The sequence below is a fragment of the Phragmites australis genome, chromosome 16 (assembly GCF_958298935.1).
Source record: "Phragmites australis chromosome 16, lpPhrAust1.1, whole genome shotgun sequence".
Lineage (NCBI taxonomy): Eukaryota > Viridiplantae > Streptophyta > Magnoliopsida > Poales > Poaceae > Phragmites > Phragmites australis.
The window spans coordinates 22,273,193-22,414,944 of NC_084936.1; the positions used below are offsets into that span (position 1 = coordinate 22,273,193).

At 44.4% G+C, this 141,752-nt stretch overlaps 10 protein-coding genes, 1 long non-coding RNA gene and 1 pseudogene across 14 annotated transcripts; 6 read left to right on the forward strand and 6 right to left on the reverse strand.

Annotated features, from left to right (window-relative positions):
• Positions 1 to 26,621: 26,621 nt before the first annotated feature.
• LOC133895596 (NADH-ubiquinone oxidoreductase 20.9 kDa subunit-like) lies at positions 26,622 to 27,285 on the reverse strand. Its single transcript, XM_062336027.1, has 2 exons — positions 27,059 to 27,285; positions 26,622 to 26,972 (listed from the first exon to the last, which is right to left on the reverse strand). The coding sequence occupies exons 1-2, from the start codon at positions 27,210 to 27,212 to the stop codon at positions 26,818 to 26,820; spliced, it is 309 nt and encodes a 102-aa protein (XP_062192011.1). The 5' UTR covers positions 27,213 to 27,285; the 3' UTR covers positions 26,622 to 26,817.
• Positions 27,286 to 28,999: 1,714 nt separating this feature from the next.
• On the reverse strand, positions 29,000 to 29,404 carry LOC133895138 (pentatricopeptide repeat-containing protein At2g39620-like). The gene has a single exon (XM_062335321.1). It carries the CDS (start codon positions 29,402 to 29,404, stop codon positions 29,000 to 29,002), a length of 405 nt encoding a protein of 134 aa, XP_062191305.1.
• A 4,641-nt stretch (positions 29,405 to 34,045) lies between these two features.
• LOC133895731 (dihydrolipoyllysine-residue acetyltransferase component 4 of pyruvate dehydrogenase complex, chloroplastic-like) lies at positions 34,046 to 37,024 on the forward strand. The gene is made up of 6 exons (XM_062336227.1): positions 34,046 to 35,028; positions 35,111 to 35,302; positions 35,392 to 35,479; positions 35,579 to 35,649; positions 35,749 to 35,832; positions 36,699 to 37,024. The coding sequence occupies exons 1-6, from the start codon at positions 34,135 to 34,137 to the stop codon at positions 36,801 to 36,803; spliced, it is 1,434 nt and encodes a 477-aa protein (XP_062192211.1). The 5' UTR covers positions 34,046 to 34,134; the 3' UTR covers positions 36,804 to 37,024.
• Positions 37,025 to 37,140: 116 nt separating this feature from the next.
• On the reverse strand, positions 37,141 to 40,895 carry LOC133895139 (formin-like protein 9; annotated as a pseudogene).
• Positions 40,896 to 41,680: 785 nt separating this feature from the next.
• Positions 41,681 to 42,915, reverse strand: LOC133894956 (heavy metal-associated isoprenylated plant protein 26-like). Its single transcript, XM_062335158.1, has 3 exons — positions 42,353 to 42,915; positions 42,188 to 42,269; positions 41,681 to 42,085 (listed from the first exon to the last, which is right to left on the reverse strand). Exons 1-3 carry the CDS (start codon positions 42,362 to 42,364, stop codon positions 41,925 to 41,927), a joined length of 255 nt encoding a protein of 84 aa, XP_062191142.1. The 5' UTR covers positions 42,365 to 42,915; the 3' UTR covers positions 41,681 to 41,924.
• Positions 42,916 to 43,040: 125 nt separating this feature from the next.
• LOC133894955 (uncharacterized) lies at positions 43,041 to 48,022 on the reverse strand. Of its 2 annotated transcripts, XM_062335157.1 has the most exons (7): positions 47,500 to 47,640; positions 46,330 to 46,453; positions 45,745 to 45,839; positions 45,530 to 45,643; positions 44,409 to 45,119; positions 44,110 to 44,323; positions 43,041 to 44,001 (listed from the first exon to the last, which is right to left on the reverse strand). In XM_062335157.1, the coding sequence occupies exons 3-7, from the start codon at positions 45,814 to 45,816 to the stop codon at positions 43,469 to 43,471; spliced, it is 1,644 nt and encodes a 547-aa protein (XP_062191141.1). In that variant the 5' UTR covers positions 45,817 to 45,839; positions 46,330 to 46,453; positions 47,500 to 47,640; the 3' UTR covers positions 43,041 to 43,468. The 2 variants fall into 2 exon arrangements, with proteins under 2 accessions (XP_062191141.1, XP_062191140.1); XM_062335156.1 differs by lacking the exon at positions 46,330 to 46,453 and having other exon boundaries at positions 47,500 to 48,022.
• Positions 48,023 to 62,197: 14,175 nt separating this feature from the next.
• Positions 62,198 to 64,020, reverse strand: LOC133896466 (uncharacterized). Its single transcript, XM_062337076.1, has 5 exons — positions 63,890 to 64,020; positions 63,676 to 63,777; positions 63,144 to 63,219; positions 62,798 to 62,872; positions 62,198 to 62,469 (listed from the first exon to the last, which is right to left on the reverse strand). The coding sequence occupies exons 2-5, from the start codon at positions 63,723 to 63,725 to the stop codon at positions 62,296 to 62,298; spliced, it is 375 nt and encodes a 124-aa protein (XP_062193060.1). The 5' UTR covers positions 63,726 to 63,777; positions 63,890 to 64,020; the 3' UTR covers positions 62,198 to 62,295.
• A 1,316-nt stretch (positions 64,021 to 65,336) lies between these two features.
• LOC133895547 (ultraviolet-B receptor UVR8-like) lies at positions 65,337 to 69,417 on the forward strand. The gene is made up of 11 exons (XM_062335956.1): positions 65,337 to 65,489; positions 65,588 to 65,732; positions 65,823 to 65,933; positions 66,024 to 66,084; positions 66,161 to 66,279; positions 66,585 to 66,670; positions 66,759 to 66,960; positions 67,354 to 67,407; positions 68,287 to 68,397; positions 68,499 to 68,555; positions 68,987 to 69,417. The coding sequence occupies exons 1-11, from the start codon at positions 65,452 to 65,454 to the stop codon at positions 69,176 to 69,178; spliced, it is 1,176 nt and encodes a 391-aa protein (XP_062191940.1). The 5' UTR covers positions 65,337 to 65,451; the 3' UTR covers positions 69,179 to 69,417.
• Positions 69,418 to 69,997: 580 nt separating this feature from the next.
• Positions 69,998 to 73,505, forward strand: LOC133895548 (uncharacterized). The gene is made up of 3 exons (XR_009905625.1): positions 69,998 to 72,491; positions 72,606 to 72,660; positions 73,329 to 73,505. It is a non-coding gene; the product is annotated as an uncharacterized LOC133895548 (long non-coding RNA).
• A 1,843-nt stretch (positions 73,506 to 75,348) lies between these two features.
• On the forward strand, positions 75,349 to 78,278 carry LOC133895396 (14-3-3-like protein GF14-C). Of its 2 annotated transcripts, XM_062335690.1 has the most exons (7): positions 75,376 to 75,436; positions 75,848 to 75,938; positions 76,517 to 76,929; positions 77,032 to 77,110; positions 77,264 to 77,386; positions 77,732 to 77,848; positions 77,934 to 78,278. In XM_062335690.1, the coding sequence occupies exons 3-7, from the start codon at positions 76,538 to 76,540 to the stop codon at positions 77,991 to 77,993; spliced, it is 771 nt and encodes a 256-aa protein (XP_062191674.1). In that variant the 5' UTR covers positions 75,376 to 75,436; positions 75,848 to 75,938; positions 76,517 to 76,537; the 3' UTR covers positions 77,994 to 78,278. The 2 variants fall into 2 exon arrangements, with proteins under 2 accessions (XP_062191675.1, XP_062191674.1); XM_062335691.1 differs by lacking the exon at positions 75,848 to 75,938 and having other exon boundaries at positions 75,349 to 75,436.
• Positions 78,279 to 86,027: 7,749 nt separating this feature from the next.
• On the forward strand, positions 86,028 to 89,420 carry LOC133895397 (14-3-3-like protein GF14-C). Its single transcript, XM_062335692.1, has 6 exons — positions 86,028 to 86,174; positions 87,222 to 87,634; positions 87,727 to 87,805; positions 87,965 to 88,087; positions 88,897 to 89,013; positions 89,111 to 89,420. Exons 2-6 carry the CDS (start codon positions 87,243 to 87,245, stop codon positions 89,168 to 89,170), a joined length of 771 nt encoding a protein of 256 aa, XP_062191676.1. The 5' UTR covers positions 86,028 to 86,174; positions 87,222 to 87,242; the 3' UTR covers positions 89,171 to 89,420.
• A 37,639-nt stretch (positions 89,421 to 127,059) lies between these two features.
• On the forward strand, positions 127,060 to 129,176 carry LOC133896516 (E3 ubiquitin-protein ligase RSL1-like). 2 transcript variants are annotated; one of them, XR_009905773.1, is made up of 2 exons: positions 127,060 to 128,772; positions 128,841 to 129,176. XR_009905773.1 is itself a non-coding variant. In XM_062337147.1 (2 exons), exons 1-2 carry the CDS (start codon positions 127,728 to 127,730, stop codon positions 128,911 to 128,913), a joined length of 957 nt encoding a protein of 318 aa, XP_062193131.1. In that variant the 5' UTR covers positions 127,063 to 127,727; the 3' UTR covers positions 128,914 to 129,176. The 2 variants fall into 2 exon arrangements, 1 of the variants encoding a protein (XP_062193131.1); XM_062337147.1 differs by having other exon boundaries at positions 127,063 to 128,611.
• The last annotated feature ends 12,576 nt before the right edge of the window (positions 129,177 to 141,752 follow it).

Here is a 141,752-nt window from a genome sequence, read left to right on the forward strand (position 1 = left end):
CGAATCAGCGGAGCCAAGGGAGGGCTTCGTAGGTGCGCAGGGGTACCGTGAAAGGAACTGATGATATCGAAGATAGAGCTTTTAATAGAGGGTTCGGCAATCAAGGCTCCAGAGGTGGTCCTTGATGGTGATCTTCGACCGTTATCCTCAGGTTGGTTTATTTTCCCCCCAACAGTACCCCCTCATTCTCGGGCCCCAATATTTTGGAGGGGGGAGAGGATGCAAAGGAAAAATCAACCCCAGCCTGGTATCGTATCAAGGATGCTTGATGGCGTTTCTCTATCCTTCGGAGTCGCCAGAGTAGAGGTTTCGTGTGGGTTTGGAGAATCCCACACGTTCACTTGGCAGGACAAGACTTGCCACTACTGGATAATGCGAGGGGTCACTAGGGTCTTGTGCCCGCGATCCTATCACGTGCCGAAAGGGGTTTGGGTCATCAATGTGATGGGACGTCCGCGCGAGAAAACAAGGCATTTCGTCGTGGAGTGCTGCCACGTGCTGGAGGGAAACCGGATATGGCCACAGCCCCCTCCCCTAGGTGTTTAATGGGAGGACATGGTGACGTTCATCCCGCTTCATCTTCCGGACCTACGTGGCCGCGTGGCTCGGGTATAAAGCCGGGGTTACCCGATTGGAGTCTCCACAGCCCATGAGCAAGCAGTTAACCGTGACTTGAGTATGGCATCGTCTTCCTCCTCATCGTCCTCGGAGACATCGATGATTTCAACAGCTCCTTCGAGAACAGTCGTGTCTCCTTATGTATCGCAATGCGAGAGGATCTTTCGAACGGGTGGCCACATGCGTGCGTGCTTTCGTACCTCCAAACCGTACTTCTTCGTCCCTTTGGAAGGCAACGGCTAGTTTTTCTAACGACCGGGAGATACGTAGCGTAACTAAGGAGAACCGGGTGGAGTAGTGGCGACCTCATCATCCCTAGTTAATGCATACTCCTCGGGCCTGGTTACTGCGTAATCATTCCTAATTCGTTCTAGATTTCCGACTCAATGAAGTCCCTCTAGAACCTTTGGAGATGAACTCCAGAGGTGGTCCTTGACCCTTAGGGTTCCTTAGCGACTGTCCGGGTTGAAGGCGATGATGTGTCAGAGGCGTAGCCGAAGGCTAGGCAAGAGAGGTAGTCCGCGACCCCCCTCGGCCCTTAGCCGCTGCCCGGCTCCAGAGGTACTTCATCCAGAGCCTGACAATGGTGCGTCGGAGGCGAAACCAAAGGCTAGGCGAGAGAGGAGGTCCGCAACACCCTCGGCCCTTAGCCGCTACCTGGCTCCGGAGGTACTCCTTCCAGAGTCTGGCGATAGAGCATCGAAGGTGAAGCCAAAGGCTAGGCGGGAGAGGTGGTCTGCGACCCCCTTGGCCCTTAGCCTCTGCCCGGCTTTGTGGTCTCTGCAATGGATAGTCGGGGGTTCCACTATATTTCCCGTGCCATGAGGTGTGGGCTTTTATTAAATGTTAATATAATCCTCATAAAATAATATGTAAAAGGTGTTTTGAAAGGAGATGGTAGGGTAATGTTGTTTGAGTCACGTGATCATACCTTACCCTGCAGGGAGGGGGATCTTTATACCTCTTTGATCTGTGTGTGGTGCTCTTTGGGGACCACCTGGTTTCGTACCCCTTCGGCACGGAGGCATTAGCCTTCAAGATGCCGGGGTACCTTTCCTACTAGGTCTTTTCAGAATCTTTTTGCCCAGCAGAGTTTTCAAAGAAACATCTCCATCGCGGGGGTTTTCGGAAGTCTCTCCGTGGTGCGGAGGTTTTGTAAGGTTCTTCATTATGCAGAGGTTTGGAAAAGCTCTCCGTTTTTACCGGATGTTTGGTGAAGTTCTCCGTTTTTACCAGAGGTTTTTGGTAGAGTTCACCATTTTTACCGGAGGTTTGGTAAAGTTCTCCATTTTTACCAGAGGTTTTGGTAAAGTTCTCCATTTTTAGTGGAGGTTTTGGTAAAGTTCTCCGTTTTTACCAGAAGTTTGGCAAAGCTCTCCGTTTTTACCGGAGGTTTTGGTAAAGCTCTCTGTTTTTGCTGGAGGTTTGGTAAGGCTCTCCGTTTTTGCCGGAGGTTTTGGTAAGGCTCTCCGTTTTTGCCGAAGGTTTGGTAAGACTCTCCGTTTTTGTTGGAGGTTCGGTAAAGCTCTCCGTTTTTGTCGGAGGTTTTGATAAGACTCATCATTTTTGTCAGAAGTTTTGGTAAGACTCTCCGTTTTTGTCGGAGGTTTTGGTAAGATTCTCCATTTTTGTCGGAGGTTTTGGTAAGACTCTCCGTTTTTGTCAGACATTTTGGTAAAACTCCTTGGCATGTATTAATGTCGAAGGTCCTATACACTATCGGAGCTACGCAATACCTTCCAGGAAACCTACGCAGTCTTGCCTTTCGGGTGACCTAGGCATGCTACGTCCGCGGTGTGTAGGCTTGTCGTGCTCCCAAGGAAACGCTCGGAGTGCACCGCAACACTGTCCACCAAGGATGTGCCCTAGCGCGTGGCATTTATATGACCGAAGATATGGAATGCCTTCCAGGGCACCCTAGGCATAATATGCCCTGTAGATGACCTAGGCATAAGCGGCGCCCGCGGTATATAAGCATGTCGTGCAGAAAGGATTCCTTGCGACAACATTCCTCATAGCACCGCATCCTCACATCAGGACAGTCCCCTGATATGCGGCGTCCACACACTACCGAGGCTACACAATACCTTCCACGAAACCTAGGCAATCTTGCCCCCCAGGTAATGTAGGCATGCTACGCCCGCGGTGTGTGGACTCCACTTCCTACCAGGGTAAAGCCTACCCTCTGGGAAACCTTTTCAGGTGACCTTGGGTTTAGGCAAGCGATGTTTACTGGTGCGTGAGCTTGTCACGCCCTCGGAGAAATACCCCGGGGTGCCGTAACTACATTACCAAGAAAGTCCCTTGATAACTAGCATCTACACACTATCGAGGCTACACAATACCTTCCAGAAAACCTAGGAAATCTTGCCTTCCAGGTGACCTAGGCATGTTACGCCCGCGGTGTGTAGGCATATCGTGCAACGAGGATTCCTTGTGACAACATTCCTCGGAGCACTGCAACTCCGCCACCGGGGACATCCCAAGGCATGGCTTCGACACCCGAGGCTATGCAAGTGCCTTCCAGGGCACCCTGGGCATAATCTGCCTTGCAGGTGACCTAGGCATAAGCGGCACGTGGTGTGTGGGCCTCACTGTCTACTGAGACTACGCAATACCTTCCAGAAAATCTAGGCAGTCTTGCCTTCCAATTGACCTAGGCATGCTACGTCCGCGGTACATGGGCTTGTCACGCCACCCGAAGATGTCCTACGGGTGGTGCCGCGACACGGTCTATCAAGGAAATCCCTTGATACGTGGCAACTACGCTTCCAGGGCCGCACAATGCCTTCCAGGAAACCTAGGCAGACCCGGCCCCCAGGCAACCTAGGCATGATATGTCTGCGGGAGTGTAGGGATTTTGCATGGTTATATTAGCTAAGTTTTGCAGTCTACTATTGGCAATAAGAAGCTATTTGTAGGGTAAAACATAGCTAAGTGATATAACTGTTCATGCTAAGTGAAAATGTAACTTAAGTTCTACTACTTCTTCCTAATGGCTATCTATTGAAAAAAACTTCTAGCAGTAAGGTTGGAGGCCTCCAACAGACTCTAACCTTACCGTATGAAAGATGGATCGCTAGGTAAACTATTTCGTAGTTAACAGTGGGCGTACCTTTGTAGGACTAAGGACTCTATTGTGAGGCTTTTGGTGACCTCAAAGCCTATGGCTAGGCCGAGAAAGGCGGTGCTTGACCCCCTCCCTCAGCCTTTAGCCCTTGCCCAGCCCCGGAGATAAACCATCTGAAACCTAGCGACGGCATGTTGGAGGTGTAGCCAAAAGCTAGTTGGGAGAGGCAGTGCTTGATTGCCTCAGTCCTTGGCCGCTGCCCAGCTCCGGAGATATTCCGTCTGGAGCCTAGCGACAGCGTGAGCCCAACTCAGTTCTCGTTGCTGGATGTGGTACCGTTGGTAGTAGAGTTGGTAGTGACGGTGCAGGGTTGAGGGGCCGGGGATTTGCCCAGGAGTTTTTCCCCGGCCTTCGAAGCATGCGTCGTCCCTCGCACGCTCCTTCTGCGGCCAGGTATTCTGCTTGCCTTCCGAGGTATTCCTCCCAGAAGGCCATGAGGGTGCGGCAGTCGTTGGTGTTGTGGTCGCGCCCTGGTCCGTGCAGGATGCACCCGTGTGCCTCCGGGGGCGTCGGAGCTTGGAGTTGTCGTCAGGGTCGTTGCCGAAGGCGATGTATCCCGGAGCCGTGGTTTCCCCAGGGGCTCTTTCCCCTTTAAGAGACCATCGGGGCTACCCTGTGAACCGGCTTTTGGAGCTGAAGTGATTCTGACTATGCCTCACCGGACGAGGTTGGCTTGGGGTTCCCTGCGCGCGGTTGACGTTGCGGCATCGGAGGCGCTGGCGGGGTATGCGCAACCCGAAGCCCTCCGTCTCCTTGGAACCCTCTTTCGCCTAAGGGGCCCAAGGAGGGCGCTGGGTGGACAGAATTTTCGAAGATGTTGGCTCGCTCAGGGTATCCCAGGTGTGATCGAAGGGGACGCCTGGGGACCACACCCAGGTAGGAGCACTCGTAGGTTGGACCGCCCAGAACCATTGGAAGGCGGCCTGCTTGGCTGTGGCTTCGACCGCGTCCTCTCCTTAAGCGGTGAGGTCTTCGTCACGCAGAGGTTGGAAGGCCTCTGTGCCGTCTGGAGTTCCTGTACCGACCCAAGGTTCTGAGTTGACCAAGGTCGGAGGAATGCCATCCCATTCGGCAGCGGGGCTGGAACATGCGTACGTTGCGTATGGCTGAGGTAGCCATGCATATGGTTGCATGCTCGCAACAGTTGGTATGGCGGTTTTAGCTGATCCTTTGGTGGTTTTCCTGGTGGATTCCTATCTCTCTTAGCACTTCTATGTTCGAATCCCCACGGACGGCGCGCTGTTGGAGCAAGAGTTCGTCTTGCCCTAACAAGTACGGCGAGAATTTCTTCTAAGGAGCACAATCAAGTTTGGAGACGAAGTTTGATAGGAAGGAACGCCACGAATATGTTGATGATAGAAAAATGTATCACTCTAGGAGGAGTATCACAACGTTCGTTGTGATGCGTGTTCTGTGTCCGTTTTTTGCCCAGAGGACCATGGCTCCTATTTATAGGGCCATGCGTAGCTTGGCATACAAGTTATCATAATGTACAAATATCCGGGATCCGACCAAATTACTGAGCCTTATCCCGGATAACTACCTTCTATCCTGTCGGGAGATAAATATCCACCATGGTAATTATCGTGGTGCCTGCCCCCTGAAGGGGGCGAGCCGATCACCAATTGCGGCCTAGCGCCGCACTGTCAAGGGTGTCAGGATAGCCCTCATCACACCGAGTTGTCAGAGTGGCGTTTATTCAGCCTAGGCCTTTAATGCTGGTCACTTCCTTGTAGGCAAAGCACGACCGGCGCTCCCCTCTCGGCAGATCTTCCCAGAGCCTGCTGACTCACCCTACTGCCTTCGAGAAGGTGGCCGGAGGTGAAGGCTTTGGGAAGCGGGACCCCGGAGGGCTGGGGCTTCAGGAGGCTGATGCTTCGAAGGACCGAGGTTTCGGGAGGCCGTGTTTTGGAAGGCTTCAGGAGGTTGAACCAGCGGAGCCAAGGGAGGGCTTCATAGGTGTGAAGGGGTACTGTGAAAGGATCTGATGACATCAGAGATAGAGCTTTTAACAGAGGGTTCGGAGATCAAGGCTCCGAAGGTGGTCCTTGATGGTGATCTTCGATCGTTATCCTCAGGCTGGTTTATTTTCCCCCAACAGACACCCTCGGTGATGCAAGAATCTCGACTGGTGGAACTCGAAGCGGAAAGAGTGGTGCCACCATGTAGTCTGGTCGAATGGAGGACGGTGTCTGCAGAGAGATACCCTTCCTGCAAGATCGAGCACGAGTTTGTAATTTTTGAGTCTTTCTTTCGTTGCAGTTTTAACATCCCTCCTTCCATGTTTCTTCTAAATGTGCTCGATCGATATCAAATTGAACTCCACAACCTGAACCCCAACTTCGTTACCACGTTGAGTGTTTTTGTTCATCTTTGTGAGGCTTTCCGAGCCAAGTTTGAATCATTTTCAGTATTTTTATAAACTAAAGAGGATTACCGAGAATAAATGTGTCGGGGGATGTGGTTTCCAGTTGAGGAGTGGAATGAAAAACTCTTATATCTTGGTTCTCGTAACTTCCTCTTGGTCGAAAGAGTGGAAAAAGCTTTGGTTTTACATTTCCAATCCCGACCTGATTGGTTTTCCTTTAGTGTATAGAGGTCTTTTTCCCGTCCAAAATCTTTCTTGGACAAAAGAGCACCGAGAGTCCGACCACACCATCTACTTTGCCCACAGGATTGGCATGCTAAGGCAATTTGGTCTAACTAGATGGCATGTGGCCACAGACTTTATTAGTAAGAGATTGAGTCCCTTGAAGACGCGAACGTGCCTGGCTTGGGAATGCGGCCAGATGTAAGGCTTAGTTAGCACTTTGCTCTTTTCATTTTGCTATGACCTTCGAGCTTCATCGAGTAAACCTTTCTTCTCTTTTTCAGCCCTGCCTACACAGGATGTCACTGCCCGACTGAATAAGCTTTTTCTCTTCCGGCGCACCGGAGTGTGGCATTATGCCTTACTCCTTAGCGAATCTTCAACCAGACGTAAGGGTTTTCTTAATGGAAAAGTAGGATCGGTTATTGTCTATTTGATATGACTTGTTTGTATGACTGCAGGCTCTAGTCTTCCACTAAGAACATATCCTTTCGAGCGAGGTCTTTGATCTCAATAGTGTTTCTTCTGCCGATGCTGTCGACAAGGGGAAAGGATCAGCCAATGAGGAGGCCAAGGGGTCTCTTCGATCGAAGAGATCGTCCCCGTCTTCTCACCTGCTGCCTGATCCAAGCCTTCTCAAGCGCAAGCGAAGGAGCCCTCGGGTATGCTGATCAAAATTCTTATTATCTTCTTATTTCCATTCAAATTATCAAGTGGATACTTGAATGCATTCGGTTTGGATGAGTGGTCTTTTGTTAGGGAATGGAGAGTGTACCAACCCAATCGCATCTTCGAGCAACCGCCACTCTCGATGACCTGACCGAAAATGTAACTCTTCTCGAGTTATTGATTTTCTTTTGGTCACTCTACTAATGACGAATTTTCAGGGGTGGCCTTTTTAGGGGACGTCTGGCATGTCCTCGCAATAGCCAACTCGATGGACTGTCACGCCTGATGACTCAACTAGAGAGGTAATTTCAGTCAAATTATCGCTCTTTAGTTGGTCATACTTTTACTCGATAATGAATTCTTATCATCTGGTTCTTTATAGGCTACTAATGCCATGGCTTTGCCTGGTCCATGTGTAACTCCTCCACCAGCTCCGCCTGCCGGACCAAGAACAAAGAAGGTGACCACAAAAAGGCTAAAGTCAAGCATCATTTCACACTTTCCGATTTCAAAGAGGTTTGTCCTGGATCCTGATCTCGACTGGTCGATTGGAAGTCTTTTCTTTTCCTCTTCCCTTATTATGTTGCTTGCAGACTATCGACTGAGGCGCAAACCAAGGTTGCCAGCGTCTCCACCAGTCATCCGGGGCTGATTTCCCCAATTGACTCGGCCTCGGCTCCAATTAGAAACCCTGCCTCGAGCGCACCCAAAGAAGACTCGCAGCTCAAGGGAAACGAAACTTCAATATCAATCCCAACAAATGACCCGTGTGCGGTGATAAAGACTCTTCTCCAGGTTACAAGCGCTCAGGTAGCTGCCGCCGAGGCCAACCACCACAAGAAGCTCGAAGTCAAGAGGGAGAAAATTGAACGTACGTTTGTTCCTGATCACAAGTGCGTGATTCGATTATTTTGTGACTAACAAAAATTACTTTCCGGTTTACCCTTTTCAGGCCTTGAGTCCTCTTGTAGCAACAGGGAAAAACTTCTTGTTGACGCAATGAAGAAGATTGACGACGACGTCAAGTATCGAGAGAGACTCAGGAATCAAGTGAACACCACGCGAGCTAAAAAGAAGGCAATGATGACTGAAAGGGATACTGCCATCGCTCAAAGAGATGCTACTATCCTGGCTCTTCAAGAGCTGAAAGAGCAAACCCTCGACCTTATGTCCCAAGCAGCCTCTGCAAGCGCCGCCACATTGCTAGGTATCCTCAAGAGTTATAACCCCTCGCTCGATACCTTATTGGTGAAAGTCGGGTTTAATTGTACTAGTGAGGAGGCCGCAAAACTTGTAGAAAGCGTCCAGCCGGTAGTTACAGACTTTGTCGAGTCACTGAGGCTTAGTCTGCCTAGTGACGATAGTGAGGGGAGTCCCTCGGACTGATGATCCAAACTGTTTGGGCACTTGTAAAACATATTTTATCATCTGAGAATGCACGCAATCGATGCTACACTTTGCCAGTCTATTATGCTTTTGTCAGTTATTTCCTTGTCGATGAAATAGGATTAGCATAAGTAGATGCAATACATGTTGTCATCCTTCTTAAGACCATACGATTACGCATCTGTCAACACTTGAAATCTTAACTAGATAAGCCATTAGATGTGCGAGCCTCGAGTACTCGAGAAGACCGTAATAGTGAGGAAAAGACTAATACAAAGCTAGAAAAAGAAAGACAATATCGATTTTTTTGCGAACTTTTATCAATTTCCACATTCGATCAGCACACAAACATGAACTCGATAGAGAGCACACGTGAGGCCGACTAGGATTTCAAAACCCTTTTGGCCGTTAGGCGTGAGATATCTGGCAATCTTTGTGTTGTTATGCATCCTGAGGTATAGTTGTCTGTCATCGACCCAACACATGCCTCCGTTGGTTCTTTTTAACGTGATCGACACAGAGCCAGATAAAATTTTGCAAAAAATGTATAAAAGAAATATGGTATTACAATGTAGCCCCCGGCTCTATGGTCGAGGAAGAAATTACTTGATCAGAGAGTAGAAAAGGACATATCTGTACCATTTATCGGAGAGCAGTGTTATAGCTCTCGACTATGTACTCGATAACGGAGTCGGACAAAGAGTAAAGCTCATTCTCGACTATGTACTCGATAACGGAGTCGGACGAAGAGTAAAGCTCGTTCTCAACTGAATACTCGAGAATGCAAGCCCCCGAGCGTTATGGTTTTAACTGCAATATGGTTATCGAGTAAACTCGAACCGCCGGGTAGGTGGGCATTAAAAGACCCTGCTCTCATTTGTACTTGTTTTCACCGCAATATTGATCTGACGCATCATAATGGCTGCCTATCCCTCTTTGCAGAGACGAGACAAGCCATAACGCCATCATGACTTCCACCAAATGCGCTATGCGCCCGAGGTGATGCCATCGTTTCGGATCTTGACAGCTATGTTTACACAGTACGACCCGTTTCCCCCGCTATAAATAGAGGGGACTCGAAGACGTTTCTCCGTCATCTCCTTTGTTTCCTTTGATCAATGCCTCCTAGGACTCATAGATCTTAAAGCCATGGCCTCCACTCCATCTCCGCCTCTTGAGCCAATCCAAGAAGTTATCTCCCCTAGGCCTCTTGCCATGGTACTTCCTAATGTCATCATCATCACTTCCTCCTATGGCAAGGACTCGAGTAGCGAGCCTCAGAAGGAGAGGGAAGAAGCATTCACTGTAGATCGTCATCATCCCCTCACTCAGCGCATTCGCTGTAACATCAAGACCTATGCTTCGGCGCAGCGCTCTGCACCAGAGAGGAATGAGGATGGTGGTGATCTCGATCGGATCATCGACCAAGCTGCCATCGAGGTCTTCGGCGGTGGAGCCCCCGAGTCATCACCGGCGAAGGAGGCTCGGTCGCCTTCTCCGTTGACAACTGCCAAATTGCTTTCACGCCAGCCAAAAGACCACTCAGCATCACCAGTGCTGGTTAGCAGCTCCAGCAGGGCCTTCAGCTCGACCACTTTTCCTAGCCCTTATGATGGTCGGCGGTCGATTTCTGGAGTGATCAGCTGCCACCCGAGGGAGGAGTATAAAAGGTTCCTCGACTCGTTCAAGGGCGAATGAAGGTCCATACGCTTCCAAACTTTTGGAGGTGGTGGATCTTCACTATTTGCCAGAGGTAGGCAGATCCTTTCTGCCAATTTTGCACTAACCACACGGATTAGAGGAAAAGGGGAAGATTATATAATCAAGTAGCTAACCGAATTGAATGTAATCAACTTACCTATAACCTACCTTTTCTATGAATAAAACTTTCGGAGTTGGTCGATGTTCCACGAGTGCTTGAGTATCTCGCTGTTTGGAGTAGATAGCCATACTAATCCAGGTCAAGTGACTTGAACTACTATGTAAGATCATTTCTACTTAGGAGATAACTTTTGGCGTTGGGCCTGTTTCTGCACCTTTCGTAGGACAAGGTCCCCAGCAGCGAGTTTCCTGGGCTGAATTCTCTGGCTTTAATACCTACGCAATGCCTGCTGATACTTAGCCGCTCAAAAAATAGACGCTCGATCTTGGTACTCCTTGAGTAAATTTATGTTGTCCGCTCGTAATTGCTCCTGCCTTTCTTCGGAGTAACCTTCCACTCGAGGTGATCCGAACTGCAACTCAGTCAGGAGCATCGCTTTCGCTCCATAAACCAAGAAGAACGAAGTTTTACCAGTGACTCTATTGCTCGAAGTACGAACAACCCATAGTACTAAGGGAAGTTCTTTTACCCAACATTTTGAGTAGGCTTTTAGTGTGTCGAAGACCCGATTTTTGATTCTATATAAGACTATTCCATTAGCATGCTCAACTTACCGTTACTCTGCGGTTGAGCTACTGAGGCAAAACGAGTTTTGATACCAAATTCTTCACAGAACACAATAAAGGTCCCACTTCTGGACTGGCTACCATTATCCATAATTATCCGATGCAGAATGCCGAATCGAGTAACTATGCTCCTCATGAACTTCTTGGCCGATTCTGTAGTTATTTTTTCCATGGGTTCGGCCTCTATCCACCTAGTGAACATGTCGATAGCCACAAATAGAAACTTGTAACCGTCTTGGGCTCTCGAGAATGGTCCCAGGATATCCAAGCCCTAAACAGAGAAAGGCTAATAAAGAGGAATTGTTTACAGAGCTTGGGCTAGTCGAGTGGTCTGCCTTCCGAAAAATTGGCAGCTCTCGCACTTTTTGACCAGCTCGAAAGCAACCTAGAGGGTAGTCAGCCAATAGAATCCCTAGCAGAAAACTTTTCCGACCAAGGTGCAAGAAGACGCATGATTAACACACATACCTCCATAAATATCGAGCAATAGTTTACTGTCCTCTTCCTGAGTGATGCATTTCATCGAGATTCCGTTACTCCCCTTTTGGTAGAGCTTGCCATTTACCAAAACGTAGAGCTTGGATTTACGGGCAATTTTCTCTGTAGACACATCATCATCAGGGAGGTCTTGACCCTCGAGATAGACTTGGTATGGAGTCATCCAAGTCGGGTGGCGTTCGAGTAGTGCAGCATCCGTGTCTATGGGTTCTACCTCGCTGACCTGACCAGACTGCTGGTCGGGTTGGGCAACATCCGTTCGTCGAACTGTCGGGACAAATGGTTTAAGGATTTTCTCAACGAAGACCCCTATGGGTACCGATGCTTGAGAAAAAGCAGTCTAGCAAGTTCATCCACACCAGAGTTATCACTCCTTCTGATGTGCGTCACTTCTAGCCCTTCAAACTTTTGCTCGAGCTTTCGTACCTCGTGTAAGTAAGCCGCCATGTTGTCGTATGAGCATTGGTACTCCTTTTGAACTTGGTTCACGGCTCGTTGTGAGTCCCCTTTCACAAAAAGTCATTTAATTACAAGCGATGCAGCTATGCGGAGCCCGTTTACCAGTCCTTCATATTCTGTCATATTGTTAGAGGCTTTAAAATCTAATTGAACAACGTATCTATTTCGTCGCACGTTGGAGATTTGAGTATAATGACAGCCCCCGTACCCTGGAGCATGAACGATCCATCAAAGAAAAGCACCTAGTGATCTTTGACCATGTTTGGCCTTGCTTCTTCAACGCTTGTCCATTCAGCGATGAAGTCCGCTAACACTCTGGATTTCACGCTTGTGCGTGGTGCATAGCTTACGTCAAACTCATTTACTTCTACCGCCCATTGCGCGATTCATCCAGTAGCTTCCCGATTACGTATCACATCCTTCAGCAGGTACGTCATCATGAAGGTGATCCTGTGCGCTTGAAAGTAGTGCCATAATTTCTGGGAAGACATCAAGACTGCATATATCAGCTTTTATACTTGTGGGTATCATAGTTTAGCATCATGTAGAACCCCGCTCACATAGTAAATAGGTTTCTGAACCTTGGCCTTTTTCTCGGGACAGGCCTTTTTCTCGGGACATTCCCGTTCGACCACCAGTACCGTGCTTACAACTTGTGGGGTAGCTGCAATATACAAAAAGAGCTCCTATTTTTCATTAGACGATGTAAGGATTAATTGAGACAATAAGTACCTTTTTAAGTCCTGGAAGGCACGCTCCGCTTAATCCGTCCACTCGAACCGTTCTTGTTTCTTCAACAGCTTGAAGAAAGGCATCCCTCGCTCGCCCATCCTAGAAACGAATCAACTAAGAGCAACCTGTCAATTTATGGACCTCTTTCAGCGTTAGAGGTGACCGCATCTGGTCGAGAGTATCAATTTTGCGCGGGTTGGCCTCAATGCCTCGACTTGACACCAGAAAGCCAAGAAGCTTGTCGGACGACACACCAAACATGCATTTTTCAGGGTTGAGCATCATGCGATACTTCTTGAGGTTGTCGAACGTTTCTTTGAGATTGTCAACCAATGCGTTTCTGGTTTTTTATTTGACTACAACATCATCGATGTATGCTTCTACATTGCGCCCGATTTGGAGTTGTAGACAGTTTTGAATACACCTTTGATACGTAGCATCAGCGTTTTTTAAACCGAAAGGCATCTTTACATAGTAAAATACACCGAAAGGAGTAGTAAATGCCATTTTCTCCTCATCCTCTAATCCCATGCTAATTTGATGATACCCTGAATAGGCATCTAGAAAACATAGCAACTCGCAGCCTGCCATAGAGTCAACGATCCAGTCATTGCGCGGGAGAGGAAAAGGATCCTTGGGACAAGCCTTGTTGAGGTCGGTGAAGTCGATGCACATTCTCCATTTGCCATTGGCCTTCTTGACGAGGACGAGATTCGCGAGCCATGTAGGACAATGCACTTCTCGAATGAAGCCCGCCTTTAGGAGCTTATCGACCTCCTCCTGGATGGACTACTTCCTATCTTCCACAAATCTTCGCTGCTTCTACACCACAGGTTTGGTGTCAGGTTTGACAGCTAGTCGATGCTCGACCACCTCCTTAGGGACCCAGGCATATCGGACGGTTGCCATGCGAACACATCTTGGTTTGCCTGGAGGAACGTGAGGAGCTCGAGTTCCAATTTGGGGTCAAGGTTGGCCCCAACCTTAACCATCTTGGATGGTTCAGACGGGTTAAGGGGCACTGCCTTGACACAACCAAAGGTCTTTTTGTTGCTGACGCTGGTGTTGCCTTTGGCGTCGTCGAATTTAGAAGTGCCAGCAAAACTTATGAGCCTGGAATCTTTGGCCTCAATGACACCTTGGTGCCTTTGACGCTTAGAATTTACGTCCTTAGGAGTGATGGCCACTCGACTGAAGTGTTCGACCATATCCAGGCTTTACTTGTCCCATTTGACCACTGCGCGTTGATCTCCTTTTACTATAATGGCCCCATTGGGACTCAGGATCTTGAGTGTTTGGTAGGCATAGTGAACTACCACCATGAACTTGCCTAGCATTGGGCAGCCTAGGATCACATTATACACCGTCTCAAAGTTCACGACATCAAAAGTTAGCTTTTCTGTACAGAAGTTGTCGAGCGTACCAAATGTGACTGGCAGCTCGATCTGGCCGAGAGGCATGGTCGATGAGTTGGGAGTTATATCGTGGAAAGGCTCAACTTCTGCCTTAAGCTCCGATCTCTAAATTCCCATCTTGTCCAAGGTTTTGGAGAAAATAAGGTTAAGGGAACTACCACCATCGACCAGAGTTCTGGAAACTTTGATGTCGAGTATGGTCGGCTAAACCACGATCAGGTATCGACTAGGATGGGGTATCATGGCCGGATGGTCGATTTTATTAAAGGTGATCAACTGTTCTGACCACTTGAGATACCGAGTGGGCCCAATTAGGGCCAGGTTGACTTCTCACTCGACCGCCTTGTACTGCCTTCTGGACTCATACGTGGCGGATCCTCCGAAGATGTGCGCCAAGCTGTGGTCAGCCTCGTGGAACTGGGGCTCGTCACCCTCAACATTTGACTTAACCTGCCTATAACCACGCTCAGCATTTGCCTTGATCTTTTCATCAAGTTTCTTCTTGAACACAAAGCGCTCATCGAAATCATGTTGGTTGCTCTGATGGATGGGACACCACTTTCCGCCACAGCGATTGAAACCTTTGTTGTCCCCAGTGTTGCGTAATTTGCTCCTATCGACCGTAGTTATAGTCATATCGGGACCCTTGCACTTGTCACCGAGTTTGTTCTTCTTTCCTTCGCTCTTCGAGGACTCCGGTTTGTCCTTGCCAGATTGAAGGTTTTTAGTGCGCACCTGCGCTACCGCTCATTTTGTGCACTTGTCGGCCAACTTGAAAAGCTCTTTGACCGTGCGGATCTTCCGAGTAGCCATCTTTCCACATAAATCTATGTCCTGAACACCTCATTCAAAAGTGATGATTACCGACTCATCGGAGATGTCTGGGATCGTTTTACGCTTGTCGCTGAACCAGCGGATGAAATCTCGAAGGGATTCATCATCGCCTTGATGCAGCTGGTGGAGGTCATTCTCCATTCCTGGCGCTCGGATGTGCCTTGAAACTTGCCTATAAATTGAGCCTTAAGTTCTGCCCACGAATGAATCGAGTTGTGCGGCAAGTTTATCAACCACGACCTTGCGGGTCCATCAAGGGCGATTAACAAGTAATTGGACACTACTCAATTATCACCACCGGCTGCTCGAATGACAGTGGTGTAGACCTCCAACCACTCGTTGGGATTTATCTCCTCGTCGTATTTCTGGATCAGGCCCACTTTGAACTTCTCGGGCCACCGAATTGACCGAAGTTCGCATACAAAAGCCTCGCAGCCTCCGTCAAACCCTTCAAGACGAGGTGGTGGAGGACTGTCACACCTATCTCTTCGAGTAGGGGAGTTATGTCGACCATCTCGTCCTGTAAATCTGCGGTCATAGTAGCGGTTCCTCACGGCGATTTTTGATCGCCATACGTAGATCATGCCGGTTGTGAGGAATATGGTTCCTCAGATCTTCCTGATTTCTGCTCCTATGGATAGGGCAGCTACAGTTTAGCCCATAGTATCATATTCAGGCTTGACCACCTGAGCTTCATGTCTAAGATTCCTCTACTCGAGAGTGTTCCCGCCCATGGCTCCTCAAGCTGGGACGGTTCCGACTGGGGGCCTGGAGTTGTGGGGATTGTTTGCTCGAGTGACTTGGTTCTAAGCCGCATCGAGTATGATCTTGTATTGATTGACCATAGAAGTTAGTGGATTCGCTGGATCCAATTCTGGAAGGGATCTGAGGATCAGATGAGCCTTACACATTAGCATCCGGAGTACTGAATATGTCACTACCGAGGCTCGGTTGCGGTCGAGCCGATGAAGCCTCATGATAACTATTCAGGGGGAGCTTGTCTCTTAATCTGTGGGCTGTTACGAGTGTAGGTACGCCCACTGGAAGTCGTCGGGAAAGGCCATGAGGCATCTTCCTTCCTGTGGTCCGCCGGTGGAAGGTCGTGTCGGGTGCACGTACGGCTCCAGATGCAGATCTTTCGAGTGGTAACTCGGCGCCAGTACCGTCGGCAACCACGGTTGTCACCGAATCTCCAAGAATTTCCGCGTCGTTGTCAACCATGGCATTTGGATCTATTGCCATTGGATCAACCGGTGTGGGGTCTTTGCCTCTAGCCATAAACATGAATCAATTTGTTCAACTACTCTGGCTAGTGTTAGAGTCACCGTCGCCACCCTCGTCGTTGTCGGTGTCCATGCAATGGAGAACACTAGGCTCCGCAGGATCCCACTCGAGATGTCCAACCTCGCGGTACGCATCCAACGGTCTAGACTCGAGCGTACCGGTGTGGATCAGTCCACCTTGTTCTTCCCAACAAAAAACCATAGTTCCGAAGATGATTTCCAAGTCGATGGGAAGGGACTCGAAGATGTCCGTCGTCGATTTGAAGTGGTCGTAGAAAACGGTGTCAGAGAATCCAACACAAGAGTGAGCTTAAGGCATTGTTAATCCTACAAAACAGAAGAAGGCTCCTACCTAGCGCACCAACTGTCAAAAATTAGTTCCCGATAATATGTTCATAAATTGACTGGGTACCTTCGAGTGTAGGGATTAATCAGGAGGCGAGACAAATGATGTATATAGGTGCGGGCCTCCGATTGGAGCAATACTCTACGTCCTGTGGAGGCGTTGTTGCCGTATATTGATAATCTCGAGTACAAACAATGTGGCTAAGACTATTACAAGGAGTTGACTGGATCTAATCTATCCTAGGGCTAAAGTTGTCAAGTAACTCCTCTGTTGGGGCCTTGATGCTTTCCTCTCTCTCTTGTTCTCTTGTGTGTTTCTTCGTGTCTTTCGTATCTTTCGTGTCCCCTCTCCCCCCCCCCCCCAGCCTTTCCACCTTATATAGGGGTGAGGTATCGACTCTTATCCAGTCGTAGTCAATAGGGAGTTATCTTCCTTGACGTCCAAGTAGATAGTTCTGTTTTGAATACTGGTCGTGTCGAGTTGTATAACCAATATAAACCATCCTACTATGTACTTCCTTGGATTCCGGGTGTATCAGGTACCGCTGATTCAGTTCCGTGATCTCTGGAGCTGCCGAATATACGTCATATATACCCCTGTTTGTGTATGATATACTCCTTATGCGCAGATACCCCATAGTTAGATATTCGACAGTAGGGAGTCATTACTTTCCTTGAGGATCTAGTTTATGTATGAGATAGATTTACTCCATTTCTTCAAATTTCTTCTAAGCAACTTCATCTTGGCTACCAGCATGGAAGTAGGATCAATTGCCTTAATATTGGCCTTCCAATAACTTTGCACCACATCAAGGAACTTGGGTTGATCAACCCAAAAATTCTCAAATCTAAAAATTTTAGCTTTAGGAATATTGGTTCCAATGTGGACAAAGCAAGGGATATGGTCTGAGATTGGCTTGGACATTGCCATAAGAAGTGTGTTTGGAAAGCTTGTGGTCCAAAGCACTAAAGTGAAGCACCAATCTAACGGCTCTAAGAGGGGATCTTCTTGCATGTTACTCCAAGTGTAATTTCTACCCTTAAGAGAGATTTCCAAAAGCCCAAGCTGACTAATGATATCATTGAACGTGATCATATCATTGATGTTACCTCCAAGCTTGTTTCTATCACCAAAACTTCTATACAAATTGAAGTCATCTAGTAGCACCTAGTTGTCATCATCCTGGAGGTCCAGATTGTCTAACCAATTGATGAAAAGCTCCTTAGGTTCTCCACGACAAGGACAATAAATGGCTGATAGCTTCCAGACATTGGCTTCAAGCATTGATGTGAAAGAAATGGTAATTTGAAAACTAGAGCTGCTAACCACCTAGCCCAAGAACTAAACCCCAATTGAGGCAACCAGAAAGCGACCAGTGTTTCCATCCGAGGGAACAAAAGCAAATTTGTTGATTCTTTTGGGAGCCAGTTTCCTAATGTAAGAGCTATCAAAGGAATTTCTCTTTACCTCTTGGAGACAGAAAATTGAACAGACACTCTCCTCTATGTTGGCCCTAGCCACCCTCCATTTATCTTCTCCATTGATGTCCCTGATGTTTCAGTTAAGAATCTTCCAACTTCTATTGTGTATATTCATTGAGCACATGTTCAGAAGCAAGAAAACCTCTCCCGACCATAAGTTGGAAATTGTTAGGGCGCCAAAGGTTCATCAAAAGAGCACTAATAAGCACCCCAACACAAGGGAAGGGACTGCTAGTGGTCGTAAAACCTATTATCGGAAACTGAACAGTAGAGTAGTGAAACTTGATAATGGCACTCTAGCCACGAGGAATCCCACAGAAAAGCGATAGAGGTATGAGACCTAAGAGACTGGACACTAGCATCTTAAAGACAGAGCCAAACTCCCAAACCCAAAAGGATGACCAGACCGCACAAAGAAAACGCAGATGGCACGCGATCAGAAGAGGGAGAACAGCTTGAAGCCAAAGGAATTGAGAGGCGGTGATAAGCGTGATAACGCGCAAATCCTTACAGCGCAACCTCGGGGTGAACCAAAAGAAGGTATGACATAGCTGGTTCAAAAGCAAGCTAACATAAAAGCCTGACCATCCTAGGAATGAGACAGTAATGCAGTCCATCAAAAACTAAGCTTGAGCTTGATCGCTGTTGTCTTGGAGATCTTTATCCTCCCAATCTCGGTTTAGTAGCACCCCAGGCACCACCTCCTCAAGAGCGATGCCATAGACCTCCACTGCTCTCAGCTGGATAGCCTCCATCGAAATTTCAGGGAAGGAATCAGAAAAGCTACCAAGATCAACGAGAGAAGGGAACTTAGATAGACCCAAGAACGAGGGTGAGCTGAGGTGGATACCATCAGGGAGAGTTGGCGTCATTGGCGGGTTTGGAACTTTTTGGCCCGCTTCTTCCAATTGGTGGTTGTTGAGGTCGCATGTCCCATGGAGCCTTGGTGCTTGGCCTCCGGTCTCTTACACCTGCTTAAGCTTTCCTGAAGAAAAAGGGGGGCTCCTGAGCACTCGACAGAAGAGCAAGCCTCCTATTGGACTTGAAGGGAACAGTATTGCTAGGTGGGATACAATTGATCACCTTTTTCCTCTTGAAGGTTTGCACAATTGGCCTACTGGCCTTGGACTCATACTTGTCCTTCCGCGAAGTCTCACGGGAGGAGGCTTGGGTGTCATCAACCAACACTAGGGAATTCGCCACGGGGCCAGACGCTTGGGACAAATCATCGGCTAGGAGGGATCAAGCATTCTAACTGCAAACCTTCTTTCGTGTTGCAGAGAGAGATCCACCATGAGGTGCAAGGAGCAACCTCTGGAATTGGGTTGCTATTGGCGCCACGAGGCAGAAGATGAAGCATGTAGAAAAGAGGATGTGAGCACCCAAACAAGTTCTTCCGATAATAAGGGCTCAACCCAGCTTGGTTGCACATCCAGCTAATCAACGATGACCAGCTGATGGTCCTCCTGGTGTTGGGTAAGCACCGGCTAGTTCTTGAAGTGAAGATACCACTCTTGACCACTGTCCGAGCAGATGTTTGACGCGCCAGAGCTACTATTTGATGCAAGCTCATTTTGGGGCTGAAGCGGGTGTTGAGGAATTGGAGGTGGGGCAACCAAATCCAGTAGCCAAGCTGGCCAAGCATTCTTTTGCTGCTCCATTTCTGCCACAGCATTGTCCCATGCGGGGTCAGGCTGCGGAGCTGCTACTGCGGCTAATCATCCTCTGGTTCTAGATCATCCAAGATCACCGGTGGTTGGAAGGGGTGGGGGTTACCATTGTTGAGGGGACATCATCTTCATCTGCAGGCAGGGGATACGTAAACTCATTGTTTAGGATGTAAACTGGGCAGGTACAAGATCTTCCAACACTCCCCATTATGACGCCCTGCCTAATGACGAAGCTGCGGGGCACGGACTCAGTATTGTCAAACAGACACTTGACCAGAACATATGCCTTGCTTCTTGCACTAGAATGCCGGTGAACTAACTTCTTGAAGGAGGCACAAGCTTGATCCAAGTAGGCTAGATTCATGTAATCTAGCCAGAAACCCAAAATCATAAACCAACAAATTCTCAAATATGTGGAATTCTTGAAATTGAGAGCTTCATGCTCTATAAACCTGATGGCAGTGACATTGATGATATGAGGATTACCAAAGAATAGTCTATCCCTCTGGAAGACATCTCTGAGTTGGAGCAAAGCAATCACGTGTGGATGAGGACAGGAGTAAAGCACCTGAAATGCAGGTGATCCTCGATGTACTACCTGATCTGCTGAGCGAAGGATTTGTAATCTACCGGCTGTAGAACTTCAGCATCATCCATAGACAATACATATTCTTCATGCGTAATGAGACGGTTTCCAGCCAGAAAAACCCACGATCTAGCAAGGCGATTCAGGCCTCCATCGTCGACCACCATTTCAGGTGGGATGAAACGCAGCGGGTCAATCGCGAAGTTGGCCATGGAAGAACTCGGGGTGAAGAGCTAAGAGAGTGGGAGGGTGTATGGAGTAATAGAGGTGATGGGAGTGCAAGTGGCTATGGGAGATGAAGGGTCACCGAAGAGCTTGAGGCTTGTGGTTTTTAGAGGAACGGTGGGCGCGATGAAGAAAGCCTAGACGTGATAGTGAAGGTAGTTGGACTGGTACTTGGGCTAGAACAATCCACAGAGGAGGAGAACGTGGGTTGGCACATCCTTGAGGATTTAGGCTTCCATTTCCAATTGCACTTAAAACTCGAAATAAGACAATCCGATTTCTTATGCTAGTAATTGAAGCAACCTTTGCATCTTGTACCATTGTTATAGTCTCTGAAGTTGTGGCCCAAAGCAAAACTTTTGGGGCAAGCGGGGGAGATGGACTCAGCTGAATTGGCCTTAGCAACACTACCTCGAGAAGGTTTGGAGGGCCTACGAGCGGTTCCCGAAGCAGTGTCTTGGGCACTCAACCTTCTTGCCTTGGGAACAGAAGGAAATGATCTCCTTTCCTGCTCACTAGGATCTCTTGCTACCTCTACTCTCTACTTCGATGTGAGACTAGCCTTCAGACTATTGGGTTGTTGAGGGCACAAGGGGTTGACAGCACGCTGGTTGAAATGACCTTTCTCACAGAGTTGCATGCTCCTTTTCAAAAGGGAAAAAAATTCTGGACAGGAATTAGGTTTGAACCAGGAGAGAAAAGAAGGCCCCGAGAACAAACACGAAAGAATAGAATCATGCAACACCGAGCAAGCGATATGGCCTATCCTCAAGGAAGAACACGAGGAAGGAGGAGACGCCTTCCTGGGAGGAGAAGGAAGCACCAAAGAGAGAGCAAATGAGACCCTTTTGGGGTAGGAATTGGATTTTGGTCTCGATTTCCGCCTATGCGTAACTAGGGTCCATTAACTAGCCTCTTCTCTAGACCAAGAACAACATTCTCGGACCTAGTCCGGTCCTCCGGTCCTCCAGAGATGGAAGTAGATGTTGAAATGATCAGTAGTAGTACGCTTAAGCTTATAAATGAGAAACCCCACATGCTTAGAAGCAACCAAGAAACGAAAGTGACTATCCGATTCCAAACGAACATAAAAGCCCGCTGGAGAACCACCAAGAACGGCATTGAGCGCCTAGCTCACCGCCGAACACGTGTGCTGGAAGATGTACCTTTGAAAGATTGCAACCATGAAGAAATAGCCATCAGTGGATGAGGAGGGGTGGTGTACCGTTGAGCCAAAATGGGTGAGGACCTCCGCCTAAAACCTTCTTCCAGGGGAGAGGTCCCAATCCTTCGTCATTGCTAGCGGTCGATCTCCCATATCTTCAGGCTGGAGCCATCGAATCAGCAAGAGGATCCATGGCAAGCATGCACATAGCAGGGTGTTAGGGTGATTTTGGAGGGCAAGGCGATGTGGGCGGAACAGAGGCGAGAGGGAGAGGGAGCCATCCTCTACTCGCCTACCCCAACTTGCTTGGGACAAAGGCTGTTGGTGGTGGTGCAGGTGTTGGTGTTGTTGTATTGGTGATGTGAGAGAGTGATTGGTCCTCCCAAAACATTCCATGTCCTCACCTTTATCTAAGCAAAGGAGGGGAGATTTTTGACAATAGCATGTGGTTGATGGTTACACATGCTTGAAAGTTTCTCCTGATTTGGAAAATGAGATGGTTTTGCTGAGTTTCTTCAGATTTTCCTATCTGATGCATCATCTTTATGTCTACATACGTCACCTGACTGCCTAAAGCTATGTATTTTAGGACGGCCATTTTGAAGCAGAATACTGGGATGTATTGAAGGAACTAGGTTTTGCTCTGAGACACAGGACAAAGTTGCATACTTAGAACTCTCCCCAACCGTCTTTTCCCTGGTAAGATTTGTGATATTATATGATACCTGCACCACTTGACCAGTGAAGTCATGAACTGAATTGGAGGTAGCAACTGGGGAAGGTTACAGCTAATGCACCAACAATGTTGTCCTTGTACTCGTGATTTGCGCTTAAACAACTATAAAATACCGTCCCTATGCCATCATTCAACATGCAAACAAGGATAAAGTTAGGTGAGCATCCTCGTGTGCTCAGTTCCTGAAGCCGGCCCTCAGCATTGTTTCAGCTGCGCATTTTCTTGTCGGCAATGCAATGTCCGAGATGGGCAGAAAACCATATCAAATGGGCATCAAAAGTGAACAGATCAAAGTAAGTGCCAGAGGAGGGTTAACAAAAACCTACTTTGATCTGTCGGCACCGAGACCACACGCTCCGCGGGACCATTTCAGTCAGCACAGCACAGCTGCCTGTCCTCCAGGTGCGGCTGCAGCAGGAATGGATCGGCACCGCAACTCGCGGCGGACGGCAGCTGACCCGCCGCCCGTCCACAGGGCCAGACCGGCGCCGTCCTCGGGAGCGTTTCGTCGAACAGGAAGCGTGCGGCCAGACGATGGCGGCGAGGGATACCCTGCAAGTGAGTTAGGGTGTACGCGCCTCTATGCAATAAAGACCAAAGGAGTCGGTCGCCTCGAACGATCTCGGCCGCATCCCCCGGCGCCGCTGACGCTGCCGGCCGGCACCACCGTTGCGGCCGCCCCACCGCTCCAGGCGCTGTTTGTTTAGCTGACCCATGGAGAATTTCTCCATAGGCCGTGGCCTGATTTTATTTTAGCCCTGGGAAATATTCGGCAGCCAAGGCTAAGTTCTAAGGCCCGCCTGGCCCTCTGCCGCCACAGAAGAAGAAGCCCACGGTTTCCCCATTTTGGGCCTCGGCCCATTCAAGTAGCACAAGAGGAATTTTATTTTTATATTTTTTAATGAAAAATTTCAAATATATACGCCTATCTTAAAAAAAATTGTTTGAGTTGCAAAAATTTTTTTGGAGCTAGCTATCATCTACACCATATAATTTTTTCAAAAAATTTTGTTACCATTTTAAATACATATTATTTTAGATAAGATCTGGTATTCAATACATAGTTTTGATCACTATTTTTTATTAGAATATATTTATAGAATCTATTAAATTATTGACATTATGAAAAAAAATTAAGATAAATCTACATATATAATTTTAAGATTTTTAAATTAAATATTTTAAAAGCTATTGTTGGTTAAAGTTTTGAAAGTTTAACCGAATTTTTTCTAAAATGATATGTATTTATGATCGAAAGAAGTAGTATTTTAAATTTTAAAGTATTAGAACATATTTTTTTAATTTATTACCTGCTGAAAGGATGAGAGATAATAGAAGTTTAGATTTTTAATTTTTTATAACGGTCATATATATTTGTAATTTTTTATTTTAGAAATTCTCTCCAAGAGATTCACCCAGCTAGTGCCAGATGATCCGGCTCCTCGGACGTGCTGAAGGATGTGATTGCGACTTTCCTATGTTCCAGTACTAAACAGTGGCTACAGTACATACAATCACCGCTTGTTGCAGTGTCTTCGTGCAGTGACCACTAAAAAATTACTATTTGTCGATAGATAAAATACCGCTCATGTCACTCTTTATCCGTGACCCATCTTCACCCATCAGAGGAGCCGGATCCGTAGATAAGGGTGTGAACGGCCATGAGAATAGGGTCACGCGAATAGTCCATGCTTGTTTGTACAGGTTGATTGAGGGCATCTCCAGCAGCACCAAAATCAAGTACTACAATGCAACAGCGATGCCGACATCCAGTATTACAGGGCTGCCCCTTAGGGTCTGCTGCCATCTTCAACAGCAGCGATATCCAGTTAAACAGTGATACGAAAGGGACCGGGTATACTATCTATCTTCTCTTTATTACTGTTTATAAAGACTCACACATAGGTTCAAACGGAGAATGAGAATGGAAGTAATAAAAGAAAAAATAAAGTCGCCGTTAAAAATAGAAAACATAAAAGATACTATTATTATATTAAAAGATACTATAATAATGTAATATGAGATAATTTTTTAAATATTTATCGAAGATAGCCTTAACCTGCCGGGCCGCCACCAACAGCAAGTGCCATTTGTACGGTACCGGAAACTATATGATATTTTTCTCTTAAAAAAAGCAGCAGTACACGAGGCAAATTGTTGAATGCCAACAAGAAACACCATAGATGGGCCTGAGCTGATGCATAGAGGAAAGGTACGAGAAGAACGTAAAATAGAGAACCTATAGGCATCGGATACACACTGAAAGGTTAGCAGCTTTTGCAAGTAAGCAGTAGCAGAGCTCAGTTATTCAAGATCATTTTATGAAGTGCATTTCCTATGGAAGCACTGCATACTGTCCCACATTGTGATACTGCATGTCATTTACCTCCCCTAGAGTTCTTTGAACTTCTGATGCCAACTAGACATCACAAATCTACTGCTATTGCACTGGAGTGAAGCATAGATCTTGTAGAATTTTTGCAAGCTAGTTTACCATAATTAGTAGTGCAAGAATATCAGTACAATGTTGGCTGATTTCTTAACTAAGGTAGCAAAACAAGAATATAAAACTGGAGTTCAGGTTTTCTTGGACATATTACCAGTACCAGCAGATCTCAAGATTAGTCCGCATCCTTTTAGACAGAATTATAAATTTTTGTGTGCTCCCTAATACTGCCATCAATCTTCCAACCCCAAAATTCTTGAAGATGCGTAGGCGACAAATTCACAAGCTATCTGGGGAACCCTAGGTAATTCCCCATACACACAAATTATCTCAATACTCTTTGATGGCCTTTCCCCACAGTCAACCAACCCACCAGCTTACTACTTGAGGCTAAGAAAACCACACTCCCCAATCCTGACAGGATAACATCCAAACTGAAACAAGAACTACCAAGTTCCACAGAAGAGATCACATTCAAATCAACAAGTTCACCAAAACAGCGATCAAATTCTCACCAAAGCATAACAAGAGGAGCTGAATTGTAGCATTAACATACCAGATTTATTCACTCAAGGACATACAGTGCCCAGATCAAGAACTGAAGCTAACAGATGGTCAGGGAAGATAAAGGTGTAAGGCTTGCCACAACAGAGACAGAGACAGTGAGGCCACTACAGCTTGTATTTGTAGCGCGACCTTGACGTTAATGGAGGGTGAAATGGAACTGCAGAAGCTCCTTGATATACTAGCAGAAACTCAATAATTGATCGACTGCATGACAGTGCTCAGGTAAAGTGGCAGTGATTAAAATCAAGTGGAAACATCAGCATTTTCTCAGCATTTTGATAGTATTGGTGAAAGAAAATCCCATTCAAACATCTCAAATAAAAAAGAAAGAAAGAAGAAAACGAAGGGAGACCAAAAATTTGTATTTGGTAATGCTCTAGTAGTTATGTTTAACCTTGAGTGTAACTTATGCCAAACACGAATTATATTTCCATAACAAAGTCACATAACCTTTTGACTGAAGCTAGCAATTAGATATGGTAAATCTATTCTTTTAAGAAGACAAAAACTTGAAGGTCACCAATTAAGGGGACAACGATTTAACTCAACTTATTGATTGCTCTTAACTATATAATCATTGTATCATTCTTGAGGTAGTTAGCTCAGCAACTTAGACATATCCCCAAAGCTAGGACTTCTCTCGAAATGAAATCCCACCATCTTCATTCTAGTACGAGGCAGACCAGCTAAGCAGCCTAGAGTCCTAGACATATAAAGGTTTCTCTCTGATTGAAACCTACTATGTGCAGTGAACCACGTCACTTCAGCTCCAATGTGATCATCACAATTCACAAAGTATAATTCAATCAAGACAGGTATCTGGTAAGTTGTCTCTTTTTAACCAAGCTAAGAGAAAGAATACAGCAACACGAGCATGGGGTACTTCTATTATGTCTTAGGATGACACATACCGGCACTTTATAACTTTTTTTTTTTTGTTAGTGAATCACATAAGTTGAACAAAAGTGAAGGGGAATATCTGACATTGTTTTACATCAGCTCAAAATAACTGGAAGCACAGCTGCCAATACAACTAACAAAAGGTGGATCAGATCGATTTGCAGAGCAATTTATTTGTTTACCGGATTAGCAAAACACTGATTTCTTATTGCGCCCTAATACTACCACCTATCTTCCAACCCCAAACTTCTTGAAAATGCATGCGCAACAAATTCACAAGCCATCTTCTGGGGGCACCAGGTAATTCCCCGCACAAACAATCTTTGATGTCTTTTCCCACATCCAACCAAACCCACCAGCTTATCATTTGAGGCTACGAAAATCACACTCCCTAAAAGTGACAGGATAACATCCAACATGACACAACAAACACCAAGTTCCAAAGTATAAATCAATTTCAAATCCACAAGTTCACCAAAACGGCATAACAAGAGGAGCTAAATTGTATCATCGAGATACCACATTTATTCACTCAAGGCAATACAGTGCCAGATCAAGAACTGAAGCTAACAGGAGGTTAGGGAAGATAAAGGTGTAGCACTTGCCACAACATAGACGGAGACAGTGAGGCCACTACAGCTTGTACTTGTAGCGCGCGACCTCAGCGTCGTTAGGGAAGAACCCCATGAGACGTCCGGCGGAGTTCTGGTAGGCGTACATGAACCCTCCCATGACCCCGATAAGCCCGCCCGTCACCATCGACGGCCCGCGGATCCCGGGCTTGATCCCTGCACCAGGAGCGCGGGTCTGAGCTTTCGAGGGCGGGTGAAGTGAGAGCTAGGGCTTGGGAAGGAAATCTATGAGGGGGGCGAACCGGAGAGGTAGCCGACGGTGACGGAGACGGCGGAGATGGTGGAGAGGCGGAGGTAGTCGAGCGCGGAGAAGTTGCCGACCACCTTGGTGAAGGCCGGGTTGCGGTCCACCACCGGGTACTCCGGCTTCACCGACGCGGTGATGTCCGTGTTCATCGCGCTCGCGGCGGCGGCGGGCGGAGACGGCAGATTTGGTCGCGAGGAGGGGGGCGGGTGGTCGCGGCCGTCCTTCTCAGAGGTAGACGGGTAGTGGCGTCGCGCAGCACAGTAATGGGCCAATTTGGGCTGGGCCTATCTGGACTGCTAGAGGCTGTTTGGATCGTGACCAAAGCTGGCCCAGCCAAATTTCGATCTTGCCTAGTTATTTAGGCCTTCCTTTGGTTAGGAATCAAATTTTGGCTGGTCTAAAGAAATTTTGGCATGCCAATTTTTTTTTCACACAGCTAGGCAAATCGGCCGCCCGAGCTGGCTAGCAAAAATGCCCAGCTGCTCTGTGTGACGTGGCACCACGGGAGAAGTCTAAACTATTATCTTCTAAACCGTATATTCAATGTATGATTTTTCTACCATAATATTTCTTATAATTAGATCTACAAAACAAGATCTCAACTATATTTTGGTGAAAAAAAACTATTGCAAGTAAGACCCATATGTCATACCGAAGGTTTTGTCAGACTTTGGCATGGCTGTAATCCAAACACTATTTTTTCCTCTAATTTTGACATTTATCTCAAATTTGACTTGGTCACGAATCAAACGTCATTTTAACAACTAAAATTTAGCATTGTCTAGATTTGACTTGGCTCCTTTTCTCACCAAATTTTGACTTGGTCTGTTGGAGCCAAAAACCAAATAAGCCCTAATGCCCGGCCTTGTAAGTGACGGAGCTTTTTTAGTTTTTACTAGTTGAGTACTCGTACATTGTAACAGAAATAAAATTTGCACAAGATGATATAAAACATATACATAGATATTGCTTATATCAATGAATCTAAGAAGTGATTCACTGTGCTGTCACATGACAGATTTGTTGCTCATTTATAACTGTTTTTGCAACGGGAGCCGAAAGTTTAGAAACCAAGACGTGATTTGAAGAGAGTAATTTGGTGGAGGAAGACAGGTGGAAGCCCAGGCGTGGGCTAGGAGCGAGCAGAATATGAGGAGGGCAGGACATAGAGGTAGGACACAGAATGGTGCGAGAACCGCTAGATGTTACATAATAAAGTTGTAGGGCCTGATTATTGTGCAAAATGGAGTAAATTCGCTTCCTGTTGAGTTTCTATAGTCGAGGTACTTTATTAAATTGATATTATCTTAACAATATGTCATGATAATTATTATATCAAAGTATTAGTGTATAATCTTAGGATATTATTTGGATAATTTACATAGAGAGGATGAGGTGATTATTCATATGTGTAATTAATTCATATGGATACAGGAATTAAAGCTACATAAGATTCATTGATTATGCTAGATGACATTTAGGAACCTAGGTGGAGCGAATTATTGGGCACACCCAACACATTTATATCTGTATGCTCAATGCTGTTAAGCTACTCTAATAAACACACAGTGATCTTTGAATGCTAATTCACACTTATAAACTTAAAGCATACCTTCTAGAATGTATTGCAAGCTTTAGCCACCTTCAGTCCAGCTACAGCCTGGTCTCAACTCTAGTTCTCTTGACATTAATAGCCTCACGACATCATCGGCATCGTCCCTTCTCCCAAGCGAAACGTAAATATCAGCAAGCATCATATAGTTAGCTCTATTTTCTGGATCCAAGGACAAGAGGTGCCTAACTATGCCGTGCATCATACCACAGCCCTTCCAAGAACCGAAACCTGCATAACCAGATACCAAGCTCACAATAGTCGCCTCGGTCGGCCACACCCCGTCCGCAGAGATCATCCAGTTGAACATCTCCAAGGCCAATCTCAGGAACCCCGCGCGGGTGTACCCACCATCACCGCGTTCCACGCCACGGCGTCCAACATCGGCATTCCGTCGAACATCCTGCGTGCGGCGCCCATGTCCCCGGCCTTGGCGTGCATCCCAATCGGGGCCGTCGTGACCAGGAGGTCGGACGTGAACCCTCTGGCCGCAGCAGCACTCTCGATACGCCGGCCAAGCTCGGCCTCCTCCGGCGAGGCGCGCGTGCACGCCGCGGCGGCGAGGTGGAACGTGTGGCGGTATGGGGCGCAGTGGGACGGCATGTCGCGGAAGAGCGCGGCCTCCTCGCGCGGGAGGCCCAAGGTGAGGTAGCCTCGGAGCATCGTGTTGTAGAGGAGCGGCTTGGGTGGCGACGACGCGGAGGAGGTCGCGGAGGCGGCGTCAAACATCCCCCGTGCGGCATTGGGGTCGCCGAGGCGAGAGTAGCGAGAGACAAAGAGGGAAGCGAGGTAGCCGTTGGCAGCGAGGCCGGAGACGACGGCGAGTGCGTGTGGGCAACGGTGGTCGCTGGCGCGTGCAGGCGACGTTAGTCGCTGGCACCGGTGGCAGGGTGGTCGATGACGCCGGCAAGGGCTTCCTTGAGGGCCTGGTACCGGTAGGGTGAGGGCGGCGAGCGGAGGCGGTGGTGGGGCTCGTGCTCGTTGCCGTCGTCGTGGTGGCAAGGAGAATATAGGTGGGGGGAGGGCTGGTCCTGAGATTTCAGTGGCCCAGGGCGAAACTAAAAGCGAGGTCTCATTGAACATAAATATTGAAATATTTATATATTAATTACAAAGATAATATTTTGGGTAGAGTCCACAAGCATTTACGATAAGCTTGAACAACTTGGAATACATCCGTTACGGTAAGCTGGAACAATATTATCGTAAATGCTGAACAAAATTGTGAGGGATTAGAGTACATGCACGTATGCTTGCGTTAATGCATATTAGCTAGGTAGAGATACTCATATGCCTATGTACAACTTGCTGCGTGCAGCTCTAGTTACTCATCGGTACATGCAACAGCTAGCTTGCAACCATAGTAGCTTTGAAGCTATCTGCTCACAGGTGCTAGCACCACAGTACAAACACTGGACCCATTGGTCGCCGGAGCAAGCGGGGACCTTTCCATATTTCAAACGTGCGATCTCAACATCGGATCTATTTAAGGTGAAGTAGAAACTATAGAGAAGAAAAATCAACGACAAAAACTCATATGGCAATGGCTGATGCATGTCCTCAATCAAAGCTACGAGCATGCGGGACGCCTTGGAGTTGTAGTCCCACGAAATGCAAGAAACTAGACTGTCTGTACGGAAGAAAACATGAAACAAGCAAACAGCTAAATATGCTAGGCAGACAGGTCACTTGAATTTTTATGGACCAGAGGAACTAGGCTACTTGCGTCCTACCGTACGGACTACTAAGGCTAGCTGCTATTTTAGACCTAGTTCTATCTATTATCATACGGACTGTTAGAAATAACATAATAGAAATAACATAGACATGTATAAGTATTGTCTAATGACATAGTAAATGGGCGTCGCCATGGCCACGGGCGCACTTGATGCGCACGATCGCCACCCTCCGTCTACCAGCTGCTCTCTGATGCACTTGGTTGGTGGAGAATGTAAAGGGGTCGTGCGGAGGGTGCCGAGGTCGTGCAGCGTCAGCAGGAGTGGCAAGGTCGACTTGCGACGGTTGCATTGGTGAAGGTGCCTCCACTGTCTGTGACAGGCCCTCCTCGTCAGCTGGCTCCGTCAACCAGTCATCCGTCATGGAGTGCGACGAGCCAGACACTACGTCGAAGGAGGGTGGAATTGCTGCATGGCACAACTATGTCAAATACCATGCATCACAGTATTGTTGACTTAAAAGATACAATCCCGAGTGATACCATTGGTAATGATGAACCTGTAACGGAAGCACCCGAGCCAAAACCAGGAGTCAGCATGTAACTGCGGAGCCCCAACTATACCGAGGGACCTGCTCTAGGGGATCGTCCGTAATCTACTGCATGAAGAAGATGAACCACCTATCGACGGTGGCTGTGTGCGTGCAGGTGAAGAGGACCCACCCAAACAACCACAGTAGATACCTCTCTAGGTGTTGTCGCACTTTCCAGTCCTCTGATTCTGGCGCCAGACGGTCCAACCGGATGCGTCGTATCGATCACAGGGTCGATGTGCTCCATACCTAAAAGCAAAAAAATATTATACTGCATAGCATAATGAATACGACAAGCACATAGAAATACAATGCAGAATATGCAAAATAAAAGTTGAATATGAGAGAAATAAAACACAAAGAATAATATATAACATCACGTTTGCAACGTAATCAGCGCTCATGTTCCTGTGCGCACAGAGGTCGGCTCAAATTGCAAGTATGTAGCTCAACGATAGACGCTAACCATACTGTGTCACACTTCAATAAGAATTTATTAACTCACCAAATGCAACCTTGAGATAAACATTTGACGTCGTATGTCCAAGGATTAGATATTAACACCTTGAACTCCCTCGCCTCTGAGAAACATCATCTTTTTACTACATACTGCAGATAGAACTTATCATGAAATATCTGGCCTTTGGTCACCACGATGGAATCATACTCCCATATAGACTTGTGTCCATCATTCACCGTCAACTTCTCCAAAGCAAATTCAACCATTCTTCCGAGATTCTTGCACTAAGTCCAGAAATGTACGGAACTCATCGTTATCTGCCTCCATCTGGTTCACTAATACCTCGTCCTACTCTCCCTAATCAGCATGTGTCGTCGCCTGATTTTCTTCCCTGTCGTTGCGTTCTTCTCTTGCAATCTGTATCTCAAACAGTGCACTAGTCTACAAAGGTACCTCTAGAACCACACTCTCTTTCACCTCCTCATGGATAATATTTTCACCACCAACTTCTACATACTAGGTTCAGCTTCTATGGACACAACATCGCTCGCTTCTACAAGGATACAGTGGAAAAAATCTCATTTCAACCATAAATTCTATTCAACCTCATCACTTGTATTCTACATAACCATCAAATATCATCACTAACATACTCTTTTTGTTAACACTATATCATTCTAAATATATTGTAAAAAATGATTACTTCATTTCTATTCTAAATATCCTACAACTATGGAATATTTGTAATACTTATTCATAACAGTTCGACTTAAAACCACTAAAGATTATAAAAAATTACAAACTATGCATGCTTTGTGCTAAATTATCTATTCTAGACGTATCTAAATTTTTCTATTCTAAATTCTAAATGAATCATATTTTCCTCCTTACATTCTAAATACAATACTACGAAAATCCAAAATAATTCAAATATACAATTCATACATTGACAAAAAAATATGTACATCTAATAATATCAAATTTTCAAATCATATTAAATAATATATTTAACTCTATATTACCGAAATATTTGAACTTTTCTAACTACTCTATATTTTCTAACTAATTATACTATATTTTCTATATATATATAACTAATTTCTGAATCATACCTACTCTACTCTAAATTTCATATCCTTATCCTCCTAATTATCTACTCTACTCGACATTTCTCTAACTAATTTCCTATTATTTTTCTAAGTGTTTCTAACACTAAATTATCTAAATATTCAAAAAAATTGAAATATTCTTACATTATCGAACTACCTCAAACTATTCTAACCTATATTTTAAACTATACTAAATGTTCTACCTAACTATACTAATTTTTATAACTATAGTAAATTTCCAAACTAGATTTAATCTATTCTTAATTTTTTATCCTAACTTTTCTATTTTTTTCTACTCTATCCTAGATTTTTCCTACTCTACTCTAAATAATATATACTAATTTTTCCTACTCTATTCTTACTATTTACTATTATTTCTTATAAAAAAAAATACAAGATCATCACCGCTGTTGTCGGGTTGCTCGCTATCGGTCGAGGCCGTCATGCGTTGCCAGTTGTTGAAGCATGGTCGTCACCCGCCGGTCTGCTCCCGCCCGTCACCGCCTCACTCTCGCGCGCAGTCGCCACCGCTCTCGCCCGTCGTCGTCGCTCTCTACTGGACTACGCACGTGGAAGACGAGGAACAGAAAATGAATCGACGACCAGGCTAATATTAAAGGCATGTCGGTATTCAAATGCCAACATACCTAATGTGGCACCTATCGGTATTCCGCATGCCAACAGTTCATGACACGTCATGTATCGACATATAGAATATCGACAGACCGGTACGCTACACGAATATCCTACGTGGCACACCTCTTTAGCTGGGCCTAGAAATTGTCGATATTCTGTGTGTCGACAGGTCCTCAGGTCCAGTACCACGTAAGCTGTCGTTATGCAGAATACCGATAGGTCATGTGTTGGTATTCCACGTACCAACAGGTATCTATTCTTATAATTTTTAAATTTAACTATTATTTTTATAATTTTTTAATAAAATAATATTATTAAAAAAATCAAGAGAAAGATTAGACATCCTACCTATCTGGGAAAGATGACCACTATACTTTTTAAATAGTAGAGATACTTCTTATATAAAAAAAAATTACAAAACTAAACATCTATTTTGAAAAATCACACATTTGGACTCATGTCACCCATTGTAAGCGCAAAAAGTGTGTCTCCGTTCCAACAGACGACAAATTTAAAACAATAACATACGATAGTTAAAAAAATAAAATAAGTATTTCAATACTCTTAAAATTCAAAACACTATTAAAATAATTATAAATAATTTCAGAAAATTTGGAGAGCTACATCATAGCATTTTATATACCACTAATTTTTTAAAATTTTGTATGCTATTTTTTAGTGTTTTAATTTTTGAGATAAATGTAACGTATTATTTTTTAATTTAAGTTTAAATATACGATTTTTCAAAATCAAACGTCTATTTTTACAATTATTTAATTTAAGAAATATAAAAAAATCGTGAGTGACGTAGGGCTAGGCAATATTGACATTGGGCCCGGCTTGTGACTCCGACGGAGTTTCCAAAGGCCCGCTCGCCTTGCTTTCTCCGCCCTTGCTCGAGTCGCCTCACTTCCCCCACCCATATACCCAACAAGCCAAACCCCGTCTCCTCGCCTCCGCCTCCGCCTACGACATCGAGAACTCCAATGGCGGCGTCCCCGGCACCCTTCTCGCTCTCCGCCTCCACCGTGCCGGCGCGGCTCCGCGCCGCGGTGGCACCCGCGGCGGCCGCGCGCGGTAGGCAACGGCGCGGGCGGATGGTGGTGCGCGCCAAGATCCGGGAGATCTTCATGCCGGCGCTGAGCTCCACCATGACGGAGGGAAAGATCGTCTCCTGGACCGCCACTGAGGGCGACCGTGTCAGCAAGGGAGACGCCGTCGTCGTCGTCGAGTCCGACAAGGCCGACATGGACGTCGAGACGTTCTACGACGGCATCGTCGCCGCCGTCCTCGTCCCCGCGGGGGAGTCCGCGCCGGTCGGGGCGCCCATCGCACTGCTCGCGGAGTCCGAGGAGGAGGTGTCCCTCGCCGTCGCCAAGGCCCAGGAGCTCGCCAAGGTGGGGCAGCCGCAGCAGGCGCCGCCTCCTTCGGCGGATGTCGCCGGGACGCCGCCCCCGCCTCCGCCGCGGCCGGCGGAGGCTCCGGTGGTTGTTCCCGCCCCGGTGGTCGCAGGGACCAAGGGCATTGCCACGCCGCAGGCTAAGAAACTAGCGAAGCAGCACAGGGTGGACCTTGCAAAGGTGACTGTCACCGGACCATTCGGTCGAATTACGCCTGCAGATGTTGAGGCGGCCGCAGGCATCCAGCCAAAGCCAAAGGTTGCTCCTGCTGCTGCTGCACCACCACCACCTGTGGCTGCGCCCTCAGTGGGGGCAGTGCCTCAAGCGGCAGTGCTCCCACCGGTGCCTGGTGCGATTGTCGTTCCATTCACTACCATGCAGGCCGCCGTGAGCAAGAACATGGTGGAGAGCCTGGCAGTGCCGGCATTCAGGGTTGGGTACCCTATTTTAACCAACAAGCTCGATGAGCTGTACGAGAAGGTGCTGACATTGGAGGATTTGGAGAATGCTCTTCTGTTTCTTGGCCTGCTTGTTGATGAATGCGTCGATTTGGTTTTGTTAGGTTAAGTCAAAGGGAGTGACAATGACAGTGCTGCTGGCGAAGGCCGCAGCCATGGCGCTTGCGCAGCACCCTGTTGTCAATTCTAGCTGCAAGGATGGAAAGAGCTTCACTTACAACAGTAACATCAACATTGCAGTGGCTGTCGCTATTGATGGTGGGCTTATTACACCCGTCCTGCAGGATGCTGATAAGGTATGTACTGTCTGTGTGATAAATTTGGCTTTAGTTAGAAATTGTGCCACACGAGTTCACTAAACAACTTATGAAATGGCACAATGCAGCTGGATATATACTTGCTCTCGCAAAATTGGAAGGATCTAGTCAAGAAGGCACGTGCGAAACAGCTCCAACCAAATGAGTACAGCTCTGGTATATAACTCATTGCTTTGTATGGTGTGTTAGATTGCTGTTGCAAAGCTCATGATGTTCATGGACATTGTGCTTACCTGAAGATTTTGTTGTTTGCAGGGACATTTACCCTGTCCAACCTGGGGATGTTTGGTGTAGATCGATTTGATGCAATTCTTCCACCTGGCCAGGTGGGCTTACTTTCCCTTTGTTGCCTAGTTGATACTGAATTGTGATGTGATTGCTTTACTAATGCATGAAAACTGACATTTGAGTGTCTATGAATGCAGGGAGCTATCATGGCTGTTGGAGCCTCAAAACCTACAGTGGTGACTGATAAAGATGGTTTCTTTAGTGTCAAGAGCAAAATGCAGGTTAGTCGTACATCTGATTGTTATATCAGCTATTTGCATATACTGTTTTCAATTTGAAGAAATATTGACTGTGCTACATCCTAAGAGTTTTTAATAAATGTTTGATGAACTGTAGTTGTTTATGTGATACATTGTATCAGTTAGTCGTGCATCTGATTGTTTTGAATATAAGCTATTTGCATATAACGTTTTCAATTTGAAGAAATATTGATTGCGCTACATCCTAAGAGTTTTTAATAAATGTTATGAACTGTATTTGTTAATGTGATACATTGTATCATCTCACTTGGTCGAATGCCATAGTTAACATAAGATGTCTGATAATATGGTTATCATTACGACTGTTGATTATAATCAATAGATATTATTCACTGGTTCTGTCTAAATCATAGATATTAGATTTACTGGCCTAAGATGAATCTTTGCAATGGAAAAATATATAATTCATGAGTAGCAAGCACCCCGACTTAAACCTTTGGGCCTTGTTTGGGGTGCAAGAAAAATCTCCTATTCCTACAAGAATTGAATTGCTTCCTGTGAAATTCCTGTGACCCTAGCAGGCCCTTTAGTCTTTGTTTGAGTTATGTATGGGTGATGTTTTTATGCGGAGATATTGCTAGTGCTGCCAGTTAGGATCTCTTTGGTTGGTTGCTGCATTTGCCACAATTTTGTGCCAAAAGTGCAGTGAGCCATAGTTCTTGTATACAGATCGTTTGCCACAAGTCTATTGCATAATGGGCATAGGGGTAAGAATGTGCTGCCTTCAATTTGGCAGAAAACTAAACACTGTCATGATGGATTCAGCCTTGGCTGACACAAGTTTAGCAAATTTGCATATAACTAAGTTGGTCCAACCATTTCTTCAGGTCAATGTCACTGCTGATCACAGGATTGTTTATGGTGCTGATTTGGCAGCATTCCTGCAAACTTTTGCAAAGGTTATTGAAGATCCTGATAGCTTGACTTTGTAAGACTTCTTGAAGTGTTATCTGTGTGCCGGTCATTAGTCTAATTCCAATTGGAGTTCTATCGTTGGTCTCCAATTTCTGTATCTTTGAGCATTCAACATGATGTTGCCTGAGCTGTTTGTACTGGTTTTTATTCATATTTTGAATGTTGTCATAGAGATTATACTGTTGATACATGGAAATTTTGGAAAGTAATAAATTATAATTGTAGAATAGTTTGCTAATCTATTGTTTGCCTTAGTTCTGAGTACTCGTATTCTCCATATTATGCTTTCCGCCCCCCTTCCATTTATATACTGGAAAGTTTGATATTTTCCTGAACTTAGCAATGGTAGAAATCCCATGTTCCCTTGGTTCTCAGTGCATTTGCTTCAATCATAACCATAAATAAAAAGGTAAAAGCTCAACTTAGGCCAATATGTAAATGGATTTGGTTCATTTTGTAGTATAATGGCACGCTGTCTTTGGAGTTTAGAATTTGTGCAGCTTATTGGTAAAACACGAGAATATATAGTTAGCAATCACCAGTAGCTACAGAACCATGCAAAACATATAAGGTGTTCACTGGTAGGTTGTGAGTATATTCAACAAACTGAAAAACCATCCAATCAAAATCCATCATCATTCTAGTACAACTCTGCGTATACACAAACTGTCTATTGTTAATGCCAACTGATCTCATGCTAAGACACACACAGTCACACAAACAGTCAATTTCTTGATATTCAACCGGCTAATCTTAAGTCTGAACATCAAATTATTCACCTGAGTGTAAGGACTAGATTCAGAGGTTGGTTGTTCTTTGAGCCCCTGATCTCTCGGCACACCCTATCCAGCAAACCAAGAAAATCCCTCATGATGGCAAATACGTGGAGCAGGTTGGACTCATCCTTGCCAACCTCTCCATGATAATACTCTGTGAGTTCCCTGACATTGAGTAGGACCTGAGCTTCTCCAACCTTGAGTTCCTGCATGGTATTCGTTGCGTAAATTTGGAATAATCTCATGCACTGCAGGAAGTTCTTGTTCTTGTCACTGCTAGAAAGGTCCTTCTCAATGAGCCGGCTCAGTTGAGCTAGTCCATGTGATAGATTTGAGATTGAGCTTTTCAAGGTATCCAGATCTATGCTTGCTACCTTCTTGATACTGCCAAGCTCATTACTTAACTCAGACACAAATTCTGTACCCATTTCCCAATACTCTTCTTGTCCTGTTGGTGTGGCATGACGAGATCTGGGTGCTTCAAGAGCTTATCTGAAGCTATTAGTCCTTGTGATCGAGCCATCTCTCAAACAACAAAATGCAGGAGAGTTATCTTCCCATCAGCTCCACGTATATCTGCCAGTTTCAGCAGTGCGTCCAGTCTAAAAGCACTTGCGCCCCCTCTTATTCTTCCAACATTCATCTTGTTTCCTGTCTTCAGTACTGCTTCAAGTAATCTTAAGAAAAATTTGCCGGACCTGAGTTCAGTGCAGGCTCCCTAGAAAACAATAGAGGTAGCTTTAGCAGAGTACTCCCATCTTATAAGTTATTTAAAATGACCCCACTTACATTAATCATTGAAAAGGACATTCTGAGATGAGCAACTTCATCAAAATTTTCCTTGTACAGCATCATCTCAATTCTTGAAAAAACCACTGGTATTGTTAGTAGGCCTTGACAAAGTTCTCTGCTGGATCCAACATGCCGATGTCCCCATCAAAGTCCAGTAGTTTTTCCTCTTCTTCCTTGGTTGTTTCATCTTGACCAGGGCTTCTAGTTGTTGTACAGATAATCCAGTACCTGGGATAGTTCAGAAAGGAGAGTAAGTTCATCTGGTCATCATTTACTTTACAAATTTAAATTCAAACATCATGTAATCTACCATTTGTTATTGAACTGCAAACTTGTTCTGTGCTCGCATTTAAGGTCTTGAACAATATGGTAGTATTTTGAAGTTTGTGATGCTCAATAACATGTTTGCTGGTAGATAGAGTCTTTCTCTTGGCATCCTCGTTTTTCGCTGGGCCTTGAAAATTGTATGCAAATAAAGACTTGATCATCTGCTCATCAAATCTGCATAACATAGATTATTGTAAGATGTAATACCATGCAATGTGGTGCCAATCTAGTAATTGGGATCCTTCGGTTCTCTTACTCAAACTCGAAGGAACTTGATTGAATGTCATTCCACACCATAGAGCATTTTGGAGCTGCCCTTACTTTGTTCCAGTGCAAACGTTTCAACCTTGGAAGGGGTAACCCATCTTTACCAACTTGTGTCAGAAGTGGTAATGGAGGTGGCAGTGGAGGCTGGCCAGAGTTCTGCCCTTTAAGACTTGGAGGAGGTTTGTTTGGCGGTGGAGGCAGTGGTGGTGATTTCAGTATACTTGTTGCACTGGACGGTTGGAAACTGGCTCCTTCAGCTGAACTCCTTGAGGTTTCCTTGGAATCCAAATTGACTTCTGCGTTTGACACACTGAATGCCGTTTTTGTTCCGGAAGGTTTGGTTTCTGTATGATAGGAAGTAGAATTGCATACTGATGATGGATTCCTGATCTTTGAATTGGCCTGCTCCACTTTTGGAGCTTCAGGACGTGCCATGGATCCAGAAGTGTCAGTTGTTTTTGCTGTCTCTTGATAGTTTATTTCGATTTTCCCCGCATCTGGATTTTCTGGAAGATTGTAAAAAGTGTTACTCACATGGGCGTGAGTGGAAGCAGTGAAAGTTGGACTCTTTGGAGAGGACTGAGATCTAAAATCTGGCGATAGTGAATGATATGATGAATTGGATGGTGAATTATCTGCATGTGGAGAAGATGGAGATGGATCTGTCATGGTTTTATCGCAAATTTGCAGTGGTAACTCCACAATGGAGCCACTTGATGAATGAGAACAAGGTATGGAATGGAAAGACTCAGCTTCATCAAACTGCAAGTTGCTGTTCTTCTTCATGGTATAGTCGCTTATTATTATTTCTGCATCTTTTGAGGGAGCGGTAAGAATGGATAAGCTCTTAGATTCTATAGATTCTTTGAGAATTGGATTGTTCTCTTGGCACTGCACAACAGAACTTAGGTAAAGCAGATCTGGGATGGGATGGGATGGGAACTAACCTTCCTGGTAGCACAAGGTGATCTTTGAGCCCTTGATCCATTGCAAAATACTTTGAACGGTTTTGAACAGCCCTTCCGAAATTTCCTTTTCTCCTAACTGAGACTGCTGCTATGGCCACTCCAAGAACAAATAGGCATGCTCCAAGCCTCCAACCACAGCCAAGGCAACAATGGCCACTTTTGGGAGCCTGGTTTGACCTCAACCTCCCAATTTGCGTGCCACGCTTCTTGCCGGGGCAATGTGGCTGTGGTTTTTGAGTGGCATTCTTCTGTGACTCAGCTGGTGAGCTGGTGCTGGTATTGCTTCATGAGCTAGTGTTGGTGCTGGAGCTGGAGCTGAAGAAATCCTTTGACGCCTCCGGTCTCGGTCTCGCGACCGATGATGATTCAAGCCTATCAACATCCTGAACCTGGACAGAAAACCGGAACCGACATCACACGTTACCACAGTGACACTGACCTCCCTCTCACTGCGGCTTGCTAGACGGAGAGCCCCCTCCAGGACCTCAAAGTTGAGCAGCAGGAGCACAAGTGAGGCAGAAGAGAGGAACAAGACGCGCCAATCTCTGCTGATCAATCAGCAGAAAAGGGAAGCTCTCCTTGTCTCACGACGAGCTCTCAATGGCTGTGAAAAGGAGGAAGAGGAAGCGAGTGAAAGCTGATAAAATGGGGGTATGTGTGTGCGGACACATTTGCTGTCCAGGCCGTAAGGAAGCCAGCAGCTGGTGAGCTCGTTCTCTCTGCCGCCCATCCACCTCTGCGGGCTTTAATGCCACTGCAAGAAACCCCTGGCCATGGCTAGTGCCTGCCGAGAGCTTGCATAGCAGCAGCGGCGGCTATATTACCTTTCAGCTCCTTTTACATCTGTCTCACTTACCAGCGCTCTGAATCTTTGGTGACTGAATCCCGTGGCCACCGCGACAAAACTGCTGATTGGCTCAATGATTTCCTTACTGACTATCATCCTGACATTTTCGCCGGTCATTGCAATCGTGATCATCGCCGGTACCAAATCTGTTACTCTGCTATTGTGTTCATCTCTTATGTTTGTTTGGAGTATGTGATCTGTGGATCCTTTTGGATGGTTGGCGCTGCTTGTCCTTCCGGAGGCTAGTGGGCTACCGGTAGCGTTGTTGGGTTCCGTTGTGCGCACTGTACTCTAACTCTCTAAGGTGAAGGCCGTGCACTTTTCTTGCCACAAATAGCACGAAAAAGGGGGAAAGGAGAGTGAACCACCGAACTAAAGGCGAAATGGGGCACAGATGTCCTCAAATCAAGCGAAGCAGTTCCTACCAAACCTCATCGTAATTTGACTGAAAAATGGATTCTGCAGCTACATATTGAGCTCTGCTGGCCGCTGCATACATCGACGCAAAACAGTATCGTGAAAAGCTGCGAGTTCCTCCTGCTTTTTGGTCCGATTTGCTTCTTGTCCAGGGCAGACAACACGCATTTGACCATGGTTTCGTTATCATTTTCATGTGACAAACTTATTTTTTTACGTAAAATATGGTAAATACTAAATTTCATACGTTTGTTTTTGCAAAAAATTCTCCCACCCATGCCAGCGCCCGCGGCCGGTGGCACCCTGCCTGTGACCACCTCCTCTCCTCTGTCGGGCTAGCCTGTCTCCTCGCAAAGCTTCCTCTAAAATCGGTGACGAAGAAACCTCGCCCGTGTCTGTTCACATGCTCCTAAAATGTAGGGAGTGTGGTAAAATATTGGTCACATTTTAAGGACGAAATCAGTTTCGAACCGAGGGCAGCACTGCACAACTAAGGTCAATCATCTCTCAACGAGCGTCATAGGACGTCATCTGTTTTGGCCAGGGAGTTACTAGACTGCATGTTCTCTCATAGCTGACTTGTGCTTACATCGTCTCAGCTACAAGGAGCAAAGGCTAAAAGCCATTCACAGCCCAGCGTTAGCTCCAGTGCACCGCGCACGGGGCCGACGGCTCCAGGCGTGAGAACTGGAAGCAAGCAGGCAACGCCACGCCGGCACGGATGCATGCATGGCGGTCGCTCCCTCAGGGCCGGTGGCCGGCTCCGGCGTCGACCTCCTTGATCTCGAGTATCTCGACGCGGCGGTTGGTCCTCTTCCGGAGCTTGATGGCGACGTCCTGCGGCACGAACGCGCCGCAGATGCTCACCCGGTGCTGCTTCCGGTCGATCAGGTGGCTCTCCAGGTCTTCACACACGCCACAGGCACACAACGTCACCAATCAAGAGCAGATCATGTGTTTGGTCACTTGGTCGCATGTCGAAGCATACATAGAGATGGGTTCCTGACCTTGCATGTGGAGGAGAGCTCTCCTGATCCTCTGGTAGCACCCGTTGCAGTCGATGTTCATCCTAACGGTCATGCAGTAGAACTGCAGCCACATCAGAAACACCAGTCACTCCCAACTCCAGCTCCTTCAAGTGGCAGCACATAACCGTCAGCCATCATCGTTACCTTGTCGCTCATCAATCTCCCTGCTGGACAGGCCGGGCAGCGACGGCAACGTCTTTTGCCCCGCCGACGAAGGTGTCCTCAAAGGGGCCAGCAAAGGTGGAACCGTAGAAGTACTCGGAAGTTTGCAGGGAAGAGAGGGCAGATGGGGTTAAGAGGATTTGGATTGATACCTAGCTTTTTTGCTTTGTCTAGGCAACCTCAGTGTATGAGGTTGTTGGAATCAGATTCTTGTCCAACGACGTAGGCTGCCTGGCTGCCTTCGGACGAATGGGTGGTCCTTTTCCTCCTGCCTTGCGACGATGGACTCTTGCGCGTAGCATGATCAGACAGCACCATCGGAACCTTCAAGACACGATGTGAACATTAGCACGGCAAGAAAGTAGTGACTTTTTCGAGCGTGCACCGGTTAAACCGTCCTGTTTGGAGCAACAAGAACGGCAATACCATAGGCAACCAAGAATATCAGCAAAGCCAAACCTGTCAAACCGACCAATTCAGGCCAGGATTAGATTCTTCCTACCAAACAATTCCACCACGACTTTCCAACAACAGCACTGCAACTTTGAACTAAACCATTCACATTTCACAATCATTTCAATTCAGAGCTAGAGCCACGAGCCACCTAATAAACCCTACTGCAATTGAATACCAGAATTCAACAAATATCTGTATAGGCGAAAGCACGAAATTTGGAAATAACAGAAGCACTATGCTTTCATTCAGTGTAACTTATACAAGACGCACTGCAGCTACAAGACTGGATGAACAAACTTAACAGTTGGATTGTCAAAAAAGGAAAGCTAGAAACCGTAAACAAAACTCAGCCATTCTTCCCCCTACTAAACAAGACTAGTTAAAGCTCCTATGAACTCCTAGAATGTTATAGAGAACAGGTAGAACTTGTCTAGGTCAGTCATAAATACAAACAGTATTCTGTTCCTTCGGTGACATCTAAGAAATCAGAGGGAACGAGCCTTCAAAACTCCCAAGATCTGGATCCTGGCAGTGCTGACAAAATAACCTGGGGATGCACAAAATAACATCTCACCGAGGCTGGTGAACTCCAGAAAGGAAGAGCATAAACATGTTAGCCTTCGAATGCTCATAAGTTGGCTTTCATCTGGACATCACCAGATTGGAAACCTGCACTGGGACACCCATAAAACGCTGTTCTCCACTGCTCTTGCATATTTCCTCATCAGGCGCTGAATTAAGCTGCACAAAACTTCCACTGGGGCTGGACGACTCCATGTATCCCTGGCTGCTGCTCCCGCTGCTAGTGTCCGACTGCCTTTTTGAGCCAGATCTTCTACTCCGCTTTCTAGGCCTCCACTTCAGGTTATCAAACTTCAGATCATTTGTGAGATCAGCGAGAACACGTTTTTGATCACGTGATATCTTGCTGACGAAAGATTTGTCATCACACCTCTCGTCAAATCGAAGGCCCTCCATTTGCGGTTCTGGTTTTGGAGATTTGTTACCTATATATGAAATTTGTTTGCCAATCAAATATTCACCTTCACAATTTGTAGTTGAACACAGTTTGCTTGCGATATCTTTTCTTTCATTCAAAGGATTCCATTTGCTACCAACCCACTCAAGGGACTGCCTCAAATCATCTTCGCCAAACTCAGAGACTCGGTTTTCTCCTGCGGTACATAACACAAAAGTTACAGAGATTCAATAATACTGACATTGTTCCACCATTAATGATCTTGAAAGACATACACATGCACGAAATCATTTGGAGCATTTACCTGGAAAATAAACTTGTAGACGTCCATGATTTCCCTGCCGCAATACAATTCCCTCCCACCAGCCATCATGCCACCATGTATCAACAATGGCTCCAACATCGAAGACAAATGGAGCCTTACTGTCTTGCACATGTTGCGGGCGAACCATTGGCCGTCCAAGGGAACGTATGCCCAAGTGATCAGGTTTAGCAACCCTTGTTAGCATAACCCACTCCTGCAGCGTAAAATTAGGTCAAAGTTCAGTTCAAGAATCCATTGCATTGAACAAAGGTAAGTACAGAGAAATGAATTTAACACACCTCCAAGTTTCCTGTCTCATCAGCATCCTGAAGATCTAGGTAGCGCACCTTGGTTTTATCTCTATGCCTTTTCAAAATCAAACATCTAAACCAACAGCCCCTTATACCACTATCTTGTGACAGAACTTCAGCATGGCAACCAGGATATAAGTGTTTGTGATCCAGAGCATCCTTAAGAAAATCAGAACCGGATGCACCAGAACTAAGGAACATCTGTGGATTAGCATCATCGTTCAATGCATCACGCTTCCTCTTCTGCCCAACATCTGAATTGGGTCCAGCTTTAGTGAACTTGAAACGCACCTTCAGAGAGGAAGATGCATTGAACATGGTCCTAAGTACTTCCTGGCTCCAATACCCTTGTAGCTGGGTGATGTCAAAAGGCTTGAATTCATCATTGTCAATCAGCCAGCGGCAAAGATAAGGTTGCCAATAACTGTATTTGGCGCCACTCTTGAACTTCTCAAAGTGCTGAGCACTCAGGACTGTAGCCAATCCATCAATGCATTCAACACTGAGATCTTGACGACCAAGAGAAAAGAAAATCTCTGCGTCATCAACATCCATGGGCAACGGAGCACCAACCTCATCAACTTTGTCAAACCATCGTACCTTGACCATGTTGTATAAATTTGTATCCTCATAGAGATCCTCCACATAGGCAATGAGTCTCTTCATCTCTTCACTCATGATGTATACAAAACTATGCACCTATGAATATAGCAGGAACATGTCAACTATGGTTCAACCTTAAAAAGTTTAAGCTGTAGGTAATTAATATATGCATTCAACCTTCATCTATTTTTAACCTTCTATGATATTAACAAATTAATATTAACATTCAATCTTCATTTATTTTCAGCCTTCTATAATATCAAAAGGTCATTCCTTAACATCACAGTAAGAGGAACAAAAGAATAAACATCATATGTTACAAAGTAAAAGCTAAATATGAAATGCCATACGTTTCTCTTTAACAAAATCCTTTCACTTCTATCTCATGAAACTGTCCATATAATATTCAGGAATGTGCACATTTTTTCTGATGGTCAATTTTATGTAAGCCTCTACATGTATGGTATTAGAAAGAACACATGAAAGTGATAAGTGAGCGGACATACCGAAATAGTGATTCCCCTACGGCAGAAAGATTTGTAGTGCTTCCGTCGTTTTTGGCAATGCCATGCAGTTCCTAACCATGTGAAATCTTTAGAAATTTCCCTAGAAGAAACATCCTGAGTAGACGTAAGAGAATATGCATTAGAGAAGGGGGATTTATCAGAAATGTTTCTGGCACATAAGAAAGGAGAGATGTTACTCCAAAATATTTATGTACCTTTGAAGCAATAACTTCAGTGCAGTTAACATCATTGTCATCATATGAACTGCCATTGAACCTATTAGCCATTGAGGGGGAACCATAATTACAACCTGCAAAGCGGCATTCACAATAAGCAAATCACCAAAGCGAGTCAGTCATAGAAAGTCTTCAATTGAAACCTTAGTATGGAACCAAGCAAAAAACTCCACCCAATACAAAAGCCGCACAGCAAACAAAACAAAGAAAGAAAAAACATAAGGAACTAAAGAAAAAAGAGAATGAACAAGGAAAACCACAGATCGCCACCACTGATCAACCAAAAGATTCAAAGCACATTTATTTTTTAGTAACTTTCCATTTTACTATTTTAGGGATATTATGTATCTATACTACAAATATTGCATGCCCTGTGTTGCTTATACACTCGGAGTCGCAGGCCACACAATGCATTTCGACTAGAATTAGTTGATACTACTACAAGAACTGGAGGTTTTCCCGCAGAAACATTCAGCGTATGTTTGAAGCATGTATAAATGGAATTATGGATTTGTTCCATTGAGACGTCGGGGGAGGCCACAGAAGGGAAGATCAAAAGGGCACCTGATCGACTTTAGATTCACGCTGCTGCTTCGTTAATCTCTATTACCAAATGCAAGGTTACGCAATTGGCCCAAAGGAAACCAGCAGCGGCTTCCACTGAGTCACACCTGTACTCTCCATAATCCTATGGACAAGGAGAAGGTATGAGTTTCGTCGCAGGCAACAAAATTATTACTGAACAAACCGGACGAGATTGTAGGCATTTCTAGAAGAAACTGCAAAGGAACCCAGACCAGATCTGACAAAAAAACAGAAACCCAACGAGATCACGAACACTAGCTAAAGAGACCGAAAGACATGCCATTCGGGTCCGGTTTAATCAAGAAGAACGCAATCGCTTTCTGAATATTAAAAGGGCAAAACATGATTATAGCAGAGTAGACAGATCTTCCTCTTCCAAATAGAACTAGACAGGAATCAGACCGAACATGGCAAGAGAAGCAACCTAACCGTAAATAAGAACAGAAACTACAGCATGTTTCTATTCCAGAATGCCCAAATCTGTGAGTGGGAAAACACGAAAAAGACGACGTCTTTCTTGCCAAAATCAGGCAAGCCGCAGAAAAAAATGGAAGTAAAGCATCCGTGTTCCCTACCCTCAACCTAATCTTAAGCTCCCCAGCCGCCGCAAGCCCCAAAAGAAAAGAAAGTGGAGCAGTTTAGTCCATGGAATCGAACCGTATATAACAGATCCGCTCATCGCGCAAGATAGAATGAACAGAAGATTAAATGGATTCTATAGCATTAAAAAAACGCAAATTTTGGGGGAAATCGTGGGGACGCAGGAACCAGAAAGGCGCTCAAATCCAAATGAACAAATCAACCGACGGTAAGCCAAGAAATCCGAAACGCGGCCCTCGAACCAAGGAACCAAACAAATCAGCCAAGGAATCCAGAACGCCAAAACTCTAATATTCCACGGCATGAAACGCATAGCATGCGCAGAAGCGGAGCAGAAACACGAGCGCGGCTTCCTTCGCACCTTAAATCCGACCTTACAAACCAAATTCTTACACAAAACGCACGCAAAACCGACAGAAACATAGACTCCTCCCCTCCCTAGGACCAAACTGAGCCAAAACCAGGACCAAACGCTGCAAGCCCCCGCACCGAAGTCCCAAATCTACCACCAAATCACAAGAACAAGCCAGCAAAGCACACAAATCTTACCGGAAACGAGGGAGGACAGCCAGTCCACGACCTCCCGCCTCGACCGCAACTTCCTCGGGGCACCGCCCTCCGCCCCGGCCGCCGCGGGCGACCGTGACGGCGACGGCGCCACCGCCGCAGCCCCCGCGGCGGCCGCGAGCGAGCGGAGGAACCGCCCCTGCACGGCGTACGACATGTGCCGCGGGCTCCGCTCCCGCCCCACCACCGCCAGCTCCCTCTCCTCCCCCGCGCCGCGGAGGAAGTAGTGCACGAGGCGCCGGCCCCGGTCGTTGGACACCGCCACCTCCTCCCACTGCGTCCACATCCCCCTCGCCGCCGCCAGGGCCGTCTCGTCCATGGCCGCCGCCGCGGAACCCTAACCCTAGATGGGTCTCGTCTCGGCTCGGCTCGGCTCGCGTGTGGTGCGTATCGCGTCGCGTCGGTTGAGACCTCGCACGAGGTGGATTGCGGGGAGGGTCAGATTTGGGTGGAGAATAGTAAGGGGTGAGCGAGGGAGAGGACGGGGAGGGATTTGGTCTTATTCAGAACGGGAAAGTTTTTTTAACGGAGGGAGAAGGATGGGTGCTTTTTGCGGAATGGACTTAGAGATTTTCTGGGATTGGTAAACGGGAGTTTTGGTTTTACTGCAATTTTTGGGTCAAAATAGGTGGGACTAGTTTTGACCTTCTAATTTTAAAATCATACTTTCTAGCCATACTTTAGCTGAGTTTTGAAATCTATCTCGTGTGAGAATGTTTCTAACCAAAACCTAAGGTATTTGTTCGAGATTGTATATATTAGAAGCTGAGTTTCTAATGAAAAGTAAGGATGTATTTGGCAGCAAGAAACGTTTTGGATTCTGATCAGAATCAGTGGAATTCCCACCAAACGGTGTTTTGGCAAGAGATTTTAATCTGAGATGGGAGAAACGTTTCTCTTTTACATTGAAGGGAGAAATATGCAAAAGGTGTTTTTTCTCGTTTCTAAATCACTTTCTTCTCATTTACAACTGTCATATTCTTGATACTTAAAATATATCCAACTAGCGAAACGATTGCACAAAATAATTATGTTTCACCAGAAAATTATTTGCAGAAAGAAACTGGAACTGAAACATTTATGAAATAATTTGGAATCCTACCAAACGGCCCTAAGTTGTCCTCCATTGAACATGTTTGGTAAGCCATTTGGAAGGAAGAAATCATGTGTGAATCTTACTTGAATTGGGCTGTTTGCATTCATACATTCGAACTATAAAAAATGTCCTTAGAGGATATCGTATTTTGTCGTAAAAGTAAAAAAAGATAACCTGAAGCATGTTATGGGCCAATTATACTTTATGGTATTAAACAAAATATAAAGTAGGCATCATGAATTATTTTTCTTTCAGGGACGAAACATCATGGATTTATGGATGCCATGTTTTTTGCGATGGATTGTTTCTAAGTGTTGATAGTTTTGCATACAAGGCCATTTTCCATCGCAACCATTCATATATATAATTCTTCGCAATATATATATATATATATATATATATATATATATATATATATATATAAAATTCTTGTGAGCTAGGCTATTCCTATTCTCAAGCCATGTCCAGCTCCTTTAAGATCGTCATGCTATTGAATTTTCTTTACCAAAAGAGTACATCCATAAAATACAATGTTGCGATTGACAAAAGGTCACCTTTGCATCGGTGTTTTTATCGAGCATAATATAGTACTACATATGAATACAAAGGGCATAATATAGTACTACATATGAATACATTTGCAAAGAATGATAGTGCATAATTCACCGACACTGTTGACAAGAGGCAACCGCCTCAAAGCAAATATGGATGTGAAGGGATATCTGTCGGTGAATCAGGAACCGGTGGTTCTCGAATCCTGAGGTCAGGCCAGCAATCCGTTACGTGACGTCATCCCGCGGGGTCGTCTTCGCGAGGCAAAAAAGATTAAGTCCCGAGAGAGGGCGCTCGGGGCCACAGTCAGTGGTCCCCGAGTACCTAGGTTCTCCGATGATCTGCGAAGTCTAAGTACCGGGAAGGAAGTGCTCGGGGAGGTATACGGTGACCCCCGAGCACCCGAGTCCCCCGACGACCAGGAAAGCTAAGTACCGGGAGAAGTGTGTCCTAGACTGCGAGCGGTGGCCCCCTGTGCACCCAAGTATCCTGAGAACCCACTGAAGGAAGTTCCGGGAGAGAGTGCTCGGGACTACGTGCAGTGGCCCCCGAGCACTCGGTCCTTCGAGGATCCGTACAAGCACGCCCGGGAGAGAGTGCTCGGGGAGGTGAACAGTAGCCCCCGAGCACTCGGTTCCCCGAGAACTAAGAAAGGGTATTCTCGGGAGAGAGTGCTCAGGGAGGTGAACAGTGACTCCTGAACCTCGGTTCCCCGACGACCCAGGAAGCCCCCTGACAGTGGCCCTCACAGGGGTCCACTGATGAGGTGTCAGCCAGTCAAAGGCCCGAGGCCGCATTTAAGAGCGCGCGTGGCCTATTACCTCCAACTGCTCCCGCCATGCTCGGTGTCAGTTCCTGCCACATTCTGGCAGAAGGGCGTGGGGACATTAAATGCACGGGTCCCATCCCGTGCCATCCGGCACGTCTCGGGATAACGTTGTGAGGGCCGAGGCGTTCCGTCTGCCGTGCTACTGTGACAGGAGAACAAGACAGGGCGGGCACGTCGGGCCGTTCTGCGGCTGCCCGGTGGGCCTTCTCCACGGCGTCCGTTGCCAGTGCATTTATGGTGACAGATGACCGGACGCGGGGCGCATTTTTCACCCCTGATCACTTCGCACAGAGGCTATGATGACGCCCTTTTCCATTTATGGTGTCTTGAAACTCGTGCCCTCCCATTCGGGGCACACTACTGCCAGCGGGTATTTAAAGCAGCCGGCAGCACGGACAAAGAAAAGCTCCGAAATCCCTGAACAAGCTCTGAGGCGCTAAAAAAAAGACAAGCTCGACAAGTTAGACAATCTTTTGGAAGTGAGAAAATCCCAGAGGAAGTGGGTAGAGAAGAGAAGAGAAGATTGAGAAGCCCAAGAGCACCCAAAGCCAACAAATACACACAGATCAAAGAACAAGGACCTCCAGGCTCTAGGATAGACAAACATTCCTGTAACCAGCAACATCCTTGAGGGATATTCTCAGAGCATTTATAGTATCCATACAGGAGTAGGGTGTTACGCCTCCGTGCGGCCCGAACCTGTCTAAACCTCAGTGCATTTACTTCGTTCCGCACTAGATGATTCCACCCCCGCCAGCCATCGCATTTATATCCATTTATTTCTCCGGCAAACATATTCAGGATCATCCCCCCGCCGAATCTTTAAAAAGGGGTCCCTCAAGATCCCTGCGACAGGAGTTAACCCTCCGACAATATGACTATGCCATCTCCAAAAGATACTTTAAAAATATATCCTATATAATACTATTACAGCATCCCCTAATATTATTACAGTATCCTTTATTTTTTTCATCTCCAACAGCTATCCTATTTCCTCTCTTCAATTACTCTCCTCCTCCCCTCGGACCCACGTGCATATGCTATGAACAGTATTAGAGGCTCTCATATCCAGCCGCATATTTGCCGGCCCCCTCCCGTTGTCGGCTTCACTGTATGAGTCGAAGCGGAGTCCGTTGGAGTTGGATGCCGCCGCTCCCAATCGGCACAGGACAGAAAAAAACGTCGGCACAGGGATACGGCAAGAAATACCAAAGCTGGTGGAGTTGGCCTTACTGAAAATATTACAACTTGGTGAGGATGCCATCCTCGTGATCTTTTCTCGCTCATAGCATATAATGGTGGAGAAATAGTCACAGTAAATAAGATATGTGAATACGATGCAAAACGGAGTAATCAGAGGAGAAACATCACTGAAACATCACTACCCATGGTACTTCCACCACCTCATCGCTACCTCATGGCCACCATGCCTCATCGGCATGGCTTCCGACGTCAATGAGGCCAACCGACTGGTGAGACTTAGTTGCTTCTCAGCATGTCTACTGGTGTGATCTCCTCTTAAACTACCACACTCCTATGACACCTAAGTTCTTTTTTTCACCATCATACCACCACCCAACACCAACTGCCTAGCCTTCTGTTGTTAGCGTTTTCCGTATTCTATTGTCGCGTCTCTATATTCTATTTTGTGGGGAGCTTGTGAACAGTAACCCTAATCGCACAAATACTTCCACTAGTAAAGACACGTATAGTTCAATACATATCTGCACTGCAAAATTAACATCAAAGAACGCCTATGTAGAAAGGAAATGTGCTAGTAAACGTCCTTACCAAGAGTAGAGCAAGAAGTGACAAAGAAAAGAGCAAGGACTGCGCAGTACCCGAGAAGAGAGAAGGGCCTAGGTTGAGTTCATAAGGCCATCTTCAACAGAAATTCTAAAAATCCACACCCTATAACACTATTATAGTATCCCCTATTTTTTTATCTCCAACAGACATCATATTTCCTACTTTTTATTACTCTCCTCCTCCCCCTGAACCCACGTGTATACTCAGTGCACAGTGATGAGGCATGCTACAATAGGTAGCAAATTTGCCGGCTCCACCATCCCGACCGTATTACTGTAGCTGCGAAAAAGTACATTTGGAGCATCTGTTGGAGAGAGATACGGTGTGGAGGGAGATGTATTTTGCTGTAGCAGGAAGAAAAAGTACAGATACTATCTCTGTTAGAGTTGACCTAAGGCTCCGTTTAAAACGCAAGAAGTTTACAGAAATTTCACAGGTGTAGTTCCCGCAGGCATCTTGTGAAATTTCCATGTTCCAAGCAGGACATGCCTAACACTTCAACAATGGACCTCACCAAAAGAAATTCCATGTGGCGATCTAGAAAAAATTCATCATGCTTGAGGAATAAGGAAAAAGACTAAATATTTACAGTCTACATCGTGTAAGTTGATTGGTTGTAGTTGCACAATGCACTATGGCCAGAAAATTTTGCACGTAACACCATCTAAATTGACATCCTGCTACATTTTAAAATAAACATTTAGTCTGATTGATATGTCTTTTTTTTTTCGAGCACAAGCCGAATGTGCACACCGACTTTAGCGTGCCCACGCACACTCTTCCGGCTCAGCTCACAAATGGAAGCGCCAAACGTTGTTCCTCACTGTATCCTGATGTCAGTACTGGAACAGTAACGCATGGAGCAATAAGTTTACTTAGATTTTATAGTTGTATTATATTTATTCGGATCATAATTATTTTTAGATAAGACGTGTCTCTAATATATAACTTAGATCATTATTTTTTATTAGAATCTTTATAAAATCTATTGATTGTGATATTATGAAAGCATTTTTAAACATAAATCTATGTATATGATTTTAAAGTCTACAAACTAAATATTCTAAAAGCTATTGCTATTCAAAGTTTTAAAAGCATGATTGATTTTTTTTAAAAATAATATATATTTATGATTGAATGAAGTAATAATTCAAAGCACCAAGTAAGAGCATGTCATGCAATGGTTTAGATCCTATATACTAGTTAGCGCCTAGCCACGATCTTTGAGTGCAATTATCGTTTTCCTTTTTTGTCTTTTTTGGACGAAGGTGGAGGGAGCAAGTAACCTTCTAATTATTGTTTTCTTTTATTCTCTTTTCTGGAGAAAGGTGGAGGGAAGCAAGTAATTTCTCAGAATTTATTTGGTAGAGTTTTTAAGTAGCTTTTTGAGTGAAATTAGGTGAAGCTATGTAAAACAATAGTTTTTAGTTTTAAGTAGAATCTGTGAGAGTAATTACGTGAAATGATTTAGATGCTGGAAGTTAAAAAAAAGTAGTTTTCTCTAATTCATTTCTTACCTATAATCATTTTATTTATAAAACTTATAAAAAATTATTTTTTAAAAAATTACTTCCTTAAAAAAAATTAGATTAAAAAAACTGTACCAAATATGCCGTAAAGACCGAAGAGTAAACGATGCTGTCGCGAACGCAGCTGCAAACCACGGTGGCTCCTTCCAGCCACGGCATCATGGCCACAGTGCAGCGCGACGCAGAAGATCACGCGCGGCCGCCCGCGCCCTCGGGTGGATGGATGAGCCCGCAGCGTAAGCCCCGCGCCGCACGACAAAAAAAAAAGGCAGAAAAAAATCACGTCCGGCGCAATCATCACCCATGGCCACGTCGTCGCCGTCGCAGCTGGATCCAGCTCACCTCAACGGCTAAAAATACCTTTCCTCTCCCGCCGCGCACCTGCTCCCAGCGACAGGCAGGCCGGCCCCACCAGACGCGGACCCCGCGGTTCAGTCGTCGGGCGGTGGGAGGGTGCGGTGGGGGATATATCCGGCGGTGGATTCTGACCCGGCGCCTCCCCAGCGGGCGAGCCTTTGACTGGGTGGGTTAACCGCACCGCCCCCGCACGTGACATATCGTATTGGTCCTCGTCTAGAAGCCTCCTCCCCCGGTTGATCCAGGCCGTAGGCTCCCGATCCGACGGCCTCGGAGCTCCGAGGGCGGCGCTGTGTCCTGCAGTGGAAGGAAGCACATCTCCTGGACTGGTGGAGTGCTCAGTGGCAGCAGCGCGTGTGAAGCCATCAGCTCTGCTCAGTGGAGCCAAAGCGTGGAGTCCAGCAGCCAATCGACCGAGACGCAAGCGTGCAACGGAGGCACCCGGCACGAAGCTGCTGCACCTCCTCCGTGAAACCGGGAACGGGTGTAGATAGGGTCAATCTCTATCGGAGAATACTTTCCTATCATATTCTTATTTAGTCATTGGTAAAATTTTCTCTTATCTCTAGCCTTACGATGAATTTTGCGAGGATTGAATTTTAATAAGATATTGGAAACATAGCAGGAGCAAAAATAGGAAGCGCTTTTCCGTCCTCGTCCCAGTATAAGTTCACGGAGATTAATTCATACCTATTCTCTAATAGAATAATTCTCTGTGATTACCGAAGAACAAATTCCCATTAAGTATGGACCAGCCTTTGACGTCAGCCTCTGCGGCTGCAGCTTCACCCCTAGTACTTCCTTCGGCCTTCACCGCTTGTCACGGGACCTCGCGCTCGCATGCTTCACATTTAATTTACTGCTGCAAAGATTACTACTGCAACTAACCGCGCATTTTCCCTGTCAATTTTTCGAAGCTTCACGATGAATCTAGTGCAAAGCTCTGGATCCTAGTTTCATTTTAGATATGTAGTTTATAGGCTAAAATAAATTTAATTAAGTGTCTATGTGATATTAGAATAGAATGAAAAAATCTTTTAATATGAAGGTAAAAATCACTTGAGACATCATAATATGAATTTGTCTCTTATAATTTTTTACCTCCGCATTTTAGGATTTTTTTTTTTACGTTAAATTCGTGCTTCCCGTATCAAAATTCTCGACACGAGCAACGCTAGGGAAAAAATTCAATAGATCGTTCGATTTACTGTTCATCATCGTCGGCTCTGTTCATCGCTTGCGCGGTGCGCGTTCCCGAGCTGTTACTGTTCATCGTCCGTTCGATCTACTGTCCATGCCGATCACCATCTGTATGTAGCCGGCTGTCTCCTTTGCTGGCTGTTCTGAAGTGTTCGAAGATTTTGAAGACAATTTCTTGTTTGCTGATGAACAGTTCTGAAGTGTACTTTGCGGATCATAATTATTGTTTACTCTTTCAGGATTTTGAAGACAATTTTTTTAAGATATATTTATAAGGATTTTAATTTAAAGGAAGATTTGTTAGGATATTATGCTTTAAAACTAAAGATAGAGTTGTAGTAGGTCTAAATCTTAGCTAATTAATATGATGGTCTAGCTTTGGATCAAGCACCTCTTAATTTGCGGAAGCATGAATGAGTATCTGCATTCGGTGGCGCCATCAGACGAGGTTGAGAAGCGTGATGTCGGCGTAGCCGTACGTGATGATGATGGTTGATGCCGCGCAGACCATCGGTGCTATTATCGCTGGCGTGATGCAAATGATGTAGATGTCGTCAGCTTGATATAGATGCTAGTGATGGAGCGGCGGCAGTCTTCGCTCCACTGTAGCGCTTTTTTTGATCGGTTTTAGGTTTTTTATATCGGGAGTGTGTTTAGCTGCGTGAGATCATTCTCCCCACGAGCCCTGGTATTCCACTTTTATTGTGGCGCTGGTGGAAACGGGACCACAACCAAGTTATTGGTTGCGCCTACAATCGTGGCGCGGGATGAGGGTGATGTGACCCCTTTGGACTCGGCAGTTAGTTAGGATATGTGACCGTTAGGGCCGAGATCAATCCAACATTCTCCTCTTTGCTTGTAAGGCTAACATCAGAAGCCCACTTTTAATGAAACAGCACACTAAGGTAAAGCATTACAACGGCTGCTTAAATATCACTAAAACCCAAATACCTATAGTGTACCACTCCATATCGAAATGCAAATTCGTTATGCTTAATGGTCCTCTTAACCAGAATCATAGGGTTTCCAATAACCCCATACCAGTAACATGATCACGAAAAATATGAGAAGTAAGCATTTCATGAGTGGATCCGTAAGTATTGACTTAGTATTTATATACTTGACACTTATTGTTTGATCCTAAATTCTATCTTTCACAACATGATACTTAATGTTGATGTGTTTAGCAGCACCACTCGACTTGTTGTTACTCGTATATAAAGCTACGGATTGATTATCGTAGTATAATATAAGTGGCTTTGAAATACTGTCAACCACTCTTAATTTTGGGATGAAGTTCTTTAGCTATACAGCCTGCATGATAGCATCATAATATGCTACAAACTCAGCTTGCATCGTTGACGATGCCATAAATGTCTGTTTGGAGCTTTTCCACGAGATAGCTCTTCTAGTGAGGGTGAAGCCATAACCTGACGTGGATTTTTTAGTATCTACACACCGCGCAAAGTCTGCATCCGAATAACCAACAACTTCGATGTTATCAGATTTTCTAAATATGGGCATGTAGTTTTTAGCAACTTGTAAATAACGAAGGACTTTTTTAACGGTTTTTCAATGGTTCGGTCCTGGATTTGACTGATATCTGCCAAGCATCTCGGTAATAAAAGCTATATCAGGGCGCATATATACTTGAGCATATATAATGCTTCCGACAGCTGAAGTATAAGGAATCGACTTCATCTAATCAGCTTAGTATTGGTTCCTCGGACATTAAAAGTCCCAAATTTATCGCCCTTAACAATAGGAGTGGCCGTAGCAAAGCACTTATGCATATTGTATTTCTTCAACAATCTATCAATATATGCCTTTTGAGACAAACCTAATACTCCTTTGGACCAATCTCGTTGAATCTCAAAGCCAAAACATAAGAAGCTTCACCGAGATCCTTCATATCAAAATTAGAGGACAAAAATCTCTTGGTCTCAAATATCACATCCTTATCGTTGCTGCCCAATAAGATATCATCCACATAAAGAACTAAGATGGTAAATTTTCCCACTTTAAATTTTACATAAATGCAGTTATCAACTTCATTTTCTTTAAAACCAAATTTCTAATGACTTTATCAAACTTGAGATACCACTGACTAGACGCTTGTTTTAGACCATAAATTGATTTCTTAAGGTGACATCCTAAATGTTCCATGCATTCCATGACAAAACCTTCCGGTTGAGCCATTTAAACATTTTCTTCCAAGTCACCATTAAGGAATATCGTCTTTACATCTATCTGATGCAGCTCTAAATCATAATGCGCTACAAGCGCTATAATTATTCTGAAGGAATCTTTACTTGATACAGGTGAGAAAGTTTCATTATAGTCAATCCATTCTCTTTGAGAGAAACCTTTAGTTACGAGCCTCGCTTTGAATCTTTCGATGTTCCCCTTAGAGTTATACTTTATTTTGTAGACCCATTTATAACATACTATTTTGGCTCTGTCAGGAATTTCTACTAGATCTCATACATCATTATCACTCATAGACTTTAATTCGTCCTTCATGGCATTAAGTCACTCAAGCGAATGGTCATTCATCATGGCCTCTTTATATGAGTTGGGATCTTCTACCTTCCCTATATCATTAACATACTCATTCATGTAGACAACATAATTGTTTAAGATGGTATGTCTTCTGTCACGTTGTGATCTCATAATCGGTTCTTAGACACTGCAGAACTAGGACTGGGTACTGCACGAGACTTCTGAGGCTCATTGTTAAGTGTATCGTTAGGAATTTCAGAGACCCACTGATGTTAGTTTCTGATGAGGGTGCAACCATCTAGCGCACAGTTATGTAGGGCTCTTGGATCAGCGGTGTAGGATCATAAACTCGATTCTTCTCAAGGTCAACTTCCCTAGGTTATAGATCCCTGTTCTAAAAAAATATCGCGTGTCTTGTTTCAACAAACTTAGTGACCCTATCTTGACAGTAAAAATGATACCTCTTCGATCTTTCGGGATACCTGATAAAGTAACAACTAACTGTCTTACGATCTAATTTCTCAATATGTAGATTAAAGAATTTAGCTTCAGCGGCACAACCTGACACACGCAAATACTTCAAAGAGAACTTTCTCTCAATCCATAATTCGTAAGGTATTTTGAAACTAATTTACTAGGAACCTGATTAAGAATGTGTGTGGCTGTCTTAAGTGCCTTCATCCACAGTCCAACTGGTAAACTAGAATAGCTTAGCATACTTCACACTATATCCATGAGCGTGCATTGCGTCTCTCAGCTACCCTCTTCTGCTGAGGTTCACCAGGTGTAGAATATTGGGCTACTATGCCATTTTCCTGAAGGAGTCTGGCAAAGGGACCATGGATTTGCCTGTAAGGAACATGTCTTCCATAATACTCTCCCCTGTGATCCGATCTCACTACTTTAATCTTTAGGTTGTGCTGATTTTCTACTTTAGTCTTAAATACTTTAAATTTATCGAGAGACTCAAATCGATCTTTAATGGGGTAGATATAGCTGTAACGGGAGAAATCATTAGTGAAGGTAATGAATAAATCAAAATGATCCATCGATGTCACAGAAAAAAGACCGCATATGTCCGTATGAATTAATCCTAATAATCGTGTACCTACGTTCGTTGATGCCATCAGATGAGATTGAGAAACGTGATGTAGGCGTAGCCGTACATGATGATGATGGTTGATGAAGTGCAGACTGTCGGTGCTGTTGTTGCCAGCGTGATGCAGGTGATGTAGATGTGGCCGGCTTGATGTAGATTCTGGTGATGGAGCGGCGGCGGTCTTCACGCCACTGCAACGCTCTTTTTGATCGGTTTTAGGTTTTTTTTATATCGAAAGTGCGTTTAGCTGCGTGAGATCATTCTCCCCACGAGCCCCAACGTTCATTTTTTATTGTGGAGCTGGTGGAAACGGGACCACAACTAAGTCGTTGGTTGTGTCTCTGATCGTGGTGTGGGATGAGGGTGACATGGTTCCTTTAGACTCGGTAGTTAGTTAGGATATGTGATCGCTAGGACCGAGGTCAATCCAACAATAACTCATCAATGTCTATAGTTATAGATCACATATGTACTTCTATTTTAATTCAACATAATACAGATTTGTTTCTTATGATTTTTTATCTTTGTATTGAAGATTTTTTCTAGGTTAAATCCATGTATCCAACGTAGCCCATACGGGAGGAAGAATGTCTTACCCTTAGACCATGCCCAACTGTTTCTCTTCGGAGATCAAAATTCCGTTGTGAAAGGATTTTTTTCCCTTCAGCGCTTCAATAGTTTTCCTCCACAGTTCCCGTCATAAAGGGGTTCCTAAGGTCATTCACTTCAGAACGATATTCTCTCTTATTTTCTTTCACGATTCCTCTTGAAGAAAAATTATTGGAGATAAGAGAAAATAAAAGATTAAGACGTAAAAAGAATGGGAAAAATGAAATGGAAGAAATATAGTTAAAATGATGTTATAAGTAGCTGGTGAAACTTCTCATGCCGTCGATCGAAGTCATCTGACCCGGTGGACCTGCAGTGTGGTGCATTGAAGCTCCATGCAGAGATGGGCAGAAATGTGCAGAATCTCGAGCAGGGGTCCATGCCTACGCGCTGATGATGCCCATGTGGTGTGTCCCCGATGATTTGGTTATCCACAGGAACAGCCGAGCCGAGACCACACAAAAATGAGTGGACGGTGCCCATCAGCTACATACAGCTTTGGTTCCTGAAACAGCTCAATCGTAACGGTTCATTTGCTATACCTGGATTCCGCAAAAAGACAGGAGAGAAGATCGATACAACTGCAAACTTCGTGTCTCTTCGTGAAGATACCTCTTCAGCTCTTCTTTCAGCAAGCACCGAAGAGTTCTTCTCTTTTTTCTTTCTTTTTTTTGAAAAAAGATATTCGAGCACGGGCAGCTGTGATTATGCACTCATCCTGTTTTCTTTCTTTTTCATCTACAGTTGAACTGAAACCGACAGATCCGACCACTTGTGAATGTCGGAAACCACTGTGCCTCCTTTGTAAACTACTACCAAACAAAACCAAAAGCACCGGCTAGATGGGACTCCTGCCGCATCGAAAAACAGGAGAGATATTTTTTAGTAACATGAGAGATATTTGTAGACGCACAACGGAAGCAGGATATGTTTAGTTTTTGAATAGTGTTTTGCCATTATATATAGAGTTAAAAAAGTTATATTAGTTAAAAAATAGTTGATTGTATTTATCTGGATAGATTGAACTGATTTTTTATTTAGTTGAGTGAATCTAAGACTATACGAGCGGATGCAAGAGTAGAGATTATGATTTGTTGCTTATATAAAGATAATTTTGTAACACTAATAAATATACTCGTCTGTATTAGCGGATAAAGGAGTCTGCATCGGTCGAGTGAGGCTACAAGTTGTTTCACCCTCGAACTAGACTGAAGATATATATTCATATCCGTTAGACCAACCTACAATAATAGATATAGATAATCAAATATAATTTCTATTAAAATTATACATATCCACTAAACTGGACTAAGACAAAATCTAACAACCTCTATTTCGCCGCAGCTCGTAACTGCGGGGAAAATGTGAGTTTGTCAGGGCCTCTAATCCCTCTCCGCCACTGGCTTCGTTCTCACCGCTGCTAGCACCCCTTATCTTCAGCTGCCCCTTCACCATCCATTCAATTCGTCGGAATGGTCCCGCCGGCCGGCACCGTACCTCCACAGGCTGTGTCTTCGGCTAAGCAGATGATCGGGCGTGCCGCGCGGATCCGAGGGATGGCGAGACACGACAACAACGGATGCATCGCTTCGAAAATGCCATCGTGTGTTCTCACGCGCTGCAAGATAGGCCTGTCGATAGGATGTTATAGCTCTCAGCAGCTATCGAACAGAACAGGGGGGTGAAAGCGCATAAAGCTTTGATTCTGGATCAAACTAGTAACACCAGATGACTGACTGCCAGCTTTGTTCGTTTCTTCGTTCAAGTTTACAGCACGAGGTGAACTTACGAGCCCTTCTGAATTCTAGCGAGCAAGTGCTTCAATGTGTCTGTGAACTTGTGAAGTGCATGCACCCACGAGGCAGGCACGATCCGACGTCTCGGCGGCGGCGCGTGCGACGTCTCGGGCTCTCGGCGGCGGTACGGTCAGATGAGATCGATCAACGTTTCGATTTCGGTGAGGACCTGCAGCGGGAAGCTCTGTGAGATTCTGCCGCAGGTTTTTTTAAGAAAGAGTTGATTTTATTCGATTAAGCATAAGCATAGTACAACCAGATATCTGAAAAATAAAGGCAATATAACCACAGCTCCCAGACTTTAACACCTTAAATTTCTCCGAATGCCACTGCCAGGCTAAATTGAAGGAGCCAACGTTGCTACTTCTCTCACCGACAAGGTAGAATCGTAGGAGGCCATTAACTTTTTTAAAACCATAAACAACGCAAAACGCCATTAGATTCTGCCGCAGGTTGTAAGCTAGCTAGGTCATCGATGCCTTCCGTTCCTTGTTTCCTGGGCCTATTTTCCTCGCGCCGGCAGCGAGTGGGCTTCACCATCCGCTGCGCTGTCGGGCGTCGGCTGTGTTGTGGCCGGTTCTCTGAGAACGGTCCGCCCAGGTCGCCGCCGGCGCTGCCTCTGCTCAAAAAGAGGCCTTCTCTCTCTCCCTCTCGGCAAACGAGGCCCAATTTGGCAATTTAACACGACTACACGAGGCAACAGTTCGGCCGTTTGGGAACAGCTTATCTCTTTCGACAAAAAAATGATTGGGATCAAAACATACCATGAACCTGAGGTTTAACACGTAAAAAAGGGGGATCTGAAAGACTTTTCAAAGGAGAAAGATTGCATGATATGACGCACGCCATTTGAAGATGCCACTCTTCAAGTTTCAGGTTTCACGACAACACTTAGGTCCATCCATTTTGTGTAGAATAGTAAACGTGCATGTGAAATTCACGTGAGTACAAGAAAAAATTGATAATGCTGCAACGGATGATACACACACCAAATAACCTAACTGAACTATATTTCTTGATGCGCTTAAGAAATTTTCGTATAACTTGAGGGATGTTGTGCTTAGACACGTTCCCGTTGTACTTCAATTGGTGTACCAAAAATTGTTGCTCAGTTCATAACCATCCTGCCGCAGGTTGTTAGCTACATGATGTATTGCGTGAATTTCTCAAATGCGCAATCTTATCTACATTTCTTTGACGAACAAAACTACTAGGAAGCAAACCCACAAATAACCTAGAGTATTATCTAGATTATCTACTGAACAAAGTTATCAAGAATTAAATGCTAATATTATGCGGTTTTCTTTGAGGGCACAAAAAGAACAGAACCCATCTTTGTCATCTGCAGGTAACCAACAATCCTAATCATGCAAACTAATATGGAGAAGAACATCTGAAAATCATTTTTCAAGCAATAAAAAATAATTATCAGAAATTACCCATACATAAGCTGATAAGCGTGGAGTGGAATGATCAGTTGAGGAAATATTAAGAGATAGTGGGACCCTACGAGTGATGTACTGAAGAGTTGCATTTAGGAAGCATGTGTTGCCCATATTGCTTAGACCAGCTCCCTGCACAAGGGGAATTTTTCAAAAATAATGAAATAGCAAATAAATCCTAAAGTATGTCAATAACGCATCAAAAACTTAGCGCGGAATATATTACATACCACAGAGTGGGGTTGCCTTTTATAAGAGAGAGAGAGAGAGAGAGAGAGAGAGAGAGAGAGAGAGAGAGAGAGAGAGAGAGAGAAAGGAAATTTCTTATCTTTCATGTCACAAGTTTCAAGACCCCTCTATTAAACGGAGCCCATCAATAAGTATGTCTCAATGTAATGAAGGATCAAATCACAAATCTCACACACAAAAATGTGATTAAGACAAACAGTAGGACACTCACATTGGAGTTGCACTGCTTGCAATTAAGGGGCAGCAATTGCTGATCAGCTTTGACACCCCTTAAATCCTTTTCATCCTGCAGCACCCAATAAATACATTAAGAAACTTTAGAAACCTAAGACAACCAAATTATGGCAGTGTGTTGTAGGCATTCCTACACTGATGCACAAACACGGAGAAGTAATGGAGGCAAACTTTTATATATAAGACAGCAGCAGTTCCTAGTGAATAATTGGATAAGTATCCTGGTCCAATATTAATTATGTATACCATTAAGATAAAATAATCAGGTCACACGCCCACAAAGGGCTTGAGGTAGCAATACCTATCTAAACGAAGGAACTTACATTTGAATTGGGCTGCTCTGTGCAAAAGGGGTTTTGGCTGCTGCTTTGCTTCCCCATCTGGCACATTAGAGTCATCCTGTAATAACAATCCACGAATTAGCGAAGTTCTAGATACAACAGAACTCCATGTAGGGATAGCAGGTATGGAATTATAATTGCAGATCAGCTGGCAGTAATCTGAGCGGTACAGTGGTACTTAGTCATATAAGCTTTAATTAAATCTTATAGATTAGCACAACTAAAAAAATATTAAGTTGCATGCACCGATCAACTCATCAAAAAGCCTAATCTAATGAGGAAAGATGTGCATCACTTATACTTCAACAAAAAGTTCTAGTTCACACAATTAGTTACATGTGAGTCTACATTGCTACCCTAATATAATTCCCTGAGGTTCATACTATGCAAATCTAGAAAAGTCAGGTTGCTTGAGTGAGTATTGTACCGATAAGAGCACAGAGCAGGAACACGACGTATAGACAGTGGCCTGAGGTTGATCAGATAAAACACTACCAATGTCAATGCTTCATACCATTGATTGTTCCATTTGCATTGCATCTTGCACCAAATTGGCTTCCTCATCAATTAAAAGCGAACACGATTTGTTTTCCCCGTCTACTGGATCGGATATGCTCTGAGCAACACATCCATGAACAATTTAGCAAACACCACTGTCAGAGGAGCCCAGACAAACTCACTGGAGCCATCGAGCTCTTAAATAATGGCTCGGGGGAACAGACACAGACCTCAGTCAGATTGCTGTCGCTTGTTTCCAAGAGAACAAGATGCAATCAGCATCTGTTCATCATCGGCCGCCGCCGCACGCCCCAGGTCACGCCCCCGCGCGCCGGCGCCAGCTGCCGTACCTCTCATCAGGCCATGCCCGGCTCCAGCGCCCTCTGTCGTAGCGATGCTCTGCCGCTGCAGCTCGCGCTAGGCCGCGCCGGCGACGCTGCTGTCACTTCACCACCCCGCGGGGGTGGGCCGGGCCGGGCCGGCGCGTGGGAGCCAGAAGTGCACGACGGCGTCGTCCGGCAGCGGCACGGCGGCCGTGCGTAGCCCTGCGGCGGATGGAGCTCGTCTAGCTCGGCCTGACAACGGCATTATTCCTCCCCTGCGTTGTCACCGCTTGCACCAACGCGGCTACCACCTCCTCTTCCGTGCCGCCCGTCCTTATCGTCGAGATCGGAGGCGCCGAGCTCAAAGCCCTTTTCGCCAGAGAATCGTGCGTCGATAGAGGTGGAAGGAGATGGATTATTAGCAGACGTGAATATTTTTGATGCCTGTGTTTTACTCTGCTCCCCGCGTAGACCCGTGTCCCGCGCCCCCGGTGCTGCTGTATGCTTTTGTGTGGGTTTGCTTGCCGCATGCTCCACCACGCTCCCACGCCCCCTCACGCGCGGACCTACTTTTCACACGTGGCCATGCGTCTCGTATTACGTGCAAAATATGTGTACATAACTAGTATATATAAATATAGATAAATGAATATAGATTATTTTAGCCTATGCAAATTTGACACACATGACAATAATAAAAAATATCTCAAACAATGATCATGGCTAACAAACATTTAAACACAAAATTTATTACTAACCTAACACTTATGTCTGACAAAGACTTTTATTACGGTAGTCACCAGACGGCGACATGGCTCCTTAATTTTTGCTACAATAAAATGTCTTTGTTTCATGTGTGACTGTCGATCGGGTCATTTGGAAATAAGAATGACATCGTTCTGTACTGGATGTGCTCTTAGGATCTATTTGTTTCAGGCTGTTTTTGCTTTTTGTTTCTATTATAAACCAGAAGTTTAAATAAACAGGTTTGCTGAAAAGTGATTTCTGAGAAGTCAAAAATCTACTTTTGAGGAAATAAACTAGAAACCGAAAATACCTTTTCTGAATTAATATGCTGAAAAGTCAAAAAGTTATTATAAAATTCAACAACTAAAATTAAAAACAGATTTAACAAAACCAAAACATAACTTTTTAGAGAAATTAAAAGCAGAAACCGAACAACAGCACCTTAATACTCGTGACGTTTACAACCACCAATACTGATGTGGCCATTTGGGTGACTCACCAAGCCGTGGTGGAATCCAACTCATGATGCCCCCAAAACCCTATTGCTCCGAGCATAAAACCCCACCACCGCAACGGACACACGCCCAAAAAGATAGCCCCCCCCCCCCACGCCCACGGGGACACGGCCGCAAAAGCCACGCATTGCCCTGCAACCCACCCCCCACCGCGTCGACTGCCGTGGCCGTGCCATTCCCTTCGCTCGCCGCCTCCGCTCCGCCACCATGGCCCCCCCGCCCCGCGCCACCGCGGTCCTCGCATGGTGCGCCTGCTCTCCCGACCGCCCGCGTTCTCCTCGGCTTGCGAGCGCCGTTTCTTGCGATGTGGCTGCCGCTGATTTCTCTTTCCTTGCTTGTGAAGGGGTTCGGGGGAGGACGGGCAGCTGGGCATGGGCGGGAACGAGGAGAAGGACTGGGCCCACCGCGTCGCCGCGCTGGAGCCCTACGCCGTCACCGCCGTCGTCGCCGGCAGCCGCAACTCCCTCGCCATCTGCGAAGACGGCCGCGTGCGTTTCCTCGCGGCCCTGCCTCCTGTTCGTGTTCCTTGGCGATCCTCTGTTCTGACCTGGTTGGTTGGGGTTCCTTGCCTTGCGCAGCTCTTCACGTGGGGCTGGAACCAGCGCGGCACGCTCGGGCACCCGCCGGAGACCAAGACGGAGAGCTCACCGGGGCTCGTCGACGCCCTCGCCGGCGTCAAGATCGTCCAGGTGCGCCTCGGTTCTGCCTTGAATGCGAGATTTGGGTCTGTGAAGCTTTACTGATGGAACAAGCTGTGCCTATGGGTTTCTTGGTTCCAGGCGGCGATTGGCGGGTGGCATTGCCTCGCGGTGGACGACAAGGGCCGCGCGTACGCCTGGGGTAGGGGAGCCCGCTTCCTCGCGTTGCCCGTGACCGATTTCTGGTGGGTCTGATGCAATGTGCGCCGATAGTGCAGGGGGAAACGAGTACGGGCAGTGTGGCGAGGAGCCTGAGAGGAAGGAGGATGGGACGAGGGCGCTCAGGAGGGACATCCCCATCCCGCAGCGGTGCGCGCTCAAGCTCACAGTCCGGCAAGTGAGTGGAATTAGACTCCTGCAATGTGCAAGTAGCACTAGACCCACCAGTGAGAATGTTCTTGGAATTTTAGCCATTTCAGTTTGACGCGTTGGTTGTAGGGAATCTAACAAATTGTGGATCATCTTGTCACTTCGGAATATGCTTTGTTTCCAAATAGTTAGGTTGCGAAACACATATGGAGCTTTTATAATGTCTCTTGTCGAAATTAATTATTCCTGTCGTGGAATGATGCTACAACTTTTCTGTGCACTCACGATTTGGTTCGCTAGCTTGTGGATTGCTTATTCATTTGCTAATTCTAGGTAGCTGCTGGAGGGACACACTCTGTTGTTTTGACACAAGAAGGTCACGTTTGGACATGGGGGCAACCATGGCCTCCTGGTGACATGTATGGTGCCTTTGTTGAAATCTTCAATTTCTTTCCTCTGTGTTATTTTCTCCTTGTATCTGTTGCTCACCGTTAGTATTTTTTTCAGCAAGCAAATATCTACACCTGTGCGTGTGCAAGGCCTTGAGAAAGTGAGGGTGATTGCTGTAGGTGCATTCCATAATTTGGCACTAACAGAGGATGGAGTTCTGTGGGCATGGGGTAACAATGAGTACGGTCAGCTGGGGACTGGAGATACCCAACCAAGATCACAGCCGATTCGTGTTGAAGGGCTATCTGGACTCTCACTGGTGAGTCACATTTATTTTGTTTCTTTTATTTTCTGACAGGTTTTCTAAATTAGTTTGATATCATCGTGGTGTACTCAAGACATTACTAAACAAGCTTAGGTTAGGGCTGATCTGGTGACTATCCGAGAGGAAAATAAAATCCAAACTTGGTTATTTGGGCCTCAGGTCAAACCCATATCAACTTGCAACAAGTTGGGCTGATTCGGTTAACAAGTAACATTCTTTTAGTCATATCCAATCATAATAATTGTACACGAGTAATTGTTATGTTGCCTATGAAAGAGTAGTATCCTGGTTACAGAACAGACCACTATATGCTGACAAAACAATAATTTGTATGCATAATGTTTTCCTGATTTCTCACTTGTTGCGTATTCTTACATCTATTTGCAGGTTGACATTGCTGCTGGAGGTTGGCATTCAACTGCATTGACTGAAGAGGGAGAGGTATTTCATTTCTTTGACTTAAGACAAGCTTTAAAATTTTATACGTAATGCTAGTTTCTTCTGCCAAACAACCAGATGGTGCACATATAATGAGCAGTGGGCCATTCTCACATACCCGGAAAGTGAACTCGTGATGGTTGTATTCTCATGTTATACAGTCATAGTGGACTGCAGATAACTCACAGGCTTGATATTTCTTCAGCTCACGTTCGATAAGATGCCAAATGAGAAAGCCCGACAAGGATTCAGATATTATACATATTATAGGATGGGAGCAACTAAGACTAGGGTGTGAAAAAAGCTAAGCTTATGCTTATATGAACGAAACATAGTTGGTCATGGTTCAGGAACAGTGACTGACTCAAGTTTGACTTGAGACCCATTGAGCCAGTCATGCCGAGCTTCCTACAAATGATGAGAACGTAATATAAGGCACTGCCTGTATGTGCTGTACTGCGTATTAGGGAAGAGTGAGGGGCAGAGAAACAATTGAAAATGAGCATACTCAGGGTTAAGTTGAGAAATGAATGTAACTGTATGTATTTTAAAATTTTCTTCAATATAAAATTCTGCGGCTGTTGGATTGGAAACAAAGTATTGTTAAATGAAGAACACATAAATAATGATGTGACACACATATGTGTTATCTTAGGAATAGAGATCCACACTTTGTGCCTCTGCTATGGATGTATAAATTCGAAGAGGGCCTGATCCCAAGTTTGATACGTCATGAAACTGATTAACTAAAATATTTGAGCTGTTATTTATATTTTGAGTTGACTGCATAATCTCCCATCTATATCTATAACTAGAGCAAAATGCCAAAATGTGTTTAAGTGCAGTAAGCTCAGTCACTTATTTGTTTTCGTTTCTTTGTAGGTGTATGCTTGGGGGAGAGGAGAACACGGTAGGCTTGGATTTGGAGATGATAAGAGTAGTCACATGGTGCCCCTAAAGGTTCAGCTCCTAGCTGGAGAGGATATTGTTCAGGTAATTCACCTTCACTGTGCATTGGATGTTGACTTCAGTTGCTTCAGTCTTGTCTATTGCCTTAGTGGATGAACACCAGAGCTCATTTTCCATGTTTTCAGGTATCTTGTGGAGGAACCCATTCAGTTGCGCTGACTCGAGATGGACGGATGTTTTCTGTAAGTAGAATTTTTCTCTCCAGCTGCTTACTATGTCTTATGTAAATATTGTTTGGAGGTCCTGGCTAGGGTAGATAGATCTTTCGTTCAATTGATCTTTTTTGTGCCTTTTTGGTAGTGTACAGCCAATTGCTAATCAAAAAGTTATGCATTAGAACAGACATAAATTTCAAACCAATTTTGAATTTTGATTGAACCAAAACAAGGAATGTCTAAAGCTGGTATAAATTAGTTGAAGGGACAAGCGCTTGGAATCTGCTAGCTCCAAAAGGTCAGATTGCTGGCAAAACCTAGTGAACTTACGCTGGCGACCTATCTTAAATGGCAAAATCTAGTGTAACTTGTGGATTCGTACCTCGAAATAGTATCCTGCACAGTTTTTCAGTGCTTTGCCGCTAATGTTCATCGTGTGTCTGTTTTGTGTTGGACAGTACGGGAGGGGTGATCACGGCCGTCTCGGCTACGGCAGGAAGGTGACGACGGGTCACCCCATGGAGGTGCCCATCGACCTGCCGCCGCCGAAGACCAGCACCGGCTCCGACGGCCAGTGGCAGGCCAAGTACGTGGCCTGCGGCGGGCGGCACACCCTGGCCATCGCGGAATGGACCGAGGCGCACGACTGATCAGATCACATTTCGGCTGGGAGCTGCGCTTCCTGAACTATGTGCAATTCCGGAACTGGTACAACCAGTAGCGTTCATAGAATAAGCACAAGGCCTGCAACATTAGGCTTGGTCACTGCAATGTATGAAGTGAATGAACGACAACGATGAATAAGAATCGGGAGTGGAACTTTATGCAGATATACAAAGAGAGGCCTGGGGTATTTTAGCAATGCTCTGATCAACAGATTTGTGCTGCATCCTCTGTTTCTGTTGTCTCTTTTGGTTGAAAGCTGCTTGGATCGCCTACCCCAATCTCTCCTTGGGATGTCGGCTGCTTGGATGCGCTGCTGTGGGTGCCCCGCCGCGCGACACCGACCGCCCCGCGCTGGAGCCGCTCACAAGGCTTCTCTCGCGGCACGTGCAAGGGTCTATTTAGTAGACAGTGCTCACAAGGTTTCTCTCGCGGCACGTGCAGATTAGCTTCTCGGTATATTAGCTTTTAGTTTTTAGCTCTCTTATTAAAATCTGTATAAGTGATTCTCGTTCAGTTCTTATACAAAATTATTTCCTCCGCATAGTAGTTTAAAATATTTTAGAGAATTACTTTAAGTCACATAATCACTTTACTCAGAAAATTACTGTACACGGAGAATTTGAATCAAACATGTTCTGTTCCTCCCCTCCTCTTCTAGGGCTAGCTAGCTTGATCCGGAAGGCCTGCTCCTGCGCGCACCCGAGATGGTGGCCGCCGCCTCGGAGCTCTCCTCCGTGCCCCGGTGCCCTGCGGCCTGCCGGCCTCCAGCGTCGCGGCGCCCTTCCCCCGCCGCGCAGGTACTGAGTGGATCTCGTCTTCTAATTTTCTTCCGAGGCGCTCGTATCCCAGGTGCTTTGACGATTGATTGCTCCGGGTCTGCTAGTAGCTTCAAATATATCATGGCATCTTCCTGCTCAGAGGAGAGAATTGTCAAGTTTATTGTAGAGCGATTGTAAAATTGCGCTAACTGTGATGCAGGTCCATCTCTAGCTTTAAGTATACATCATTTTAGTATCTGGAGCACAAATCAGTGTTACCTCGATATACGTCTCCAATTTTTTTTCCGAATCGGACATCCCGTATCTGAGTCAGATTCCGACATCCGTGTTGAATTTTAAGTTGTATTTCGCGAACAATGCTAAATTCGTGTTCACTGTCGGTTCAGCATTGTATCTGGAGTGGTCTTGCAGTAGAACTTCTTATGCCACTAGCTTTCTGCTTTTTATGCTGTTAGGTTGTTATACATTCCGATTGCTGAGCATTTACGCGATCTGGGAATATGCCCCTTTGGTCTAAAAACATAATAATTTTCGCAGAAACTTTTTCTTGGGGCACTGTCCTGTTTCGTCAAGTGATAGCTTGTAGCTGCTGCTGCTGATATATAGCATATTCGTGTATTGAGAAAAAAATATACAAGAATAGCAAATTTACAACTGCGAAGTGCTGGTTAATTGAAACAAAATTCTGCAAAATAACCTTGACCTCCTATTAGCCATTTATCAGATGAATATGCACTTATTCACAGCCTTGATCGTGAAAAAAATTACGACACAAGAGTTCAAATGACATACTCGTTAATTCCAGCCCATAACTGGTCCTCGTTCACAAATCTCAACTGACCTGCCTCATTCATCAATGGAGTTGCTATAGTTGCCAGCAGCACCTGGAGCTAGTTGGTTAATTCTAAACATGGAGGTGGTAGGACATCACAGAGCACAACTTCCCTCATTCGTCAGCTCATTACACGGCAGGCACACAAGGCACAGTTCAAATCATCTACAAAACGCACGATTCAAATGCCAGAAGCCCAGAACCAAAAGTTTTCTCATATATCAATTCATCCTAAAAACGACATTTCCTATAGAATTCGTTCAACAAAAACATTCACAGCCTGATACGTCAAGCTGGTACATTAATTTTCGTAAGCCTGGTCCATCAAGCTGGTGCGTTAACTTCTGCATCTGCAAGCCTGGTACATAGCTGCTGCAGTGAAGCTGATGCGTGAGGTTGAGTTTTTGCTTTTTTTCCAGTGGGTTCTCCTGTTGCACCTGAAAGGCTGAAACATTGCCTCTCTGATATGAGTTGGTTAACAAGTTTCCTTAAACCTTTGTTCTTTTTTTCTGCTCTACAATTTCCCAAAAAATGCTATCCAAACAAGTCCTAGTGTTAGGCTAAAATATGATTTATCATTGATTTCATTGGTTAAGGATGTTAAATTCTTATTATCTGTTGAGGAGGCATTGGTGCCAAGACAATAGAATTGCCATTGGCTGACAAGATCCGTCTATGTTTTCTCTTAATTAAAAACTTACATCTTCTCTTGAGATGTTTGAGAGTTGTAAGAGTAAGATCATGGCAACAATGTGACTCTACTAGTCGGGCCTATACTGTCTACATTTCAATTTTTGTGATTTGGGGTTTTGGACAGTAAGAGAAGCTAACTTCTTAAATTTCATTTGTGCAGGACTGCAGGCTAACAATATGTTTCTACAATGGCATATTTCATAAATTTGAATATATGATTTGAGAAAGTATGTTTGTTCTTGCTAGCAAACACTGAAAAAAGTTTCTGTCAAGAAGTCAGGGGCATTTTTTTGTTTTAAGTAAAAAGTTTCAATCAGTTAGACCCTCCAAATAAATAGATGGCTTGAACGTTTGCAACATAAGAGCATGTACCATTGGGTGCTTATGGAAAAAACCGGGTTTTTTTTTTCTTAACTGCAGTAGCACAGTTGTCTAGGCGGAGAGCAGGATGCTTACTTAAGCACCAATGCTTATATTAGTGCTAACAAGATAGGTAACCATATTTCAGCACATGTAGTCTTTGTTTGCATTGGAAATTACAATTTTTATATAGGTGCTTAACACTCTCTTTTCTTAAACACCTAACTATAAGCACCTAGCGTTGTTCATGCTCTAATTGTCAAAGCTATGTAACAAATGTTTCAGAATTTGGTTGATGACCATCCTCCACCCTAACGAAGTTAATTTCATTCTTTTTTCAACAGATCCCCTGAAGATTTATCAACTCCAGTCAACAGCTACACAATTAACAAAAGAGAGTAGTTCTGCTGACAACACTGAGCTCCTTTCTGACATCAGGGATAAGGTAATTTAACTTGTGGGAACACATCGTATTTCTCTATGCCAGTAATCTTAGTACAAATTTACCACAATGTCTACTTAAAGTGGGATGCCATTGAGAAACATTTGTTACATAGCTTGTACGGTGGTGGAGCAATCCTTGCTGTTTGGCTATCCTCGGTTGTGGTCAGAGCTCTTGGCTCTGTTCCATCGGTATATAGCTACCTTATCTTCCTACGTCCCATTTCCTTGTGGATGTTTGTTCTCTAATACTATGCTGTTAGTCATATTATCATTTGTTTATCTGATTACTGTTTCTATATGTAGCTCCCTCGGGCTTGGCTACTCAGGATGGTTTGTGTACCGGCTCCTGCTCTTTCAGGTAAATCTTAAAATCATGTAGGTTGGCGTTGAGACTGCTTTTCCACTATTCTGCACGAGTTTGTCAAGTTATCGTTGCCCCTTTGTCTTAACTTTGCACACCTAAAAGGCTGTCGGTGGAACTGTGGAAGATGCACAGCTTGGTATTAATGAGCTAGCACAGATCGAGTTGTCCCTTTCTCTCAAAAAAAGAAAAAAAGATCAAGTTGTCCATTGTCTATTGTCCATGCATGACATGCCTAACATATAAACAGCTGCCTAGTGTGCTAACATTGTCATGTTTGTCAAAGCCAGATACAATGTCCTTTGCATTTTTTTTAACCTAAAGAAAACTCTACATAGCATTTAAAAAAGGAAAAAAAGATCAAGTTGTCCATTGTCCGAGACTGACATGCCTAGCATATAGACAGCTGGCTAGTGTGCTAACATTGTCATATTTGTCAAATCTAGATACAGTGTCCTTTGCATTTCTTTTAACCTAAAGAAAATTCTACATCTCATTTAAAATGCAATATTTCGTGCTGAATATGCTTTGGTACAACCTATTGTAACACAGAGAAAAATACTTGGATTGTGTACTTTCAATTTGTCCAAGTATTGGTTCTGATCATTCGTATGCCTTAGTTTTATTAAATGTATGTTTTCTGACGATCTGTAATTTTCTGGCAGGAAAGTCGTCAAGAATTAGCCACTAGCCTCGATGCTCTAAAGAAAAGGATTACTGGCGATGATGAATAGCTGTATCCTGGTTTGAAATTATATTTCTCCCTGGAGCATTGTGACTTCTTTGTCACTTGATCAAACATGAGGCAACTTGATCTTGTTAATAGAGTGATTAATTTATCAGCTCTCTATATGCTACTTCTCTGCTTTCCATGTTGTCCTGAAGTTGCTGGTTGGCTGCTGGCACCAACCATTGTGTTGTGTGTGCCCTGCAGTTTCATGCAAGAATTATCACATGAATCAATGCTGTATGATACGGGTGTCATGCATCATCTGAGATCTTTGCCGTGCGAATGCTGTCGAAGACGTGCCATATCTGAATTTGCATACTGCACATCACTTTCCAGATTGCTTTGGCGAGATGCCATCCCTTTCTGCTCGTAAGATGAAATCGATGTGATGTGTCAAACAGAGTGTGCTTGAATCTCTGGGGTCTGGGCTTGGAGATTTTACCCGTGACAGCAACCTTTGCGATGGCTGGTGAGCTGCAACTTGTTTCTTTGACAAAAACATGTGTGGCGCCATTTTATTTTTTTTGTCGATTTAGTTCCTCCAATTGAGAGGTGTCAGTTCACCTTGGGAAGCAACTTGCCCAAATTTGTCCGATCTAGTTTTTAGATATTTGCCAGCTAGATCCTGCCTATGATTCATCAGATTGCATCTGGGCATCCACAATGTTGAAAAGACTGACTCCACCGTGTCATTGCCACATTTGATTCCTTGTTGAGGTGGTTTGCTGGTAAACTACTCTCAGCCTTTTTTTTCTTTTTACCTTATAGCCTCTGAAAGCGGACACGGATCACTCCACAGCCGTTGATTTGGAGATGGACGGACTGGATTAATTGCTACAGTAACAATAACTGTTGCTACAGTAAAGATACGTGATACAGTAGAATCAAACACTATAGCAGTAGACAGTGATTAATTAATGCCAAGGACTGTAGCAGTAGACTCATATTACTGTACAAACAGTAATCCTCTGCATTAATTATCATTAATCCAGAGGATCCGTGTCCTCTGAAAAGTGGCTTTCTGAGCCCCTAATTCCTATGCCCAAACCGAGGCTTGTAGCTGTAGTCACCTGTAGCAACCGAAAACAAAAATATCTTTTGAAGGGAAACAAAAAGTTTATTGTTATTTGCATCGCATGATCTCCGAATCTTTTCCACCTCAGATTTTGAACAGGAAAAAGGGTCAGTAGCTGGAACAACTTTATCGCTGCGCAATCGATGTGAAGTTGCTGGATTTCTGATGGCCAATAGTCCAGTCTGGGAAATCAGGCACTAATCTGCAATTACAACCATTTTCCTTCCAGTCGTGCGCATCAGCACTAATCACATGGACTAATCTAGATCAGGCGCTAATCATATGGACTAAGATCCTGTTATGTAGAGCTTCAGCTCTGAGAACCGGTGTAGAATTTAAAATTTATAGGATAAAATAAATTTATTTAACTATTTATTTTCAGTTAAAAATAAGAATAAGATATATAAACCAAGACTCTCAATTTGCTTATAGCTTCAGCTCAAAATATTTTTGGGCTATGCCAATCGTAGATCAGGCGCTAATCACATGATGGACTGATGGTGCGGTTCCACTTCATAGACAGGACCGGACCATTCCCTTGAAAGGGATTTTTATTTTCACAGAACACAACGTACCGGACACGACCGGGCCCGCATGTCATACTGCCATGCCTACCCGTCCCAGAGCCCGAGGGGGAGGATTCCCAGCCCAGGGGAATATTCCATGGACCACGTATACCGAGCCCACCACACCTGATCACCCCTGACGATGACACGGGGGTCCCGCACAAGAACCGCGCCCACATGTCGGATGCAGTCCACTCCCATCCTCGCCGTGCGCGATGGGTCTCGGTGTGGCCCCCACCGCAGTCGACGTGGCGCCACCCGGTTGGTGGTCTGACCGCAGCCTCGCGCTCGCATCCCTCTATAAAGCGGCCCCACGCCGTTGCCCCCTCCCCCTCACCACGCAAAAGCCCACGACCACACCGTTACGCCGCGCTCGAGAGGAACCCCAGCCGGCACCCGAAGGTTAGGGTTACAGATTTGTGTACCTTTTCTTTTGAGAAATTAATCGTACGTGCTGTCCTGTTTGATCTCGTTGTGTCCTGTTTGATCTCCGTTTTTATTTTATTTTCCCCCCCGCGATGTTATGGGATGCGGCTAGATCTGCTTGTCTGGGGTGTTCCTGGGTGAATCTGTTTGGGTTCGATCCGCGAGATTTGAGGTTGCGAGCACTTGGGGCGCGTGGATCCGCCCGATTTGGCAACAGTTTCGTGTGAAAAATGGGGAACATTTTTTGTTTCCTCGTTTTTGATTAGCGACCTTCGCTAGTGCCTGTTGGAGGGGGAGACTGAGGATGGAATGTGGGATTTCTGCAGGGAAATGTGTTCGTTGATCTGAACGGTTTGTGCACGCCCATGATATGTGATCTGGATGTAGGTGTACCTTGCGGTTAGCGGATCTGATGGGAATGCGCTCTGTTGCTGCGCGGTGACGGTGGTGTGATTTCTCGGTTGATGAACTATTGGATGTGCGGGATTTGCTCGCTGCTGATGCTTTTAAGATATTAGGGAACATATTGATCTGGGGTGCAAAATGGAATAATATGCTTCTGTTGATTTATTGTCGTGTGGAATCAAATCATTAGTAATTGTTGTCATGGTTAGATATGGTTGGCCCATGCCAGTGATTTGTTAGTCGGTAATGTAAATAGTGGACTTATGATTTGAATATCACATGAATTTTGTTAGGCCTTTTGCATCATATATTCATATCGCAATGTTTTGAAGATTTGGTTGATTCAAATGGATCACAACAAATCATATTAGCTAGTTTGCTTGGGGATATTGCTCCTTGAACCTGAACTTGGGTGCTTGTGTTAGATTAGGTGACACCTCTTAGAGGTATTGCATGTTACAGGTTGGATTGGATTTGCATGACAATGGTTCAGCAATGTTTAGTCATGCTCTTGTTGTTAGCAAACATGAAGGAGCTGAATGGCGGTGTTGATCTTAATTGCCAGTCGTGCCCCTTTTCCTTGTGTACTTTAGCTGATAGTTTCTTGTGGATTTTGACAATGGCTTATCAGTGTCTTTTTTGTTGTTGCAGTAAGTTTGTTCCTTGATCAATATGTCGAGGGAGGAGAATGTTTACATGGCCAAGCTGGCTGAGCAGGCCGAAAGGTACGAGGAGATGGTTGAGTATATGGAGAAGGTCGCGAAGACTGTAGATGTGGAAGAACTCACTGTTGAGGAGCGTAACCTACTGTCTGTTGCCTACAAGAATGTGATTGGGGCCCGCCGTGCGTCATGGCGCATTGTCTCCTCCATTGAGCAGAAGGAGGAGTCCCGTAAGAACGAGGAACACGTTACTCTGATCAAGGAATACCGTGGCAAGATTGAGGCTGAGCTGAGCAATATTTGTGATGGTATCCTTAAGCTCCTTGACTCACACCTTGTGCCTTCTTCTACTGCTGCTGAGTCCAAGGTTTTTTACCTCAAGATGAAGGGTGACTATCACAGGTTAGCAAGGATGCAATGCTATTTTACATTATGTTATTGAATCCATATATTCTTTACTAACCAGTCAGATTTGTTAAATTATTTATAAATAATTATGGCCAGGTACCTTGCTGAATTTAAGACTGCCGCTGAGAGGAAGGAATCTGCGGAGAGCACAATGGTGGCTTATAAGGCGGCTCAGGTTGGTTCATTTGTTGCTGGGATAACCGAATAAGTGCCCTTGGTTAAAACAACCTTTTCTGATGATATGTGGCAACCATTGATTTTCTTTGACTGCTTACTACTAGACTGGACAATGTTTTCTGAGAGTTTTATTCTACACTGTATTGTGTAGGATATTGCTCTGGCTGAGCTGGCACCTACCCATCCCATAAGGCTTGGACTTGCTCTTAACTTCTCCGTGTTCTATTACGAGATTCTGAACTCCCCAGACAAAGCTTGCAACCTTGCAAAGCAGGTTGGTGTCATTTACCTGTATATTTTCATTCTTTTTTACTTTGTTTAAGGTTTCTGAGTTGTAGCCAAGGTTGTTTGTGGCGCTTTTGAACCTGGGCTGAAGAAAAGATCCAAAACTGCTCTTTTGACTAGATATTAGGGGATCCTTATTGTTCTTGTTCTTGCTTGTTATCGGTCTTCCTTTGAGAAGATTGTTCATGTTCTCAGTGGCATTATGACAGAGCCTTGAAGCAAGCGGTTATTGTTGTCTTGTCCTTGGATAGCACCTTTTAGCTTTTATATCATGCCTTTAGTCTTTGTGTCATGGGAATTTTGATAATTGATGCTGGACATCTACTCTTTACAGGCGTTTGATGAAGCTATCTCTGAGTTGGACACCCTTGGGGAGGAGTCATACAAAGATAGCACACTCATCATGCAGCTCCTGAGGGACAACTTGACCCTCTGGACCTCCGACCTCACGGTATCTCCCTATCAACTGTCACCTGTCGCCTGTTTTGCTCACCTGTCAGGAGCTAAAAAAATATATCTGAAATTGCTTTGTGCAGGAGGATGGCGCCGAGGAGGGCAAAGAAACCTCGAAAGGCGATGCTAGCGAGGGCCAGTAACCCTATGCTTTCGAGCCCATTGTTTTAGATGCCCCTATGCTGTCGAAGCCGTGCGCTGCGCCATTATTGTAGCTGCTTTCTTCTCCTCCGCTCGCTCCAATTCCTATGGTTGGCTGGTAACTGGTCCAATTAGTTCCCATTGCTTTGCATTGCTGCTAGTCGGCACTAGGTCCACGTGGACCGGTATTGTTGTCCTGGATTTGACAAGCATGTGTGTGGTCGCTCTAGCTGCTAGTCGGCACTAGTGTTTTACTGAGCAATTATTGAAGTCGTCGTTCTCATTTAGCTGTTGCGATCAGTTCCGTCTGCGTTGTGCTTTGGTCCACGCGTTTGGTGATTCTCGGCCTTCGGAATTGTATCATCGGGTATGACTGGCCTGCTATTGTTCGTTTCTCTCGAATGCGGGATAGTGCTAAGCCCAAGGCCCAACAAGGTAACAAAACCCATCCGACTCGGTGTTTGATCCAGCCAAACGCATCTACGCCTGCCCGCTTTGCTGTGCCATGTAAAAACGTGACTAGTCGTCGACGTGTTTCGGCACCCGGAGCTTGTGCATACGTGGATGCTCTATCGGTGAGGTTGGCCTCTAGACGCCTATATTTTTGTCCCAGGGATGCCACTGGGTATCTTTGCAGAAATCAGTTTTTCAAATTTGACGTTGCGTTCACACCGCGGACGATTTTAAAGTGTGAGGGATCCAGACCGGTGAGGTGGGTTCCACGTAACAGTAACTTGGTATAAATTTAGTACTTAAATTTTCAGGAAAATGAAAAAAAAAACACATCCAAAAGTCAGTTTGATTTTAAGATTCCCTCTTAGAAATTGTTTTGTTGCAAAGGACCACCCATAAATTCGATCCGGTTTGAACTACATCCCTACGCGCACGTGTTTTGCTTCTTTGACCTATTTCTGTCGATATGGACGTGGGCTTACCAAGGAAGCCCAGTCGGGCTCGATCTGGCGTGGAGTTGGTTAAGTTACACCTCCACTCATGATCAAATTAACAGGAACAATTTCTTGGCAGCTTGCGATGGAGTGCGACTTAACAAGTCGGCTACATTGGACCGAGCCTGATTGGGCTACCATGGCGAGCCTTATGCCCACGTCGGTGGAAATGGGCTAGAGAAGCAAAACACATACGCGCAGGGGTGCAGTTAAGATTGAACCGAATTTATGGGTGACTCTTTGCAACAAAACAACTTTCAGGGAGGGGATCTCAAAACTAAACTGACTTTGGGCGGTGGTTTGCATTTTCCCCTAAAATTTCATGCTTGCGTTCACACATTAAGTTTCAAATTCAACAAAAATAAACAAAATATGTGCATGCTGGAGTTCTGTGTGCTCAAGGTGATCTTTTACCCAACAGGTATACCCAATTTTATTTAGGTATGATTAACATCACTTCGAATGTATACAGGTATAGGTATAATTGGGTATGGATTTGGGTTACCCATTCCCTGCATATTGGCATTTCTAATTTTGTAGCGTTTAGTTCGAGACACTCCGATAATATAGGTTTTTTTTTCTCTCTCTTGGACATGGTAACACAGTGGAGACACTACCTCCATTTCAGAAATAAAGCAAGAAACCCCCCCCCCCCCCCTCGACAAAATTAAAACAAAAAAATAGACCGCGTCGTCCTCCTTCCCCAACCACCCGCCCATGCGCATGCGCACTTCGACGAGGCCAGCAGCGGCGGAGGCCGTGGAGTCTTCTGAGAGTCGGGCCTTCTGAGAGATCTATCGCCGCGTCTTCCAAGGGATCCATCAACATCCCGCCAGTTTCCGGCTTGCTGCAACTTTGAGTCGACGCAGTTCTGTCCAAAACGGTGGCGGCGGACTTGCTGTGAGAGGGAGTTGATCTGGTGCTTGGGATCTTGGAAGAGGAGGTGGTGTTGGATTTGCTCCCATGAGCAAGAAGAACATAGGAAGGGGTCGCTGGTTTGGGAGAGAGGAGAAATGGTTCAGTGTTTATTTGGGAAGGAACAGAGAGTGGCGGCTGGTTTGGGAAAAGGGAGAGGGAAGAGAGAGGAAAGGATATGCGGATTTTTATCGTGGTAGCTAAGGTTAGTGTTAGACTAGAAAATAAAGTGCAGTTAGCGTGCATAGTATCTTCATTCGTGTGCTTTTGATATTTACTGATATATAGCCTGTAAGATCTTCGATTTTAAAAATATTTAGTATTAGAGGTATGCTTTGTATGTATAATAGCGGATGATGATGCTCTTCTATATAAAATTGTTGTTTTTATAGAAAGTAATCTCACATGTGGGTTTGATAAAATGTTGAAATGCTTTGCATGTTCTATTGTTACAAATTCTTATGCCTCAAGAATGTTTTGTCTGAAACACAATTATTTTACGTAGAAGAGAAAACTATTTTATGTAAAACATAAATTCTGTTACACCACACTATCACTGAACTAGTTTAGTTTAAAGAGAAAAGAAAAACACTTCTTCGGTAATATGGCATATTAGGCTTTAGGGATGAGAACAAGCTTTACGCATTGGTTGACCCCTGGACGAATTCTTCAGACCAGTTATATAGACTGGGGTGCTACGGTTTGATTGCTATAAATGTTAAGAGACTCTACTGGATAGTTGGGATTAGAGGTGGCTAAATGGATGGTCCGGTCCAGTACGGTACGGATCTATTTAGGAACGATCTGTCTAGACTCGTTAGCTAAACGTGCCGTGCCGTGCCAGTTCATGTGTCATGCCACCAGCCCAGGCACGTTCCACTTAGAATTAGATCGTGCCATGTCGGTCCATATCACGGTAGACCTAATGTTATTTTTTTTGCCAATCAACCTAGTAACACATGAAAATCAGGACAAACCATTAAAAATCGACGGATATGGGAATCGAACCCAGGCACGACCCACTTAGGATTGGACCTGCGGCACGGTAGACCTAATGTTATTAATACATATGAGACAAACACTCTACGACTATGGTAGTCATCTCTTTGTATATTAGAGATAAACAAATTATATAAAACCTTATAAAAAATAGAAAAACTTAAACGAGTTATGTCATGCAGGTCCAGCATACTGCGACTCCAGCCCAGGCACAACCTGCCTAGCCGTGGCATGCCAGCCCGACCTGTTTACTCTTGTGACATGTCGTGTTTGGGCCAGACTGTTTTTCCTATGCCTTGAGCCGGCCCATTAGGCCGAGCCTAGTTGGCCACCTTTAGTTGGGACCTGCCAAATCATTGCCAGGGTTGGCTCATAGGCATCAGAGGTCATTTTGTATCAGCGGGGGCCTAGGATTTGCATGATAGACATTCGAATTTATAACATAATGATAATTGAACAAAAGGCCTAGTTGGCCACCTTTAGTTGGGACTGGGCCCAGTTGGTCACCTTTAGTTGGGACCTGCCAAATCATTGCCAGGGTTAGCTCATAGGCATCAGGAGTCATTTTGTATCAGCGGGGGTCTAGGATTTGCACGATAGGTATTCAAATTTATAATGTAATAATAATTGAACAAAATTGATGACATAGCGCTTTTGTCAAACTGTTCTGCAAATATTCCATGAGAATTCATGCTCATGCTAATTTATGCTCATGATAGAGATCATGGCAGGGTAGGCCATGAAGAACTTAACTAGTGGAAGTTGGGTGGAATCCGACAATAATTGAGCTACGACGAGGATGGACGGTTGGATTGTTCAGTGATTTGAGTGTGGAACTAGGCTAGTTAATCTGTTAGGCTACAAATATATACCATCTAATCCAACTCTTGATAATATATACATATTATAAATACTTTATAAGTGATTTTGGGCTAAAACATTTCATGAGTCCACCTTTGTTTTGTATGGGGAGTGTTTAATGTGCGTAGGGGCAAAGAGGCGTGGGGTGAGGGATTCTAGAGACTAAGTCTGGCTAAGTAGATCGGCACGAGACACAGTGATTTCGGTCTAGTCCAAGCACGGGCTACCATAACACGGTAGGCATGGCACAGCAGATGATCCAGGAACGTTGGATGTAGAGGCCCAGCATGTCCACTTGCCTGGCGCCCACCTCTTGGCCGTACAGCATCTCCATCGCGCTGCCCATGTCAAGCTGCATGCCAGCCATGCATTCACCGTAAGTTAGTTTGTGCGCGCGGGAAATCTCAAACTTCAAATTCACAAGGTTTCTCTAAAGATTTAGGTAAAATTTAATTTCTCTCCGGTTGATACTGCCTCTAGTCAAAACCAAGTGAATTTCTCTGTAGTTAATACCGTCAGTTACGGATGTACGCAAAAATTTAATTTCTCTCTAGTTAATACTCCCTCTAATTCAAAGCAAGCTTTCGTCTAAAGTAAGCTAGTTTTTGGAAACGTAAATTTCTGTAATAAGACTATTTCAATTTTGATCTCTAAGTATATTTCAACGTACACAATACCTTCATGGTGTTATAATTATTTTTTTATTTTCGAGCTATAATTTTTGAATTTTTTATTTTTAGAGAAATTTTCAAAAACAGGCCGCACCACCGCCAAGCGGCCGTGTCCACCGTGCCTTAGCTGTGTCCGAGCCAACCCGGCACGACATGCCTCATGAGCCATATTTAAATCAAGTTTTTGGCACATAAATCGGCACGACACGATAGACTATGCTCTAATTTCAGTCCAATAAGCCCGACAGACAGGCAGTAAATCGACCCGCCATTGCACATGATAGGAATATTATCCGGCCGCTGGCAGATCGTGCGACCCGCCATTGCACATGATAGGAATATTATCCGGCCGCTGGCAGATCGTGTGAACGCGTGACATTGTGACTCACGAGTCTCAACTTCTTTCGTTCGAGTTCCTCTCGAGCCGTCGCGTCGCGCCGCTGCCGGCCGCCGGCCGCCGTCCAGATCGCATCGCTGCCTCGCCGGCCGCGGCGTCGCGCTCTGCAAGACTGCAAGATCGTCACTCGCCAGGTCACCGGATCGTCACTCGTCAGGTCGCTTATCAAGAATATATACAGAGGCGACTGCAAAAATCACCGGGTAATCCGCTTTGCACAGCGAATGTACACGTACTCTTGCAGTTGCCTCTTGTGATCTGTCGCCACGGAGGGAATCCGGTAATGGCAGGGTAATCCTTATCACGTCTCGGATCATCACTCGTCAAGACTGCAAGATCGCCGGATCATCCGTGTCTCGCCGGATCGCCGGTGATCTACTCTGCAACACCAACACTGCAAGGCTAAACTCTGAACAAGATTGTCACTTCGTCGAGGTCGAGCCGCCGAGGCATGGGCGCACCGTGCACAGCAACAGTGCGGTAAATTAATCTTAGTTACTAATCAGTCTGCTTTAGTTAATGATGATTAATCGTATATTATTCACTAATCAGTATGCCTTTGATAATTATTGTCAATATTGATGAGTTGGTCCCCTTATTTTCGATTCCTAGCTCTGCCTATGAATGTACGGACCTTTACCAGGTACTAGAAAATTGGTGGACCGACTATATCTATATCTATCTATAATTCTATATAATTTATCAGTTAGAGTAGATTTGGATGATCTCTATCATCTACTGAATTAATCAAATAGTTAATATGCAAATTTAGATCCCATTTTTCTTAAAAAAATACATTTAATCTCTCATTATTTGCCTTCTATATATTCCAAAAATATATTTAATCTCTCATTATTTGCCTTCTATATATTCCAAAAATATATTTAATCTCTCATTATTTACCTTCTATATATTTAATATCCCATTATTTACCTTCCATACCTATACGTATAATATTTACCTTTTATATATTTAAAAACATATTTAGTATCATATTATTTATCTTCTATATCTAGACGTCCAATATTTGCTTTCCATACATTCATCGTCAGGTTTCTCCAAAAGGTACACCGCCTCCTGCACTTTGCATACAACACTAGGTTTCTCCAAAAGGTGCACCGCCTCCCACACTTCGCAGGATGCGTCGCGGCCCACATGTCGCCTCCACCGTCGTCTACTACATAGGTTGCCTCCGTTGCACTATCTTTACACCAATACACTATGTGAGAATTATTTTTATCTCCTCAAAAATTGATCAACATTTTGATCATTCTTACAATGTTGCTACGGACGGCCAACTCTGGACAATATGGTCATCTCTACTCTCTTGCCTAGATACTTATCATTCTCCTCCCTCCTGAAATTAGGTCCTGCTAGTGCCCGTACGTCTGGCTAGACGCTAGCATTGGATGCATATTCTACTGTTTGATTGAACTGCATTGACAGACTTTGTGTCATCCGATCATGACCAAAAATCTTCCACTGCAACATATAGAGATGTTTCACGCAACATTCATCCCGATCCGCATTTTTTTCTCATGAGGCAACAAAATCAAGCGCAAAAATTGCAGCACCCCATGATAAGGTCGACATCCTAGACCACCCCGTTGCAAAAATTGCAGTAAGATGTGAACAAAATCAAGAGTTCACCACTAACAACTAACATATGCGAATGGTCTCAAATAGATGACGCAACCCTCGTACTGAAACAACAATATTTGGCAGTGCAACAAAAAACAAATGGTGTTTGCAACATACTAAAAAGCTTAATGCAACAAGTGCCAAAAACAAAAGAGATTGCAACAAATAGAAAACATTGTTGCAACGTTTCAAAATAACTAATGAAACTTAAAAGTAACACCAGTGTAACATATTGAAATATACTTCAAAGATCTAAAAAAACAAATTTAGGATTACACAACATTACAACATTTTCAAACATAACTGATAGCATTAGAAAATAGTATTTGTATCATCTAAGAACAAGAACTGAAATATCTAGATCAAGCAATATTTACAACATACAGATCTGAAGGAGGGTGCTCAAATATCAAACACCTATTGGAACAAGTCGAAAACATTGTTGCAACATGACTATTCATAATGTGGTACACGAGAAGCCATGGGGATGCTCTGGGATCGATCCCATGACCTTGAGCTTGTTGTATCTTGCTCCTACAAATTTTTCTTGGCCGAGACTGGCCACCGTACCAATTCCACGGGTGGAGCCATCGGACACCTAGGGATTGTGTTAACGCAAAAAATTGTCACGCCAAACATTGAGCATCTCGTGTGCAAATCGAACCAAAACCTCCCTGGAAGAACCGGAAGTTCCGACCTCCCTGATCGGAAGTTCCGGTCTGGATCACCTGACGGGCCGCGTTGTCACCCACTCTCAGGAGGAACTATTCCTGCAACAAATAAAAACATGTACTGCAACAACAAAAATACATTCCTGCAACATCACTAACAAAGATGTGCAAGAGCCTCTGGAAACGTAGACAATCGATGAGCGAACCTGCGAGCAGACGAGTGCGTTGATCGTGCGATCCGCGAGCGAGACCACGAGCAGGCGTGCGAGCGCGTGCGATATTCCACGTTGACGGATGATGCAAACTCGTGGGCGTTTTCCTTCACTTGAGGTGGTCATGCACTCAAGAGCCAACGTCTGATTTCCCCCTATATCGGACGTAAGACGAGGAGCATTACCGTTTTTACACGATCATGTTGTGAATTATATATATGCAAATATCTCTTTTATTATGCTTTTTTTATTTGTTTGAATTACTATATTCTAATTTGATTTTACATGTGTGAAACATGTATATAGTTACTAGTGCCATTTTAGGTGAAGTGTGATGTCTAGGCGTTGTTACATGGTCTAAAAAGAAATATTTGCAGTAAGTACTTTCAACTCAATTCCACTTATTTTCAACCCGGATTAAAATATCTGTTTCGATACTTTCAGATCGAAAACAAAACCTTCAACTCAAACAAGAAATTCTCCCTCCATTCGCCAGATTTTCAGTTCAATTTGGACTATTTTCATGTCAATCCATCAAAATGTTCAAATACTAGGGTTTGGCATTGGGACAGGTACCAGGCAATATTCCCACCGGCCACGCACACCATGACTACCACACCTACGCCCACATCCTATGACACTCTGACCCCACTGTGAACCCGTCCCCATATGTCATGGGCTGTTGTTTCCCACCCTGTCGTGGATGAGTCTACGGATGGGCCCCACCGTCCACGCGGCGCCACTTCATTGGCCCGTTGACCGCAACCTCGCGATTGCGTCCAGCTATATAGTCCCCAGCCCCGTTCCGCCCTCTCCTCCCAAGCGCCCACAGATAACGACCGCCCGAGCACGCGTCACCGCCCCGGAAGGTTAGGGTTCGCGATTTTTTTCCGAATTTTTTATGTTGTCTCCCACTGTTGATCTCACCGCGTTTCGTACTATTACGAGGGTTGGGAGCGGATGCAATTTTTCCTCGATTTTTTTTTAATTATTCGGGAGATTTTATGGCTGGGGATAGGTCTGCTCGTCTATGTTGGGTGATGTCGTTTGGTTTCGATCTAAGAGATCTGAGATTCAGAGCGTGCGGGGGCGCGTAGATCCGCCCGATTTGGCTAGCATTTTCGTGCGTAAGATGGGGATTGTTTCTGGTTTGCCCTGTTTATGTTTGCAACTGTCTCTAGTGTTTGGAGAGATGAGAAATCATATATGACATTTTGTGGGGAGGTAAGCTCGTTGATCCAATCGATTTTGCCGTGCATGTGCCAGTGATCTGATTCAGATGCAAGCGTGCCATTTGATTAGTGGATCTAAGTTGCCGCACCATGATAAATGGGATTTCTAGTTTAGCGATTGTTAGACGTGCTCACGTGCGGGATTCGCTCGGGCTATGATGGTTCTATGATATTAGGGAACCTGTTGATCTGGGGTGGAAGAGGCAGTAATATGCTTCCTTGGGAAATTAAACTGTTCAGATTTAGTGCCCTGTGGCATTAATAGTTGTTATTATGGTTAGATCTGGTGGTCCTTGTAAGGAGTTTGTTAACCAGTAATGTGTGTGGTGAAGTTATGTTTATGTTACGAATATGACATCATTTTGTTGCTTCTTTTGCATCAGATCAGAGTATTTGATGATTCCCCTAAATTGAGAAATGACAATGCATCTTGGTTGGTAGTGTAGATTAGTTGGAGCCTTTGGAGGGGCTGCAAATTACAAGTTGGTTAATATTTACTAGATTCTGGCTATTTGCTCACTAAATGTGTGCAGTCGAATGTTTTTAGGAAGCATACATATGCTGAATGGCAGTGTAGATCTCAGCTGGCCGCTAATTTCCCTTCCCTATGTTGCTATGTACTTCAGGTGATAATTTCTGCTAGCCTTTTGCAATGGCTGATAACTTTTTTTTTTGCTGTTTCAGTAAGTTTATTTCTCGATCAATATGTCACGGGAGGAGAATGTTTACATGGCCAAGCTGGCTGAGCAGGCAGAACGGTATGAGGAAATGGTTGAGTACATGGAGAAGGTTGCTAAGACTGTAGATGTGGAAGAGCTCACCGTTGAGGAGCGCAACCTCCTGTCTGTTGCCTACAAGAATGTGATTGGGGCTCGCCGTGCCTCATGGCGCATTGTCTCCTCCATTGAGCAGAAGGAGGAGTCCCGTAAGAACGAGGAACATGTTAATCTGATCAAGGAATACCGTGGCAAGATTGAGGCTGAGCTGAGCAATATTTGTGATGGTATCCTGAAGCTGCTTGACTCACACCTTGTGCCTTCCTCCACTGCTGCAGAGTCAAAGGTGTTTTACCTCAAGATGAAGGGTGATTATCACAGGTTAGGAAGTGCAATGCTATATGTGTTGCGTAGTTGAATCCATATTGTCTGTAATAAGTAATCTAATTTGTTCACTTTCTAATTTTAAAAAGGTACCTTGCTGAGTTTAAGACCGGTGCTGAGAGGAAGGAATCTGCAGAGAGCACAATGGTGGCTTATAAGGCAGCTCAGGTTGGTTCATGTTGTCACTGGCATGACCTATTTCTTGTACTCAATCATGTTTTTTTATTGCAGTAGATATATTCATTTATCATATCTGAATGATCATAGCTTTTGACCGTGTACTGGATTGGATATTTTTTGATGTCTGTCCTGCAATTTACTGTGTAGGATATTGCATTGGCTGAACTGGCACCTACCCATCCCATAAGGCTTGGACTTGCACTTAACTTCTCAGTGTTCTATTATGAGATTCTGAACTCTCCAGACAAAGCTTGCAACCTTGCAAAGCAGGTTGGTATCACATTTGCCTTACAATTTTTTATACAAGGTTTCTTAGTTATTACCCGATCTTGTTGTGTGTTTGATTCTGGGTTTGAATTAAAGCTGCAAAGTTGCATGCCTATGGGTCTTTCAAACAGAGCAATTTTGCCCTTTCAGTTGTCACTAGACATTGATATATATTTCTTGCTTGTTCTCAGACCAACTAGATGACCATTCTTGATTGCTAGTCCTATATGATACCTGTAAGGCTTTTACTCTCTTGAGTTTCGCGGTGGTAATCATTATACTGCCAATAACACAAAAGTCTGCAGCTTGTTCAGAGGAACAATAGGACTGTGTTGTAGATTTCCTTCTGTTTGAGTTTTAAAGTTGGACATCTTTGTCTCCTGTGTGACATATCAGCATTGTTGGGTACAATGCCAATTTGCTATTATTATTGTTAATTTGATATGATGAGCATTTGGAACTATTTACTACACGTACTTATCTAGGCAACAGTAAAACCTTATTATCAGCAGTTATCATTCCACATCGTACCTTTTCTAGTGCCAGAAGGCCTGCTTGGTATTCTTCTCTCATTGAGAAGACTGTTCATGTTCTCAATGTAGTTATTACTCAGAAGATCAGGAAAACCTGCTGGTTGCATTTTCAAGATGATAACAATGTGGGATTTGTACAATCTAACTCTTTTACTTTACGCAGTCTCTGGGTGGTGTCTTGTCTATAGGTTGCCTGACCTGTTAGCTTTTATGTGATATTCTGGTTCCACCATTGTTTTGCACATGTGAATTTTGTTACCGAACGACAACTCTTTGCAGGCATTTGATGAAGCTATATCTGAGTTGGACACCCTTGGAGAGGAGTCTTACAAGGACAGCACATTGATAATGCAGCTCCTGAGGGACAACCTGACTCTCTGGACTTCCGATCTCACGGTATCTCCTTGCAGCCAACTTCATCATTTGTAGCCTGTCCCATGGAAAATGATCCTTGGAAATCTGGAGCTATAATCTGACATTTTCTTGGTGGCAGGAGGATGGCGCCGAGGAGGGCAAAGAAACTTCAAAAGGCGAAGCTGGCGAGGGCCAGTAACCCGGCCGGCTTGTTTTTCCAGCCCCTGTGCTACCGAAGCTGTATTCTGCTCCATGGATTCTCCTACTCGAGGCTTCTATTCTTCTTTCCCTCCCCCCCTCTCCTTTTCATGTAGTAGGCTGGTAGTGGTCGAATTAGTTCCATTGCTTTGCATTGCTGCTAGTTGGCACTAGATCCATTTGGACTGGTATTGTTCTGCTATTGAAGTTTGTCTTTTTTCGTTTTGCTGTTGCAACCAGTTATTGCGTCATATTTTTCTGTCTTTCGATACTCGACGGCAGTTCAGTTTAGGCCAGTCCAATAGCAGTTTATTTGTGTGTTACGTTACGTCGGCCATTCGAGTCGCATTATCTTGGTCTTGCCGGCGGAGTCGATCTGGTTCCCGCATGCGTTGTTGGCTATGCAGCAAAAGAACTCAAGCAGTGGGAAATTCTCTGCATACCATTCTTGCCTGTCACGTCGCCTCGAAGAAATTTGTCCGCCCGTAGGTAACCTGACTTTAAACAATAATCTGGAGCAGATCCTACCACATGCAATTTTATTGTTTTTAGCCAATCCCCATCTAGCTTGTACCGTTCCACCTATCTCCACGACCGTTGCGTTTGTTTCCCAAGCTAACTCTTATCAGCTGTGAGGTAGCAGGGACGCAGACCTTCTGATAGCCCATAATTTTATAACCTACATTGCATTTGTTTCTCGCATGCCACCATGCCCACTTCAGCGTGAACACCTTGGAAGCTGGAAGCTGTAAATTATTATGAATAGATATTTTTAGATACATATGATGGATTATTAAGAGTTGTGTCTATTAAGAAGAGATATCTTCTCAATAGATATGTCCTTTTATTATATCTTTTCACATGTATAAATATGTAAACACCATGATCAATGAATATAAGAGTTCTATTTTTCCTACTATCTTGATCTCTTGGTCACTACTATTCGATACTTTCCTACTGAAATACGTTATCAGTCACTATGCTCTTCAAAATAATAGCAAGAAGCACAGAGGGATGAACAGTGCCCAATATCACGACTATGCTAATCGGCCTCAACAATCTAGCTAACAGAGTGGCACGAAGGTCTCTCCCAGAAGGATGAACACCATGGGAGACTCATCGACACACGTCTTCATCTTCATGGCCATGAAAGCACACGATGCACACTGTTCTCCATCACCGAAACAACATCAATACAGAGGCACTAAGGCCTCTGCACAGACGGACGTGCGCGAGGATGACCACTGATCGGCCAGAAGCAAACAATAACAGAGGCTATAAGGCCTTGACACACGGACACATTGCGAAGATCTCCAGTGACTCGACGAACTTTGCACAGAATTCAAGAGGCATGAAGACCTTCGATCACATGCATCAACACATGGTAAGCACCAATGCATCTTCTGATCCAAGATGTTCATACCTTGATAATGGCGCTGGAGAAGAATGGCATCTCGTTCTTCCTCTATCTTGTCCTCACTGACCAAGGCGTGGTACTTCACGACCACACCGACGTGCACTCCTCAGATGGGCCACCCCGCACCGTCTCCTCTGAGATCCAGCGGCAGCTGAAGGCATCCCCTCCGTTGGCGCCTAAAAGCGCCCGTGTGCGTGCATGAATTGGGCAGAGGTCCTTCGGGCTTCTTCGTGCTCACGTGAGAGAGGGTGGGGCTGGAGCACCCCCATGACCGGCGACCCCACCGGCAAAACGGGGACCTCAGAGGACACTTTCGTGGCCACCACGAGCGCTCCTCTGACGAGACCTCCACCTCGGGCCGTCCTCCTTCGTCTTTGCCATCGGCAATGGCGATGAATTCGGCTGCTCGGAGCATCAGATCCGGGTCGGCTTCACGGCAGTCCTCAGCAACTGCTCCATCTTCACCAAGAGACGGCCGACGGTGCTCCCGCACGGCTCCGACAAGTCAAACGGTGATGCGGACCCCCCTAGCAATGATGACGGCGCCTACTCTGCCAGTGGAGATAGGCTGCTCCATCGACGGCCACATGCGGCGCACGATCTTGCCACCCATTCGGTCGGCAATCAAGAGGCCAATGGCCATTTTACAGGAAAGGCCCTGCATTTCTGTGAAATTGCGTCATAAAATATACTGTGCATTGTATTTTGACATTTAAACCCTCTGGTTTTAAATGTATTGTACTGTATTATATTTACATCATGTAAATATCCATTCCAAACCCTATTTTTTCTGGAATTTGTGTCATGTTCAATGTGTTTGCTTCATGCAATCCCTATAACATGCAATTAAGTTTATAATTTTGCAATTAATATTCATTTTCTTGCAAAATTATTAATGCAAATTAAGTGATTACCTCTTCCACTTGATATAACACAATGTTCCAAACCTTTGGATATTGGCCATACACTAGATAGTACTCTAATACTACTACGTGATCTACACTATGTTTAACAAATGGTGACTATCATTAAAGTGCGTATCCAATGTCAAATTTGGATCAAAGGTCTACACCTTTTCAGGTGATTACTTTAATTCATATCTCATATTGGACATACACAAGGTAGTACCTAAGTACTACTGTGGGATCTACACTATGTTTACTATACGGTGACTATCCTCAACGTGCATACCTAATTTGAATATGAATTAAATAAAGGTCTACACCATTTTCGTGATTACTTTTAAAGTGTTGACACAAGATTTGCATAACACAAGGTAATAAGAACATAGGCATCTACCGATAAATGTCAGATTATGCCTCCTACTACTACGAGATCTACACCACATTTGGTGATTATCTTCAACGTGTTAGCTACATAATTTGAGGTCTACACTATATAATTCAAGTCTCAACTTGACTTTACAAATTTTCATTATTATTACAATATTACCATGATGATTTTTAATTTACCTACAGTAAATTAATCAAATCTATGATCACATCCATGTAGGATATAATGACCGACCAAGAGTTCGATGAACTCGTACTTCACGGTCACAGTTAGTCTTGTGTCCTGCGGAATTATATAGTGTAGATTAGTCTTGTGTCCCACGGAATAATAATGGCACTACTACCTCCCCGAGGGAGAACCACCGCTACAAGATCATGTTAAATATGGTGTATTATACATAAGTCATCATGTCTATCTGAATCTCAAATCTGAGTATCTGATGAAAAAAAATCCAAGCACTTTGTGGCTAGCTCTTAAAAGCAGATATGAACAGTAAAAGATAGTCATTCTGCTCGATGCAAGTTGTGAATGAACACATGTCCTACTCTAAGACTTTAAGTCCGTCGAAAATTATAATCATGTTGTTCATAAAATCTACTCAAAATTGTATTTTTACGAAAAATAACCTACAAAAGCGGAAAAGATTGAGAAAACTTTATCTACTTTACTTCCCGCTGATATGATCTTACAACAATAACACCGTGCAAGAAAATACCAAACTTATTCTGACTCAATACATGTATTACTTCAGATCGAAAAGTATGATGAATTCCTTCTAAGGAATCATCATTAACACCCTATAGACGCTGCTCCTTTACCTGAAATACATCATAATGTTCAGAATAGCAATAAGTTTGATGGCTCCATTAAAACACTTCCAAAGAACTTCAATGTAAATGCAAACGCAACAAAAGCAGAAGCCATATACACCGGTTCAGGGTCAAGGCATTTTCAAATTTGACAAATCTAATGTTTGTCGCAAAGGTGGATGCTATAAGCATTCCACTAATAAATGCCGCACCCCAATACATTAAGTTGATCTGTAATTACAATCTGTGGGACATATCCGACCTACTCAAGAACAAAGATTTTAAGCACACTTCAATCTTCAAACTGATTCCACCATGGAGACTAGTTGTTCACAATAAATTCTACAAGAACCAAGTAACAACCATACTCTTTTGCAACCAGAAGATCCTATGAGCACAGAAAGCACGTTCGTCGAATTTGCTTCGCACACCGCATCACTAATCCACATTCATCCAACTGCAGTAATACGGCTCCCTCCGTTGCAGTTAGTACGTGAAAATTTAGCCCCAACCAAGTATTCCCATATGCGAATCAGTTACGTTATGCACGTACCGATATCACCACCGTACAACATATATCAAAGGGCATTAGCGATCCATATAAGGTATAATTATTCGTCAATTATATAATTATACGAAAATTACAGAAGATCTTCAATTGGATCTAGGCCAAAGTGCATGGTCATGGCAGGGTGCCTCAAGCACTCGGACTGAACCAAATAGAAGAAAGCAATTGAGGTAGAATTGCACGCGCTTACAAAAAGAGAGGTATTCACAAAAGTAATACCTGTATCTCCAATATCTTCCCTACAGAAGCAAACTGGATTTTTATTCCATAAGATGGTGAAATAGCGAGGCTTGTAGCACAAGGGTTTACGCAGAGACCCGTCATCAATTACGATGTTACGTACCCTATGGTATGTGTGGAAATTATGTTCTCATATTCAATATCATTGGTAGATCAAATGAATTGGATAGATTCAGACATATAAGTTCCTAATGGACTTCGTATCTGAATCTAAATACAAATCGTAATATATATTGTGTATAGCTTAAGTCACTCCATGACTTCAAGCATTAAAGTTGATTGAGGTACAACTGACTAAATGAGTTCTTCCACAGAAGGGTTACTCTAACGATTGCGTATGTGTGTTTATAATGAAATCTCAATTGGATTTTGTATCATCTCCAAACCACACACGACAAAGTATGTAATCATCTTATGACGGAAATTGAGATGAATGATTTGGTTAAAACCAAATTTTACTTAAGTCTACAATTTGAGCATATTCCTTCAGGAATATTTATCTATCAGCCCACCAATATTCAAATGATATTGGAATCATATCCATCAAAATACTTATGGTCATTCAATCCCTAAATATGAATCAAGATCCATTCATACATTGGATTGACAATGAAAAGATATTGAACCTAAAGTTCTATATCTTAGTGCCATCAAAGCGCTCATGTATCTTGCAAATCGCAACAGGCCTGATATTGCATTTGCAGATAACTTGTTAGCTTAAATAGCGCAACTCCAACAACACCATTAGGTGGGAATCAAAGATGATATCCAAATATATCTTTATGGCACCAAAGATCTAGATTTTTCTATCAGAAAATCAAGATATGACTATAGTGGATATCCAGACACTGGCTATATAATAGATCCTCATAATGCCATATCATAGACTGATTTTTTTGTGATATAACCTTGTCATTAGAGTCATCAAAACAAATTCCAGAGGCTACTTCCACCTATCATTCTGACACATCACATACATGTGTATGACCTTGCAGAATGATAAACCACGTACAACTACGATGTGGTATTGATTCCATTGAATCATCAATAGTTATCTATGAAGATAATTCTGCACGTATTTGCTCAAATGCAAACATGTTACATAAAGAGCAGTATAACCAAACACACTGCTCCTAAATTATTCTATCCTCATAATGGGGAGATAGAAATCTTGCAAACTATGTCATGTGATAATCTCGCTGATTTAGTCACTAAGTCCTTACCAACTTCTACATTCCAAAAATGTCTTCACGAAATTGGTATGCGATGACTGCGAGATTTTCAAGGTTCAGGGGAGTTTATCCTAAAAAATAACCTGTTCATATTATATTGCGTTATGTTCCTTTATGAGTTTTTCCTATACGGTTTCTCATATAAGCTTTTAATGAGGCAATATCTACACAAGATCATATGTCATATCCCTTATTTTTCCTTTCGAGGGTTTTAAAGGAGGTATCGAAGACATATCTATTGTTCTCTAAACTCGTCTATGAGTTTTTCCTTTTGAAGGTTTTCTCATATGAGTTTACAAAGGGACAATAATCAATATATGCTGTACCATTTTCTTCTTATTTTTTCACTGGGTTTTATAGGAGTTTTAACAGCATATCACTAGTATTCCTCCTATTTTTCAAAGAGGTTTTGGATGTTTTAATATAATCCATAGATTATAATTATTGTTCTTTAAGCTCACCAAAATGAGTTTTTCCTATTTAGGTTTCTCATATGAGCTTACATTGAGGCAATAACCAATATATGCTATGTCATTTTCTCCTTATATTTTCCCATTGGGTTTTAAAGGAGTTTTAATGGCATATCAATATATTAATTTCTCCTCATATCTTTCTAACAGGATTTTTAGAGGAGTTCTAACAAGAAGTTTACATTCAAGATAATTGATCAAGGGGGAGTGTTATGAATAGACACTTTTAGATATAATCATGTGAAAAATTACCAAGAGTTGTGTCTATTAAGAAGAGATGTCTTCCCAATAGACATGTCCTCTCATCATATCTTTTCACCATGTATAAATATGTAAACACCATGATCAATGAATCCAACAGTTCCATTCTTCCTACTATCTTGATCTCTCTGTCTCTACTATTCGATACTTTTCTACTGCAATATAAATCACTCTCCCTTGGCCACCATCCTCATCGAGACGGTCGGTAATATCTAAGTCAACGATTTTCCTATTTCACGGCTGCCCGATGGATAACACACCAATATGCGTTCATTTGTGTCACACCATGGGGGAGAGCGTCTAGATGCCTTCGACGACCTCCCTATCCGGGCTCTTGCCTGCTTTCCCTCCCTATGCCCTTCCCTTGCATCGACTCCCTACTCAACACCGTCGACTGAAACTTAGGTCCTCCCGAAATCCTAAATACCCGAATTAGGGAAAATCCAAGTAACAATTGCGTTCGAAAGTCGATTTTTTGAGTGTTAGGGATAATTACTCGTTCATACTCTCAATTTGCTTGAGTTCAAAGTTAGATTTTTGGGGGTTGGCAATCTATGATTTATGATGGTTCAAAGTTGAAACTTATTGAGTTCAAAGTTGAATTAATTTGAGTCAACGATGAAATTGGAGGTGAAAGTTCATGACTTTTGTGTTCAAAGTATCATTTGAATTGAGTTCTGAGCTAAATGTTGCGAGGTCAAAGTGCTTATGTGAGTTTCAAAGTGACTCCAAAGGTCATGGAGGTGATAGTTTAAAGTTAGTGGAAGCAAAGACGATGGGACTGGATTGGTTCCTGTGCTTAGTGCAATAGAGAAGGGATATCATAGTAACAAATGGTCCCTCTAAGTGAATACTTCTGATTGTCACATTCATCCGTCATATTAGAGTATTACTCCCTTCAGTAAAAAAAATACTTATGTTTTGGATTTAATACAGTCTTCAATGTGTACCTTAGTACCTTAAACTGTATATCAGTCTTGCCCTTCCCTCGCATTGACTCTTCTGCTCCTCGACATTGCCAACTGAAACTTATTAGTTTCTTCTCCCCAAACCCTAAATGCGCACATTATGGAAAATTTAAGAAAAGTTTTCATTGGAAGTCAATTTTTTGAGTGAGTGAGGAGAATTAATTGTTCAAAATCTCAATTTGCTTGAGTTAAAAGTTGATTTGTTTGAGTTCAAAATTAGATATTCAGAGGTTAGTAATTGATGATTTATGGTTCAAAGTTTCAAACGTATTGAGTTCAAAGTTAAATTACTTCAAGTTAATGGTGAAAGAGGTGAAAGTTAATGACTTTTTTGTTCAATGTTGGAGTCAACCACGATGAACACACACGAAAACAAGCATGATTTTTTTGTGCTACTCTAAGACCGCATCTTTTCTCCTTTTTATAAGCCAAATAATAAGTCTCAAAACAAGCTCTTTAGAGCATGTCTGAGCACTAAAGACCTACATGCATAAACTGCTAATTAAAGACCTACATGCAGAAACGGAAAAACTAACTAGCATAGAAACTGAAAAACTAAAATGCATGACCACTAACTGCATGCAAATAGAAACTGAAATAATACTATCTACTTAGGATTAACAATCATGCAACATTCAAAGTTTCATCTAGTTGAATTCAGATTTGAATATTTTGAGTTCAAAGTGCTCATGCGAGTTTCAAAATGAGTTCAAAGTTCATGAAGGTGACAGTTCAAAGTTAATGGAGGCAAAGATGGCAATTTCATTAACGATAGTTGGGGTGCTGATCAAATATTACTTAACACTAAGATCTATAGCTGCAACACTTAATAAAAACATTACAAATTCTTAACCATAAATGGGTCTGATTGTTACTTATTAAAAGTTTAACCAAACTAATACTAATATTAAGACATATCCAGTCGTCGGTGGCTCAACATTCAATGCTCAAGCCACTAATGCTTTATTTAACGCTTTGAGTATAGATATAGCCGAATCTATCTTGCCACTTGAAGACATTCATCTTATTTGGGCAACACTTAAAGAAAGATATGATAAGCCCAAATGTGATGAAGAAGAACTTCTTCTGGAGACGCCATTTGAGGATTGCTCTACCTAATCATCACACCATGAAGAGCATCAAATGAATGTCTCATTTGTCCAAGAGGATGTCACTCCGTCATCTACTTCACCAACATTTAACAACGAGAAAGGTAATGAAATGGAGAGTGTGATAATTGAGTGTCCAATCCCTCATTTGGACTTTAATAACACTTACGATGAAATTTCTATATCTACTAGTGTTGATAACTCTAGCATATCATCTAGTGTAAAAATTCCTATTTATCATGATGATATGATTCTTTGTCCTCATAGCGATGCATCTATTTCCATTAGTACTTGTAAGACTAATATTTTAAAGAAAATAGAAGTCTATGAGAGGCAAAGCCAAGGTGGAGAAGCTATAACAAAAATCAACAAGAAAGCTTCATCTATGAGAACATCAATGACAAGTCAAGCTTGCTACATTTGTCACCAACACAAACATTATAGCATGGATTGTCCTAACCTTGGAAGTGAAGCATCCACTTCTCTAAGGTGCTCATCCCCTCACATTGATTCTCCATTATACCTTATGGCAAAAGGTAAAAAGAAATCGGTAAGTGAGATAAATAATGCTAATACTAGTTTTAGTGCTAGTAATAGTGATGAGCTCGGGTTTGATCTTTTGTACACATAATACAAGGCCATGAGGAAAGCCTAGAGAGGCAAGATGAATTTCTCATTGAGAAAATTGAAGAGTTTAAAGCCTTAAATGTGAAATATGAAAACTTCAAGAATTCCATAATTCTTTATCTAATATTTATAGGGATCTTAAAGTTAAACATATTTCTTTGCTTGATAAATTAGATGCTATGACTCTAGTGGATTAATAAAATTCATGTCCTAATTACAATATTTTATCTAAGAATAAATCCACTATTTCTCCTATTGATAATGCTTGTGCTACTAACTGTAATTCTTATGTAGCATCTTTGAAGAAAGAAAATATTGAGCTAAAGGCTCAACTTGAAAAGCTCATGAGCAAGCATGTGGCTTTGCAAGAAAATCATGATGAGCTTGTGTGCTCTCATGAAAATCTTGTTGACTCACATGTCATACTAGAAATTGCTCATGAGGTTATGGTAACAACAGTAAAATTCTACCGACCTTACATGCACGAATGCACATGCTCACTAATTCATATTGAATTGCCATGTGCTAACCCTTGTTGCTCTCAAGCAAATATTTCCCCTAGCACTACATGTGACTTGGATCATATAGGTAAAAATGAGAAGCACAAGAATCATAGACTTGAAGCAAAATCTAACAAGAAGAATAAGTCCAACAATACCAAGATCAAGGGGCAAGAACAAAAGAAGAATAAGACTCTCATCACTTGCTTCTAGTGCAAGTAGGATCACTATATGAGAGATTGCTCCTTAAAGAAGGAAGAGAAGAACATGAGCAAGATCTAAGATAAGAAGATGACTCATGTCAAATGCTCAAGCATGGGACACTATGCCTCTATGTGTTTCAACAAGTTTGATAACAAGACCACACTTTCAAAAAAGAAAACAAGAAGAAGTGCTATGAATGCAATAAGAAGGGACATGAAATTGCATCATACCCCTACATGAAGAATGAAGGCCTTATGTCATCAAGGAAGAGGCTCACCGGCAAGGAGGCAAGCAAGAAGCAAGCTGAGAAGGCATCTTGCAAGGACATGCACCGTATTTGCTACACTTGCCGGACCAAGGGACATATTGGTAAGAATTGTCCTATTGGTAACACTCTTAAGCCTGACTCTTTAATTGACAATGATTTATCCCTTAGGAAGACCAAAAGTGGAACTTGTACTACTAAGGTGATTAGTTCATCATTTGCTAGCACAAAGGCTATTTGAGTGCCAAAGACTCTCATGACTAACCTTAAAGGACCCAACATGGTTTGGGTATCACAAAATGCCTAATTTGCTAAATAGGTACTTGGAGGTGCATTGAAGACTTGGCTTGCTTAAGAGAAATTATATTTGATATCTCATGTCAAGATTCTTTTAAATTAGGCTTTCTCATGATATTTGAAAAGAGTGCCAAATGTGTGGATTATTGATTTATTTCATTCTTCAATGACATCTCGGTAACAAGTATCTAACTTGAGCTATCTAGCTACTTAGCTTAGCATATGTGCTAATGCTCACAATTTTTGTTGTGAGCACTTGAAGGTGGCTAGGTAAAATTTGAGCAAAATTCATACTTGGTGTAATATGATGTTTTTAATGGCTCTCTAGTAGAGCAAGATTTTGTTAACAATATAGGTGATAGATACTTGGTGATGGCTATGGAAAATAAACTCAATCACATCACAAGAAATGCAGTGTGAGGAATCAAGCTCAAGTAAAAAAAGACACTTCATTCAAATACAAGACCTTATACCTAATAAAGCTTCTCACATAATAGATTGCCAAGCAAATTCACATCTTGTGGTAATATACATTATCTTATGGTTGTAAATTCATTTTTGGCACAAGTATTTCCATTGTAAATTCCTTTTGTGCCTTAACTCAAAATATATGATTAACTCCTCTAGATTCTTGAATGAATTAAGTGCATGTTACAAATAATTCAAGTACTTGGATGCACATATATATGGGGAGCTCATCCTATATTTTGTGCTTTGAGACTAACCTTTCTTCAAGTAAAAATTTGTGTCTAGTCTCTCGGCAAAATGGAGGGGATTGGAGACTTGGCTATTTGTTTGAAGAATTATCTAATTAATTAAAGACCTAAGTTTTGTGGAATTATATTTATTATTATCCAATGCCACTCTATGAAGGTAACTCTTTATCATAATATCTTTAAATTCATAGTTTACATCCTTGTGATAGATTCTTTGTTCTCCACTTTTTCTGGAATGCTCAAAACCCGGATGTTCCTAGTCAGGCCAAAATGTCCGAGTGCTCCAGAACCCAGAGTATCTGGGTCAGTTCGGAATAACCGGGTTTGATAGAAACTAGAAGGTCCGGGTTGTATCCAGAAGTTCCGGATTCTGAAAGTTTCTAGCTCTTAGCATGTGTAGGTTATGTATATATGCTTGTTAAGAGTTTATGCTTATTATAGTATGTGTCGGTGACATGGGAACCAGGAGTCCACGAGTCCCGAAGCCGGGACAGCAGAGTGCCACGTGGCGCCCTCCCTCGGGGATTGTCTCCTCGAGGTCCGAGAAGACCAAGTTCCAGGAGATGGTGCTCGGGGCCATGAAAAGTGGTCCTCAAGTACCCGAGTTCCCTGATGACCCGAGCAGACACAGTTCCTGGAGAGGGCGCTCGGGGCCATGAACAGTGGTCCTTGAGTGCCCGAGTTCCCCGAGGACCAAGAAAAGGCATCTCCGGGAGAGAGTGCTCGGGGCTATGAACAGTAGTCCCCGAACACTCACAGTTCCCCGAGGACCTGAGAAGTCCTTCGCCGGTGGTCCCCACAAGGGCTCAGCGGTGAGGTATCAATTGGTGAGAGTCCCGATGCTGCATTTAAGAGGGAGCGTGGCCTGTCACTTCCAAGCACTCTCCCCACGCCTGCTGTCAGTCCCTACCACTGCCTGGCAGGGAGGCGTGGGGACATTTAATGCATCGGGTCCTATCGCGTGTCAACCGGCGCCCCTCGGGATATCATCGCAGGGCTCGAGGCATATCGTCTGCCACTCTGCTGTGTCAGGCTCGCCCTTACCGGGCGGGCACGCGGGGTTGCTCGGTGGCTGCCCGGTGGGCCCTCCCCGCTGCACCTGCTGAAAAGCAGGATGATGACGACAGGACCGGACGGGGGCGCATTTTCAACACCCCATAACATCAAACTGCAGCCCATGATGATTTCTTTCCATTTATGGCACCTTGGAACTCGTGCCCTCCTTTCTGGCCACGCTAAGCCTTCCCCCGACGGTATAAAAGGCAGGGGTGTGTCCCGACGGCAAGGAGAGGAGAGATAGGACTGAGGCTCTAGAAGACAGAAGTTTAAGAAGCCCAACAGACGAAGAACAAGACACACAAAGCTCTAGACTTAGATTGAAATCCTTGTAACACAGGAGATCCTTAGAGAGGTATTTCCAGAGCATTTATAGCATACACACAGGAGTAGGGTATTACGCTCCGTGCGGCCTGAACCTGTCTAAAATCCTCTGAGCATTTATTTCCACTAGCATCTGAACATCCATCCCACCTGCATCTCATTTACTCTTATTTATTTCACGTACGAGGTAGATTCAGAATCACCCCCCGACCGAATCTCAAAGGGGGTCCCTCCGGATCCCCGCTTGTGGAGTTCATCCTCCGACAGCTGGCGTGCCAGGTAGGGGGGTTGCATCTCTAAGTCCGCCTTGATTTCTGCAGAAAAGATGGCAGGTGGACATCATCTCCAACGCACTGGCTCCAACTCCAGTGAAGAAGTGGAGCCCATCGCTCAGGAGGCCCCAGTTTCTGCTGTTCCTCAGTAGCAGCAGCGAACGGCAGCCCCCTCCCATGGGGTGTGGGAAGGCCCCTTCATCGTGACCGGTGTCCCGCGATAAGGCTCGTTTCGGCTGTTCACAGAGGACGGGTAGCCGCTCCCAAACGCGTGGAACATCGAACATCTGTGCAAGTTTTATCCCGACATGTTTGTGCTCGGGCCAACCAGGCCAGGGGTCCCCTCTGCCCAAGTTGGTCGGGGGCTGCCACCAACCATGTAAGTTACCACTTCTGTACAAATTGTCAATATACACTTTTATTCTGAGTTTTTCTCTCTGGAATCCATATGTTTAATCTGTTTGGTGAGATGCTCGATTTGTGTGAGAAAAACACGCTCTCTCATTTTTCCCATTGATAAAAACGGATCCCGATCGGTATGCGCGCAGGCAATAGCTGCTGACTTAAGTCTGTTGTGGTAGGTTATGGTGTCCAACTATATGGCAGTGCCCCGAGCACCACCGAGCCTCTGGGGTTCTTGGGTTATCCTACCGCTTGAGCAAAGAGTGATCGGGACCGCCTAGACCCTAGGGGCGGGATGTCGATGCTCGGCCTGGTCAGTCCTGCCCTGGGCACCACCGGACCATTGGACCTCTGGGTTATGCCTCTGTCTGTACACTTCGCCGGCCCGGGTATTTGAGAGATCTCAGGTCAAAAATAAGAGCAGTTTATAATGAGTACCGCACTAACAGAGCGCACCAAGCAAAGAGTCTTTGCTTGTTTCTTAAGTTTACAGATCAATAATCAAGAACAAAGCAGCCCGACCGAAAAGGCCTCAGTGCCCAGGGCGCTGCTAGAACTTACGGGGTCCTCGGGTAATCCTACCGCTCGAACATGAGTGGTCAGGACCGCCTAGCCCCTGGTTCTCTCACCTGCTTTCCAGTACTCGGGCGCTTCGTACGAGGGAACCAGCGTTCCCGGACGCCCCGAGCTCGGGGCACCTACCCCCTCCTGGATCGGTCGGCTGGAAGGCTAACAACTGTCTGGTGAGTAACTAAAGTTATATGAATTTCCTTTGATACATACGCAATAAATTATCATTCCCGAATTATCCTCGGGACCCTCGCATGCTAATCTGTTCGGCGAGATGGTCTCCTCGTGCGCAAAACCTTGCCCACATGCTCACTTTTCCGGAACGACAAAAACATACAGTAGTCGATGTACCGTACAGGCGGCAATGGCTGACCGAGGTCCTTTATGGTGGCCGTGGTGTTCGGTTGGCTTGGCAGTACCCCGGGCACTACCAAGTCTTTAGGGTTCTTGGGTAATCCTACTGCTTGAACAAAGAGTGGTCGGGACCGCCTAGACCCCAGGGGCGGCCTGTCGGTGCTCGGTCTGGTCAGTCCTACCCCAGATACCACCAAACCGTGGGGACTCTTGGTCGCGTTTTCGCCCGTACGAGTCTCCGATCTACTTGTTTGGGAGGTCGCAGGGTAGAAAGTGTTCACTGGTCGTGGCGTGCACCGTGCTGGATGGACTTATCTCCCGAGCAAGAAAGTTCGTATCTGTGTCTCTAACTTAGCAGCTACGGACTCGCGAGGGCTCGGGGGTTGGACGCTCGGGTGGTCCCACTACTTGTACGATGAGTGTTTAAACTCTTGGGGGAGGAAGGCTGGGCTCGGTCCGGCTAGTACTTCTCGGGACATCAAGCAAAAAGCAAATAATATAAAGACAAACACTGTGGAGTTTCGACCCCAAAGAAAGGCTTCTATTATATTTCAAAGGAACTGTTCTGGAGGGGATCACTCCCATATTTACAACGTTCCAAAAACAAAAAATCTAACTATCTGCAGGCTTCGGCGGAGGCGAAGACACGTCGCTGCTCGATTCCGGCTCCGGCTCCCGCATGAAACACGCCGCCACCTCAGCGGCGACGTTGCGGACGGCTTCCCGGGCAGCAGCTTCCTCGGCTTCGACCACGCCCTGCCGAACTGGCTCCAGTGGGAAGGCGGGGTCTCGACTGCGATAGCAGGTGAGAACATGCTCGGCCACCGCTTGGGCCAGAGCACGACCCTCCCGGGATTCCAGCTCCTGCACAGATTCTGGAAGGGCCTCGAGGCGCCGGGCGATCTCCGCAAAGCCAAGTGCGATGTGGCCAGTCGTCTCCTTATCCAGCGACTGCTCGCCCACGTGTACATGCCTGAGCCCGGCCACCTTCACGGAGTTTCGTGCCTGCTGGAGGATGTCCCGCATCATCAGCTTCATGTTGGTCCGCTCGGCGATGACGGTCTCAAGCTCGTCCCTTGCGCTCTTCAACCGGTCCTCGAGGCTGGTGCCGTCAGCTGCGCTGCTAGGGATGCCCCTCGTGGACAGGACCTCGGCTTGAGCTCGCTGTAGCTGCTCGGTCCGGGTCGTGACGGCCTACTCTCAGGCAACTAGGTTGGCCTCTCGCTTGGCGGCCAGCTCCTCCTGGATGGTGAGAGCCGACGATGCCGAAGCGGCATCCGCCTTACGCCGCGCGATCTGCTCCTCCCAGGCATCAAGGAACACTGCCATTATTTCAACATCGGTCTTGCGTACCGCGACCTCCTCCTCCCGGCGAAGGACTTTGGCGCAGCCACGCTCGAGCTCGTCGTTCTGGTGGGCCATGTCCGCCTGAGCAGATCGCACGGCCTCCTCCCTTTTGCCGGCCGCCTCCTCCTGAGACAACAGTTGCTGCTCCCGAGCAAGTAGCTCCGCGGCCCGCCTCCGGGATGCCTGGTTGCGCTCGGTAGCGAGCCGCTCCATACGGCTGGCCTTCTCCTGCGCGGCGACAGACTCGTCGCGTGTCTCCTCCAGCGCTTCCCGCTCCTCGGCCACCTTGCGCATTGACTTCTCGTAAGAAGCGTGGCCCGAGGTGATACGAGTCACCAAGAGCTTCCGGGCCTCCTCCAGTCGGCCCCCCTCGGCAAGAAGGGCGACGCGCTGCTTCTCAAGTTCCGCCTGCTCTGCCGCCACGGCCACTTCAAGCCGCCTGATGACCTCCCGGGCGCTTCTCAGCACCTCCGGAAGGGGTTCCAGGGCCTGGCCAGAAGGTGGCCGGGGGCTGGGTCCCCTGCGAGCCCTCTCTGCAGAGGCGCTCAGGGTCCCTGACGGCTGCTGCGCTAGCGCCGCCCTCGCTGCGACCACCTCCCCCGCGGCCACTCATCCTCGGAGGGCTCGCGGCGGGTTCGGTCTGCTTTTGCTGCTCGGGACCGGCCGGGGCCCTCGGCTCAGGGCTGGCCGGTGCCCTCAGCTCCAGGCCTGCGGGGGCGCTCGGCTCTGGAACAGGAGCGCTCGGCCCCGGAACAGGGGCTGGCCTCGGCTCCTCCAGTTGCCTTTGGCCTCCTGCGGGGTCCTTGGGCGGCCTAAAAGCAAAAAAGGTTAGTGACAAGCCAACATCCGGGCAGTTATGCTCGAGACAGAAAGGGAGCTTACGTGGTCTTCGGCCCGCGGTACTGCCACCGAGACTCCGGGATCCAAAATTCGGGGCTCTATGGTTTCGGTCCGGGTTCCGCCTTCCTCCTCTTCGGTGGAGGGCTCTGGCCCTTGGGCCTTTGTGGGCCGGCCCCAGCGGCCACCCCGGAGCCTGCCTCCAGCGGCTGGTTGGTCCGGCCGCCAGCTGTGGTGCCGCCAGTCGGGCCCTGGCCCTCGGGCTCCCCCGCCCTAGGTCTGGCCTCCGTCCCAGACCCCGCTCCCAAAGATTGGCCGCCTCGGCCACCCTCCACCACGCCGCCCGCCGCCGGCCGTTGTCGCAGAGGTGACGGCAACGACGATGAAGACGGTTGAGGGACGTATGCCCGGGGACGCTTCCCCTTGTTTCCTCAGGCCTCCGGCCTGCTACCTACGGCGTCCCGGCACCAGTCCTCCCATTTGCCGCGCAGCACTTCGGGATGTAGAGTTCGCCGAGTCCCTCCCGCAGGCGGAAATTGCAGCAGCCGACAACCTCCACCTCGGCGGACCCCTTCTTCTTCCTGGCCGCTCAGAGGACGAAGAAATGTTAGAACAGAGCGACCGACGGCGGCACTCCCACGAACATCTCGCAGAAGTGTGCGAAGATAGCCAGAATCACCACCGAGTTCGGACTCAGGTGGACCAACTGGATGCCGAATGTGTCCAGCACTTGGAGGAAGAAAGTCAAAAATGGCGGCACCAGCCTGGCGGCGATGAAGGACACGAAGATGACGATCTGCTCCAGCCGGCGCGTGGAGGGCGGAAAGCTCGCCGGTGTCACCACCGATGCCTCCCGCTGGCCGGTGGGCATCATCAGCTTGTGGACCTTCTCTGCCCCCTCCTCGTTCACAATGCAGGACTTTGGCAGAACGCTATCAGAGCTCGACGTGTCCCGACGGCTGCTTCCTGCCCTCGGTATTTTTTGGGTGGGGAGTGCGCTGGAGGGGTTGAGAAGAAGGGTGCGCTATGGGCTGAAGAGGGCGAGAGCTCCCGGTGCGCAAGGAAGAAGAAGAAGACAGAAGTGGCGATCGCAAGAATGGCATGAGGGGCAACGGTTCGCTCCCCCTCCCTTTTTATATTATGGGGATTTCAAACGGCGCTTTCCGCGGCGCATTCTGCGAAGCGCATTCCCCTCGATCGGCGCGGTTGCCAGGCGAATCTCCCTTGATCCGTGCGGTTGCCAGGTGCACTACCCTCGATCCACGCGATTACCACGCGCGCCTCCCGCCTCGTTATCACTCTCCTCTGAAGTCGGAAGGACACGCGTCCTTTCGGTTCCCCGCCTGGGCCGTACCACAAGCCTAGGCCAAAAAGACTGCCAAGACCGCAAAATTCCAGCGCCTGAGAACAAGCCACGTGGCATCGATGTTGGGATCGGCCTCGAAGAAATAAGGGCCCCATCCGCAGTCTCTGGGCCATTGCCTGCCAATGGGCTCGGGGGCTGCTGTTGGTGACATGGGAACTAGGGGTCCCCGAGTCCCGAGGCCGGAACAGCAGAGTGCCACGTGGCGCCCTCCCTCGGGGATTGTCTCCCCGAGGTCCGATAAGACCAAGTTCCGGGAGATGGTGCTCTGGGCCATGAACAGTGGTCTCCGAGTACCCGAGTTCCCCGATGACCCAAGCAGACACAGTTCTGCGAAAGGGCGCTCGGGGCCATGAACAGTGGTCCCCGAGTGCCTGAGTTCCTCGAGGACCAAGAAAAGGCATATCCGGGAGAGAGTGCTCGGGGCTATGAACAGTAGTCCCCGAGCACTCACATTTCCCCGAGGACCTGAGAAGTCCTTCGCCGGTGGTCCCCACAAGGGCTCAGCGGTGAGGTGTCAATTGGTGAGAGTTCTTTTTAGAAATCCTGGTGTGAAAAGTGTGGAAGTGTCTGAATTGGGTTTTGGAGTGTTTCTAATTTTATCCAATGTGTTTGAGGTCATGAATTCAGTTGGGATGTGTAACCATCTAAATAAGTTTTTCATAGAGTCCAAAATCGTCAAAATCGGACTTCGGGATCAAAAGTTATCGCCGTTTTTAGAGGGCCAGCTGTGCTGAACCCGGATACTCTGGCTTGATCCAGATTCTCCGGGTTTCTGGAGTCGTCGGGTGAGGTTTCAAGGGGAGGTATCGGTTTGGGGCTGTTTAGTTCACCCGGAGTATCCGGGTCACCCGGATACTCCGGGTTCCGGAGTCTCTGGGTTGAGTTCCGGCCAGGGGTTCTCGGTTAAGCTTTTCTGTGCCAATCCGGAGTCTCCGGGTTGACCTGGATACTCCGGGTTAGTAAAAAATTATTGTAACGGCTAGCTTTGGGGGGTTGGGTATTTATACCCCCTCACCCCCTTCCTTTGGGGCTGTTGCAAGGGCACGAAAGAAAAACATTTGAGCCAAAAGAACTCCTTCCCACTCCACTTTAGTGAAGATTTGAGAAGAAAAGTGAGTTGGGTTGAGAGATTGAAAAATTGAGTGCAAGTGAGCTAAAATCCATCCTTGAGCACTTGAGTTCATCGACAAGAAGTTTGTGAAGCATTTGTTACTCTTGGAGGTGAAGCCTCCTAGCTGGCTAAGTGTTGCCCGGCAAGCTCCCGTGCGTGTGGTGAGCCATGGGAAAGTTTGTGAAGGTTGATCTCGCCTCCGAAAGGGAAGATATAAAGCTAGTGGATCGAGGAAAGTGATTGAAAGAGACCCGGTTTGTTGGAACTTCCTCAACGGAGACGTAGGATTCATGGTGGTGAATCCAATCTTCGGAAACAAATATTGTGTCTCCTTTTTGTTTCCTTGTTCTTGTGTTCTTGCTTAATATTTGTCCATTTTGCTCAATCTACTTGTTTGTGTGTATTTGATTGTGGGTTCTCCATGGATCTACTTGGAATCATCATTTGGAACACACGACTTCATTTGGTTTGAGTTAGAACTCTTTAGGCGTTGTTTAATTTTAGTTTCGGGCTAGTTTATATTCCGGAGATTCCGGATTTACCTAGAGATTCCGGAACTGTACAACCCGGAGTATTCAGATTAACCCGGATACTCTGGTAAACAGTGTTTTCAGCTTTTTTTCATTAATGTTTTCTTACATATCTTTTGTTAGAATTGAATAATTTTTATCACCCTAGGATTGTAACTTTCACACTTATTTATGGCGACTGTGCACCAGTTGAGCTTAGCATATTTAGGTTTTTCACTTGTGAAAAATCTATTAGTTTATATTCTGTTACAAGTTTAGACCACGGTAAAAGGGGACGAATTTTAGAAAAATACCTATTCACCCCATTCTAGACGACATCATTGTCCTTTCAGTATATATACACACACAATACAGCCTTGGAATATATGTATATGATGCTAATTTTTTATTTTTATCTTATTTTCTCAAATCAGTAGCACTAGAATAGGAACCATGATACATTTTTCAAAAGTTTGATGTAAGGGGTGGTGGCTATGGACACAAATATGTGTTCTGAAAATAGTGCAGAAACTTCAAAGAGCGAGAACTCAATCTTCTAAGCTATTTTTGGCCTAAAAAAATTAGCTGAACTCGACAAGTTCGGGGAGAAATGGATGTAACTTCTTCTATAGATGTCTGTAGAGTATAAAAATATTGAAATTAAAGTTTATATGCAAAAGTTATGCCTATTTTACCAAAAGTCACTCCGGATCACCTATCAAATTACAATTCGGCAAAAAACAATCACAAGTGACGGGTCACGGTTATGACCTATCACTTATGACTGCTTGGCAAAAAATGTTAAAAGTATAAAATATCTGGATTCCTTCAGAACGCATGCGAATGTGAGGTGGTAAGGGGCAACGTACGCAAGCGGGGGTTGTGAGTTTGATCCTTATGGAACACAGAGTATAAAACAGTGTGAAAAATAGCATGTAACATGTGATGAGTGATGATGACTCCTGCGTTGGGATGATTCAGGTGAAAAAAGTATTTTTTAAAAAACTTTTTTCATGTATGAAAACATAAAAAACGTTCATCGATCATAAGTAATGACCCGTCACTTATGACCTTCTATAGTGATGAGTCAAATCGTGACTCGTCACCAATGATCTTATTATGATAGATTTTTACCTTTCACTTATGACTTAGTGATCAATAGTGCGTTTAGAATGACGGATGACTATTCATCACCCATTACAATTATCACGCGTTGCTTATAATTTTTTTAGTGCATTCTACTCTCCCAACTATCAACTACTCGCCAGGATTGTAACAAGGACGTTGTGGGCATCCTTATCACTCGGCAGGTTAGTTGCTAACATTCACTCTGTTGCATAGCTAGCTCCGGTGCTCCCCGCACCAATCGAGCCGTATCTGATGGAACCCTAAAACCTAACATTAATTCTACTGGAAAATGTACACACGGAGATTTTCAATTACTACATCTTCATATAAGATCCAATCCTAAAACTGCACACGTTAAATCTATAATTATTTTTTATCCTAAAGTTACTACTAAACTGAGATCTAATGTGGCTAACCTACCATATTTTAAGCAAATAAAAATCTAAAATACAAAAAAAGAAAAAACATACGGATAGACAAAGATGCCTTTGTTTTCCTCCTCCTCTCTTCCAACTCTTCCTCCTCCTCCTTATTAGTTAATCTTGTTGCATAATAAAGTGTGGTAGTACATCAGAGTTGATTAATGCGTATACGTGCACAGATAGATAGTACTTGCACGTTGCATGTGTGAATCGTGCATGTCATGGATGCATGTATTAGCTGCAGGTGAATTAGTTTGTTGGTCGGTGCCTTGATACGCGATCAGAGATGTGGCCATAGAGATTAGGGAGTGTATGGATAGGGATGTAGTCACATGCAGGCATGCAAGTTTTAGTCATACGCACGTTGGAACGTGCAGCGTCTACGTGGATCGAGCCAATGGACTCGGACGCCAGTAGCTAGTCGTGTGCATTCAGGAGTCTATTTAAGATATGTACTTGTATTGAGTTAGTTAACTAAAGAAAGAAATAGAAGAAAATCTAGCTAAGCAGTTGCAGCCAGGCCAAAGTCTTTGTGCTCTCGTTTCTCTGGTCTTTACGTTCATCTTCCAGCTATTGCTCGTTCACGGGTGTTTCTGTGATAGTTGTGTCCGCAGAAAAAAAAAGTACGTGAGTAACAAGAGGTCGGCCAACACTCCCCTCCCCCTCCCCCCTCGTCTATCCTTTTCTTTTCTGCTCTCCTCCTCCTCCTCCCTCTTGGCTCTGTATCTCTCTCTCGACCTTGCTGATCCAAATAGGGAGCAAAGTAGGAGGCGGCGGCGATGGCGTCAAGACATAAATATCAGAAAGTCATCATGCTATAGTAGCATGACAAAGACATGTGATGTGCTGCGATAGCATGACGAATGATCGTCGGACCATGAGCCTGCAAAATTATTGTTGCCACACAACCGTAGTGTGACATAGCCACGTTTCCTATGACGCCCTTGTAGCGGCAATACCGTGGTGTGACAGAAGGTATTTTCACGGTACGCTAGAGCAATTCCTATTTATCACGCTATGGTGGTACAACTAATGATTATTTTTTGTAAAATAAAACACGAACTAAATTTGTAAAATATGAAAAAAGATTATTAAGAAAAAAAAAATCCATCTAATTCAGTTGTGACCTAATTTGAAGAAAGGATCGATCAGATTCTAGCCATCATGTGCAAAAGCATATCTAGCACATGTATGACATGGCAGTGATGTAGATTTTATAGCTCATCTATGATGTGCATGTTCTGTTTTAGATGATGTTGTGGGTGTTCTAACTCAATGTGCCATGGTTGCCTTTGTTTACTACAAATGTTGTACAAAATTAGAGCTCACATCCACTAACTAGATTCTCATACTCCCATCTAGACCTGAGAGAAACAATCCGACCCATAAAAAGCTTGAGCCCATCCTGGCCTGATTTTGGCCCACACAGATAGGCCTGTTGGCGGCTATCGGTGGGCTTGGGCGGCAAGTGACAAGTGCGAAAAATTTGGAGCTAGCCCAAAACATTAAAATTTCAACAAAAAAAGTCATAGGCAGTGGCTTGACGAGTTTTTTTTTATATTTTTTAGTTAAAATTTAAATAAATAGGCCTAACCGCCCCCTCAGATGGTGGCAAGAGGGGCTAACCGCCCTCTCAGGCCCTGAGGGGGCGGTTAGCCCCTAGCCGCTCTCTCAGAGGGCGGTTAGGGGTATTTTTTCGTCTAAAAATATATTTTTTCCATTTTATCATCTAAAAATGTATTATTTTTGTAATTAAAGAAATAAAAAGGAAGGGGTGTAAGGAAATTAAGAAATTAAATTTAGAGTAGGTTATGTAATAACGGGAGAAAAAAAATCAATAATTAGTAGTTGCAGCATTTTACGTGGGTATGGGGTGCGAACGAGGACAAACATAGTATTAAGCACAGGGTGAAAACATTACGATACACTGTAACCACGACGACACGATGAGGAAACAAATGTGACATGTACGGTTCGCACTAATACCTACTTATTAGTGCGCCGATCCTAATCATAACATGCCTTAGGGAGGGAAAGTATGTCGGGTTACATTAGGTACTCTCTACTGCGTGCATCTAGGATATTTTCCCTTTCGGAGGGCATCGGGACCTACTGCCTTAGCACGGCGGGCTCTCTCCCGCTTTCTTTCCCTCTCAGCCTCTCGAGCCTGAGCCACGGTACTCTTCCTCTCGCTTGAGGCGAAGTTCCTCTTGCTGTTGCTCGTACTCCCGACGTGCGTACGCTTCCCTTCTCCACCTCATGTTCATGTCGACCCATGGCTTTTGTGAGTCATTTTGCTCATTATCGAGCCACTGAATAAAATTACAGAGCGGTGGAGGGGACTAAACAAATGGAACAAGATGAGCGGTTTAGTAAAAGAGGGTGCGTAATCGGAAGAGATGAGGCGGATATCTGTTACCGTACCGGTCGATAACCATTTGTTGCATGGCGAGGCTTGTCATACTCGTAGTTGGCACACATGAAGAAGCGCAATCCATAGGTGTATGAGATGTCCTGCGACTCGCGGAGCTTACAAAGGTCACCACAAAAGCACATTGGTGGTTCGAGACCTTCAGGTATGGTAGTCCCCCAATGTTTCTTTGGTGGGATCGATGGAGCTGAGGAAGACATTGCACTTGGGAGATATGAGAAATGAGCGATGCTTCACCGTAAGGAGGTTCGGCTATTTATAGTTAGGGGAGGCAGGAGCATTGGATTCGCTCTTGAAGAAAGGAGTGAGGGCATGGGTGTAGCTGGTGGGAGGAGCATCGGATTCCATCTTGAAGAATGGGAAAGTTTTGTTATTGCCCATGGTCAGAGATTCCACGTTTATTGGTACCCGTGTTGTCATTTACTGATTTGAAAAAGCTGGGTAGTGTTGTCACATCTTGTTTAAAGCCTGTGGCAGGAGCCATGTGTTGTCAAGTTATGGTTAAAGTTTAGTGTTGTGGTCACTTCTTCATTTAACGTGTCTGAATATGAAATGCATTTACGAAATGCTAAGTCGACCATACAAAGTAAACGTGTCTTAATACATAGAAGTACATCATGAAGCGAATATGCATATGTTAGTTACATAAAATGTAAAATGCTACTCATGCCTCCCTCGTTGCCGTCGCCCGTGCGCCCCATCGTGGTCCCGATGCCGCTGGTTAACCCTCACGTGACCCCTGGAGTAGGTGTGGGGGTCGGGTGGGCCGACGTGTCTGGTAGGCCTAGTAGGGACCATCGGTGTCGAGGGCTCGTCGTGCGTGGGCTGTGTCCGAAGCGGTGCACTGGAAACCTGGGACCGCTGAAGGACATCATAGTCAGGTGTGCCCCCGAAGAAGTCACGGACGATGTCGTATGCGGTGTCGGGGCCAGCCTCATCCTCCTGACTAGGGTAGGAGGACTGTGAAGGCTCGACAGGCGTCCATGTGTACTGGCTGGAGGGGCCTATGAACAAATAATCATGTTAGATACGAACAATATGGTATCGAAAGTAGTAGTAAAAAATGTATAATTGTACCTGCGTGGTACGACGGTGCAGCAGAAGAAGGCCACGCTGACGTGCCGTAGTATGTTGCGGGCGGGGTAGGGCGTGGGGCCGCCGAAGACGGACCGGCCTCGTCACCGAAGTAACCTGAGCACAATACTAACTTAATTTGCTGAAAGTATTAGAAACTAGGAAGAATGGTTTCCAAAGTACCTGACTGTGGACGCACATGGCTTGATCTACGAGGCTGCGTCGAGACTTGTGCAGACGGACCTAATGAATGTTTAATAACAATAAGTAAAGGATATTGGTCAACATTATTCAAAAGTATAATTCGTACCATGTTGCTCCGACCCTCCAAGACGTGGTAGAAGGGGTCGTGTGGGTGCCGACACTGAAGAACATCGGTGCACGTCTGACGACCGAGACAACTCGGCGTGTACACCACTCATCCTGGGAGGCGGCCCTGCTACATCTGTGGTAGATCGGCAGGAAGTGAGCTTCAAGCTGCGTGTCGTCTTGTCGAAAACCCGTCTAATGAAGCTCGCCACATCCGACGCACTTAGGTGATGCCCTTACCGGACGCGGTCCATGGCACCAGCTGCATCCCTATTTACGTCATAAATGATATCTGTCTGCAGATATGAACAAAAGTGAACAATTAAAGTATACGGTTATGTTCATTCAATATGGAGTGCGGACTTCAAAAAGTTACTTACTGCTAAAGCGGCGTTCTCGTCCCAATGCACCGGGTATGTCTCCGTTATCGATGCGATGTGGACCCGGACATCCTCAGGGGTGTAGGTGACACGGGTCCGCGTACGTGGTACATACCACCGTAGGTACTCCCTGAAGTTCCCCTCGCTGTGGGGACACGCCTCATCAACGACGTCCTGTAGTGCTTGGGCCCATGTTGCCACGTAAGGGGCTAAGCGCTCCGCCCAGAGGTTGCCAGCTGGCTGGCCTTTCCGCGTGTACCTGCATTCAAACCACGGTAAATGTAAGTCAAACTGAAACGAAGGTTGCTCAAACTATAATTTTGCAAATGTACCTGTGGACTTGCACGGGGACGGTACGGATGGGGACGAGCGGGAATGCCTGATGACAATAGGTGCATCACCGCCTGCAGTTTTGGGACAATATTTATAAGTGTGACCTACTTCATTGCACTGACTGCATCGCTTAATCCTAGGGACAGCTTCGGATTCATCCATATCGTTGCGAATTTGACGAGTTTGTCTTCGGCCCGGTGCGTTCTTCATCTTTCCCAAATCAGGCAGATATATTCTTGCAGACCCTGGGTTACTTATAAAAGTGTCAACAATGCTGTAACCATACAGCTCCTGGTTCCAGATGTTCAGTATTTGATCTTTCATGAAATATTGTGACACATATTGCCTTGGAAGCATATGGTGCTCCACGCACGTAGCTATGACGTGTGTACAAGGTTTGTGGAGTAATTGTGGCTTCTGACAACTACATATGCATGTCCTAGTCCTTAGCACACACTCTTGAACATGCCGCTCACGTCTACCCCCCTCCGACCCTTATCCCGACACAGGACACTGAATCTGTGCTCTGCAGTGCCCTCTTGATTTGCGCGATGCATGTGGACCTTCCTATTTGCCTTCTCCATGTACTCACATAGCATCCGGCCGTAAAGCATACGATTGTCCTCCATTACAACCTTAGCAGCTGCATACCGATCAATGAAGTACTTGCAGGTCCTATGCAAAATGCCTTCTACAATTTCAACTAGTGGTAGAGACCTAATTCCTCGCATGACCCAGTTATAAACCTCTGCAAGGTTTGTAGTCATTACTCCATACCTGGCACCACCACTGTCGTACAGCAGAGCCCATTTTTTATTCGGCTCATTGCGTATCCACTGTGAAGAGCTCCTAATAGATGAGCCCGATCTCCTTACAATCTGTGGAGTATCGGTTGGGAGAGGACCGAGAGCTATTGGTTCCTCACCGTTAGGTGCAGCCTCCGCAGTTTGTTTAAGAGTCAGTCCATCAAGTCTTGCCCATAATGCATTGAACTTACGTTGTTGGTTCTGACTGCACAACTTCTTGAAAAGCTTCATTAACTCTTTGTTTTTGAACTGTCTGTAGAAGTTCGCACCCATATGGCACATGCACCACCTGCTTTTGAGATCTGGCCACTGTACTGGTACACCCCGTGGCACGCTACCATGTTGCATATCCAGCAAAGCCTGCAACAATCTTGCATGTCTATCATAAATGAGACACACATCTGGTCGGTCAAGAACAATTGCATGCTTAACCCGCTCTAGGAACCAATACCAGCTGTCCCCGTTCTCACTTTCCACGAACGCAAACCCTAGTGGCAGGACTTGGTTGTTACCGTCGACCCCTATTGCAGACAACTGGAGCATTACCCTCCTCATCAGAAGAATCCCCATCGGCAAGACCTTCCTCCAACTCTTCATCCTCCAAATCCATATCTTCAATGATGCTAGGGATGTGCTCCCCTTCATCAGCTACACCCATCGGCTGCAGCTCTGGAACATCACCAACCTCCTCCCTAGACCCTACATTAGCCGCCTCTGACTCATCTTCCACTGCCTCACTTGGTCCTGCTACTGCTTCTGCAGAGTTCACCTCATTTTGATCTTTCAGGTACGCCTCAGCTAACAAAACAAGCGGCAGGCCACGTTCACAGCATATATCTACATACTGCCTCCAAGTTGATGTGGCTTCGATGGGAACAAGCTCACCAAAGTATCCATGACTAGCACGGCTCAGGACAGCTTTCAACTTCAGCTCATATTGTTGCGAATCCAGTTGGAAAAACCGCATGAGCCATTTGCACACACCCACAATAGTCCTCTCATTAGCTTTACTAAGCCCCTTCATGACATGACGAAATCCAGACAGATCTACACCGTTGGGACCGTACCTAATTTCACCCTTACCATAATATATCTGGAAAATTAATTTATCTGCCATCCCTAGAAACACCCGCAAATATAACCCATGTTAAGACAACAAACTATATTTCTGATTATCGGATAAACTAGTTTTAAAATGCTACCCTAGGTTCGCAAATTATCATCTACTGTTGCCTCCTACATCCGCAGGTACAAATAATATACTAAAAATTATATACTACAAATAACATACTGAAAATAATATACTAAAAATAATATACTATAGATAACATACTGAAAATAATGTACTAAAAATAATATTCTATATTGAACTGCTATCGTACCATTTTCTAACTAAATTTGATAATTTTCTAAACCCTAGGTCATAAATATCTAAAATCTATGTCATATACTATTACTGCACTAATTTACAACAATAAAAAGGAAAAAAAGATTTATCCGAAATTTTTCTTCAAATCCGCGGCCCAAATGCAGCAGGGCTTCGCCGACCTCTCTTCCTCCCCTCTCCTCTCCTTTCTTCTCCTCTCTCTTCTCAACTTTTCCTTTTTTTTCCGATTTTTATGATTTTTTGACCATTTTTTGGCCTTTTTATAGCCTGCAGTGCGGCGCGGCGCGGCGGGCGGGAGGAGCCCTTACCGCCCCCTGAGAGGGCGGTAAGGAGCTCTACCCGCCCTCTCAGGGGTGGTAAGCCTCTGGGCCGGGCGGGAAGGCTCCACCCACTCTCTGAGGCGGCGGTTAGGACCCGTAACCGCCCTTTGAGAGAGCTACAGACGACTAGTTTTGCAAATATTTTCGTCGAAAATCTATTTATTTAAATTTTAACTAAAAAATATATTAAAAAAAAACTCGTGGCTTGACCACAACCCGATTTTTTGTTGCCCAGTGGGATTTTAGAGATGGGCCTGACCAATCATTTTAGTACCAAAAAAAACTGGACATTTCCTCGGCCTCACACAAGCCTAGTCTGGCCCATGCTGAGGTCTACTCCCATCTCAAATCCACGTCTCCCATTAGATATAGTTTCCCAAACCAGAAGCCTATCCAAACGCCACAATGGTGATTAGATATGAGATCTCATGTACCACAAAAATCCTCTTATAGCATGTATCGAACTCATGCATATGAGTCCTTTTGTAATATATAAATATACAAATCCTAATGGGTGAAAGAAAGCCAGCGATCTTGGCTAATTTAATCACTGTATCTAGAGCGCCATCGGGTTCGACACCAGTACAATCACTACTGGCGAAGCCAAGAGTACCCACGACACTGGTTGATAGACTAGTCTGGCTAGTTGGAAGAAAGTGGCCGGTGAATTCAGCTTGTGGGTGGAAAAAAAAAAGCAAAAACAGAGACTGCAAGGTGTAAAGAGAAAAAGTAAAAAATAAATAAAGAGGAAGGTAGGAAAAGCATGAACATGGGCAGAAAAAGAGTAAATTATTTTAGCCACACAACCTAGCACGACATAACTGTGTGTGTTATGACACCATTGTACTGGTGATACCTGGCTTCAATTATATTCTCTTTGATTCATTCTTTTCTGATTTTTTTCTCATTTTTTTCTATTTATTTTCTCTTATCTCCGATAGTTTTTTTTGAAAGGGACTCAGTGAAAGAAAAAGAGAATCTGATCTTAAAAAAAATAATTTTGTGAATTCTTTTGTGATGGTAACTATAAAGGGAAATCGTTAGAGTGTTAAAGGGAAAGAAATCTTTTCGTGAATAGATTTTGTACCCTGATCGGAATCCATTGAAGATGGTTTGACGGAAGATATTTTCGCGATACCGTGACATATCGAAGTCATACAAAACAGTCCTTTTTAATATATGAATATGTAAATCCTAGGTGAAAGAAAGCCAGCGATCTAGGCTAATCAGGTTCATGCTTTTCCTACTTTTCCCTTTATTCCATTTCTTTACTTTTCTCTTTATTCTTTTTTTACTTTTCTCTTTACACCTTGCAGTCTCTGTTTTTCCTCTTCTTTTTTTTGCTTTATTGTTTGTCACCCACCAATTCAATTCGCCTGCCACTTTCTTCCAACTAACCGGACTAGTCTGTCAATCAGTGTCCTGTGCACCCCATGCTGGGCATTCTTGGCTTCGCCCCTGGTTCATCCTTGCAAGTCTCAACAATATCTTTGCGCTGGTAATTCTATCGCATTGTTCACATCTGCGGTGTGTTCATCTTCCATATGCACGCATTCGTGATTAACTCTTCTTCTGTTTACGTGGCTTTTGTCTGGAATGAATTTTCCATTACTAAAAAAGATAGCACTTGTCCATATACTCATCTACTACCCATGTTCTCTTTTAGATGTTGTTTTAGTTTTTTAGTTTTGTTCTTAAATAGATGTCGCTCTTGATTTTTGATGTATTCTCCTTCCAAATAGTTCCTATTAAATTTTGAGGAGTCCTATGGTGTTGATGAGAAATGAGTGCACTGCATATGTATTAGCACAAATTTTTGACGGTTGAGGAAACAAATATGTTAATTGCTACTGGAGATCGTTCTCTTGCCATCACTAAAGCTCATAGACATGGTAGGTCTTAAATTGATTAGTAGTGTAGTAGTATTATGAGTTCAACGGAATGCAAGATTATAATATATGTTACCTGATTTAAAGAGAGAGAAAAGGCCAAAGTAAACCATAAAGATGAAACAAATATAATCTGTCAAGCGAGAAGATGACGGCGTCATGTTTTCTTGACGACGCCATGTTTTCTTGCTGTTGGTCATATGCCAGTGCTGATTCCTGATGACGATTCATGCGTTTTTGTTTTGCTGTCTGCGACCTCCATCGCACGACGACCGTGATTAAGCTTGCCTCGCTCCGCCGGACGGCCGTTCTTGCGTGTGCCTCGCTCTGCCGGCTTTAATTTGGTTACTCACCGACTTTAATTGGGTTGTTGTGAGTTGGGGCTTGGGCTGTGATTAACGAGGGGCATAGCCAGTGGAGTTAATGAATCGATACATATACTCGAGGGGTCGGCACGTCAAATCATACAATATTAATCACTGTTTGTTATGTGTTCCAGATCTAGAATGATATCTAAATTCGAATGGAGGCAGTAATTCTGTAGTTGCATTAACTGCTTGCATGCTTTAAAAAACACTAAAAGTATTAAAGATATGTCAAACGCTATGTCATTATTGAATGTAAAGTTTGATAGCTATAGTTCATATAAAATTGCAGGTTGTCAAATTTATTATGTTAAGTCATATCGTTTTTATCATCTAGTTTATAGATCACATATATTGAGGAAAGAAGAGACGTGGTTCTCAATTTTAAAATATCGTTTACTTTACCGAAGATCAGTTGTACTGTTATGTGTAAATATCCTGTTGTGTGTAAATGTGAAGTCCTCTCTCACGCTCTCTCTCCTTTGTCTAGAAGCCGTCATCCAAATCATACATAACATATCAAACGGAGCAACTAAAATAGACTAACGTGGATATGCTCGGAGGCCGCTGAGACGGCGCAGCCTAATACTTCTCATTTGCGACAGGTGACATAGCAAGATGGTTAAGGCATCGTGCGAAAACTTGGGAGGCTATATTGTGGCGCTCCAATGTGCTCATGGTTGGGAATGTCGTCCTGTGACAATTATAGTGGTGATCAGGAAAAGAAATTTTATGAGATTTTTCATCAAAAGACTCTTATGGGATACTGGTCTATGCCGTTTTTTCTTGATTCAACGGTTGACACGTGTAACTGAGAGAAAAGAGAGAGACACATGACATACATAAGAAAAAATATTTCTGTGAGACCAGATCTTATAAAATTTTTTCCAATAATCAGCGCCTCTGGTTGGCACTATCGCCATTACATGGTGACCCGCTTTCTCTCATTGTGTGCCTCCACGTTGTTCCTGGCCGTCGTCTCATCGTCTCTTCCTTAGCAGTGAGTCACTCCTAATACTCCTTCCGTTTCGCAATGTATGTCCATGTCCACCATTACATAGAAACCAAGTAATACTGAAATCAAGTGAAAAAAATACATAGAGATGATCATGCTACCCCTAATTAATGTAAGGATGAGAGTAAATAACTCACCAGCATTGGAATACATGCATTTAAGAGCATAGTAGGAAAATGTACCATAAAATATCCTTGGTTACCGCAATAGATAAATAATTTGATACAGATACTCTGAGACCATAGACAAACATTACGAAACGGATGGAGTATTAGTTTCTTGATATTAATTAGATATTTATTAAAAAAGATAATATGTTAAGTAATTTAAAGATGAAAAAAATCTTGTTTCTTATAAGGAAAATTAGCTCTAAAATAATTCTAAATTATCCTAAGATAATAAATTATTTTAAAAAATCAAAATAATAATAAAATACATATATTTATTGAAAACTTATTTTCCAATACTAACTTTTTATTGCCTCTTCTGTCTAATCATCGCTAACAAGCAAAGCATCACGAGGGGCCTGAATACTGCTAGACGCGCAATGCTTTTACCAGCTTAATGTCCTGCTGCAGTGCTGCTCCTCACGTGGACAGTTCTTGTCTTGGGTCAATTTCAGTCCAATCGTCGCAATTAATAACAGTGACGGCCAAACGCTGTGGACATCAAACCTCGTGTTCTACTACAACAGTCAAGGCTACCTAGTCAGCCTAAAATATTAGAATAAAAAAATTATTCTCTTGATTTTGTAATATTTACTCACACCTATTATTACTACTTCTTTTTAGTTGCAAATATAACAAATATAGTTTGTTTTAGCTTCCTTAACTATTTTTTAAATATAAATTATTCTTAAATTTCTATACATTTTTTTCTTTTTTATTCCCGTCTTATACTTATTTAATAAATGCTACCACTCTCACAAATGAATGAGTTATCTTTTCCAATACAAAATAAATAAAAGACAATAAGGTCATTTGATCTACTTTCTTAATCCTTGTGTACAAGTCTAAAACAACCTACATTTGCAATCAGAGAGAATACAAATCAAGAATATTGAAACTAAGTGAAAAATACACTAAGATAACTATGCTACTCCTTCAATATAAATATGAGAGCAAGTAACTCACCAGCGTTAGAGTAAATACATGTATGCATTAAAAAATATAACAGTAAAATAGACCATAAAGCATCCTTAGTTACTGTAATAAATAAACAATTTAACACGGAGACTCTCGAGACCATGAACAAACATTACGAAACGAAGGAAGATGAAAAAAAAAGATCTAGTTTCTTATAAAGAAAATTAGCTCTTAAAATGATTCTAAATGATAGTAAGATACTAAATTATGTTAAAAAATTAAAATAATAATAAAATACATGTATTTATTGAAAACTTACGTTTCAATACTAACTTTTTATTGCCTCTTCTGTCTAATCATCGCTAACAAACAAAGCATCACGAGTGGCCCGGATACTGCTAGACGCACAATGCTTTTAGACTATCTCCAACAGCTATCTCAAATTTTCATCCTCAAAATACTATTACAGCATCCCCTATCACTATTACAGCATCCCTATCATAAACACTGTAGCAGTACTGTATCACTGGATACAGGATCTGTTGGAGATGAATTTCCAGTGCTACAGTACACCGTAAAAGTACTGTAGCACTGGAATTTGTAGATTTAGAGACTCCGTTGGAGATGGCCTCACCAGCTTAATGTCTCGCTCGAACGCTGTGGACATCAAACCTCGTGTTCTACTACAACAGTCATGGCTACCTAGTCAGCAGTCTAGAATACTATTTTTAATTATAAATATAGATTATTTTAGTCTTCTCAACTATTCTTTAAATATAAATCGTTTTCGAACTCCTATACATTTGTTTTTCTTTTATTTCTGTCTTACTCTTGTTTAATAAATACTATCACTCTCATAAATGAATAAGTTATCTTTTCCAATACAGAATAAATGAAAGGCAACAAGGTTATTTAATATACTTTCTTAATACTTGTGCATAAATCTAAAACGACCTACATTTGCAATCGGATGGAGTATTAGAATGATAAAATTACTCCTCTATTTTCTAATATTTGTTCGCGTCTATTATTACGTATAAATCGAAGAATACCGAAATTGAGTGATAAAATGCACTAAAATAAACTATGCTATCTTTAATTAATGTAAGGATGAGAGCAAGTAACTCATCAGTGTTGAAGTAAATACATATATGTATTCAAAGGCATAGCAGTAAAATGAATCATAAAATATCATTGGTTACCGCAATAGACAGGCAATTTGAAACAAATATTTCTGAGGTCATGAACAAATATTATGAAACGGAGAAGAATGAAAAAGAAAGATCTTATTTCTTATAAGGAAAATTATCTCTTAAAATAATTATAAATGATAGTAAGATACTAAATTATTTTAAAAAATTAAAATAATAATAAAATACATGTATTTATTGAAAACTTATTTTTCAATACTAACTATTTATTGCTGTCTAATCATCACTAACAAGCAAAGCATCACTAGTGGCCCGAATACTGCTAGACGCGCAATGCTTTTACCAGCTTTATGTCTTGATGCTCCTCATGTGGACAGTTCTTGGGGTCAATTTCAGTCCAATCGTCGCATCACTAGTGGCCCGAATACTGCTAGACGCGCAATGCTTTATGTCTTGATGCTCCTCATGTGGACAGTTCTTGTCTTGGGGTCAATTTCAGTCCAATCGTCGCAATTAATGATGGTGACGGCCAGACACTCGGGCCCTCGATCGAGCTGCTCGCTCGAACGCTGTGGACATCAAACCTCTTGTTCTACTACAACAGTCATGGCTACCTAGTCAGCCGTCTAGAATATTAGAACAAAACTACCTACTTTTTCAAGTCGTAATACGAATTCGACCTATGTTATCAGGTGGTAATTAAATTTTTATCATCCATACCAGTGGTATATTTTTAAATACGATTGTTATTAGAAATTTTGATAAAATATCACTGAGATCACTAGATTATTGATTTATTGCTATTTTTACTAGCGTGCCGTCATATTTAAAAAAATATTCCTTTACAAATAGACTCAATTGTCCTTTCACTTCTTTCTTCCTCCCTTCTTCCTCACCTACTGCTATGATATCCTCCCAAACATGCTCGCGCTTCTTTGGCCGAGGGAGGACGTGCGCCGACCCCCTCGCCCTCCTCGGTAGGAGCACGCTCGCCCAAGAAGTTTGTGCTGCTCTACTCCCTCGTCGTCGTGCGGGCGTCGTGCAAGCTCCTCGTTTTCGACCTCGCCCCGCAACTACTCATGTTCGTCGAGCTCAACTCCAACGCAGGCACCGGTGCGGCCATGACCTACATCACCGATAGCCCCGAGGACACCGACAGAGCAACCCGCGTTCTCCTTTCCAGGTGTGCAATCGAGGGCGCCCCTGTGGTAGCCGTCCACTGGAGGGAGAGAGGAGGCGCACCGGGAGAGGGGGGTTCACCAGCGGTAGGAGATGGCCGAAGAGGGGGACCGTAAGGGCGGTGGAGGGGAGCTGGATTTGGACCGCTGGGGAGAGAAAGAGGTGGGCGATCGGGATGAAGGAGGCTTGAGGGAAGGGGAAGGCCGAGCATGGCGGGGCTCGCCAACAGCTTAGAGCTGGGCGAGCTCAGTAGCGCGACGGTGAGGGAGGAGATGGGCTTGGCTGGGGTGAAGAGGTCGACCGAGGCTGGGACGCGGCCCACACGACGGGGCTCATCCACGGTGTCATTGCTGGCTGGGGCTGGGGCTGGGGCGCAACCAACACGACGACTGCTCTCTGGCCTCTTATGGAAGAAGAAGGATATACAAGTCAATTTACCCTCTAAGTGGCATTTTATCAAAGTTTTTGGTAACGGTGATATTTGAAAGTGCGCCACTGGTAAGGATGGCAAAAATTTAATCGCCCATGTTATCAGTGTCCATGTTGTACGTATTCCCTCGACTGTTTTAACTACGAACAAAATCCAAAAAATAGATAACATATGGTACCATATCTGTCAAAATAGACAATGTATTGATGTATTTATAAATTTAGCATGTATTCGGCAGCTCGTTCACCGAAAACATGCTTTCGGTATCTCAGGTGCCTAATACGGTATTGTGCATCGTAGTCGGAACCTCTTTACCGAAAATGGTCTGTATTCAACATATGAGATGTTAAATACGGTGAATAGTGCCGTATTCGGCATCTCAGGTGTTGAATATGGCCTCCCGTGCGTCGACTGAATAAATAAGCTAGAAGAAGTGTTGCATGTGTGTTTAACTTTTCTATTTGATTCTCGATTTTATTTGGAAGTACAAAAATAGTCCAAAAATTCTAAATATTTTTATGAGCAAACTAGAGCTCACTAGCAACCTGTTTTAATTGGTTTGATTAAAAGTCATGAGCCAATATTTAATTAAAATTCTCCAAATAAATCTACTTTTATAAATTCTAGCTATTTTTAATGCCTCAAATAAATTCCAACAATCTAGAAAAAATCACTAATATTGTTCTAATATGATGTACTAATTCATAAAAATGTTACCAACCTTAGGTTATTTGGTGAAAAAGTGAGTTTCTTTGTAATGCTTTATTTATATGTATTTTAGTCATTTCATATGATATTCTCTTTTTAATTCAACTTGAATAAAAAATTCAAACATTCATATGGATGCATAAAATCTAAGAAATCATAAATTCACTAATATTCTTCTCATGTGATGCCTGACAGGTTGACAACTACTACTAAAATGATAAAGCCAGAAACTTAAGAAATATAGAAACCAGGAATTACGATTATATATTTACATTCATCTTTTCAAAGCAGATAGTGATACGATAAATTTTAATATTTATCAATTAAATATGGCAAATGATATATCTAAACTACCAGATAAGGAGCATACATATGAGAAGTTTAAACAACTAGATAAGGTTTTATGTATGTTTGAATTTTTTTTATTTAAATTGAATTAAAAAGAGAATATCATATGAAATGATAAAAATGCATATAAATGAAGCGTTACAAATGCTTAATATTAATCTGAGAACCAAGGTTGTGTGCATGTTTGAATTTTTCATTCAAACTGAATTAAAAATAGAATATCATATGAAATGATAACAATGCATATAAATGGAACATTACAAAAGAACTCACTTTTTCACAAATAACCTAGTGTTAAAAGCACTTTTATAAATTAGTAAACACGTTAGAAGAATATTAGTGATTTTTTCTAGATTTTTGAGAATTTATTTAAGGCATTAAAATTGCTAGAATTTATAAAAGTAGGTTTATTTGGAGAATTTTAATTAAATATTGGCTTAGGATTTTTATACCAAACCAATTAAAATGGGTTGCTAGTGAGCTCCAGTTTGCTCGTGAAAATATTCAAAAATTTTGGACTATATTTTGTACTGTTTACTATATTCGGCACCTCAGATACCGAATACAGTTTGTTTTCGGCACGTGAGGTTCTGAATACGGTGCACAATACCGTATTCGACACCCGAGATACCGAAAGCACGTTTTCGGTGAACGAGGTATCGAATACACATGCTAAATTTGTAAATACACCAATATATTGTTTATTTTGGCAAATACGGTACCGTATGTTGTCTATTTTTAGATTTTTGCTTTTTAGCTATAGATTGTAAAAAATAGTTTATATATTATAAATTGTTAAAAATTGGATCGTAAAAATTAGATTGTACAATCTGCAGAATCATTCGAAAGGTAGATTGTTTAATTATTACAATTTGAGAACTAGATTGAACAATTCAACGTTTACAATTCAATTTGTAAATTATATTATAATCACAATCTATAATCTGCAAGCTGAAATAAATAAATCCTAAGAAAGCAATGTGCTCTTTTACATTGGGGCGCAACCCTCATCTTAGGCCACCTAATGCTAGTTTCTTAGATATTATTAGGTATCCACCTAAATAAAAAGATAATATGATAAGTAATTTAAAGATGAAAAAGAATGATCTTATTTTTTTATGCAAGAAACTAACTTTTTAGCAATACTAAATGATTATGAGATAATAAATTATTTTAAAGACTTTCAGAAACTAGCAATACGTCGCCCATGAGAATGTTGCCAACCGGGCTACTGCCATCCCCCTCTTCCGCTGCCCCACCCTGCCTCGGTGCACACCATATAGGTCGCCCACTCCACCATGAGCGCGGTCTCCACCATGAGAGCCGTCTCATCTGCGAGTTCCGCCAATGTCGTCAACATGAAAACCCAGGTACCGATCACCTTGATCTCCTGGCCTCCAACCACACCAAGTAAAGCCAATTCTTCACGACGCTTTGTAGCAAGTTCGGCCTTCTTCACCATATCGACGGCTCTGTCCCTGTGAACAACGACGATCTCGCGTGGGTTCACGCGGAGTACACCGTCCTCTCCTGGCTTTTTGGCTCAATCTACGACAATGGCCTGGACATCATCATGGAGCCGGGCCAACACGATCGTAGGTTGCCAACGAATCCAACTTTGGCAACAACAAAGATTCGCATGCTATCTACATAAGCTTCCAGTGACATGTCCATCTCGGACTATTGCCAACGCATGAAGCAGCTCACAGATCTCTCCGCGACCTCGACCACACAGTCTCTGATCCGCAGCTTGTCCTTAACTCGCTGCGTGGTCTCGCACCGCGCTTCAGCCACCAGGCGGACGTCATCGCCAGGAAGGAACCCTTCCCGACCTTCGCCTCTGCGCGCACCTCGCTCCTCCTCGCCGAGATGCATGCGAACTACACTGCCGGTGTTGCTGCTGGCATAGCGGGCGGCACTGCTCTCGTTGCCGCTAGACACCCCCCCCCCCGGCCCCCATCGCAACGCGGGCGGATGCTTCCAGGCGGCCTCCGGCCCCTCCAACAAGCAGAAGGGCGGCAAAGGCGGGTGTGCCGTCCCCTTAGCCGCGGGGCCCATGGATATGCTTTAATCAGGGGCCATGCAGACCGTCGGCCAGCAGTGGTGTCCCATTGCCGTCCATCCTGATATTCTTGGCACGCGCCCCTCGCCGCTTCCCCAGGCGTTCCACACCACATTTGCACCGTCTTCCACGTCGCAGCCGACACGACGCTCACATGGGATCAGGCCGGTCTGTCGCGGCCACGAATGCGCTTTCCACCCAGTCACTGGTACATGGGTCGTGGACTCCGACGCCACGGCGCACATGACGGCAACCGAAGGTAACCTGTTTCTGCTGTGGCCCCTTCCCTCCCCTCCCCTCCCCTCCCCTACTCTGTCACCGTTGGTAATGGTGTCACCGTTCCAGTTTCGGCGTGTGGCACTGCCCTTCTTCCCACTCCTTCCTCCAACCTTATTATCCTAAAAACGTTATACTCGTTCCCTCACCCACAATTCGCTCGAGAGAAATCATGGAGCCTCAAAGCCAGCACCAGCCCTTCCAAATTCCCACTCCAGATACCAAAACGACGTTCTGGTTTACAAATTACTCCCCATACGTGTAAGTGGGGATATTTAATCTACTCCAACGGACGAAAGAAGCCGCCGAGATAATCTTCTCGGCTTCTCGCACGAAATGGCAGCCGGGTCTTCCAACGCCGGCCTCGTCGACGACTTCTACTTCGCAGCCCTCGCCCACGGGCGGAACGACGCCGACGCCTCCGGAGACGATGAGCTCTTCCCGATATCGGACGAGAAGTACGCCGCGGAGCTCCAGCTACAGGAGGTGATCATGTCCTCCGCCCTTGCGGCCACGGCGAGCTCCTCGGTCGCGCCACGTCTTAGTAGCACAGCTGCCACGAGCAACAACGCAGCAGCATCGTTCGTGTCGGCCGCTCTCGTCAAAGGTGAGTGCTCCTCTGCTGCCTCGTCGTCGCAGCCGTCCCTCGCCGCCACGTTCGTCTTCTGCAAGATCTGCATGGAAGCCGTGCCGCCCTCCGACGCGCACCGCGCCAGCCGTGGCTGCGCGCACGCCTTCTGCGGCGGCTGCCTCGAGCGCTACATCGGCGCCAAGATCCAGGACAGGATCGCCGAAGTCAGTTGCCCCGAGGAGCGGTGCGGCGGCGTGCTGGACCCGGAGCTCTGCCAGGGCATGCTCCCGCGGGAGGTCTTCGAGCGGTGGGGCGCCGCGCTGTGCGAGTTCATGGTGCTGGGGGCCAAGAGGGCCTACTGCCCCTACGAGGACTGCTCGGCGATGATGCTGGTGGACGACGACGGCGACGTCCGCGACGTCGCGGAGTCGGAGTGCCTGAGCTGCAGGCGGCTCTTCTGCGCTCGGTGCGTTGTGGCGCCGTGGCACGCCGGCGTGACCTGCGACGAGTACGATAGGTTCGGGAAGGTGGACAGTTGCAGGGAGGACATGATGCTGCTGGAGATGGCCAAGGGGAAGAAGTGGAAGCGGTGCCCCAGGTGCGATTTCTTCGTGGAGAAAGATCAGGGCTGCCTACACATTACATGCAGGTACGTGCAAGTGTCGCCGATCGATCGACTTGCCGGCCGTTTTCTTCATCGTTTCCGCAGAAGGGTACTGCCGTATTTGAGGTGTTGAGGCCTTCTTGAAGCGTTGCAAAAAAAACTCTGAATCATGCGAGAATTGAGCTGTTTCTCGCGTAACGTAATCGGTAATGCTTGAGTTGCAGGCCCGTGTTTTTACTTTGGTCGAAAATTTGATGGATATGGGATTTTGCAGGTGTGGCTTCGAGTTTTGCTACGGATGTGGCCAGAAGTGGGGGGTCACTCATTCTAGTTGCAGCACAGCGTGAGATGTGATGAATGCTATTTGGGATCGAAGTATAAAACCAGAAACGGTGTTGTTATTCAGTGGTCAGTAACATATGTCCGATATCTGACTGATTGTATCTGAAGCTAAATGTCATGCAATGCCTAGCTGCCATGTTGGGCTAGTATAATTCTGATTATGGCTCCAGAATATCTACTCTTATTTGGTGCATTTTTGGCTGGGGAAAATGCGCATAATGTCTAGGCGACCTGCACGAGGTACTTGAGTTCGTTACGGTTTCGGATTTCCAGTACCCTGGTATTTGTCAACTGTTTTGTTATTGTTGCAGTTAAGACAGTTACCGCGGGTAACAATCTCTCTTCGCAATAGATAGGTGAACATCATCATTAGTTAGGGATGATCGTTGGCGCAAACATGATATATTGCGTGTGAAATGAACGCGAAGTTTCACATGATCCCTGATCTTTTTTTACTACAACAAATTTGGAGATTAAACATGGTAAACAGCCCCGAAGATTACCTTGCCTTGCCGTCCAATATGCTCTAAGATCTGTGTGGCATTGTGGAAGTGGAATCATAGTAGTTATTAAAAGTTTCTATTCTTGTTGGAGGGACACCACTGCGATGACGGATGACGAGAGAGGTCGAGGGGGGTTGGTGGCGGTGGCTCAAGCCCAGGTTGAGTCACCTTGCTGCAGAGTTACAAGCCTTTGAACAATTTGCCTCTGTTTTTGACGAAACAAGTCAGCAAGTTAAGGTAGGAGGAGGCGCAGTTGGCGTGAGAGCACGGAGGTGGCATTCTTCGTAAGGCACCCAACTCTGGCGGTTTCCGGTAGTCAGCGAGGTAGGGCGGAGGCAGTGGACGAGGTTCTAAACCCTAGCCACTGGAGCAGCCGTGGGAGGCGTAGAGGACGTGTGGCGGTGGTGCACTGCTATATAATCTATTTAATGAGACGCTACTATACGAAGGGATCTATAAAACCGCATATACAAAGGGTACTATAAACGACTTCAAACTAGAGCTATATGAGAAAATAGCAACGAGTAGTTACAACAAAGAGGAACGCTACAATACAGATAGTTACAAACTACAACCGTCTATACTAATAATATAGACGGTTCTAGTTTAGAACCGTTTCCACTGTTCCTTTTTTTGCAGATGGTTTCAAATTAGAACCGTCTGTACTATTGATAGTAATAATACAAACGATTTCAAATTAGAACCGTATATAAAAAAAGAACAATATAAACGGTTCTAAATTTAGAACTATATGTACTAATAATACAGACGGTTCTAGTTTAGAACCGTTTGTATTAATAGTATCTCACTCGTTTTGAGCGTATATCTTATATAGATTATTTTTAAATAATGGTCAGTAATGAACGACATGTGAGACGGTAAGGAAGGTTCGCGCGAGGTTAGAGGTTGCGGGTTTGACTCTTAGAAAGCGCACTCGAGGTATTTCGTGTGAAAAATCGCATGACTTGCGACCGCGCCTACATAATAATATAGGGGGTTGTTGTGGGTAGGAAAAATATTTTTTTTAGCTTCAGAAAACTTAGTACAAACGGTTCCAATAACGAGTCATCTGTACAAATCATTTGTACATACTCTTTTCCACATATGACTCAAAAAAATGTTCAGCATGGGGTTTCCGAACCGTCTGTACAAATCATTTTTTTACTAGTGGTGGTCACCAGGTTGCGCATTAGAAGTGGTGGCGCAAGCAGAGAAGCTGAGGTGCCGGCGGAGCTAGGCCAACAAGGTTGGGTGGCACACCGACGAGCTAGAGGTGCGCGCGCGAGAGAGAAAGAGGGGTTAGGATAGGCTTGGTTGGGCCAGATGGGCTAGCTTATAGGGCCGGTTTAATGATTAAACAAGGCCAGGGCATTGGCCAAAGCCTAATTGCTAGCCCAAACCTCTATTCTCTTTTACTTGTCCATTAACTTCTAATTTTTTTACAAAATAAAATCTATCAGGACATGGGACACAAATTAGGTAAAAATATTTTATTAATGTAAAAATAAAACCTGAGTTATTAAAATTATACAATTTTTTTCTAACATATACTATTTAGAAAGTAGGAAGTCTGTTATTAATTCAAATCAATTTCAATTTGCATTGAAAAATACTTAAAATACCTAGGAAATTAGGAGAGCCCAGTTAGACCTAGATGTGTTAAGGATCATGAACCTAAGAGCGTAAACATTGCATCGGAATTGGCCTAGAAGTTTCAGACTTTATTTGGTGTCTATCACTCCTTCAACTTTGCTGAATTAGACAAGTTCTGATCCTTATTTATGTTGATCAATTAATTTTAAAGTGACGTTTTGATCTAATTATTCAGTTTATCACCTGTGTGATCCGCAATAATCTAGAGAACCAGTTTAGAGAACCATAGTGATCCTAATTCATGACTATGGAACATGAGATCAAGAACTTGAGCAGTACTAGTGATCCTGATTCATCATGACTATGGAACATGAGATCAAGAACTTGAGTAGTACTTAGTGCGGTCGTGCTTGTCTTATTGTTGTGAATGCTTCACTAAGACTTTTGTTTGCTTGGTTAAGTTAATAACCCCATGAGTTAAGGCATACAAGCGTCATAATTTCCGCATTGATCACCACTTTGGTTAAACTGGGCTGAGCTAAGTAACTTGGTTCTAAAAGTCAAACAACCACATTAGTATCTATACGACGCTAACGGTGAGCAAAATCACCAACATGTACTTGCTTGCTTAGAGCTATATTGTTCTACCCTGTAGTCTAGGCAACTTGTAGTCACTAATACAAAACCTATTTTCTGAGACACCTAGGATTGATTTGTACAGGCGGTTCGTAGGAAAAACCATTTGAGAAAGTGGCTGCGGTCCCGTGCGGCTGAGGACCGCCTGTGAAAATTACTTTTCACAGGCGGTTCCTTACGTGGACCGCCTGGATCCCACATGCGGTCCACGTAAGGAACTGCCTGTGTAAATGCTCCATTTCCACAGGCGGATCATTTTCACAGGCGGTCCACGTAAGTAACCGCCTGTGAAAAGTAATCCACGTAAGTAACCGCCTGTGAAAATTACTTTTCACAAGCGGTTTATTAAGTCGACCGCCTGTGAAAATACTCCATAAATACTGCTTCTTCTCGGCCAGCTCCATTCAGACAGACTTACTATTCGAAACAGTAAGCATTTACTGTGGCGGTCGATTTGAAAAATAGGGGGGGGGGGGGGAAGGTTTTGTTTTTGATTTTTGATTTCCTTGGAGGAGCCAAATAAGGTATGTATATCTCATCCCTAGCTTGCATTTTTTTGAAGTTTAAATTTAGATTTAAGGCTAAATTAGAGTTTCAATGTGATCTAGAGATGCTCATGGTTCTTGCTATTTTGATCATCAAATTAGCTCAAATTTGTTGCAATATTGATTTAATTATGTAGATTCACATGATTCTAGTATTATATTTTAAAATTGTAGCTAGAATGTGATGTTTAGCCTTAGGAGGTTTCATCATGCATGAATAAGGATATTTTCTCTAGATCTAGATCTAGATCTAGGGGAGAGGGAGAGGGAGAGAGAGAGAGAGTAATGAATTCACATTATTTTGAGTCATAAATTTACGTTAATGTAGATTCAATTGCGTAGACATATTATAATCATAATAATCTTTTTAATTCTGATTTTCAAATAAATTATTTAATTAATTAATGTATCTAATTTTGTGGTTGAAGTTAAACATGGACAGAGCATGGATGTATGATGCGCCAAGACATAGAGAAATATACATCAAAGGACTCTCTGTTTTTATTGAAGCCGCAGAGAAGGACGCTTTAATTAAGAAGACAAAGGAAATGTACTGTCCATGTTCTGACCGCAAGAACCAGAAATTATGGGACAAATCAAGTGTAATCAAATCGCACTTGATCTTGAGAGGTTTTGTTGAGAATTACAAATGTTGGTCCAATCACGGCAAACAACGTACAAGCAAATCAAACCAGGACATCGCTGCTGATCAAGTAGATGGTGATGATGAGGGAGCAGTCGGAGCCGACAATGATTTTATGATGGATGATGAACCCGATGTTGATCTGGATGATGATGCTGACTTTGATCTGGAGGAAATGCTGCGCCACGCTGAACCGCATGTTTTATGGGACACGAGAGGTTTAGATAATTTCGAGGCATTAAAAAAGGCATCGAACGAACTTTTGTATGAGGAATCGAAGGGCTGTGATAAGGAGTTCACGGTGTTGCATTCGGTGCTTGAACTTCTAAGGTTGAAGGCCAGCAATGGATGGTCCGATAAGAGTTTCTCGGATCTGTTGAGTCTCTTGGCAAACATGCTTCTGAAGCCTAACTCCTTGCCCACCACCACTTATCTGGCGAAGAAGCTTATTTGCCCGTTGTCATTGGATGTGCAAAAAATACACGCGTGTCTGAACCATTGTATCCTCTACCGTAAAGAGTACGAAGCCTTGGATAGATGTCCAGTGTGTAATGCGAGTCGGTACAAGAGGAATGATGATTGCGAGGACGAAGTTGCTTCCGCCAACACGAAGAAGAAGAAAAGTAATGCTGGTCGTGATGAAGAAGACACTTCTTCCAACGCGGAGAAAAAGAGAAGAAGTCCTGCGATGGTGATGTGGTACCTACCAGTGATACCCCGCTTGCAGCGCCTGTACTCGAACCCTAGGGACTCTGAACTGATGCGTTGGCATTTCGATAAGCGCAAGAAGGATGGAACTAAGCTTCAACACCCCGCAGATGCTAGGCAATGGAGAAAGTTCGATGCCATGTATCCAGAGTTTAACTACAATGTGAAGGTGAAGCCTTCCGGGTGGAGACCTTAACTGATGAACAAAGTGAAAGGTTTTTGGTACATGTTAAAATTATACTTTATAAGAATTGTGTGGCGGCAACTGACATGGTACTATCATGGATAACATAATGCACCATACTTTATGAGAATTGTGTGGTAGCAACTAATATGGTACTATCATGGGTAAAGTAATTCATATCTGGCCAGAGTAAAGAATGTGACTGTCACTCACGACTTCTGGGTTATAAAGCAATGTTCTCATTGAGTTTGACTATTGTGGTTTTTCTGTTAAGGATCTTTGGACGTGACACGTGATCATTCGGTGCAATAGTAACGATGACATCTACACATTTGTGCTTCCTTCTCAGCGTCGTCCTCTATTTGGCACCAGCGTTTGGGACACCCTAGCATTGCCTCCCTCGACATCCTACAGAAATCGTCACTCATAGCTTGTAATAAGTCAGACCGCTGTCTTTGTCATGCATGTCATCTAGACAAGCATGTGTGTCTCCCATTTAGTAGCTCTACTTCTTCTTATCGCCTTTTGAGATTATTCATTGTGATGTTTGGGCATCCCCTATTTTAAATATCTCTGATTTTCAATACTACCTAGTGGTTATTGATGATTTTACTCATTATTGCTAGACCTTTCCACTTAAACAAAAGTCTAATGTACATGCCACCATCATCCATTTTCACTCCTATGTTCAAACTCAATTCGGTATCCCATTGAAAATAATTCAAGTGGACAATGTCACTGAATTCATCAACAATGCCACCACTGATTTCTTACTCCGTCATAGCATCTTATTGCTCCTCTCTTACCCTTACACATCACAGCAAAATGGCAAGGTCGAACGTGCGCTTCACACTATCAACAATATTATTCACACACTTAACATCCATGCACATATGCCACCAGAGTATTGGGTCGAGGCCCTCAGCTTGGCAACATATTTGTTGAATCATAGTCCGTTGTCCACCATCCATGATTCCACTCCCTTCCGGTATCTCCATCAAAAGCCGCTAGCTTATTCCCACCTCTGCGTGTTAGGTTCCCTATGCAACCCAAACATGTCCGCAACCTCCACTCACAAACTCTCACCTCACTTAGCCGCTTGTGTCTTTCTCGGTTATCTGATGTCTCACAAGGGTTATTTTTGCCTTGACCTTGAAACCAACCAAGTCATCATATCGCGGCATGTCATTTTTTGAGTATGTGTTTCCTTTTGCCACTCAAAATAAATCAGCTAGTGATTCTTTGGATTTTCTTGGCATATTCCCATCATCGTGCCCTGCGACACATGGTCAGGGTGCTATGACACTACTCCCTACCTCATAGCCACGACAACCATCATTTGTTCCTTCAGCACACCTGGAAGAACTGCACACAGATGACATGTAGTTCCTTCCATCTTTCGCAGCTTCTGCCCCGTGGACCATAGCGCCAGTTGTCGTAGAGGCATTCACACATTCGACTGGCTCTCCTCATCTCCATATGCTGACTGTCGCAGAGGCGATCATGCCTCCAGCCAGCTGTCGTAGAGGCGATCATGCCTCCAACCACCTCTCCTCATCATCACCTAATGACTATCGTAGAGGTACTTGTACCTTTAGCCAGCGCTACACCACCATGGATCAGCATCCCGCCTCTACTGGTTGTCATAGAGGTACCCGTTGTACCCCTGGTCGGTGCGGTTCCTCATCCTCAGTCCGGCCCCCACCACATGGTGACTCGTGTCGTTGTCGGTATTATCAAACCTGTTGATCGTCTCAACCTTTTGGTCCTGAAACTCCTCTATTTCTCCTCTTCCTAACAACTACAGGAGTGCCCTTACTAATGCCAATTGGTGCCGTTAGATATCCGATGAGTACCAGGCTCTCATGGCTAATAACACCTGGACTCTCCTTCCTCGTCCTTTGGGCGCTAACCTTGTTTCTAGTAAATGGATCTTCAAACATAAATTCCATTATGACGGCTCTCTTGCTCATCACAAAGAGTGTTGGGTGGTTTGTAGCTATTCTCAACAGCCTGACATTGACTTCGATGAGACATACAGCCTGGTTGTTAAGCCCTTCACAATTCGTGTTGTTATGAGCATTGCTGCCTCTCGCTCTTGGCCTATTCACCAATTGGACGTCAAAAATGCCTTCCTTCATGGCAATCTTGATGAGACAGTATATTGCCAACAATTGTCTGGTTTTGTCGATGCTTCCTTTCTGGAGCATGTCAGTCTTCTTCAGAAATCCCTCTACAGACTTAAGCAAGCCCCTCGTGTGTGGTCCCAGCATTTTGCGTCTCATATCTATACTGTAGGCTTCACTTCCTCGGTTTGTGATGTTTCTCTCTTCATCCTACAAGATGGTACTCATCTTGCTTACCTCCATATGTAGATTGATAATATTATTCTCACAGCCTCGTCCAGTTCCTTGCTACCAAAAAATCATTGCTCTCCTGCACTCTGAATTCTATATGACTGGCCTGGGGAATCTCCATTTTTTCCTTGGCATCTCTATCATTCGCCCCTTGAGTGGTATCTTCCTTTCTCAACAATAGTATGCTGCTGATCTTCTCCATCGCACTGACATGACCAAATATCACTCCATCAATACACCAATTGCCTCTCGGGCCAAACTCTTTGAATTGGATGGCGCACCCATTCCAGATCCGACAGAGTATAGGAGCCTCGCTGGGGCCTTGTAGTATCTCACCCACACTCGTTCGGATTTGGCATATGCAGTCTAGTAGGTGTGCCTCTACATGCATGACCCACGCGAGCCGCATCTTGCACTCATCAAGCGGATTTTGTGGTACGCCAAAGGCACTCTCAACTACAGTCTTCACCTCAACAGTTGTTCCCCAATGACCCTGACAACCTACTCCGATGTTGATTGGGTCGGCTGCCCCAACTCCAGACGCTCCACTTCTAGATATTGTGTGTACCTCAGGGATAATTTGATCTCTTGGTCCTCCAAATAGCAGACGATAGCCTCTTGCTCGAGCGTCGAGGCTAAATACCGAGCAGTCACACATGTAGTGGCTGAGTGTTGTTGGCTTCGGTAGCTACTCCAAGAGCTTCACCATCCACTCACCTCCATCACAGTCGTCTACCGCGATAATGCGAATGCTATATACATGTCGTCCAACCCCATTCAACATCGACAGACCAAGCATATTGAGATCAACATCCACTTCATCCGCGAGAAGGTCTCGCTTGGTCAAGTGCGCATTCTACATGTGCCTTCCTGTCACGTCCCAAATTCCGTAATCGTGTAACTAAGCTTAATTATGCGTCATTAGCGTCATAATTAAATTTTATGTAAAATATCTTGGCACACTAGAGTACTTCATTTTGAGTTAATTGTATAAGAGAAAGAAATTTATGACAGAAAAGAATGGAATTCGCAGTTAAAATGGACCCCTTTTCTCCAACACATGGGCCTCACAAGTGGCTCCACCATCCCAACCACCAAAAGGGGCAGCACCACCTGCTCCCTCTCTCTCCTCCCTCACTCCCCACTCCCCCACCCGAGCAGCACAGCTGCTGCCGCCTCTCTCTCACTCCCTCTCAAGCTCTCTCACTCTCCCTTGGATTTCTCTCTCTAGGAGCAAGATCAAGGTATGCATGTGGTATCTACACAATCATTAGCTTATAAGCTATCCATCCCTCCAATTCTTCGTTTTCCCAAAGGATTCAAGCCGATTTTGGTATCTTTTCGTGTTTAGGGTTGAAACATGAGGAACACTGGATTTCTTCGTCTCCCGGGCGATTTCCTCCATTTCCTCTATCACTTGAGGATCACCGAACTCTACAACCATCTTGGGTATGTCTCTTAGGTTTCCTATGGCAAGAATGCATGATTGGTTGGTCGATTTTGAGTTTGGAGCTTAGGTTATGAAGTTATGGTGTTCCTGAGCTTTGGGGTGAATTAAAGGATTTGGATGAGTTTTGAGTTAGGAATCAAATTGCTAGGTTGATGAGTGAATTCTAGACCCATGAATTATCCCAAAAATGTCCCCCTTTGGTTTGGAGAGGCTCCCAAATTAAACCGGTAAATTTTTGCCCTCAAAAAGGTTGTTCTGGAGCAATCCGGAGTATCCGGATCAACCAGGAGGGTCCGGACGAACCTGGCCAGAAATAACAAAGAGCCCCTCCCGGAGAGTTACCCAGAGACTCCGGTACCCGGAATATCCGGATCAACCCGGAGTATCCGGGTGGTTTCAGCTGAAGATGACAGAGGACCCTCGCCCGGAGGGTCACCCAAAGACTCCAGAACACGGAGTGTTCGGCCCAACCCGGATAACCCGGATTTATTGTTCATCAAAGGTTTTTCCTGTTTGTCTACCTTTGCTGATAGCTTATAAAATTCATAGTTAATTCATACGAGCTCTAAAAATTATGAAACCAATTTTTTTAGCTTCATAATAATCTTCTCTATCTGTTAAAAATATCCTTAGACATTAAATAGTTAATTAAATTTCTGAGATTAATTAATTAGGTTGAGGCTTCATTAATTCTCCATTAATTCTCTACAAGTTCAAAATTAGCGAAACCAATTTTTCTAGTCTCCTTATGACTTGTTCTAGCTATAAATAATATTTTCATGCTTTATATGGTATACTTTATGGCAATTCATCATATGTATATTGTAGCATGCATTATTGCATTTCACTCATGCTCATCATTGCATGCGCTCTTCTTTAGTGAACAAGGAGCCGGAACGGGAGACGCCCGTGATTGAAAACGATGCCAACCTACCGGTTTTCTGCAAGTGTTGTTTGGGTAATTATAGTCAGTCACCGGAGCAGCAAGATAAGTAACTAAGCATATTGCACCTTTGTTCATTTGAATAAAGTCTAAAATTGATAAACTAAGCTTATGTATACTTGCATGTGTCGAGTCAAGATCGGGTACAAGTGGGTAGATCCTATGTTGAATACATTATTTCTATCTTGAATTGTTGTTCATCATTTCCTTGTCATCTTGAGTATGTTGTTGGTGTCTAGATTACAAGTTAAATCGAAATGCTTAGCAATGCATAGGTCATTCGGTAGAAATTGAGCGGTGAATTGTTTCATCGTTCGTGAGCATAGGCGTTACTTACTTTCGTAATGATCACAATATTAGATATGGGTTGATGATGGTTATATGAGACGAGACGTGGGCGGTGCTAGGAGGTGTTTATCCTGCCCGGATGTGGAGTTCCCCTAGGTAGGTCAGAAGAGGAAACCAGACACCATAGACCGCTTGCGTCATTTAAGCATCGATCATTGGTATAGTCGGCTTTAGCACTTACCGTACTCACCACATGCCGATCTAATGGTAAGACGAGCCGAATACCTTTGTACCTGTGGTCATTTGGGGCTTGAACATCGCCGGTGTGAGCGGGTGGACTTATAGTGGTACTAGTTTGCTCTGGAAGTAGCTTTAGTACCATCGCGCCGAGCGATGCATGTTTCAAATGATCGGGGTTTATTGGGAAAGGTTGACATGAGTACCCCTTGTGTGCACTTTAGCGGGTGGCACAAGCCGTATGGTCCTCGTGTCGTGTGGGTCCAGAAGTATCCCTTGCAGGGTGTAAAAATATTTTGAAATACCGCGCTCTCGGTCATGAGCATTCTTCTATCTATCTGCATTGGTCGTAGAGTTTTCGCTTGTCATTGATGGTTGGATATGTGGAAGATGGTTGAGTTGATCTTTGCTACATGTATGTTCATAATGGTTTCCATTTGTTTATGTTCAGTTGGTTATAGTAGGGTAGAGTTATGTTGTTGTTGGTTAAGTTATTTGCTCATATATATGTGTCCAAGTTGCTTACCACTTATGTTTAACTTAACAATATAGTTTTTTCTTGCTAATGGCTCAATGCTATATATGGTTTTAAGTCTTGCGAGTACCTTCGTACTCATGCCTGCGTTTTCAGGTGCTGCTGGTGAGGAAGAGCTGCTGTTTGGCTACTTCATACCTGCCGATCAGGGTGGCAGGCAAGAGTAGTGCATCCTACTCTGGGAGGTCGTGCTTTTGGGGTGGAGTCTAAGGGTATGTGGCTCTACTCTCTTTTGTTGAATAGGTTTATATTTTCGCTGCGTATATGTTGTTGTCTTTTGATGTAAATTGTTGGAAATGGTTGCATGTAAAAGATTTGTAATATAAATATTAATTACTTGCTCTTTCTTAAGCTATATTGTGATGCTAAATGTTGGAAGACATGTGTTTCGATCTTGAGCACAAAACACATGTCGGGACTATCGGGATGATATTCTGTTTAATCATCAAGATTATGATTATGAATAATGATCCTCCTGGTGGTTAATTAGAATATTATTTAGACGGTTTCCCACACTTCCTCTCACCAGTTCACTGATGTGATGACCAAGGGGGCTGCCAACACAGATGTTCACAGATTTTAGGTCCAGTCTTTGCGTACGAAATCCTCCCGCTATGATTGTGGGCGGGTTCTAAAAATAGAATTTGTATAGATGTCCATATTATTTTGGTAGTTGTATATTTGCCTCTGTTTTTCTTTTCCTTTTGCAAACCGATTAGAATCTTCTTAACCAACAATTGTTGGCTTGAGCTTCTATAAAGTCGCGCACCCTGCCCTGCGTGCCATGTGCGGCGCTTGCGCAATTCTCTCCGAGTCTCACGTTTCTACACAGCCAGATGACGAGGCATGGTCCAAGAAACATTTCAAAGCAGCCAGGAAAGATGCTGACCATCTTCTCTCTATCTGGAGCCGTAAGTCAGTGGATTTTGACCAGATAATTGAACTACTGGCCGAAAGATCCGATCAGCATGAGGTGGTGAAGAAAGATGTGAGGTTGGGGAAGCAGCTGGTGGACGAGCAGGATGCGGAGACGGGGTGGGGTGTCCTGGCAAGGTTCTGGTCCCAGATGATCTTGCATGCTGTTGCGTCTGACAACCTCAAGGCGCATAAGGAAACAATTGCCCGTGGTGGGGAGCTGGTGACGCTCATTTAGGCATTGCTCACCAACGCCAGGATCATCACCAGGCCAACCATCCACACTGCTGTTTAGGAGCACAAGAGTGTTCACTATTTGGGGAGCTTGCTTATCTGCTGCCTAGCAATTCTTTCCATTGGCAAAATATATATTTTATTATGAAAGCCGGAGAAAAGAACTGATGTTGTCTTTGATAAGAGAAAAAATTATTCTCCTCTGTAGGTTATATATAAATACAAATATTGGCTCCGTATTTGATCTGTGTCCAACGGTCGGAGTCTTGAGAGATGATAGTGGTTGCCTGTGCGCATCTGGAGCGGGAGGTCAAAAAGTGCTTGGCATCAGTTCGTGCCGTGCATGTCTATGCTTGTCCGGTGTTTAGAGGCTATTTGGTAGAGCTCTGATTCTGTGGTGGAAGTAGGGTATAAGTGATTCTGTGGTGGAAGTGATTCTATTTGTAAAATTATTTAGTATGTTAGTGGTGGAAGTGATTCCTGAGAGAATATTGTGTTGAAATTGAAGAGAATCAGTCGGGAATCAGATGAAAACTAATTTTTTCAGCTCCCACCTCGCTATACAAAACAGGAAGTGATTCCCGCGCAGAATCACTCCCCGACCAGCCCGTTTAGCAGTGCTGAGAGCGATTCTAGCGCAAAATCAGCTCTCAAAACTCTACCAAATAAGGCCTTACTCTTTTGTGCTTTAAAGCCTAATGTAGTCTTATTAGTATCTGGTTGTCTTGGTAGATCCAGCTTTAATGTAATGTTCCATGATCCATTTTAGAAAAGAAAAAATTATGCCACAGAGCACGCGTTTTTGTTGGCTCAAACAGTGAATGAGGCACGGATTTCCAAATATAATCATGCCAGTTCTATCCTTTTGTCGGACCCGAAGGAGCCTTTCAGCCCCAATCCAACATCGCCTGTGTAGCATAGATTTGGTGGTGTCCCCTTCATGATTTGGTCTGTGGTTCATCCAAATCGAGGTTGATTTGATTGTTTTTCAATTGCAGTCTCTCTTTAAGCTGATTGATCACTTTGTTTGTCCATGTTCCTCTGTGAGTATAGAGAGATAGAAGGGGAAAGCA

Bases quoted from the DNA above. Each gene is read 5' to 3' on its own strand.
- LOC133895396 (XM_062335691.1), top strand. From the start codon at position 76,538: ATGTCGAGGGAGGAGAATGTTTACATGGCCAAGCTGGCTGAGCAGGCC. The intron at 76,930-77,031 runs GTTAGCAAGGAT...AATTATGGCCAG, and splicing joins ATGAAGGGTGACTATCACAG to GTACCTTGCTGAATTTAAGA. The intron at 77,111-77,263 runs GTTGGTTCATTT...TGTATTGTGTAG, and splicing joins TGGCTTATAAGGCGGCTCAG to GATATTGCTCTGGCTGAGCT.
- LOC133895547 (XM_062335956.1), top strand. From the start codon at position 65,452: ATGGCCCCCCCGCCCCGCGCCACCGCGGTCCTCGCATG. The intron at 66,961-67,353 runs GTGAGTCACATT...ATCTATTTGCAG, and splicing joins GGCTATCTGGACTCTCACTG to GTTGACATTGCTGCTGGAGG. The intron at 68,398-68,498 runs GTAATTCACCTT...CCATGTTTTCAG, and splicing joins CTGGAGAGGATATTGTTCAG to GTATCTTGTGGAGGAACCCA.
- LOC133895397 (XM_062335692.1), top strand. From the start codon at position 87,243: ATGTCACGGGAGGAGAATGTTTACATGGCCAAGCTGGCTGAGCAGGCA. The intron at 87,635-87,726 runs GTTAGGAAGTGC...AATTTTAAAAAG, and splicing joins ATGAAGGGTGATTATCACAG to GTACCTTGCTGAGTTTAAGA. The intron at 87,806-87,964 runs GTTGGTTCATGT...TTTACTGTGTAG, and splicing joins TGGCTTATAAGGCAGCTCAG to GATATTGCATTGGCTGAACT.
- LOC133895731 (XM_062336227.1), top strand. From the start codon at position 34,135: ATGGCGGCGTCCCCGGCACCCTTCTCGCTCTCCGCCTCCACCGTGCCG. The intron at 35,029-35,110 runs GTGCTGACATTG...TGGTTTTGTTAG, and splicing joins TCGATGAGCTGTACGAGAAG to GTTAAGTCAAAGGGAGTGAC. The intron at 35,650-35,748 runs GTGGGCTTACTT...CTATGAATGCAG, and splicing joins CAATTCTTCCACCTGGCCAG to GGAGCTATCATGGCTGTTGG.
- LOC133895596 (XM_062336027.1), bottom strand. From the start codon at position 27,212: ATGAACACGGACATCACCGCGTCGGTGAAGCCGGAGTACCCGGTGGTG. The intron at 26,973-27,058 runs GTTCGCCCCCCT...CTCCTGGTGCAG, and splicing joins CACCGTCGGCTACCTCTCCG to GGATCAAGCCCGGGATCCGC.
- LOC133894956 (XM_062335158.1), bottom strand. The intron at 42,086-42,187 runs GTCAGGAACCCA...GCGTGTGTGAAG, and splicing joins AGCTCTCCTCCACATGCAAG to ACCTGGAGAGCCACCTGATC.
- LOC133894955 (XM_062335156.1), bottom strand. From the start codon at position 47,836: ATGGACGAGACGGCCCTGGCGGCGGCGAGGGGGATGTGGACGCAGTGG. The intron at 45,644-45,744 runs GTACATAAATAT...ACGTCTACTCAG, and splicing joins CTGAAGTTATTGCTTCAAAG to GATGTTTCTTCTAGGGAAAT. The intron at 44,002-44,109 runs GTAAATGCTCCA...TATGTACCGCAG, and splicing joins TCTACAAGTTTATTTTCCAG to GAGAAAACCGAGTCTCTGAG.
- LOC133896516 (XM_062337147.1), top strand. From the start codon at position 127,728: ATGGCAGCCGGGTCTTCCAACGCCGGCCTCGTCGACGACTTCTACTTC. The intron at 128,612-128,840 runs GTACGTGCAAGT...GGGATTTTGCAG, and splicing joins TGCCTACACATTACATGCAG to GTGTGGCTTCGAGTTTTGCT.
- LOC133896466 (XM_062337076.1), bottom strand. From the start codon at position 63,725: ATGAGGAAGCCAATTTGGTGCAAGATGCAATGCAAATGGAACAATCAA. The intron at 62,873-63,143 runs GTAAGTTCCTTC...TGGGTGCTGCAG, and splicing joins CAGAGCAGCCCAATTCAAAT to GATGAAAAGGATTTAAGGGG. The intron at 62,470-62,797 runs GTGAGTGTCCTA...CCCCTTGTGCAG, and splicing joins GCAAGCAGTGCAACTCCAAT to GGAGCTGGTCTAAGCAATAT.
- LOC133895138 (XM_062335321.1), bottom strand. From the start codon at position 29,404: ATGTTTGACGCCGCCTCCGCGACCTCCTCCGCGTCGTCGCCACCCAAG.